This window comes from Paramisgurnus dabryanus, chromosome 16 (assembly GCF_030506205.2).
Source record: "Paramisgurnus dabryanus chromosome 16, PD_genome_1.1, whole genome shotgun sequence".
NCBI lineage: Eukaryota > Metazoa > Chordata > Actinopteri > Cypriniformes > Cobitidae > Paramisgurnus > Paramisgurnus dabryanus.
In genome coordinates this window covers 13,133,570-13,277,748 of record NC_133352.1, presented here as the reverse complement: position 1 = coordinate 13,277,748, position 144,179 = coordinate 13,133,570, and the positions used below count along the sequence as shown (strand labels likewise).

The 144,179-nt window shown below is 39.6% G+C and overlaps 3 protein-coding genes across 8 annotated transcripts; all 3 read left to right on the top strand.

Annotated features, from left to right (window-relative positions):
- Nucleotides 1-26,652: 26,652 nt before the first annotated feature.
- LOC135748319 (interferon-induced very large GTPase 1-like) lies at nucleotides 26,653-89,829 on the top strand. The gene is made up of 4 exons (XM_065266512.2): nucleotides 26,653-26,788; nucleotides 27,313-27,374; nucleotides 43,703-45,600; nucleotides 83,638-89,829. The coding sequence occupies exons 2-4, from the start codon at nucleotides 27,359-27,361 to the stop codon at nucleotides 88,291-88,293; spliced, it is 6,570 nt and encodes a 2,189-aa protein (XP_065122584.1). The 5' UTR covers nucleotides 26,653-26,788; nucleotides 27,313-27,358; the 3' UTR covers nucleotides 88,294-89,829.
- A 5,859-nt stretch (nucleotides 89,830-95,688) lies between these two features.
- On the top strand, nucleotides 95,689-119,424 carry kdm3b (lysine (K)-specific demethylase 3B). Of its 5 annotated transcripts, none has more exons than XM_073812219.1 (26): nucleotides 95,689-96,122; nucleotides 97,198-97,371; nucleotides 98,386-98,499; nucleotides 98,609-98,714; nucleotides 98,818-98,942; nucleotides 99,021-99,089; nucleotides 99,202-99,396; nucleotides 99,541-99,939; nucleotides 100,025-101,249; nucleotides 101,356-101,563; nucleotides 101,662-101,873; nucleotides 105,928-106,080; nucleotides 106,217-106,321; nucleotides 106,422-106,549; nucleotides 107,028-107,292; nucleotides 107,732-107,979; nucleotides 108,547-108,819; nucleotides 108,951-109,122; nucleotides 109,214-109,304; nucleotides 109,845-109,975; nucleotides 110,069-110,188; nucleotides 113,655-113,678; nucleotides 117,814-117,953; nucleotides 118,033-118,209; nucleotides 118,292-118,426; nucleotides 118,511-119,424. In XM_073812219.1, the coding sequence occupies exons 1-26, from the start codon at nucleotides 95,940-95,942 to the stop codon at nucleotides 118,589-118,591; spliced, it is 5,253 nt and encodes a 1,750-aa protein (XP_073668320.1). In that variant the 5' UTR covers nucleotides 95,689-95,939; the 3' UTR covers nucleotides 118,592-119,424. The 5 variants fall into 5 exon arrangements, with proteins under 5 accessions (XP_073668320.1, XP_073668319.1, XP_073668317.1 ...); XM_073812218.1 differs by having other exon boundaries at nucleotides 99,538-99,939; XM_073812216.1 differs by having other exon boundaries at nucleotides 99,223-99,939.
- Nucleotides 119,425-125,032: 5,608 nt separating this feature from the next.
- reep2 (receptor accessory protein 2) lies at nucleotides 125,033-137,694 on the top strand. Of its 2 annotated transcripts, none has more exons than XM_065266559.2 (8): nucleotides 125,033-125,221; nucleotides 127,270-127,342; nucleotides 129,725-129,801; nucleotides 129,990-130,110; nucleotides 130,194-130,307; nucleotides 130,424-130,571; nucleotides 133,184-133,350; nucleotides 135,417-137,694. In XM_065266559.2, the coding sequence occupies exons 1-8, from the start codon at nucleotides 125,190-125,192 to the stop codon at nucleotides 135,489-135,491; spliced, it is 807 nt and encodes a 268-aa protein (XP_065122631.1). In that variant the 5' UTR covers nucleotides 125,033-125,189; the 3' UTR covers nucleotides 135,492-137,694. The 2 variants fall into 2 exon arrangements, with proteins under 2 accessions (XP_065122631.1, XP_065122630.1); XM_065266558.2 differs by having other exon boundaries at nucleotides 125,034-125,221; nucleotides 135,414-137,694.
- Nucleotides 137,695-144,179: the final 6,485 nt, after the last annotated feature.

Here is a 144,179-nt window from a genome sequence, read left to right as displayed (position 1 = left end):
ACATCGTTTACAATTGTGGAACAAACCAAATTACAAAGTGTTTCTTAATCCATATTTATATTTCCATTAGTGAAAGATTTGCTTTTTGTTGTTGGTGTTGTTATTCCCCCAACTTTTTTTTTTACCAGAAGTACCTCAATTTTAACTAGTTGCACATGTCTTCTATTTGAATGTAGTTATTTTCGATTGAAGTGTATCCTACTGTATATGTATTTACAAATAGTTTGAATATTGTGATTTGCATTGACCAATTAGCACACATTTTAACACAAACTCCTATAAGCATATACAAAGATTGCAATAACATGTTTTATAGATCTATTTCTAAAACTTCCAGATTTTTAAAGTATTCACTAGAAAAGCCATATTAAATGCCATAAACTGATACATCACTGAGTGTCATAAGCTCTTCCAGTTAGTCTACTAAACAGTTTATGTTGTTCACCTACAGATGGATTTTTTCTCTAGCATTAAATAAAGTGATACTTCTCTCAGCACATTTCTCAGGTGACCATTCATTTAACTGGTTCTTTAAGCATAGTTCTTTTTGTTTCCAGTTGCGCAAGCATTAAGGTCACTTACACAGTTTACCACTGGCTATTTCACACTTTAACTCCAGTCCTTTTTATTCTTTTTAACACATTTTAACTATTTATATAAAATCACACTTATTGTCTATTAATTGTTATTTGTAAATTCTCACGTATCTTTGTTTTTTTATTGTGATTTTTTTTCTAATATTGTTTTCTCATTTCTATGTAAATACTTGGAATTAACACTTTGTTATACAAATAAACTTGCCTTGCATTGCCTTACCAACATTGGAGTTTTGGAGTTAAGATTTTGTAGCCCATTGCACATTGGATTGTGAGGTATTAATTGCTTAGTACAGTATTTGCATTCAATGTTCATTTAAAACATTGTGTTGTATGTGTTGCACATTATGAATTGTTTCGTGCATTTATTGCTTTAGGGCAGTTTTTAATCTGTTTGTTTCTTCAACTTCAAAATGTACAATTATTTTATTAAAACAATAACTTATAAAATCACACAAACTATTATAAATGGGTCTTTGTAATTGAAAATATATTTCTTTATATTAGATCGACTTTATATTTTAGAAATTTGGTCCCTCATCCCTCACAACTATTTTGTTATGTTGCTTGCAAGTACTTTGTTCTTGCGCATGTTGTGGGGTAAATAAGTTGTTGCACTGTACACTTTTAAAACAACTGTGTTAAAATAACACATCTTGTGTCTAGTTAAGGACTACACATTTAATGGGTTGTCCTTAACTTAACACATCTCTGTTATTTTTGGAACAACACACTTTGTGTTGTTTTAACACATCTTGTGGTGTCCCTTTTATTTATTTGAACATAAAATCAACATGAAGAGACATAATGTGTTAAATAGGATAACACACAAAAATGTGTTCAAATTAACACATCCTTTCTTAGAGTGTACATTTACTTTAAAACTAGATTATCCTCAATTATGAACAGGTGTCAAAATGAATAGAAAGTGAGGTGTTTTAAATTCACTAAAACATGTAAGTTACACAAGCACTAAAATAATAACGTGATGCTGAAAAATTATTCAGTTGTATATATATCTTTTACATTGTGAACAACACAATAAAAACCCAAGATCTGTATATTTTGATGAAGCAGTTTTATTCCAGCAGGTGGAGCTAAAGACCTTATTAAAACCAGCATGGGTTTCTTCTGTTGAACACAAAAGAAGATATTTTGATAAATGATAGATGTAGACTCACAGCTGGCGATACCCACTGACTTGTATTTGATTCCCTATAAGATAATGGGACTGTGCGCTGTCTGTTTATCATCATTTATCAAAATATCTTCTAAAATAGAAGAAAAAACTCATACAGGTTTATTACAATGTGAGGGTGAGTAATGCCCTGCTGAAAAAAACAGCATACCATACCAGCAAGACCAGCACTAGCCCCAACATCCCAAGCTGGTCACACCAGCATCCCATGCTGGTCAAACCAGCAAGACCAGCATATGTTGTGTTTTGGTGCTGGTATGGTGGTGACCACCAGCTAAACCAGCAAAGACCAGCATAATTCCCATGCTGATCCATGCTGGTTTGATGCTGTTTTTTTCAGCAGGGTGATGACAGAATCTTTCATTTTTTTGTTAAACTATGTTTGTGGAATATATTTAAATAACACAGAAATGATTGACAGGAACTGTAAAACTTGATGGCACACATAGCAAAAAACCTGGGGTGTACCCAATTGTGCACAGAGCTACTGTAGTGTCGGAGTCAAACCATAAGCCTTACTGAACAACAGATTGAAAAAGCATGTGAACTACAAACACTAAGGGGCCGGTGTTCCTACAGGTGTGCATCTTAAGACAAAACAATGTCAATGAAATGTGTCAAAATTAAACAGGACAAGGTGTTTTTAAATTAAAGCAGCTCAAAAATGCATAAACTGTTCGGGAAACTGCCCCTAAATGTTTTGTGATTTATTTTGCATTCATTTACAAATAAATGCATAATACTTTATTCTTTAAAAGAAGAAGAATACTTTATAGTTTATAAATAAAAAAAATGGTACTAACCAAACCTTGGCTATGTGTACTGTGTTGGACTTGATGAGACTATTTCTAGTAATGTATTGCTGTTCTTGTGTTGCTGTCTTCGCTTGTATTGTTTACCTCATTTGTAAGTCACTTTGGCCAAAAGCGTCTGCTAAATTTAAATGTTTTAAATGGTACAGTGCCAAACTGGTTTTATAGGTGCAAACAGGGGGCGTCATGCACCAATTTAAGGGGGCACGGTGTGCACAGCTCACAGAAATTTATGCATACACTGACATCAAACGAAATATATTATAGAGCTTTCAGTCTTTTCCATGGTATCTACATTTCTAACAATCTGCGCACCCCTCGTGCAAAAACCTCCAAAATAAAAGTCTTGACTAACTTTTATATCAAATACTATTCAATCGGACATATTGGCATCATGTTTACATCTAAAATGGCATGTTTTGTTTATTTACGTTTTGTTTAATGACTTGTTTAGTTGTGTCATTAATGCATTTTGCACAACAACTGCATAATCCTATGAAATTAATGTAATTTTAAATCCTTAAAGTATATAAACAACGAAAATGACATAAGCTATAGCCACGTGATTGATTTTAATATTCAATAATGATTTAAAAAAATATTTTTAGATAATATTATTAGAGGAACGGATTTTTTGCATTACATTTTACCTCATATGTGAGCATGTGTGATTCCGCGCCCCCATGAACTCTGGCGAACTTTGGCGTTGTACCAAGAAGATGAATCTAGAAATCTCTACTAATATAACGTTGAGACTGTCACATTTTAAACCATACATTTTCTACACAGAGAAGGTTAACTGCACATTACCATACTGGGCTTTGGAAATGTTTTGAGCGTTTCACCACAGAGGTAACAAACACAAACACCCACAACCGATCACCCAGGAGGCGTGACAGAAAAGTACTACTAGAATACCTATGAGGAGAGCGGAATAAATTTGGATAAATACATTTAATAAAACACACAAAAACTTGAGGATCTTGATACACAAGAGAGTTTAAAATAAGTTTGTGAAAATTGAATATAGCCACAAAACACTTACAGATAAAATGTAATGAAGTCACTGACATACTAGACTAAATGACTATTTCAGAGTATATGTTAAAATAATATAATACTTATTGGGGCGGTTTCCAAGACAGGGATTAGACTAGACTAATATAAATGTACGAGCTGTCCAAACTGAAAACAGCTGGACATATCTTAAAATACATCAGTGCCCTTTGTTTTGCCTCAAAATGCACGCCAGTAATGTTTTTAGTCAAACCAAGGCCTAGTCCTGTGGTTCAAGATAATCCCTGTCCAGGGGGCGTATTACAGAATAGTGATGTTAGGTTCTTGAACGAATCGAACTGAATCGAACTTTAGTTTTGGGCATAGGTTCCGGGTTGATGACGCAGGACGCACAGCCGAAATAGCACGTCGGACTCGTAAAGACCCGGACGAAGTTTGTCGATGATTGCCGAGGCGAGGATTGCCGACGAATCTGACGGATGAGTTGCTGACACTGCGTGTGAATCACCGAGGATTTGAACGAGCCTGATACGCGAAGTTTTTTGTTTTATTAGTTTCTTGATATGTTTCTTTTATTAGAAAGCTTTAGTTTTGATACGATTTATTTTGCATGCAAATCATTGTAGTTGTTTAAGGAAGACCAATGAGTTTAACACACAAGTTTATTTATTATTACACAAATCCGCAATTGTGCATCAGGCTTGTCAAAACTGGTCAATTATATCTGGCATTTACTATTTATTTATTATTTATGATCCGCGATTTAAACTGTGACCACAAACATTACTAACTTGTGAATGCAAGGCAATCAGCTATGCCTTCACAAAAACAACTTTTTATTTAAATGTTTTAGGGCCAGATTTACTAAGCGCTTGCGCCAGCGTAAACCATCATTTTGGCGGTAAATAGCGATGTCGGAATTTACTAAAGACGCGCAGTGGATCATTAGCGCTGAAAAGGTGTGGTCTAGTTCTTTTTGCGACTGACCTGATTGCATATGCATTTCTAGGAGTTTCCCTTTCAGACGCAAACATTTTGGGAGGAGACTATTTAAATGATTCACGCAACGCGATTTACTAATGTTTGCGCATGTGTTATGTATGGCATTTGCGCGTCTATTTAACGCCGAAAAAAAGCATGTCTTAAATCATTTTGCGCTCGAAATGGCTGCAATTGTTGTTGCTAGGAGGAGACATCGCAGAAATCAGAGACTGCATGGTAGAAGGGAGAGGATTTCCAGGATCATTTTACCAGATAAGTTCACGCGTCTCTCTGGCTTTATTTATCGGCCTGTATATCACATGCACCTGCAGGAGCATCATCTCTGCTTATTTGCAACCATGCGCTAATTTGCGCTGCTCTTAGTAGATTGGTTGGTCATTATGGAAATCAGCTGTTGCGCCTGTGTTATTTAAAAAGCGCTTTTTTAGTAAATAACCCGCAGATATCACCACTCCCATCAGCGCATTTTTGGAATTGCGCTCATGCGCTAATTTGCCCTGTTTAGTAAATCTGGCCCAAAATGTGTTGACACAAACGACTTTATTTGAATGTTTCATTGATACAATAAATGCGTAGTAATGTAATTTCTTGATGACGTCAGGAACCAGTTTTTGAACCGGTTCAATGAACCGAACTGTCCGAAAAGAGCCGGTTCGCGAAAATGAATCGGACTTTGCATCCCTATTACAGAAAAGTCCTAACTTTAAAATCTTATCTTAACTGTTTGGTAACCATGGTAATTTCAGTTAGGACCTCATTTAAGACAAAAGCTATTACAGAATGATGTTCCTAAATGCATTATCTTATCTTAACTGCAGATAGGAAAGTGGTATTACAGAAGCATCCTAACTTGACAAAACATCCTAAAAACGGTCTTAACTTTAGGGTAACCTCACAGGTGTCCTAACTTAAAACTTTAATGAGAGCCAGCTGAAACAATCACATTATGATAGAGCTGCGGGAGAATGACATTACATTTTTAACAAAGTGGAGGATGAAAAACATCAATGTTTGTTTTTGGATTACTCTTTGAATGTTTTTTACCTTCACACATTCACATAATCACAATGTTTCTCACTAGTGGAGCGATCTTTCAATTTCTGTCATCCCTCATTATTAAAAAACAGTTATCTTATCTGTGAACACTTGATGGGATTATAGTGAATACAGTACACACAGGATCTATTTCTTGTCATGTGTCTATCAAATGTTGAAATGTACAATAGTATCATAGCACTTAGGAAGAATAATTTTTTTAATTTTTGTAAGTCACATTAGCTAAATGTTTAAATTGAATGGTAACTGATAGATGATGTGCTAAAACACTAATACAAAAAACATATTCTGGCCCATTGAAATTAAAAGGACAATTCTTTTGTTTACTGTAGCAGCAGCTCACGCATTGCTGGTTGCTTGGTAACAGACCTGACAGTTGATAGCCGAACATGATTAAGCGATTTGGGATTTCCTAACTAGAGATGAGATAGGATTTGGTGAAATAAGATGAGAATCCTAAATCAATTTAAGATTTGCTTCTGTAATATGATTTTGTGAAAAATCTTAACTTAACACATCATATCTTAAGTTAAGACCTAAGATAGAAAGTTTCTATAATACGCCCACAGGAGACCACCCCATTTTGAAAAGAAAGTGGCTCATGTTAAAGTATCATATCTTTAAAACAGTAATAAAAAAGCAGAATGTTGTATACACTGAATACCAATTAAATAATATTGATTAAAAAGTGTTGTTTTGCATTTTATTGCAGGAATAAAATAATGGGAGGATACACTTAAAAATTGCTGGGTGATTTTAACCCAAAATTGGGTCAAATATAGACAAACCCAACAGTTGGGCTAATTTCAACACAAATGCTGGGTTCTTTCATTCCCATGCCAAATTATGGGTTGTTTCAGCAGGCGTTTAGCAGGTTTGCATCTTATAGCTTCTCAATTGCTCCCTTGACTTACCTCCAAATTACACAAAAATTATTTTCTTTTTTTACACTCACAACATACTGTCTGACTGTAAACGTACATTTATTGTAAGTGAGAAGTAATTAAAGCTTAGCTAGTTATCAACAGCATTTTTCAATTTATTTAAACATGTTCAGTTCTGAGTGCAATTGCTGGTTAGAAAGTCACTATTTAAAAATGCCCTGCTGTTTTGACATGCTATAGTGCGGTGATAGCAGACAAAAATAAGCTTGTGTAGAAAAAGGTTTTCACTTGATTAACATACAGTGCATTTTTCTGGTGGTTTATTTGCCAAACTTTATCAGTTAAGCAACCACAGTTATAATATATTATATGTTTACATTACTTTTACAGAAAAGTATAAGAAAAAATGATGAGGAGGTAGAAAATCTTGATGAAGTAGTTTATTGTGGTAGCAGTGACAAAGCATGTCATACTTTGGGTTCAGCGGAGTCAGATTGAACCCCTAGCAAAGTCAGTCTTAAAACTTTATACAGTTTCAAATCTGTTTTCCCACCCCTAATGCTAATGAGGTATAATTAAGACTAGTACTAGAAATGACCCCTGTCCCCAACTGTCCTGCCCAAACAGGTCATCGTATTTATATGATCAGACTATCTTGGTACCCAACTGTGTGCATCAAGTGATCGTATGATGTCTAGACAGATGTCTTTTATAATTCTAGACCCTCTTTGACCTGTGTTTGTTCTCGAAGTCTCACTTTTGCTCCCATACTACTATTAAGAAAATATCACTGCAGGTTATATTTTTGTATTGCTTGAATGGAGATTACCTTTATGATTATCAAGCCTTTTAGAGGGATGAGCTTCTTTCAACAGCTAAGTTGGAGTGGAATCTGTCTCAAGGCAGACTATAAATTCTTACAAAAGTCTAAATTAACATATTTCAAATCACATTTTGGGTAAGATTGCCGAACACTTAGACATCATAAATACTAGTCGGGTATTGTACACTCGGCCACATTGGTCCAGAAATAAGTATCACAAAGATACAAAGCACAATAACATTTATTTCACAACCAATTTCAATGGTTTAAGATCTATGTGGAGTATATGATGTTGTATTGATGAACTGTAAAACCCACACTTGAAAGCACAAAACCTGTCTCTGGTACAATACCCGTTCAAAAAGGTCCTAATTTGTATTTAATATTATGTGGTACCAATGTTTACCATTGAGGTACTAATATACACCCTTTAGATATAAATTTAAAATGTGAGTTTTTGAAATGGTACTGTAATGCCCCACTTACAACTTTTGTATCTTTTTCTGCATGTAGATGGCCCTATGATTATGTTATAGATCGTGCATTTGCTGCAGCATTGTAGTCAGTACCATCATATGAAGTATTTATTATGTCTATGTTTTATGTCTATGTTATTCCTTTGAGGATCCAATAAAACATTTTACAGTTACAGTGGTAAACATTTTTATGATATTATAATAGTACAAATATAGCTAAGTATAAATAGAATAAAATATAATGTGGTACTAACAGATGCATAATTTCAAATTTTTCTTAGTAATAATAGGCTATACCTTTATTTTATATACCACCTTTCTACAAACTCAATGTCGCTTTACAACAGAGGTCCAAAAAAACATGGTAGTAGGCATAGGACTGAAAAATATGAAGAGTTTCGTTGCAAAACGAGATGGATCCGTTTTTAACATTTTTGACAAAACATGTTTATTATTATGTTATCATGTTATTATTTTGTTTTATGGTGCTACTTAACTATATTTTTTAAGTTATGAAGGTTTAAATCAAAACAAACCAACTGCAGTTGAATTGATATTAATTGGAATGCACAACAAAAAACGAGATTTCTGAACAATTAAAAAAACGGTGGTTATCTCGTTTTGCAACGAAACTCTTCATATATCAAATATATAACAACAATACAAAACATACATTGCACCTAGGATTAAAACATGTTTACTTGTGATTTATTTCATTTCATTTAATCTTGAACACTGGTTATTAACCACTGGTTTAAGTATACACTCCTGGTAAAAGTAATCAACCATTTATCAAAATATCTTCTAAAACAGAAGAAAAAACTCAGACAGGTTTACAATGTGAGGGTGAGTAATGATGACAGAATCTTTTATTTTTTGGATAAACTATGTCTGTGGAATACATTTAAATATCTCAGAAATGATTGACAGGAACTGTAAAACTTGATGGCACAAATAGCAGATGTAAATAATGTTTTATTTTCAATATTAGTTTAAATAAACCTGCGTGTTACGGTCGGTGGCTTGGTCTGTGTCTTGTGTTTTTTTTGTCCCTCCCTTGTTTGTCTTGGCATCTCTCTCTCTCTTTCGCTATTAGGTGGACGCACCTGTTCGTGATTTGAGTGGCTGATTGGTTACAGATAAAACGCCAATGAGGAGGAGAAAAAGACAGCAGCAGATCTTGTGGGCCAGCCAGCAAACGAGTGTTTTTCTTGATTTGTGTCTCTTTAAAAATTTGTTAGTTGATGTCCGTTTTTGTTAAAGTTTTCCTTTGGTTGTTGTGTTCGTTATCTTCGTGTTATGAGTGAATAAATAACATTCGATCGAGTTACAGTTTGCTCATTCTTATGGTTATGTTTAGTGATGCAAAGTCCGATTCATTTTCGCGAACCGGCTCTTTTCGGACAGTTCGGCTCATTGAACCGGTTCAAAAAACGGTTCCTGACGTCATCAAGAAATTACATTACTACGCATTTATTGTATCAATGAAACATTCAAATAAAGTTGTTTGTGTCAACACATTAAAGCATTTAAATAAAAAGTTGTTTTTGTGAAGGCATAGCTGATTTATTGCCTTGCATTCACAAGTCAGTAATGTTTGTGGTCACAGTTTAAATCGCGGATCATAAATAATAAATAAATAGTAAATGCCAGATATAATTGACCAGTTTTGACAAGCCTACAACTTGAATAAGATTCCTAAAAGACACTGATGCACAATTGCGGATTTGTGTAATAATAAATAAACTTGTGTGTTAAACTCATTGGTCTTCCTTAAACAACTACAATGATTTGCATGCAAAATAAATCGTATCAAAACTAAAGCTTTCTAATAAAAGAAACATATCAAGAAACTAATAAAACAAAAAACTTCGCGTATCAGGCCCGTTCAAATCCTCGGTGATTCACACGCAGTGTCAGCAACTCATCCGTCAGAATCGTCGACAATCCTCGCCTCGGCAATCATTGACAAACTTCGTTCGGGTCTTTACGAGTCCGACGTGCTATTTCGGCTGTGCGTCCTGCGTCATCAACCCGGAACCTATGCCCAAAACTAAAGTTCGATTCAGTTCGATTTGCAAACCGGCTCGACCGGTTACTTCCTGAGAACCGGCTCAAAAGAACGATTCGTTCAAGAACCTAACATCACTAGTTATGTTACGTAGACTCTTTCTTTAAATATCTTTCCTAAGAGATGTCGTAACACTGCGCTACAGTCTTTAGCAAAGGAGTAATCAATGTTTCAACAACATATTTAATCATGTTTGCTCACCTAACAAGAGTGCTGTGGCGGCAAAACAAATAGGGTAAGTGGGTGTACCCAACTGTGCACAAAGCTACTGTAGTGTCTAAGTCCATAAGCCTTACTGAACGATAGATTGACAAAGCATGTTAACTACAAACACTAAGGGGCAGGTGTTCCTACAGGTGTGCATCTTAAGACAAAACAATGTCAATGAAATGTGTTAAAATTAAACAGGACAAGGTGTTTTTAAATAAAGCAGCTCAATGTTGTTCTGAGATTGGAATATTTATGTGTGGTTTCATTTTAAAGGTCACGGTGCGATAGGTAAAAAGGTCTCATTTCTATAAGTCTAAGGGCCGATTCACACCGGGTGCTTGGCGTATCTATTGCATGTCAGTTGCGTGGCGGCTGCGTCGCGTTTTCTGTGTCTGTACATACCAGAAGTGTGCCTGACGCAGCGCTAACGCGCTGCTGTTGCTATAGGTGACATATATTTTGCCTGGAAACGCTTCCAAGACGCTTGAGTGTGGCGTGAAAAATAGGCATCGGTCCAATTCCTAGCATGCACGCGTTTGCCGCGCCTGAGACATGCGTGTCATGCAGGCTGTGTGAACTGTCAAACCTGCTAACATGGGAGCCTAAATAAAAACGGACGCGCCACGCAGCTGAGACGCACACGCCGCGCAGCCGGTGTGAATCAGCCCTAAGATAAGATGGATCAAGGTTTTAGAACTTAAGATAGAAGATGCATTTCTTTTAAGCCCGGGATACATTGCAGGATTATTGGCTGTCCCAGACGAAAGATTGCCATCGTGAAACAATCGTCGCGATTTCTGTGATCGTGGCTCTTCATCGGTGGTCCTATGTCGTACAATGAGAGAGGTTCAAAGACGGCCGTTTTCCCGGTCTTGTGTCCAAAGATAGCCTACGATAGTTTTCTGACAGTGTCAGAAATTCAACATGATCACAGCACAGTGTGTTTGCTGCTACGACGTGCGCGCTGGTATTTGTTTACCACGAGCGCATGCTGGTGACGTTGCGCAACGTGTGACGCTGCCGCCGAAGCTTCCGTGTCATCATCGTACAGTCTACGCCTGTCGTACCGAGTTTAAATGATCCATATCGCACAGTGTGATAAGTTAATGATCTTATAAGAGGGCAAAAATCCTGCAGTGTATTAGAGGTGGGGTTTTGCCAGGATACTTCTTGCTAGTGTGACCAGGTGCCCTTTAAGGTCACTTGATACAGGTCAAACTGGATCTTTATGTCTTTGTCTTAAGCTGTGTATAAAAGGTGGCCTGGCAAAATATTCTGGGAGGCATTCTGTAACCAAAAGCTCCAACACTCTGTGTGTATTCAACATTATGGAAGAAATCTTTAACAAGAATCTTCCTAGACCACTTTGTGTGTCTTTAATTGCCAGGTATGATTTTACTTTATGACTGTTTATTTTCTATGCTGATCTTTTTGAATAACCAATTGTTTGATTTAAGTGTTACCTGCCTGGCAAAATACATTTTTCATCTTTATTCATTTTTAAACCTGTCATGTCTTTTATTATATTCTCAGAGTTTAAGATAAATATACTGAAGGCGGCATAGATTAGGAGAATTCCCTCTATTGAAAATATTACTGGAGTAATTGCCTCTCCGTTTTAGGTTGAATGGAGAATTGCCTTAACCTAAAACATAAATGGATCCTGTTATTTTCAATGAGCTCGTTTACATGTACACCAATAATGCGATTATTTCCAATAATCAGAGTAAGGACTTAATCGCAGTAAGATGTTTACATGACTGGAGCTAACTTCTTCACTCCTGTTTACATGCAGTTTTTATTTTCGGATTATTTACACATAGCCCAATGCAAAGCACAAATGATGAACTCACATATATGGTCCACTGTTTTAATTTACTTACGTTAAATGACAAACACGTTGTTATAGATGTATTTTATTATCCGGTGCCGTGATGAAGATGTCACAGGTCGGAGCGGACCACAGACTTTGTGTGTCACACCCCTTCCTAGGTTCCACCTCGAGGAGGTCCCAAAAGCACCTCAATGACCAAACACACGAGAAGATGAGTAAAATATAATGAAATCTTTATTTAAATTATTTAAAATCAAGTGGGAAGTTGGGGGAAGGGAAATCTAAAATTTGGCTTCTTTTCTTCAGGGGGAGATGGGGGGGTTCAGAGGATGGTGGAGAGGGAAAATCCAGTGTAGCGATTCAGCGGGAGGAGGGGAATAACGTTATTTGAAACACTATGAACCTCCGACCGAAATACTACGGGGATTCCCAAGGGAATCTTAGATTTTAGCTCAAAAGGTGTATAATTAACTGTAATTAACTATACAAGTTCATCAGGTTTTACCTGGCGTAGCAGAATTAATAATAACAATTAATTAATATGTTCGTCCACCGAAGACATATATCCATAATCGTATATTAACGTCTAAGAAATGTTAATTTCATGGCCTTTAAAATTTACCTTCTCACTGATATACAGTGCTACTCGCAGCTTGTAGCTGGATCAAAAGGCAGAAATAGTGACTTTAATTACATGAGCATTGAACATAGAAACAATTCAATTGTGAAAATGCAAAACCGGTTTATTAACTACAAACGAAGTACACACAACGACTAACTAAACATACACACATACAATACGATAAACATATATGAAAGAGAAAGAACGGAAAATTAAGAGAGAGAGAGAGAGAGAGTAAAAGAAGGGCAATATCACTATAGACTAAACTTCTGCACAAACCACCAGAACTCTAAGAATCACCTCAATTAAAAGGGGCAATAACTTTTTACAGCGAATGAACAAGCGATACTTGCGTTGGCTTTTGTGAGGCACGTGTGTACGTCCAGCTGTATGGGCGTGTATGTGAGGAAGAGAGTTCCTGAGTTTGTGGTCACATGACGGAGTCCTTGGAGGTGTCTGTAGGAGTTGAAGTTTAAGTCCAAGTGGCAGGGTACCCGAAACTAGAGGGATAGGGGTCCCACAGCCGTTCACGGCGTGTCGTTGAGAACTGTAGGCCAACTGTGAGCATCGATGAATTGGGGTGCAGGCTTCTTAACCTGAGCTTAGGGCTAACCCCTTGAAGTTCAGATGACCAATCCAAAAGGGTGTTAATCGAGCAGGGAAACTCTGTCTTTGTTTCACCAGACTCATTTGCATAGATGTGATATGCCAGGGATTTGTTACAATAATAATTTGGATTAATATTGAACAAGTATGATATAAGTTATGGTAAGATGATGCACATCATTGATCAGGAAAGGAAAAGGGGATTAGTTAGAGTGTAAACAAGGTATGGTTTGAACACACATCAAATAGTAATTTCATAGATGTGAATTATGAGACATGCTAAAAAAAGCAAAGCATCCCTATAGTATTACAAGGAAGTAGTACATTACAGATACAAACATGCAATACAAGGATATATAATATATACAATTTAAACCAATTTATTTTGGTCTTAGCTGTGATTTCAGACACAGACACATTTCTGTGTCATGCTGCTTTGTCTCTGGCCACAGTTTGAAGTTTGTTTTGAGATGTTAATTTGCTTAGATTGGCACAATTAAACAGCCAGAGAGAGTCGATAGGTCTGGAAATGTGTGTTATCAGGAGATTAGGATCTTCTGATGAAAGTGTCCGAGCAGACCTGGTGACAAAACTCAATCTAGGGTCACAGCATGAAACCGTTAACGACCCAGACTGAAGAGACCTCCAGTTGACGTCCAGCCAGATGTTACACCAGCCAACACTGGCAAGGGATGACAGGGAAAGGACCGGACGGAGCTCCTTCGTCCACGGTCCACCTCCTGCGTTGTTGTTATCCTCGTGGCGCCCTTCTTTCCTCCTGAAGGCAAACAAACACAGTGTAAGTACAAGGGAAGGCAGAGACCAACTACCTGAATCCGGTCCCGTGGTTCCTCTCGGGCCCGACTCCCGTGTTCCTCTGGCTCCAATGAGCGTGTATGGGGAGGCAAAGGTGAGTTAGTTGTGACTCGGTACAAGGTAAGTATTACACTTTAACGGGGTCTCTCTGGGCTTACGGATCTTCGTGGGGTGGATTTATCTTCAGCTTGGTACAGGTAGGTATCACACTTTTACGGGGTCTCTCTAGGCTTACGAGTCTTCGTAGAGCGGTTTCGGCTCTGACTTGGTACAAGGTAAGTATCTCACTTTTACAGGGTCTCTTTGGGCTTAAGAGTCTTCGTACGGTGGGTTTAGCTTTAGCTCGTCACAAGGTAAGTATCTCACTTTTACAGGGTCTCTTTGGGCTTACGAGTCTTTGTGGGGTGTGTTTAGCTTTAGCTCGGTACAAGGTAAGTATTACTCTCTTACAGGGTCTCTCTGGGCTTACGAGTCTTCTTAGAGTCGGTTTAGCTTTAGCTCGGTACAAGGTAAGTATTACTCTCTTACAGGGTCTCTCTGGGCTTACGAGTCTTAGTAGAGTGGGTTTAGCTTTAGCTCGGTACAAGGTGTCAACAATAATAGCAGTGGATACGGTAGGTACTTCTCAGGTAACTGACTCGTCATTTTGCTCCTTTAGAGGGCTCAGGGCTGTAACACAAATCACAACTTTCTCCTTTAACTGTGAACTTTCTCTCACTCACAGGTGATGAACAGGCAATGGGTATGGTGAGTAGTAGATCTGTAATCTTCTTTTCCCGAGGCTTTAGTCAGAAAAGATGGATGCCGTCACTGCCGAGCCGAACGCTGCCCTCTCCTTCCCATATGTGGGATTTGCTGGAACCAGAACAGTGGCGCACCTTTGAAGAGGCTCCGTGACAGGCAGTTAATAGCCAACTAAGCTTCAGAAATGCAATAACTTCACTCACAGGTAAACCCACACTCCGAATTATACTCACGTGTGATCGTTACTTCCTGTACCCTCTTTCCACCGCCACCACCGTAATACACGTTGCTCGGGCCGGAGACTTTGTGGTGTCTTACCAGCCTCCACACTCAGGGTTATTTGACAGCGGATGATAGGCTGACTCTTCGCTCGCCACACAGCGTCTTCTTCGTTCTAATATGGCCGACTCCAATCAATGATAGCTTCTGACAACAAGTACACAGCACTTCACTGCAATACAATCACGTGAACACACTCACTCTGCAAATCTAGACTCACCCATGACACACTTGGTGAACAAATAAGGTCAGGCCATGGATCTTTCGTGGGGTCGGTTGAAGAATCCGCGGGACACTGCAATGAAGAAACCAGAGGTTGAAAAGGTAGCTGATGCCAAATTCCAGTGGTGTTGCGTTCCCGGCTCTCCCACCGCTCCTTTCCGTGATGGGGCCGCTACGTCAGTTGCTACAACTCACACATGCATCAAACTGGTATGCTTAATGTACACGTAACACTTTTATACTTTCAGTACTCACAAGTGATGAATATTACTTCCTCTCTTCGTCTCTTTGGCTCCCCCACCGTTCGCTTTTCCTTTGTGTATCACGTAATTCAATAACTGTTATAAAAGGATTCCACATACGCTTCTATATGACAAGTGAGTCAGACATCTTACATACAACAGGGGTTTGAATCCTACTCAGCCCAGCCAAAGATTCATCCGTCTTGATGTCCCAGATACTCGCTTTCTACTCCAATGCAATGTTCCTACTGCACCACCACAATACACAGCCTACCAGACAGCCAAACTGCACCGCCACAATACACAGCCAAACTGTACCGCCACTATCCACAGCAAAACTGAACTCTCTCTGTGGGACTCCTGATATAAACGTCCTCCTCCTTCCTGTCGGCTCCTTCAGCCGTCTTCTCTCCGCTCGCTTAGCGATCCCCGGATCAACGGCGCCTTCTAAGGAGTGGACGTTTAATCCGCCCTTGGCGGAGCGGAGCGTTTTCCAAAGTCAACTCTTTCCCAGAAAATCCACTCTCCTTTGTGTATTTGGTGCCCTTTTTATATACCTCTCTCTCACTGCATCACCCAATCGGAAGTTGCTGCCTTCCTCAGCACACCTGTTGCGAATTCGGCCTCGTTTGGGTTGCCCAGGGAACCAGGAAGTGTCAGTGTTTTAAAATTTTGGTCCGGGCGGAACCTCTCCTCTTCCTTTTTGGTTCCGCCCTAAAAGTCACCCTGTGACACATACGTCCGTCTTCCCAGACCAACACGTCCTCTTCCCTTCCTCCTGTGGACAGGCGAAGATCTAGACGATAAGGTAAGATGCTCGACAAACACCACCACACACAGAGTATACACAGCCGTCAAGATTATTACAGCACTCCCAACATCTCCTCTGACGTTACGTTTTTAACTACAATGTTCTCACAGTACCTCACTTGATGGATCCGTTTGACTCCCTCTGGCTACGGTCATGTCGCGTAGTTATTGAGTTTGACGACCACCGTCTCGGCAGCTCTCGTTGGTTTCCACAGAGGCCTGATCTTTCCTGGGGTAAGTACAGACCCTGCAAAAGCTTCAGGTGTACTCACATCAAATAAGTCACTCACACGCTGCACAGCACACACTCCAGTGAATAATAGGGTCCGTACTCCTCGCCTGGCTAGATCGGCTATGGGGGGGGGGACTGAATCGCTACGCCGAACGATGTCCGATCCAGATCGTGGCAGCTTCACAACACAACAACAGTACAATTTCCAGTACTCCGGCTCGCCCAACCGTCACAACACATATGGTGAGCCGCTATTAACAGGTAACACTTTTACTCTGTTATATGAATTTGTCACAATACTGTCATTCAATGGTACTCACGAACTTTCATATCGTTGACCAATCCGTCCTTCTGCCCTTTTCCCTCTAGGAAATCCACAGCACATCCAACTCTACCGAAGTATTTTGCCCAGACCTTCTGTAAGCACATATAATCAGTATGTATCAACTCACTCCCATGTTGTCCTTTGTCACCCTCCTGTGGGTCTTGATTCTCTTCCTCCTCTTTGTCACAAGCAGATTCACAAAGACTCCAAACGGTACCTTTTCCCACACTCGTATTTCAACCCAGCGTCCAGTCGCGGCGTTCTTCCCAACACAACAGCACCCTTCCTGTGTTTTCCCTCCTCCTTTTATACCCCTCTTCCTGGTGTGACTCACCCAATCAGCACTCGCCACATCGTTTACACAGCTGCGGTCGATTTCGTGTAATTTGGGGGTTCCCGGGGATACCCGGAAGTGCCGGTGTTTGTGGAATTCGGTCCGGGCGGAACCTCTTCTCTCACTTTTGGTTCCGCCCTACCGAGTCACCCCGTGACAAAGACAGAAATATTATGACAGTGCCTGTAAAGGGCGTTCACATTAAAATGATAACTATAAAATATAGTTTTAAAAATCTTTTTATATTAAAGATAATAGCGGAGTTCACACAACAACTATAACGATAGTGATTTTGGCACATGATGAACCATTGACAGCCAATCAAATCGATTTTAACTTGAAGTTCACGCGCACTTAAAATGCAGTAGAAAAGCTCATTCATTGCTGAGGTCTATAACATAAAATTACCTCAGGTATCCAGTGCCAATGCAGTTGCTGTGAAATTTACTACTTAATGCTTTTTCTACCACACTGACTACGCCAAAAGGTAAGATATTATTACACAAACTACTACATTCATTGTTTAGTTACGCAAAACACAGCGAGTTGAGGACATCTGCTTTCCCACTGTGTAAATGCAACAAGAACAGCATATTTACATATTCAGTGACATGTAAACAATTCCAAAAAAGTTTTTATTACAAGAAATATCCAATATTAGATAATGCCGTGCTCGTTGAGCGAAATTAGCATGAAGTTATCATTATGATGTGGTCACTAGTATATTTATCGTTATAATTATTGTTATAATGTCCCTTAAAGGTTTTATACACCGCTGTTTTTGGATGAAGGCAGACTGGTGACAGCGAGTCGTGTTGGCAGAGTTCAGGTAAAACTTCCTAATGTCAAGTTTAAAACGAATTTGTGCTTAAGGTGCGTAAACACACGCGCAATTCAGTTAGTGCGGCATAAATGCGATTAAAGCATTTACATGGACGCATACTGCGATTAAAAACGGCGTACGCCACCTATTTTAATGCGATTATACTTACTGCGATTATGAGCTTAATCGCATTATTTTTTATCGAAGTATTGCGTTTACATGAGGTAAGGTATAATCGCAGTATTGCCAAAATCCCATTATAATCGCATTATTAGGGTGCATGTAAACGTGGTCATTATTGTGTTTTGGAGAAACCTCTAACTTTAAGTTAGAAGGAGAATGCCTCTATGCCCAGCTGTAGTGACCTGCCCAAGCACCTTCAGAATTACATCTTATTCTAAATAAATATAATGATAAACATGAATTGTGATCAGCATTAGAATATTATTGGTATTTTATAAATTGGAATCAGATTATTATGTATCCGCAGTGGTCAAAGAAATACAATTGAAATCTAATAAATGGAATTATTCTTCTAAGAAGCGCTAAAGGAAAACAAGAACATGAAATCCCTTCGCCGGGCCATTGGATAACTTTGTGGGGCCGATGGGTGGTACCTTACAGTAGGAACTAACAATTTTTAATGTTGCCACAATCATTGGATTATCCTTGGCCAAAATTCTTGCCTTATCAAAATTTTCAAAATGTGAGAGAACAATAATAACAAAAATGAACGATTTAGGTAATAGTTTTGTTCCTATAGTGTGTGAATTGCTGCTATGTGGTCAGGACAGCACACCATACTTGTGATGTCTCTTGTGGTCTAACGTGACTAAACAGTAAACAAATATGGCAGACCATGGACATAAAGAAATGGCATTAATATGATGGACTGTGCCTGCTGTGCCATGATTGCAGTTGTTCTGGTTTCACATTTCATCTGCTCTTTGTGATATCAGGTATCCTTTCGTTTCACATGACAATCTACAGGGTGTGTGCGTGTTTGTCCTCGGTGTTCCCACGCTACAGGATCAGTGAGGAAAATAAGTATTTGAACAGCCTGCTATTTTGTAAGTTCTCCCACTTAGAAATAATGGAGGGGTCTGAAATTGTCATCGTAGGTGCATGTCCACTGTGAGAGACATAATAAAAAAAAACAAAAAAAAATCCAGAAATCACAATATATATGTTTTTTTACTACCCACTGCGCAATGTGAAGTCAGAGTGACGTCTTTTTCTTGTAATTTTTGGACATCAAAATTTGGTCCATCAAAGGGGTTGTTTTGTAACGCCAGGTGACGTCTTTTTTTAAGTCTACTGCATGTCTAATATTCACGGCTGTGGGATCTCTGTGTAAAAGGGTATAAAGTGAAAGAAACATGATTGTCTCTGCATTTCACCCATCCATTTCAAGTCATGGACTCACACAGACACAAAGACTGGGGAACTATCACTGCAACACCAAAACACTTCAGTCACTTCCTGCCCGCTGTGGGAATCAAACAAGCAACCTCTGGGTTACAAACAAGTCTCTCTATCCACTAGGCCACCAATATCTTAAATGGATGACTATTACATCTTAAGTGTTAACGTCTAAGTGACCCTATACACTTTTTACAATAAATTTATAAATTTGTACGTCAACCAGAAGTGTTGGCATAACCTAGCGAGTCGAACATGGATAGCGTGCGTCGGCGGTCCAAAGTGCGACTTTTCTAATCAGACACGAAATCCTGGCAAAATGCAACATTTGCGGCAAGATTGTTTTGTGCATAGGAGGGTGCACGGCGAACATGATGCGCTGCGCTGACCGTCCTCCGCTGCCTTTTCCTCCGGCTCCGATCCCCATGGAGCTGGTGGTTTTTCTTTGATTCTCTTTTTTCAAATGGGAGCAACGGCATCCAATGTGTTAGAACAGACATTGTTCAGGTTTTCTATTACAATATCTAGATCGTCACAGTTATCTGCTACATGTTTCATTTGGGACAGGGGTGGAAGAGTGCTAATAAAGCTATCTTTAGTGGTGGAAATTATTGTTCTGGCTAGTCGGTAGCATGTTGTGGATTGAGTGATCCTATCTAGAAGTACAGTGTATGACACAAGGTAATGGTCAGAAACTGCATCACTCTGAGGTTATATTTCGATGTCATTAATATTGAGTCAGAGTGACAGAATTAAGTCTAATGTGTGCTTACGAGTATGCGTTGGCCCTGTCACGTTTTGTCTAATATTGAGAGAATTCAGAACATCCATAAATGCACGTCCTAATGCATCTTTTGGGTTATCCACATGGATATTAAAATCACCAACGATTAGAGCTCTATTTACAGTGACTACAAGCTCAGACAGGAAATCTGCTATTTCTTTAAAGAAATCTGCATAGTGGCCCGGAGGTCTATAGATTGTAGCTAAGGCAAAAGAAAGCTGTTTGTTGTTACAATCAGTTATTTCCATATTTAACAACATTAGTTCAAATTATTTAAATTTTAGTTCAGATTTTTGGTTTACTTTAATAATTTTGTTGTATATTGTAGCTAAACCACCCCCTCTCCCCTTTAATCGAGGTTCGTGTTTATAATAATAGTCTTGTGGGGTGGATTCGTTTAAACTAATGTAGTCGTCTGCTTTAAGCCAGGTTTCTGTTAAACAGAGTGCATCTAAGTTTTGGTCATTAATTATTTCATTGATAATAGGTTCTTTATTGGTAAGCGATCTAATGTTAAGAAGGCCGAATTTTAACATTTGAGGTTCATCTGTAAATGTATTGTTTTCTAATTTTATGTTAATCAGATTTGTACCAGATGTGGCAAGCGGTGCTCTGTATTTGTTTGTTCGGGGAACAGATACAGTTGAAATGTGTTGATATTCTGGTAAGATCGACTCAAAGTGCTGGGATATAAGTGATCTTGACATATCACGGCAGCTAACAGATGGACGGTTAAGCCGATCCGTCTGTTTCCTGACCTGGGCCCTGGATAGTCAGACTATATCAGAATTAAGACTATTAATCAGATTTCTAGTGAGTATAGCACTTCCTTTCGATGACGGATGAAGGCCATCTCGGGTTAGGAGGAATGGTCTCCCCCAGAAATGGTTCCAATGGTCTATAAACCCTGCATTATGCTGAGGGCACCACTTTGCCATCCAGCCATTGAGAGACACTAATCTACTATGTGTTTCATCTCCCCGGTAGGCGGGGAGGGGACCAGAGCATATTACATTGTCTGACATTGTTTTTGCAATTTCACACATCTCCTTAATAGTATCTTTGGTGATTTCCGACTGGCGGAGCCTGGTGTCATTCATGCCAGCGTGAATAACAATCTTAGAAAACTTACGCTTAGCATTAGCCAGCACTTTAAGTTTGGATCTAATGTCAGACGTTCTGTCTCCCGCTATACAGTCGACTATGGTGTTCCTGTTATCAATGTTAGTGTTCCTGAGTATAGAATCTCCAATGACCAGGTCAATTTTAACAGGCATTTTAGCTGGTGTACTGCTTAGGGCATCAAATCTGTTAGAAATCACCATATGGGTCTTAGAAGGACGCCGTATATGACTATGCCGTCTGACAGTCACCCAGTTAGTCCGCCGACTCGACTCTGATGTCGGGACAGAGCCATGTGTATTTTGATAAACACTATGCACGCTCGATACAGTATTTGTAATATTTACATTAGCATCTGATGTCAGAACCGAGCCATTAATCTTTTCGCTCGATACAGTATTTGCAACAATAACATTAGCGGTTTTGCTATCCTCAACTTGCGTTCAAATGCGCGATTCTAGTTCAGCAACCTTCTCAGTCAACCTTACTACTTCAATACACTTAGTGCATGTAAACCCCTCTATGCTAATGGCAGAAGCTAAACTATACATGTGGCAAGTAGTACATGTTACAATAACAAGCGGAGTCTTACCGCTTTCATGCTGGGCGATGGCGTCTTAATTTTTACCCGAACGCGGTCCGAGGAGCTGCATCGCGTGGGGTGCTCGCTTGTTGCACGCCTCGGTCGCCTGCGAACGTCTGGGGCCAGGGTGATGTGAGGCATGCTGGATCTGCGAGGGCCGGGCAGCGGCTCCTCCACAGCTTCCGGATCGCTTTCATGCTGGGTGATGGCATCTCCGTTCACCCATTCACGGTTCGTGAAGCTGCATCGCGTAGGGTGCTCGCTTGTTGCACACCTCGGTCGCTTGTGGACGTCCAGAGCCAGGGTGAAGTGGGCGCTGTACCTTGCGTTGGATTTGCTAAAACCGGGTATCAACTCCTCCACAGCTTCCCGCTCAGGTGAGGACAGGTCAGAAAAGCATATATCAGATGAATCCGCCATTAGATCGGAAGATAACTAACTTCTGCCGGCACCGTTTGTTGATGCTAGCGGCTATATGCTAACACTGGGTGTTTATTAGTGATAAATCATTTCACGTGGTAGTACTGCTCAATAATCGTCACGGTAAAGTATTCCTAGGATAAACTAATAAGTTATATTATATAAATAGGAAAAAGATAGTAAGAAAAAAGGATTAAGGGGATGAACTCGACAGAGCTCCGATGCACGATCTGTGTAGCAGCTGCTGAGACTTATGTCCACCGCACTAGCCAGTGGCGTAAGTCAGAGCAATTGTTTGTCTGTTTTGAGGCCTCTGTTGCGGCCACCAGGCAGTCCATATCACATTGGGTTAGGGATGCCATTGCTCTTGCCTATAAGGCGCGTGGTCAAGTCTCGCCAGCAGGTCTGAGAGCTCACTCCACCAGGGGAGTAGCCTCTTCTACTGCTTTAGTAAAAGGGGCCTCCTTACAGAGCATTTGTGATGCGGCGGGCTGGTCCTCTCCGCATACATTCATAAGATTTTATAGCTTGGATGCTCATGTCACTCCAGGATCTCATGTCCTCGAGTCAACATCTCAAGCTGCTGTCTAAACCATTTGTTCCAAGAGGGGGTATCCCCCGCTCCTACTATTAGTAAGGGGTGCCTCCTTACAGAGCGTTTGTGATGCAGCGGGCTGGTCCTCTCCGCATACATTCATAAGATTTTATAGCTTGGATGCTCATGTCACTCCAGGATCTCATGTCCTCGAGTCAACATCTCAAGCTGAAGTCTATACCATTTGTCCATAAAGGGGTATCCCCCACTGCTACTATTAGTAAGGGGAGCCTTCTTATAGGTGTTTGTGATGCGGCGGGAGCATCCTTTCTGCACACATCCACTATTTTTAGCTTGGTTGTTTATGTCTGAGATTTCCTTGCGGCCCTTGTGCGCACTTACACATCCGTAAGGGGTCCAGACATCTCCAAGCACGGCAGCGTGGGTATTGTCGTTCCCCATAGCGCTTAGCAGCGCAGCATCGAGTATAGCTTTTGATAGGGAATGGAGGGTTTACTTGAGTGTAACCTTGTTCCCTGAAAAAGCGGAACGAGATGCTGCGGTGTCTTGCCGTACAGTAGATGTCCCAGGACTGGTCTTCATCAAAGATACCTGATGACACAGCTGGTGTTCATCTATTTTATAGCCTCACATTGGGTGCGATTTGATGTTGTCATCAACCGAGGCTATATACCGCCGGGTCAATTTCATTGACGTGTTTATACACTATATTCAGCGGGTCAACAATAAAGACGTTTCCCCATAGCGCTTAGCAGTGCAGCATCTCGTTCTGCTTTTTCAGGGAACAAGGTTACACTCAAGTAACCCCTCCGTTTTTTCTCTTGCTTACAGGTCCGGTATAAAAAGCAACAGCAGCAGGACCAATACCCACTGCAGGGATATTTTACATTCCTGACACTAATAGTTTATGGCAGGTGCTGATGTTATTATTTCTTAGGGCTTAGAGACTGAATGTTTGGAGTTAAAAAAAAATTGTACTGTCTGTCTTGTTTGCACTTATTGCAGTAGGTAGGTTTGTGTTGTTGTTTTTTGCCTAGTGTAGCTCTGTATTATCTATACGACTCTCTGTTGTTCTGTGTAGCTCCATAGCCCTGGAGAAACATTGTTTTGTTTCACTGTGTATTGCATCAGCTATATGGTTGAAATGACAATAAAGCTCCTTGAACCATGAGTAATATTAGGAAATGTACACTTACCTAAAGGATTATTAGGAACACCCATTCAATTTCTCATTAATGCTTTTATCTAATCAACCAATCACATGGCAGTTGCTTCAATGGATTTAGAGGTGTGGTCCGAGTCAAGACAATTTCCTGAACTCCAAACTGAATGTCAGAATGGGAAAGAAACTAAAGAAGCCGATCATGTCAACGATAATGTTTGAACAGCAAATCTCTCGCGGCACTCACCTGCACTGATGCATCGTGAGAGTTTTCAGAAAAGGGTGGTGTTCCACATTTCATAGAAAGTGAGAAATGAGGAGGTTACAGCGCAACCTCAGTTCCTGAATCAACTGTTTGAGGTCCGTAAACCCTTTCACGCGTAGATTTATAAAAATCCTATCGGTCCCCATGGCAGGGGCGGACTGGCCATCTGGCAAACCGGGCAGTTTCCCGGTGGGCCGACGTACTTTTTGGGCCGTTACATCTCATAATTTGTCTGAGCAGCCCAGTTAACGTCTTTTTTTCTAGACAGACCGGCCCACTGACATTTAAGCAGCAGCCCATTGGTTGTTTGTTTTTTTAAACGACATTAAGCTGGCCCAATGACTGACCAGCACAGTCATCATCCTTTCTTTTCCTAGATAGACCGGCCCACTCACATTTAAGCAGCAGCCCATTGTTTTTTTTTTTGAATGACATTAAGCTGGCCCAATCACCGCTTTGGTCTCTGTGCAAGCGAGCGTGCATCGTCGGTCAGTTCACGTGTCAAAATAGAGAGAGAGAAAAAACGCAATGGAGGCGCACAAAAACTGCGCGACAAAAAGAAGCAGGCTCTTCAGGCAGACGCTGCAAAATGTGTTAAAAAACACAAATATTTTCTGCGGCAGCAGGACCTTCAACTCGCGTCGCTGGTGATGATGATGACGATGATGGTGGCGGTGGTGGCACTGGCAGCACCAGCACGCAAAGTCTCAGTGAGGAGAGGGAGAGAGACGAGGGAGAAGTGAGTGTAGTGACTGCGGTAAGCAGAACTGCTTTCAAAACACAAGTTTAGATGGATACCCCTTGATAAAACTGAATCAAAAACACAAAATATAGTGATAAATCTGCAATAAAATAATTGCACTCTTTGCTCTGTGACTACGAGAGTGTATCTGATTAGTAGATTTTTCGTTGATTGTCTGTTTCAAAACGTATAATTTCTCTTCAAGCAAAATCAAACAATCCAGGAGATCTGCTTACAGAAAAAGATATATATTTATTGTATAACAACACACTTGACAGATAATGTTAAAAATCTCTATAACTGTAATTATCACACAAGTTTTCTTCAGTGAATGTAGTGCATACTTTCCTGTAAGTACTGCAAGTAATAATCAGTTTTCAATATTAATGTATAACGTAAGCAGCACTTGTATTTTGTAATAAGTCAGCAATCCAATGGCAAATTTTGCCAATTGCATGAAGCTTGTTTTAGGATTCATAAGGGTGGATTATACAGTTTTATTGCATTAATAAATAACACGTTCTAGAAGTGTTTGTTGTGTCAACTCTCACTCTTTTCTTCCTGCTATTAAATGGGTTTAGTGCTTTTATGGAATTGGAGTTGCTATTGCTATACATATTTAAAGGCGTGCAAAGATGGGTGGTATTTACCCACTTATGGGTAATTATACACTGCAAAAAAATTATTTTCAAGAAAAAAAAATTCTTAGTATTCTTGTTTTCAGTAAAAATATCTAAACATTCTTAAAATAAGATGGTTTTTCTTGACTAGCAAAATGACCCAAGAAAATAAGTCTAGTTTTTAGACCAAACATTTTAATTTTAAGTGATTTTGTGCATAAAACAAGCAAAAACAAATCTGCCAATGGGGTACGCACATTTTTCTTGCATTTAGTGTTTAATGCACAAAATCAATTACATTTGATATTTTTGGTCTAAAAACTAGACTTATTTTCTTGGGTCGTTTTGTTCATCAAGAAAAAGCATCTTAATTTTAGAATTTTTAGATATTTTTACTGAAAACAAGACAAAAATACTAAGAAACATTTTTCTTGAAAATCAATTTTTGCAGTCTATGTAGTGTGGGCCAGTTTGGGCCAAAATGCCAGGGCCGAATTTTTGTCCCAGTCCAGCCCTGCCCCATGGTGAGTAATGGCTGTTTTGGTTTTCATGGTGACACATCAAGCTCTTCACCATGTGCAGGCTTTCCTACGTACTGCCCAAAACGCATGGTTTCTTTTATATAAAAAAATCTTATTTGCATAGATGGACAAAACCATAATATTATAAACAATAACTTACAAATGGTTTATGCTAGTTTGTACTGTAGTTCATCTTAGTAAACATTTTTATAATATCAGCATCAGTACATACAATAAACTCTCCAAAATCAAACATTTTTACTTATAATGTGCAGTAACTTATTAGCTATTATTTACTTTATTTATGGTTTATTTGCAAATGCTTTGAAAAGAGTTACTGGCTTAAAACACTGGTAAAACCACATCACCGTTTTTCATAAGTTTCGTAAGTGTGTGTTAGTACATGTTAATAATATGCAAAGTTACAAAACCCAAAGTATACAATGACAAAAGTTATCGTCTCCAACTGAAATCTCTTTTCTGGGACTACAATGAATGCAGCTGGTTGATGCAGAACTGTTGCACATTATCAAAATTCTGCTTTTGACTCACAGCCTGTAAGTTGTCTATGTTTTCATATTTAAGAATTTATTATTAACTATTCAAATCATGATTCCAAAAGGATTTTTCAGCAGTGAAGAGGACGCGCTTAATGTTTGACGTTTTTACAATTACAAATACAAAATGTAGTATCTTTACCATTCCAATCTGTTACATTCTACATAAATGTTGATAAGTATCGAATTAATAAGTAACCTTGTACTAAGTACTGTCAGATTTTCGTCCAGACTGTGGAGACATTGGCGAACATGTTTGTATAGTCGATAATGAAGGTTGTGGAAGGGTCTGTTTTGTATTGTATTACTTGAATGCTTTTGTATATTTATGTATTGTTATTCTGTATTTTTATTGTTATATGGATCCTCCTGGGTCTGAAATAAAGATCTCTCTCTAATTAAAACCACTCAAAAGGATATAGTGAAAAGGGGGTGGAGCTAAGGAATCCACACCTTTGTGTATTTTAAGGGTGTACTGACCTCATACTTCAGGACTGACCCATGTTTCTCCTTCTGTTTAACAGGTAGGCTACACATCAGCGAGATCAAGATCACTTTATTGAAGATGAAATGGATTCGAATTTGGGTAAATATAACAGAAACAAACTTTGGATATGTTTCATTTTTTTTATTGTATAGACATTACTTTATTTATTTTAAGTTATATTTCTTCATCCACTTTAAACACAATTAGCCTCTTGACTTTCACACAAGTGTATGTTTGCACAAAATATTAGTTGTTGCAGATAAAAATATACAGCTTTAAAATTAGTAATTTGATCATTTTTATACAACTTTTAAAGCATGAATTTTTAAAATGTAATATGGTTTAAACCACATAAAGCGCACTTTTTAGGGAGAACAGTACGACTAGTTTCGGTTTCAGGCACTTTATAGAGAGGACAGATATTTGTACATTATTGAAGTGTTTACAGTTAAGTGATGTTCTGTAAATTAATGCTAAACCATGTAGATAATTAGCAAAGTAAAGGAAAAATATAGTACAGAATAACAGATGTAAAATAATTAAGACAATGTTTGAACTAAATAGAGTGTTGTGGAGACACAGACTGGCAGCTACTCATCACAGTGGCAGGGAGACAAACTGTATACTGCACTAATGTCACTTGTAGGGTTGCCAACTTTCTGAAATGCAAATTAGGAACGCGCGTTGGCCCCCTATTCGGGGGGGAGGGGGTTGCCTGGGTCCGATGACATGGCCCCATGCACGAAAGAGAATTTTGAAAAAAAAAATAACCCCTGAAATAAAGACTTCTTGTGAAAATAGTGGAAACTAATTGATACATTTAGATAAATATATTTCATACAACTTCTTAGGCCTAAATATTTATAGAATAGCAAAGTATCCCAGGTGAAAAATAATTTTATTAAAAATATACTTTAAAAAAGTGTACTGAGTATATTTTCTACAATTTCTACTATTTAGTCAAATCCAAGTATAGTTAAGTGTATTCAATTATGTATTAACTTCAACCTAACATCTATTTGACTACACTTCAAGTGTAAATATATTAAAATGGAACAACTTTTTTAAAACTTCAAGTGGACTAAAACACACTACTGAAAATCAAGATTCTTGAGCAATTAAGCGCACACTTACAGTACAATTGCATTGCATTGCCATTCTAATGGAAATACACTTAAAACGGCATTGCAGCGCAAATTAGTTGTGTTTAAGTGGCTCACTTGTGCCCCTGTTTGTCTAAAATGTGGGGTTTCTTTTACCTACAGTCCCCAAATGGCTCAGTAACAACATTAAATAGCCCACTGATATTTACCCACTAGATGCCCTTGCCCACCGTGCATCGTTTTCTCGGAGGCACCGTGTAGCGGTAAAAAAACGTGCAAGGGCCCGCCATTGCTGCTTGCAGCTATATTTATTATTATTTTCCGAATTCAGCGGGACTTTAGAGGGCCTAAACATACTCAAAAACTCATGAAATTTTGCACAGATGTCAAGAGTGATGAAAATTTACATTTGGTGTAGGCTTTGGAATTAGGCGTTTTGTCATTTCCAGGCGTCATCCTTTAACTAACTCCGCCTACAGTTTTCGTCGGATCATCTTCATATTGGTGAGTGTCATCTTAAGGCCTTTGTGATGCTAAATTGCGAAGGATTTGACACTACGTAAAAATTTGTGTCGGTTCTGGCCCGACAAAGTTTGATGTTTTGTCATGAAACAGGAAGATGCTGGAACTCAGGCATACAATGTCCGATCTGTCGCAAATTTCACATGATTGCTAAGAGTCCTGACCTGAAGACATCTACATACCAATTTTAATTTATAGTCATAGCGCCACCAGCTGGCAACCTGAAGGGGCATGTTTCAGCGCCACTTTCAAATATTCAACGAAGCAGCCCTTGGACTGTGTTTAACGTACATGTACGAATTTCGTTGTGCTCATGTATTATTACAAGCCCTACAAAAAGTCTCTTGGAGCAATGCCCTAAACCAAACAGTAAGTCAGATAATCCGTATATGAGAAATAGCAGAGCGTGCTACACTGGTCTTCTTTGTAACAAACACTGGTGCTCTTTGGACGTTAAGAGGAACTTACTTACTTACTGCCCTTAACGCCGAAGGGCAGCAACAAAATCTTTCCACTTTTGTCGGTCTTGGGCCAGAGTGCCTATCGTTCCCCAGGTGTGGTGGTGGTCTTTCAGTTCTTGTTCCACCATTCGTCGCCAGGTGACTTTTGGCCTTCCTCTTTTTCTCCTTCCATCTGGTGTCCAATGTAGGGCTGTTTTAATTATGGAACCATCCTCTTTTCGAAGCACATGCCCAATCCATTGCCAGCGTCTTTTCATAATAATTGTGGGCATGTTCCCTTGATTACAGCGGGACAGTAGGTCTTCGTTAGAAATTTTGTTTGGCCAGAAAATCTTTAGTATTTTCCTGAGGCTCTTGGTGTGGAATGTGGACAGCTTTCTAAGGTCTTGTTGCGTCATTCGCCAGCATTCTGCTCCATATAGGAGTACTGGTATAATGCAGCTGTTGTAGAGTTTTAGTTTAGTTTTCACGCTGTACTGTGAGGACCTCCAAATGTTGCTCATGCTGATAAAGGCACTTCTTGCTTTATTCAATCTGTTCTGAATGTCCTTCTTACTACCACCATCTGGTGTGATGATGCTACCAAGATACACAAAGCTTTCAGTAAAAGTTATCTCGTCATTATTGATCTTGATGGGAGCTTGTGTAGTGGTGTTTATAGTCATCACCTCTGATTTCTTTTGGTTGATCTTTAAACCAACTTGGGAACTGTACTGGTTTAACTTATTGGTTTTGTCCTGCATATGTTGATGGGTGTGGGAGATTAGTGCCAAATCATCCGCAAAGTCCAAATCTTCAAGTGTGGAGAAGAGGGTCCATCTGATGCCGGTATGTCCTGTCTCTGTTGAGCGTCGCATCACCCAGTCAATGACAAGATTGAAGAGTAATGCAGATATCACGCAGCCTTGTCGGACACCGGCCGTTACCTCAAACCAAATGTCGCTTCCACCCACACAACAGCTGTAGTTTTTGTAGAAGCTTTTAATGAGCTTCACCAGGTGTTTTGGGATTCCGTAAGCCCTCAATATGTGCCACAAGCTATCCCTGTGTACACTATCAAATGCTTTCTCAAAATCTATAAAGTTCACATGGAGTTGTCTTTGCCATTCTGCACTCTGTTCGATGATGTTCCGCAAAGCAAATATCTGTTCTATACAACTCCTGCCTTTTCTAAATCCTGCCTGCTCCTTTCTCAATGTTGAGTCAACTGCAGAAGACAATCTGCTTATGATCACTTTGGCAAGGATCTTGACAAAAGGGTAATACCGCGCCAGTTATTACAGTCGCTTAGGTTGCCCTTCTTTGGAATCTTGATAATCACCCCTTTGGTCCATTCCTCGGGTACGCAGGCTTCTCTCCAAATTGTTCTAAAAAGTGGTTTCAATATTTCAGCTGCTGTCTCTGGATCTGTCTTGAATAATTCTGCATTTAAGTTATCAAGTCCTGGGCCTTTATTGTTCTTCAGCTTCTTAATAGCTGCTACAATTTCTTCTTTGGTAGGTAGTTCGATGCTGATATCTAGGTCTATCTCTCCTTCTGGAATAACAGCGTTTTCCTCTGGTGATTTTCTGTTCAGTACTTCTTTAAAACGTTCAGCCCATCTTGCATCTTGTTCTGCTTCAGTTGTAAGAAGCGTTCCTTCTTTGTCTCTGATTGGTGGGCTGACTGTAGAATGGTATTTGCCGCAGATCTGCTTGGAAATTCTGTGTAGCATGCTTTGTTCTCCTCTGGCTGCAACTATTTCAGCCCCTCTTGCGAGTTCTTCAACAAAAGCACGGCGGTCAGCACGTACCATTCTCTTCACTGTTTTGTTGGTCTCCTTGTATTTCTGCTTATATTTTTCCTGCAGTCTTTCTGATTGAGAGCTGAGTGTTTGGTTCTTCAGCTTGCGTCTTTCATCTATTACTTTCCAGGTGTTTGGCTTGATCCATTCTTTTGATCTCTTCTTCTCTCTGTATCCCAAATATTTCTCTGCACTCTGTTGGTAAGCAGTCTTGATGTTATTGAAGGCTTCATTGATGTTAGCTGGATTTATTTCCTTATTTAGATCCTGTAGCGCTTGGATCCTGTTCCTCACTTGTGTAACAAAACTGTGTTTTAAGCGAGGGTCATTCAGCTTCTGAGTGTCGAATTTCCGTTGTACGTGTGTCTTGTTCTGGGCTTTCCGAAGCTTTAGTCTAACCATTGCTGTTACTAGTTGATGATCACTTCCAACATCAGCCCCTCGCTTTACTCTCACATCCAGCAGTGATCTTCTCCACATTCCATTAATAAGCAGGTGATCAATCTGATTCTTGTCTCTGTTGTTGGGCGAGTACCAAGTCAGTTTGTGGATGTCACGGTGTGGAAACAAGGTGCTGCCAACAACCAAGTTATTGGTGACGCATAACTCTATTAGCCTTTCTCCGTTCTCATTCATCGTCCCACATCCATGTTTTCCTATTGCACGCTCGCAGTTAGAGTTGTCGTTCCCAACCTTTGCATTCAGGTCACCCATGATGATCATCATATCGTGCCTTGGTGTTGCCTTAATTTCTGCCTCTAACTGTTCATAAAAGAGGTCTTTTACTTCATCATCACTGTCATTAGTTGGACTGTAGCATTGGATGATAGTTAAATTCACGTGTTTTCCTTTTATTCTAACTCTCATAAGTCTGCTGTTAAGAGGTTTCCATTCTATCAGATTCTTTTCTACTCCTTTTCTCAAAATGATGGCAACACCTTCTTCGTGATTATTGTCTTCTCTTCCTGAGTATAGGACTGTCTCTGTCGTTGATGTCACCACTCTTCCTGATCCAGTCCACCTACTCTCGCTTATGCCTAAAATATGAAGATTGTAACGCCGCATTTCTGCTGTTACTTGCGCCATTTTACCTGTTTGATACATTGTACGAACATTCTAAAAACCTATCCTTGTCTTAGTTTTGGTGTTCAAGACCTCCATCTTCCTGTCAGTGGCTTCCTCAACAAGGCTTTCACCACTGTTATTCATACAAATCCCCTGAGGTGATTCTAGAGGCCCGTTACACCTGATTGTGGATGATGATTTTGTTGCTGTTTCCGTAACCAAGAAGTGTTTTCTAGGACAGAGTGGTTAGCCCTGTGCCAAACCCCCAACCTGGAGGACCAGGGACCAGGGACCACGCTTTGTCTGGTCACTACCCTTCTACCTCTCTGGCTTGGGAGACCCTACCAGGAGCACGAGGCTCCAGCCAGCATAGCTATCCAGGTCACTGAGACACGCAAGCCCCCCAACCACATCAAGGTGGTGGTCCGTTGGAAGGAACGTTAAGAGGAAATAATATACTAAATGTACAAAAATCCAAGGCACTCGAGTGAGAAAAATATTAAAAAGCCTTTTTAATATTTTTCTCACTCGAGTGGCTTGGATTTTTGTACATTTAGTAAGTCAGATATTTTTAATTATTTCTCTGATTTAGGCTCAGTTTTTCTCATTTCCAGCAGTCATACTTTAACTAACTCCTCCTTCAGTTTTCGTTGGATCATCATCATAGTTGGCGAGTCTCATCTTAAGGCATTCGTGATGCTAAATTGCAAAGGATTTGATTCTTTGTTAAAAAATTTGTGTCTGTTCCGGCCCACCAAAGTTTGATGTTTCGCTATGAAACAGGTTGCTGGAACTCAGGCATACAGTGTCCGATCTGTCCCAAACTTCACATGATTGCTAAGAGTCCTGGACTGAACACATCTACATTTCATTTGTCACTTGTGGTTATAGCTCCACCAGCTGGCAAAAGGAAGTGACATGTTTACAATGATTATGCAATGTCCAATCTGTCCCAAACTTCACATGATTAATAAGAGTCCTGGGGCCTCATTTATCAAGCGTGCCTACGAACAAAAGTGTGCATAAAGTGTGCGTAGGAACAGTTTTACGCAAAGTGTGGAATTGATCAAATTGCACTTATACGTAGAAATATGTGCAAATATATGCACAGCTCGTAGTATGCGTACGCAAAGAATCTAGTGGTAGAATAGTGATACTACACAAGAACCTCCCCAGTGTATAAAGAAGTGTGTATTTATTATCCACAAGCAGGTGTTAAAATAATTATTCGTTTCAATATAGTAACCGGAAACCAGTGTTGAAGTAAATATATTTTTGGGAATTTTTCGTCAAATTGGTGTCTACCCCTATAAATGAAAGCTCCGACAAAGGCTTGAAACAGTGCAATGGCTTATCTTGCGTTATTGGAAGACTTGGCAAAATATCCATTCCGCCAGGAGTGCGTTTTTAAAGATCGCGCCGATGATGCTGGCTATATGCGGCTGTCCAAGGTGGAAAGTTCTGTCGTTGTCTGTCCTCCTCTAGTTGCACTGATTTCACGTCGGTGTGCTGTGACACGTTGTTTTTGTTTTTTTTTGGTAATTTAATGTCAAACCAATTTTTTTTCTGGAAGTGTTCTCTCCTCATAGCCTACGCAAAGGAATTAACCGCACTGCACTGGTTACATGTTCCCATGCAGATTTTTTTTTCTTTTGTTAGTCACTCCTCCCACACTAAGTGAACCAAACAGTGTGTGTTATTTGGTTTTAACCTCATCCACCAGTTACTCAATTTCTGTGTCTGTAAAGTTCCTCTTTTTCGCTCTCTTTGCCATTATTGCAGTGAGGGAAAATGCACAACCACGTGACCAGTGTTGGCAACGTTACTTTAAAAAAGTAATTAGTTATAGTTACTAGTTACTTCTCAAAAATAGTAACTGAGTTAGTAACTGCGTTACATCATTATAAAAGTAACTAATTACCAGGCAAAGTAACTATTGCGTTACTTAAAAAAAGTTCAAATATTTCAAATAACTTGGATGCCCCCAATATAAAATTTGTTAAATGAATGAATTATACACTAGAGAAACCACTAATTTTGTCCCTTACGAAAATTTACCATGGTTTTACTACAGTTAAAACCAAAAAACATGGTTACTGCAGTAAAACCATGGTTACCACAAAATCACCATAATTCACCATGGTTACTGTAGTAAAACCATGGTTTTGCTGATAGTAATCCATACACAAAAAAACATGGTTACTACACTTTTATCACAATAAAACCATGTTTAACCCTAAGAGCCCTAAGGTCATTTTTACAATGTATTGTCCGTCTGGTTTTATTTTCTTAAAAAGCTTGTAAAACATCAACCCTGTTGTGCACAGACAATCTACAAACATCTTTTTTTTCAGGACAAGTTGGACTGTCAGAATGTTTGTGTTGTATTGATGTCACATGAATGTAAAATAAGTTATGGGACCATAAAGACAAATAAAAAAATTAAACGGAAATTGAATCACTTATATATTTATTGTAATCACACACAAAAGAAAAAAAGCTAAACATTTTTCCTTTGTAAAACAGTTGTCTCATGTCTTTGGAGTCCTGGAGCACAGAAATGAACATTATAAATTATACAGATCAAAAACTATTTACATTTTTACAAAAAAGTCCAGGCGTTTTCATGACATTTATTGATGCCAAGCCTCAAGCCACATGCGTGATGACGCACACATGCGTGATGACGCACACATGCGTGATGACGCACACATGCGTGATGAAGCACACATGCGTGATGACGCACACATGCGTGATGACGCACACATGCGTGATGACGCACACAAACAGGAAAGCATCAGTGGACATTGTAGCATTGAGCTAGCGGCAAACCCGACAGAAACATTGATAAATTATGGACATCAACTGGATAAATCTAGAATGTAAGAGTTTGGATGCATTGCTGAACAACTCCGAAAAGAGGGACAAGTTTCAGGCTGGATAGAAAACTTTCTGTAAAAGCTAGAAAGACACCAAATATATCCCCGTAATGGCTAACTCCTCAGCTATTAGCAGAAAAAACGGTAAGAAGCTACGTTTTACGGTTATTAAATTATTTAAATATGAATCAGAGGTGCCGTTTTCAATCGTCGACAATTGATTAGGTTTCTGAGGGTTAAGTTTTGTAAGTTCCAGTTAATCAGTGCTAAGTAGTACAGGTATTTAAATCAACAAAATGACAAAGGTGCCCAAATTTATGCACCTGTCTAATTTTGTTTTGATGCATATTGCAAATTTTCTGTAATCCAATAAACCTCATTTCACTATTGAAATATTAGACCAAGATGTAAATCAAGGACAGAAAATGATTTGCTTCCAGTTAAACAATCTAACGCATTGTCTATGCGAGGGGTTGTGTACTGGTCTGGAATTGTACGCCTATTAAGGGTCCTATAGTCAACGCACATTCTGATATGCCCAGTCTTCTTTCTGGCTATCACAATTGGTGATGCATACTGGCTACGTGACTCCTTAATTATACCAGCCTTTGTCAAACATTGTCAATATCTGCTGGAGCTAAACGTCTTAAGGGTTCTCTGAATGGCTTTGCATCTGTCATCCCGATATGGTGTTCCACATCCTTTGCCAGACCAATATCCCACTCATACAATAAGAATATGTTTGCTCGCTCACATAACTTTTGACAGAGTCGTGCTTTACATTGTGATGGTATGGGTGAATCACCAAACTGGATCAGTTGAGGGTCTAACTCTGTTGGTACAGTCACTGCCTCAGTTTCAACTTTCAGAGATGGAACGACTGGATCAATGTGACAGCTTGCCTAAGACAGTCCAAATGGAACGACAGTGTTGTGATCATCCACTGCAGTTCCATGCACGACCATAGGCTGCAACAGTACTCCAGATGGTAATGGAGCGGTGGGTGATGCCTCAACCATCAACATGTCTTTACCCAAAGGCATCTTTAACTCCACTTCACAGATGGCACAGCATTCACCACCAGAAGGTAAGGTAAGGTAAGATTAGCCTGGACCCATCCACTTCACACATGCAACTTTATCCTCTTCATTCTCAAAGGTTGGTTTGTCTGTGTGAACAATGGAGTTCTTTCTAGGCAATGTCCACTCCTGTGGTCTCCCGGCATAGCATGGACAGTCTCTGGAACAGGTTTGCATTTGTGCCTAGGAACACCGGGGTCTTTTCAGGACATTTTGAACTTGGGCAAATCAGAGCTATGACGGAAAGTGTCTCCGTTGCACCGGTGTCCTTCTCGGGAAATTCCATCTCCACTACGACATATCCCAGGTAAGGGTAACTGGTTTCGCGTAAACCCCATTTCGCCAACCCTGACACTGGCTGGATTGGGACATCAGGTAAGTGGTGCTTATACCAGGGCTCAGAATTGTGATTTGAGAGCGACTATCCAGAAGTGCATTGCAGCACTGACCATTTATCTTCACTGGGATGATTGAACAAGGCCCGACCAGTCCTGGAGGACTGCCTTTCTCAAGGGTGGTTACTTAACTTTTCTTAGCTGATCACACTGTGTGACATCCCTCTAATGCTTGAGAAGATGGATCACCCTGTTTAGCTTTCTATAGAGCATGTATCAGCTTTCGAATCACTTTGGCTTGATTCTCCGCATTCTGGCATTTGGCAGAGTAATGGTCATTTTCACCACAGCGATAACCAAATTTTCCTTCCGAGGAGTTAAGTGGTTACTTTTTATTATCACTAGGGGCTTGTCTTGATGGCTCTACTCTAAGAAATGAAGTGGGGGGGTTCAGAGACTTTTAGCTTATGACATGTCATTTGTTTTTGCAGGTTTTTCACTTGCTATCTCAAAACAGCTATTTACCATCACTATCTGTCTCTGGGGCAGTCATTTTTGTCATGGACACAGGTTCTTTATGCTACCCGCTACAACCTGGCTGGGCAAAGTACTCATGGCAGTGAACATTGACTTGAGTTTAGGGATGTCCCGATCCGATCACGTGATCGGAAATCGGCCCCGATCACCAGTTATCAGACTCGATCGGAATCGGACGTTACCTCCCGATCAGGACTCGGATACATATGCAGGGTTTAAATTGGGCCAGGACTGCACACATAGGTCTCGCTCTGCTCTGCGCCAGTGTACGCGCTGCGCTGGTGCGTGTGAAGTTACGCGAATAATGATGTGTTTTTGACAGCATTCACACACACGTGCTTCACACACTCGTGCATGCGTGACAAAACCGGGTTTTTACCGCTCATTTAAACGACGCGTCGATCGTTTTTGTCACTATGTGCTCAGTTAATTTACATCAGACAGTACCCAGCTCCGTGTCTCAGTGAGAACCTCAAGAACGTGCATTCGCGCAGGAGGATCACATTACACATTGTAGAGATGAGAGATCGAGAGAGAGGTAAGAATGGTGCACATGTCGAAAACACATAATAAGTCTAGAAACAGAGTATTAAAGTATGTATAGCCATGTCACTCATCTTATAACTGGATACAACTTATTGTATAGTTTAATAAAATAATGTATTTTGATTATACAAATCAATTACGACCTAACTATAGTGATTGTTTAACTAACTGATTTATAAGACATAGCCTATTGCTGAATAAATATGTTGTTTTTCTTGTTAATTGAGTCTTTTTGGCTCTTATCTAATCTTATGCCTAGAATTAGTCAATGAGGTTGAGTCTTATTACTTCCTTCAAAGTTTGATCAATTGTGCATAATGACATGTGCAACAAATGCATATAGGGTGTCAGACTCATAGATTTGCATAATTTAAAGTTCAGGTTTTAAAGTATGGGTCAACCTGTGGCACAGCTTTAAAGCTGAAACTTTATAAAATCCTATCAGAGGTCCAAAATGTCATTGAAACACACCAGTGGCTTTGCTGTCATCAGGATTAAACATGTTACCCTCAAACCCTCCCTCCTAGAGCATACCCACAAAACAAACCCCAATTTAACCCCTGAACATTTATACTATACTCTAATTATTTTTTTAACACGTCAATAGTTATGCGCTGGGACAGAGTTAGACCCTTTTGACTTCACATAGAAACAGCAATGCGTGCGGCATGACATAAGGAACTCTTTTTTTATTCTTTTTTTAATGTATTATAGAAGTATCGGATCGGGACTCAGTATCGGCAGATACTCAAAATCAAATGACTCGGACTCAAGGGCAAAAAAACCTGATCGGGACATCCCTACTTGAGTTCCTGAATTTCTGTTCTCAACGTTCAACCTCATCCTGTCTATTGTTTATAGCAGGGTTTGTGTGAATTATCTGGTCAGAGGTGTTAAGCTTCGTCCTTGATGACTTATACTCTTCTTCACTTCTGAGCTCACTCAGCAGTTCCAAGAATGATGGAGGGTTTTCCTTCCATTCCCTGAGTTTGAGCTTTATAAGCATCAGGACTAACCTCTGGATCAGCAGTCCACACAGCCTTTACAACAGCTAGCGCAGGACCTTTCAGACTTTCCATGATATGTCCATCAGGTGTGCATGTTTCAACCAATGCTCAAGAGACTCTTCTCCAACTGGAGTTGGCAAGGTACCTGAAAACACTCTCAAACAATGGTTTTCCCATCTTAGTCAACAAAACACCCACCGCTCGAATAATAGACTCTGCCGAGCCACTCTCTGGAAATTCTTCCAATGGGCTAGAAGGATCAGGAATTTCAGACGCAATAATAATCATCCATTTTTTCATCTTGCCCTCTGGCAACAGTTCAGGAGGGACTTTGGTGGGGTCCACCGGCTATTTACACTCGCATAGCACCCTGTGGGTATCCATCTTCAGACTAACTGTCCATCCTCTTACTCGCACTCGCCCTAAAGCTTTGATAGTTTTGAGGGCTTCTTCAATCTGGACATTCCAACGTCTTCTGGAATCAGTACCATGAGGGAATGGGCATCATCCAACTCTTCTCTTCTGCACCAGCCTTTCAGCTCTTTAACTAAATCTGCAGTGCTACACTTAGTCTCCATTTTTTTTTAGGTTTTAACTTAAACTATTTGACTTACTTTTCTTGAAGAAGCTAATAACAAATTACAAGCTAATTGTTAACAGACATTAACTTCAATTAGCATAGTTTTTTAGCTTCTCAGTACCCCAAGACCTAATTCCTTTAAGAAACTAGCAACTTTTTAACATCTATGTCCTGCAACATGCTTATAACCAGTGTTGGGAAAGTTCACTTTCTACATGAACTAGTTCAGTTCACAGTTCACAAATTTTAAAATGAACTAGTTCAGTTCATAGTTCATATTCCAAAATTTTGAACTAGTTCGCAGTTCCAAAAATGAACTAATCTATAGTTCTTTTTTCCCATATTATTTTTTAAAAATTATTGCCATTATAGCCCATATAGAACCACAAACAGCAAATATTTTATTAGTTTTAACACTGAAGCTAAATGCGTCAAATTTCATCTTCATATCCATCTTCATATGTAAATCCTTATCCAACCATGGTTTACATTAGCATTGACTGTCTTTTAATTTTTGTATTTGCTTGCACATACCTTGAAAGGTCGGGTGTTTCAATGGGGTTTTCTGGGCGAGAAGCGCTGCGAGGTGTTGCGTGTAGTACAACTCGCAGGTATTGCACACCGCACGTGCACGTTAAATAGCGTGAGCTTAGTCAAAGTCTATTTCAAGATCCAGAATATGCGTTAGCAGCCTATGTTAATCGTTAACGATTTAGGAAAAATATGATGTAATTTAATATTAAACTATGTGAGTGGCGTGGCAGGGATTTGGAATTCAGCAGCGTCCAGTCAGTGTTGTTTTGATGATGCATGCAGCAGTGAAACGCTGGTGTTGCCAGATTGGGTGTTTTTTCCGCTACACATTAAGGCCTGTTTACAGTGTGTTTTAGTCGGGTTTTCACCTGGAAGACTCTATAGAAATCTGCAGAGATGGGACCAAGTCACACATGTGCAAGTCTCAAGTAAGTCTCAAGTCTGAACCTTCAAGTCTCAAGTAAGTCCCAAGTATTTTTTTCTTGGGCAAGTCGAGTCACAGGCTATGTCAAGTCAAGTCCAAGTCAAGTCACCTTATTATTTTAATTTTACCTGCAGAATCTGATCTTAATAAAGTGACAAGATATACAGTAAGTAACTATCAGTAAATTACAATAATTTGGATTTGCATTGTAAATACTCATGTTCAGTAAAATACATCTTGGAATCAAACAAAATTGTAACTTCATAAATTATTTATTTTTTAACTTCTGCCAACCGTATTTGAAATTTTCCACATTGAGTCCATACTGTAAAACAAATAACAGCTTAACATCCAACAGACCCCTCTCTGAACACCTCCCTCTCTCTCAAACACTCTCTCTCTCTCTCTCTCTCTCTCTCTCTCTCTCTCTCTCTCTCTCTCTCTCTCTCAAACATGTGCCCAGAAAAAACGAGCGCGTCGCACCTCTTCCGTTCGTGAGCCTAAATTTGAAATAACAAACTTGAGCATGCAAAAGACGCGACATGTGAACCGCCCCTAACATTGTAGAATCAAGTAATTTTTTTCTGTGTGTGTGTTCAGGTGGCAAACTTGAAAAAGAAGTATTCAAAAAGCAAAATAAGTATTTTAAAAAATAAATCAAAATTATTTTGCCCACATTTGTCCCCAACACAGTATGATGAGGGCTACATTAGCTATTATTACATTAGCTAACTTCCAACTAAGATATTAACAAATTGACAAGCACTTACTGGGCATAATGGCTCTTTAAATGACGACCAAAATTGGAGGTTGCCGTCTGGCTGCCTGTGATTTTAATGTTGCATGTCTTGCAACACACTGTTCGTCTTTTGCCATCTTGTTGAAGCCAAAAGCAATGACCCTCCGTACCCATCCGGCTGACATGTTGATATCTGATCTAAGTGGGCGTGGTGTGCGTAAGGTACGAGAGGGCATGACGAATGATAGTGTCCTGATTTAGTCATGAGAACACCATTCTCAGCCTGCGCTCGCTGGGTCGACTTTATTTTTTTAAATAATTTATATATTTTATATTTAAACTGAAAACATGATGTGATTAACACTCAAGTCATTCAAGTCATTGGGCCCTATCTTGCACCCAGCGCAATTGACTTTGTCAGTGACGCATGTATCATTCGTATTTTGCGCCGGCGCACAGCGGGGTTTTTCCCTCCACAGATGCACGTCAGCAAACTAGGGAATGAACTTGCGCTCCCTGGGCGGTTCAGCGCAAAAAGGAGGCGTGTTGCGGCGCAAACCATCTCTTATGCTATTTTGCAGTTTCAAAAAACAATTGCGCTACTAACCAAAAAAAACTAGTCTAAAGTCAGTGGCGCGTTGCGCGTGGTTCATTATGCTATTTTAAGGGCGCATGCTTGACCATAATGTATAGCGTGCACAACGCGCATACACTTTGCTTATCTAATCTACACAGATGCAACAGTTATTTTTGCAAATCATAAATTGTTATACTTAAAAATATTAATACACGAGATAAGGGGAATCATAGTGGTGAGCATTGTGGTGATAGTTTTTATTTATTCTCATGCAAATAACGATTAAAATATTTTCATAACTTTGTTGTGTGGCTGTATTACGTTTATTTTATGTAAATAATAGTTAAAATGTTTTCATAAGAAACCTTAATGTATATGAACTTGATTTGTAAGAGTACTTTGGGGTTGGACCTTGCTTGCGTTTCTTGGGTCCGATTTCAAAGCCCCCAAACCCTTTCAGCGGTGAGGGTGGACGCAGCGATGTCCTCTGCTGGCGTCAAGTCCTGAGGGAGATCCACCTCCCGTTACACGGCGTGCCCGATTTATGCTGGCAAGCGTGGGATTCCCCCGTACAAGGACGTCGGTCTCCTCGGCTGTGAACCGCTCCTGGCGTGCGCCTGGTAAATCCGTCATAATAATAGCAACCCGCCATGGAACTTGCGCCCTTGCGTTTAAAGGGAATGTTGGCTAGCGTTCTGATTGGTTTATTTGACGTTACGCCCAAACCACACCTATGAATAATGAACCTACTTCAGACCAACCCCTTATTGATTTGCGCCCGGCGCAAGAGTTATTTCTCACGCCGGGAAAATAGCAACAGCGCCCAAGATCCGCCCACAAACTCACTTGCGCGTTGCGCTTCGCACTTGCGTTTTAGATCGTTAAAATAGAGCCCATTGTGTCTCAAGTCAAGTCAAGTCCCGAGTCTTTAACTTCCAAGTCCGAGTCAAGTCTCAAGTATTTTATTTTTTGTCAAGTCAAGTCACAAGTCACAAAAATAGCGACTCGAGTCGACTCGAGTCCAAGTCACCAAGTCACAAGTCCCCATGTCTGGAAATCTGGCACCCTATTGAACGACGTTAAACTGAGAAAGCGTGCCGTTTAAAAGCACCAGAATGAATGAGTTCACCTTGCGTTCATCAGGCAGTAATACAGTACGTTCAGTTCACGTTCGCCCAAAATATGAACGAGTTCATGAACTTTCGTTCAATGAACTCATTCAGGCACAACACTGCTTATAACATATATAGCGTGTATAGTCTCTACTAATAGTTGGTGCCAATAATGTGCTGGGATTGGGTAATTTTTTTTCTGACGAGGTTCATACACGTGTAGACGTGTGTAGTGTTATTTAAGAGAAAATAGACTCACCAATGTGACAAATGTAATAAACCAAAACCTCGACTGGCCCAAAAGTGAAGCGGCCCACCGGGAATTCTCCTGGTTCTCCCAATTACCCACCTCGGGATCACCCGCACCTCAGCTCTGCTTATTTGGACCCTGAACTAATTTGTGCTGCTCTTAGTAGATTGCGTTGGTAATTATGAAAATCAGCTGTTGCGTCTGTGTGATTTAATTTGTGCCTTTTTAGTAAATAATCCGCAGATTTTTCCACTCCCTTCGGCGCTTTTTTTGGAATTATGCTATTGCACCAATTTGTCTCATTTATTAAATCTGTATTTTTGTGAAATTTTCTAGAATATAATGTTTTACTGTAAATCTTTTCTTTGTGCTATGCAATTAAACATTTAAGCTGAATTCATTTAGCATTAGAACAGATTCAGTTTGTTGTCTTGTATAGACGGGTTGCAAGTTTACAAACATTACAGGGTGCGTGCGCATCCAGGAGGCAGAAAGCCCGCTTGGTGAGCTGATCTGCTACTGCAACAACCTTAATTATTGAAGCGTTCTTTATTGTTTGTATATAAATAAAACTTGATTTTAGTTGGATCTGTTTTTCTGTCTCTATTTTTGCAGTGTTACTGTGTTCCATGTATGAATTATAATGTTAGGCTAGTAACGTAATAGTCGCATCTACTGGTATGTTAACATCAGGCACCCAGCACTGACTCTGTTGGTACTATTTTCCACGCAACTACTCCTTGGCATTTTGACTTACAGACACCACTACTAGCATACAACACAATGCACTTCTCTTCTTTCTGCTTCTCGGTTGCGCGCACAACCAGTAAATGACGTCGCCGTGCAACCCGTCTATTGTTATATTGTATATCTAAGGCAGTTTTGTCTTTGCAGATGTTAGAGATGCTTCAGATGATGTGAGGATTGTCCTGCTGGGAAAAACTGGAGCTGGGAAAAGTGCAACAGGAAACACAATCTTAGGGAGAAAAGCGTTTATAGCAGATGTATCTCACAAGTCCATTACTAAAGAGTGTCAGAGAGAAACAGCTGAAGTTAACAGCAGACGCATCACTGTGATTGATACTCCAGGACTGTTTGATACTGAACATGAAGAGATTCAGAGAGAAATGACCAACTGTATCTCAATGATACTGCCAGGACCTCATGTGTTTATTATTGTACTGAGTTTAGCACAACGCTTCACAAATGAGGAGGAAGAATCAGTGAAGATCATTCAAGAGATGTTTGGTGAAAACTCTTTAATGTACACCATGATACTCTTCACCAGAGGAGAGGAGCTTAAAGATGAAACCATTGAAGAGTTTTTAGGAAAACCTGGATCTCCTTTAATGAATCTCATTGAACAGTGTGGTAACAGATATCATGTGTTTGAAAATACTGAGACTGAAGATCACACACAAGTTTCTGCTTTACTGGAGAAAATAGACAACATGGTGACAACAAACGGAGGGAGTTATTACTCATCTAAAATATTCAGAGAAATGGAGCGAGAAAAACATGAGAAAGAAATAAAGATACTGATGGAGAAAATAGAACAACTGAGCAGAGAGAAAGAAGAGGAGAGAGAGAGAATGAAGAAGATGATAGAGGAAGAAAGACAGAAACATGAGCAAGAGAGACAGAAAAGAGAAGAGGAATTTATAGAGAGAGAAGAAAGATATAAAAGAGAAATGAAGGAGCAAGAAAAACAGCTGCGAGATGAGATGAGAAGAGAACAAGAGACATTAAAAAATGAAATAAAGGAAAGAATCAATGAAAACAAAGATCTCCAGATCAAATTTACAACACAAATAGACAAACTGATGAATACAATAGAGACTGAACGACAGAATCGTGAAAAAGAGAGAAAGAGAAGAGAAGATGAGTTTAGAGAGACAGAAGAAAGATATAAAAGAGAAATGATGGAGCAAAAGAGACAGATGGAAGATGAGATGAGAAGAGAAATAGAGACATTAAACAATGAAATTGAGGAAATAAAGAAAGGATACAAAGATCTCCAGATAGCATTTATAAAAGAAAAGGACAGCGCAGATAGAGAAAGAGAAGATCTTTTGTTAAAACATGAAACAGAGATAGAGAGAATGAAAGAGATGATGGAGGAAGAAAGACAGAATCACGAGAAAGAGAGGAAGATAAGAGATGATGATTTTATAGAGAGAGAAGAAAGAAAGAAAAGTGAAATGAAGCAAAAGCGAGAGATGCAAAAAGAGATGAGAATGGAAAGAGACAGCTATGAGAGAGAGAAATCAGATGAAAAAATGAGAAAAGAAGAAGAGGATCAGAAAAGAAAAGAAAAAGAACAAATGATGTTGGACCGGTATGAGAAAATAAAAAAAGAGAAAGAGAGAACAGAAAGAGAAAGAGAAGACCTTCAATTAAAACACAACACAGAGATGGAGAGAATGAAGAAGATGATAGAGGAAGAAAGAGAGAAACGTGAGCGAGAGAAGATAAACAGAGAAGAAGAATACAAGGTAAAGATGAAAGAAATAGAGAGAAAAACACAGAAACAGATGCAAGATGATGAAAGGAGGAGAGAGGAAGAAAAACAAAACTGGAGAGAAAAACAGAAGATGCTTGAAGAAAAAATCCAGAATGAGAAACAGTTGAGAGAAGAAGAAAGAAAGATTTATGAAGATAAAATTCATCTGATTGAACAACAGTGTGAAGATAAACTCATGATAATTAAATCAGAGGAGTATGAAGAAGACAAAAGAAGAGAAATAGAGAAAATTAAAATCTCCTGCTCTCAAACAGACTCATGTCATCTGGTAAGTAGGGCTGTGCAAATTTTTATTCAAACAATCACAAAGACAAGATAATTGAGGAAGAACATTATAAAATATAAATTGTGTGCTGCTGGACTGATGTGTTTATAAGGCACTTCGAAGGCACCAAATGCTTTGATACCTGAAGTCTATTGCAACACTTACTTAATTAAAAGGTTAAATAAATGCATGTTTTCAAAGTAAAGGAGTAATCGTGTGTTAAATAATCATAATTATGATTTTGCCCATAATCAAGCAGCCCTACTGGTAAGTCATGAATAAAAATCATCATGAGTCAGATTTACTCTGTAGATCATATTCTGATATATTCAGTGTTTTGGGTTTCTCTGTTATAAACTGTAAATAATATGCTGTTTATACAACACACTGTCACTATTTATCTTTGTTTATTATTTATGCTTTTGGTAACACTTTATATAAAGAATTGAATTCATTAATTATGTTGGCTTGAGAAAGCCAACATACTGTTGTTGCACTTAAACTTATTATTATTATTATGTTGGCTTGAAAAAGCCAACATATTGTTATTGCTTTTAAACTTATTATGTTGGCTTGAAAAAGCCAACATATTGTTATTGCTTTTAAACTTATTATTATTATTCTTCTTAGCACCCCAAAATTTCTGACACTAACTCGTCCTAGAGCTTTCAAGCTACATGCACCAAATTTTCCACGGACCTTAAGACTGGTCTGACTTAGTGTGCTATATCTTTTCTAACTGATGGGACCTTCCAAATTCCTAAACGGGGCGCTCAAAGACCCCAAAACTCCCATTTACTTAACATGGAGACAAACTTTGACGGGTCATAGCTGCGAGTGAGAAACATGTAGAAACTTGTGGCTTACCACATTTAAGGAGGCGGACAGGCTCTGTAAGAACATACATCAAAATGGGGTGTAAGCTGTACCCCTGGGGTGTAAGAGGCCCCCAAAATTTCCCATTGACTTATAATGGGGCAGGAAACATGCCCATATAAAGGAATAAAAGCGTCCCAGATGGAATATCTTAACTTTAGAGTGTCGTAGAGACATGGGGGTTGGACCGTTTTACTTGTGGCTTGAAGGTTGATCATTATGGGATGCCATTTTTCTCCCTAGCAACCAAACTTAGTACCCTAGCAACGGAATAAACAAAGCCTTATTTCTCCGCTTCAGAACATCTTAGAGACACGGGGGTTGGACCGTTTTACTTGTGGCTTGAAGGTTGATCATTATGGGATGCCATTTTTCTCCCTAGCAACCAAACTTAGTACCCTAGCAACGGAATAAACAAAGCCTTATTTCTCCGCTTCAGAACATCTTAGAGACACGGGGGTTGGACCGTTTTACTTGTGGCTTGAAGGTTGATTATTATGGGATGCCAATTTCCTCCCTAGCAACCAAACTTAGTACCCTAGCAACGGAATAAACAAAGCCTTATATCTCCGCTTCAGAACATCATAGAGACACGGGGGTTGGACCGTTTTACTTGTGGCTTGAAGGTTGATCATTATGGGATACCATTTTTCTCCCTAGCAACCAAACTTAGTACCCTAGCAACGGAATAAACAAAGCCTTATATCTCCGCTTCAGAACATCTTAGAGACACGGGGGTTGGACCGTTTTACTTGTGGCTTGAAGGTTGATCATTATGGGATGCCATTTTTCTCCCTAGCAACCAAACTTAGTACCCTAGCAACGGAATAAACAAAGCCTTATTTCTCCGCTTCAGAACATCTTAGAGACACGGGGGTTGGACCGTTTTACTTGTGGCTTGAAGGTTGATTATTATGGGATGCCAATTTCCTCCCTAGCAACCAAACTTAGTACCCTAGCAACGGAATAAACAAAGCCTTATATCTCCGCTTCAGAACATCATAGAGACACGGGGGTTGGACCGTTTTACTTGTGGCTTGAAGGTTGATCATTATGGGATGCCATTTTTCTACCTAGCAACCAAACTTAGTACCCTAGCAACGGAATAAACAAAGCCTTATTTCTCCGCTTCAGAACATCTTAGAGACACGGGGGTTGGACCGTTTTACTTGTGGCTTGAAGGTTGATTATTATGGGATGCCAGTTTCCTCCCTAGCAACCAAACTTAGTACCCTAGCAACGGAATAAACAAAGCCTTATATCTCAGCATCAGAACATTGTAGAGACACGGGGGTTGGACCGTTTTACTTGTGGCTTGAAGGTTGATCATTATGGGATGCCAATTTTCTCCCTAGCAACCAAACTTAGTTCCCTAGCAACGGAATAAACAAAGCCTTATATCTCCGCTTCAGAACATCATAGAGACATGGAGGTTGGACCGTTTTACTTGTGGCTTGAAGGTTGATCATTATGGGATGCCAATTTTCTCCCTAGCAACCAAACTTAGTACCCTAGCAACGGAATAAACAAAGCCTTTTATCTCCGCTTCAGAACATCTTAGAGACACGGGGGTTTGACCGTTTTACTTGTGGCTTGAAAGTTGATCATTATGGGATGCCAATTTTCTCCCTAGCAACCAAACTTAGTACCCAAGCAACGGAATAAACAAAGCCTTATATCTCCGCTTCAGAACATCATAGAGACACGGGGGTTGGACCGTTTTACTTGTGGCTTGAAGGTTGATCATTATGGGATGCCAATTTTCTCCCTAGCAACCAAACTTAGTACCCTAGCAACGGAATAAACAAAGCCTTATATCTCCTCTTCAGAACATCATAGAGACATGGGGGTTGGACCGTTTTACTTGTGGCTTGAAGGTTGATCATTATGGGATGCCAATTTTTTCCCTAGCAACCAAACTTAGTACCCTAGCAACGGAATAAACAAAGCCTTATATCTCCGCTTCAGAACATCATAGAGACACGGGGGTTGGACCGTTTTACTTGTGGCTTGAAGGTTGATCATTATGGGATGCCAATTTTCTCCCTAGCAACCAAACTTAGTACCCTAGCAACGGAATAAATGTTAGCTTCATTCTAGCTTCATGCTAATCATGTTAGCTTCATGCTAGCTTCATGCTAATCATGCTAGCATCATGCTAGCTTCATGCTAATCATGTTAGCTTCATGTTAGCTTCATGCTAATCATGTTAGCTTCATGCTAGCTTCATACTGATCATGCTAACATCATGCTAGCTTCATGCTAATCATGCTAGCTTCATGCTAATCATGCTAACTTCATGCTAATCATGCTAACTTCATGCTAATCATGCTAACAGCCAGATAGCCTACTAAAACAAACTTCTGTCAAACCATTTTAAATGTTCAGGCTACGCTTTTTCAAGCCAACATAAAGTTTGTCCTCAAACTTTAATATCTAGTTATTATTATTCTTCTTAGCACCCCAAAATTTCTGACACTAACTCGTCCTAGAGCTTTCAAGCTACATGCACCAAATTTTCCACGGACCTTAAGACTGGTCTGACTTAGTGTGCTATATCTTTTCTAACTGATGGGACCTTCCAAATTCCTAAACGGGGCGCTCAAAGACCCCAAAACTCCCATTTACTTAACATGGAGACAAACTTTGACGGGTCATAGCTGCGAGTGAGAAACATGTAGAAACTTGTGGCTTACCACATTTAAGGAGGCGGACAGGCTCTGTAAGAACATACATCAAAATGGGGTGTAAGCTGTACCCCTGGGGTGTAAGAGGCCCCCAAAATTTCCCATTGACTTATAATGGGGCAGGAAACATGCCCATATAAAGGAATAAAAGCGTCCCAGATGGAATATCTTAACTTTAGAGTGTCGTAGAGACATGGGGGTTGGACCGTTTTACTTGTGGCTTGAAGGTTGATCATTATGGGATGCCATTTTTCTCCCTAGCAACCAAACTTAGTACCCTAGCAACGGAATAAACAAAGCCTTATTTCTCCGCTTCAGAACATCTTAGAGACACGGGGGTTGGACCGTTTTACTTGTGGCTTGAAGGTTGATCATTATGGGATGCCATTTTTCTCCCTAGCAACCAAACTTAGTACCCTAGCAACGGAATAAACAAAGCCTTATTTCTCCGCTTCAGAACATCTTAGAGACACGGGGGTTGGACCGTTTTACTTGTGGCTTGAAGGTTGATTATTATGGGATGCCAATTTCCTCCCTAGCAACCAAACTTAGTACCCTAGCAACGGAATAAACAAAGCCTTATATCTCCGCTTCAGAACATCATAGAGACACGGGGGTTGGACCGTTTTACTTGTGGCTTGAAGGTTGATCATTATGGGATACCATTTTTCTCCCTAGCAACCAAACTTAGTACCCTAGCAACGGAATAAACAAAGCCTTATATCTCCGCTTCAGAACATCTTAGAGACACGGGGGTTGGACCGTTTTACTTGTGGCTTGAAGGTTGATCATTATGGGATGCCATTTTTCTCCCTAGCAACCAAACTTAGTACCCTAGCAACGGAATAAACAAAGCCTTATTTCTCCGCTTCAGAACATCTTAGAGACACGGGGGTTGGACCGTTTTACTTGTGGCTTGAAGGTTGATTATTATGGGATGCCAATTTCCTCCCTAGCAACCAAACTTAGTACCCTAGCAACGGAATAAACAAAGCCTTATATCTCCGCTTCAGAACATCATAGAGACACGGGGGTTGGACCGTTTTACTTGTGGCTTGAAGGTTGATCATTATGGGATGCCATTTTTCTCCCTAGCAACCAAACTTAGTACCCTAGCAACAGAATAAACAAAGCCTTATATCTCCGCTTCAGAACATCTTAGAGACACGGGGGTTGGACCGTTTTACTTGTGGCTTGAAGGTTGATCATTATGGGATGCCATTTTTCTCCCTAGCAACCAAACTTAGTACCCTAGCAACGGAATAAACAAAGCCTTATTTCTCCGCTTCAGAACATCTTAGAGACACGGGGGTTGGACCGTTTTACTTGTGGCTTGAAGGTTGATTATTATGGGATGCCAATTTCCTCCCTAGCAACCAAACTTAGTACCCTAGCAACGGAATAAACAAAGCCTTATATCTCCGCTTCAGAACATCATAGAGACACGGGGGTTGGACCGTTTTACTTGTGGCTTGAAGGTTGATCATTATGGGATGCCATTTTTCTCCCTAGCAACCAAACTTAGTACCCTAGCAACGGAATAAACAAAGCCTTATTTCTCCGCTTCAGAACATCTTAGAGACACGGGGGTTGGACCGTTTTACTTGTGGCTTGAAGGTTGATCATTATGGGATGGCAATTTTCTCCCTAGCAACCAAACTTAGTACCCTAGCAACGGAATAAACAAAGCTTTTTATCTCCGCTTCAGAACATCATAGAGACATGGGGGTTGGACTGTTTTACTTGTGGCTTGAAGGTTGATCATTATGGGATGCCAATTTTCTCCCTAGCAACCAAACTTAGTACCCTAGCAACGGAATAAACAAAGCCTTATATCTCCGCTTCAGAACATCATAGAGACACGGGGGTTGGACCGTTTTACTTGTGGCTTGAAGGTTGATCATTATGGGATGCCATTTTTCTACCTAGCAACCAAACTTAGTACCCTAGCAACGGAATAAACAAAGCCTTATTTCTCCGCTTCAGAACATCTTAGAGACACGGGGGTTGGACCGTTTTACTTGTGGCTTGAAGGTTGATTATTATGGGATGCCAGTTTCCTCCCTAGCAACCAAACTTAGTACCCTAGCAACGGAATAAACAAAGCCTTATATCTCAGCATCAGAACATTGTAGAGACACGGGGGTTGGACCGTTTTACTTGTGGCTTGAAGGTTGATCATTATGGGATGCCAATTTTCTCCCTAGCAACCAAACTTAGTTCCCTAGCAACGGAATAAACAAAGCCTTATATCTCCGCTTCAGAACATCATAGAGACATGGAGGTTGGACCGTTTTACTTGTGGCTTGAAGGTTGATCATTATGGGATGCCAATTTTCTCCCTAGCAACCAAACTTAGTACCCTAGCAACGGAATAAACAAAGCCTTTTATCTCCGCTTCAGAACATCTTAGAGACACGGGGGTTTGACCGTTTTACTTGTGGCTTGAAAGTTGATCATTATGGGATGCCAATTTTCTCCCTAGCAACCAAACTTAGTACCCAAGCAACGGAATAAACAAAGCCTTATATCTCCGCTTCAGAACATCATAGAGACACGGGGGTTGGACCGTTTTACTTGTGGCTTGAAGGTTGATCATTATGGGATGCCAATTTTCTCCCTAGCAACCAAACTTAGTACCCTAGCAACGGAATAAACAAAGCCTTATATCTCCTCTTCAGAACATCATAGAGACATGGGGGTTGGACCGTTTTACTTGTGGCTTGAAGGTTGATCATTATGGGATGCCAATTTTTTCCCTAGCAACCAAACTTAGTACCCTAGCAACGGAATAAACAAAGCCTTATATCTCCGCTTCAGAACATCATAGAGACACGGGGGTTGGACCGTTTTACTTGTGGCTTGAAGGTTGATCATTATGGGATGCCAATTTTCTCCCTAGCAACCAAACTTAGTACCCTAGCAACGGAATAAATGTTAGCTTCATTCTAGCTTCATGCTAATCATGTTAGCTTCATGCTAGCTTCATGCTAATCATGCTAGCATCATGCTAGCTTCATGCTAATCATGTTAGCTTCATGTTAGCTTCATGCTAATCATGTTAGCTTCATGCTAGCTTCATACTGATCATGCTAACATCATGCTAGCTTCATGCTAATCATGCTAGCTTCATGCTAATCATGCTAACTTCATGCTAATCATGCTAACTTCATGCTAATCATGCTAACAGCCAGATAGCCTACTAAAACAAACTTCTGTCAAACCATTTTAAATGTTCAGGCTACGCTTTTTCAAGCCAACATAAAGTTTGTCCTCAAACTTTAATATCTAGTTATTATTATTCTTCTTAGCACCCCAAAATTTTGGACACTAACTCGTCCTAGAGCTTTCAAGCTACATGCACCAAATTTTCCACGGACCTTCAGACTGGTCTGACTTAGTGTGCTATATCTTTTCTAACTGATGGGACCTTCCGAATTCCTAAACGGGGCGCTCAAACACCCCAAATTTCCCATTTACTTAACATGGAGACAAACTTTGACGGGCCATAGCTGCGAGTGAGAAACTTGTAGAAACTTGTGGCTTACCACATTTAAGGAGGCTGACAGGCTCTGTAAGAACATACATCACATTAAGGTGTAAGCTGTACCCCTGGGGTGTAAGAGGCCCCCAAAATTTCCCATTGACTTATAATGGGGCAGGAAACATGCCCATATAAGGGAGTAAAAGCGTCCCAGATGGAATATCTTCACTTTAGAGTGTCGTATAGACATGGGGGTGGGCTCATTTTACTCAGTCATCCAATCAGTCTCTTAGGATCGCCCCAGAGCTATTAAGCCACGCCCCTAGCAACAATTTTGGGTACCCTAGCAACATCTCCCATAGACTACCATTATAAAAAGCCCAGATGGATATCTTTACACCAGAGTGTCATAGAGACATAGGGGTGGGCTCATTTTACTCAGGCATCCAATCAGTCTCTTAGGATTCCTACTGAGGTATTAAACCACGCCCCTAGCAACCAATTTGAGCACCCTAGCAACATAATAAACAAAGCCTTATATCTCTGGATCTGAACATCATAGAGACATGGGGGTTGGGTCTTTGGGTCATGTTAGCTTCATGCTAGCTCCATGCTAAGTCATACTAGCTTCATGCTAGTTTCATGCTAGCTTTATGCTAATTTCATAATAAATCTTGCTAACTTCATGCTAAATCATGCTAACTTCATGTTAAATCTTGTTAGCTGCACGCTAAATAGTGCTAGCTTAATGCTAATCATGTTAGCATCATGCTAATCATGCTAGCTTCACGTTAAATCATGCTAGCTTCATGCTAATCATGCTATTCTCATGCTAGCTTCATGCTAGCTTCATGCTAATCTTGCTAGTTTCATGCTAGCTTCATGCTAATCATGCTAGCATCATGCTAGCTTCATGCTAATCATGCTAGCATCATGCTAGCTTCATGCTAATCATGCTAGCATCATGCTAGCTTCATGCTAATCATGCTAGAATCATGCTAGTTTCATGCTAATCATGCTAGCTTTATGCTAGCTTCATGCTAATCGTGCTAGCATCATGCTAGCTTCATGCTAATCGTGCTAGCTTCATGCTAGCTACATGCTAATCATGCTAGCATCATGCTAGCTTCATGCTAATCATGCTAGCTTCATGCTAATCATGCTAGCATCATGCTAGCTTCATGCTAATCATGCTAGCATCATGCTAGCTTCATGCTAGATTCATGCTAGCTACATGCTAATCATGCTAGCATCATGCTAGCTTCATGCTAATCATGCTAGCTTCATGCTAATCATGCTAGCATCATACTAGCTTCATGCTAATCATGCTAGCATCATGCTAGCTTCATGCTAGCTTCATGCTAATCATGCTAACATCATGCTAGCTACATGCTAATCATGCTAGCATCATGCTAGCTTCATGCTAATCATGCTAGCTTCATGCTAATCATGCTAGCATCATGCTAGCTTCATGCTAATCATGCTAGCATCATGCTAGCTTCATGCTAGCTTCATGCTAATCATGCTAACATCATGCTAGCTTCATGCTAATCATGCTAACATCATGCTAGCTTCATGCTAATCATGCTAGCATCATGCTAGCTTCATGCTAGCTTCATGCTAATCATGCTAGCATCATGCTAACTTCATGCTAATCATGCTAGCATCATGCTAGCTTCATGCTAATCATGCTAGCATCATGCTAGCTTCATGCTAATCATGCTAACATCATGCTAGCTTCATGCTAATCATGCTAGCATCATGCTAGCTTCATGCTAATCATGCTAGCATCATGCTAGCTACATGCTAATCATGCTAACATCATGCTAGCTTCATGCTAATCATGCTAGCTTCATGCTAATCATGCTAGCATCATGCTAGCTTCATGCTAGCTTCATGCTAGCTACATGCTAATCATGCTAGCATCATGCTAGCTTCATGCTAATCATGCTAGCTTCATGCTAATCATGCTAGCATCATGCTAGCTTCATGCTAATCATGCTAACATCATGCTAGCATCATGCTAGCTTCATGCTAATCATGCTAGCATCATGCTAGCTTCATGCTAATCATGCTAGCATCATGCTAGCTTCATGCTAATCATGCTAGCATCATGCTAGCTTCATGCTAATCATGCTAGCATCATGCTAGCTTCATGCTAGCTACATGCTAATCATGCTAACATCATGCTAACATCATGCTAGCTTCATGCTAGCTACATGCTAATCATGCTAACATCATGCTAGCTACATGCTAATCATGCTAGCTTCATGTTAGCTTCATGCTAATCATGCTAGCATCATGCTAGCTTCATGCTAATCATGCTAGCATCATGCTAGCTTCATGCTAATCATGGTAACATCATGCTAGCTTCATGCTAATCATGCTAGCTTCATGCTAGCATCATGGTAGCTTCATGCTAATCATGCTAGCATCATGCTAGCTTCATGCTAATCATGCTAGCATCATGCTAGCTTCATGCTAATCATGGTAGCTTCATGCTAGCTTCATGCTAATCATGTTAGCTTTATACTTAAACATACTAACTGCCAGATAGCCTACTAAACTAAACTTCTGTCAATCCGTTTTAAACGTTCAGGCTACGCTTTTTCAAGCCAACATAAAGTTTGTCTTCAAACTTTAATATCTAGTTAGTGGTGCTTGCATTTATGCAAGGCATCACTATTACTATTCCTCAGGGATATTATTAGTGGTGCTTGCATTTATGCAAAGCATCACTATTACTATTCCTCAGGGATATTATTAGTGGTGCTTGCATTTATGCAAAGCATCACTATTACTATCTTGCATACTTATTATTATTATTATTATTATTCTTCTTTTTCTGGACACTTTTTCGGCGCGTAACTCGTCCCGCACGCTTTGTCGTAGACCCATAAATTAGGGCTCAAATCGACCGGCTTATTGAGGAGAGGTGTGCTATGACTTTTATAAGCGATCGGGTGCAGGATTTCCGAAAGGGGGGCGAAAAACCACCCAAAAAATCCCATTGACTTAACATTGCGCCCAACTTTGACGAGTCATAGCTCCGCTCGAGGATTTTGTAGAAACATGTGGGTTACAACATTTGAAGAGGGTGGTAGGCTCTGTAAGAACATGGATTACAATGGGGTGTAAGTTGTACCCCTGGGGTGTAAGAGGTGCCCAAAAGTGCCCCAATGAAAAGTCAATGGGGCAAAATCCCATAGACTTACCATTGCAAAAATTTTGACGGGTCATAGGTCCGAGCCAGGATTTCATAGAAACATGTGGGTTACTAAATTTGAAGAGGGTGCTAGACTCTGTCAGGACGTCCCCCACAATGGGGTGTAAGGTTACCATAGCAACCATTTTGGGCACCCTAGCAACCTATACCATAGACTGCCATTATAAAATGCCCGGATGGATATCTTTGCACCACAGTGTCATAGAGACATGGGGGTGGGCTCATTTTACTCAGGCATCCAATCAGTCTCTCAGGATCCTTACAGACTTACTAAGCCACGCCCCTAGCAACCACTTTTGAGCACCCTAGCAACATAAAATACAAACAGTTATATCTCGGCATCAGAACATCGTAGAGACACGGGGGTTGGACCGTTTTACTTGTGACTAGGGGTGTAACAATTGGGCACATCATTGGCCACTCCCAAGCCACGCCCCTAGCAACCAAATTTGAGCACCCTAGCAACCGAATAAACAAAGCCTTATATCTCCGCATCAGAACATCGTAGAGACACGGGGTTTGGACCGTTTTACTTGTGACTCGGAGTGTAATCACTGGGCACATCATTGGCCACTCCCAAGCCACGCCCCTAGCAACCAAATACAGTACCCTAGCAACAGAGTAAACAAAGCCTTATATCTCCGCATCAGAACATCGTAAAGACACGGGGGTTGGACCGTTTTACTTGTGACTCGGAGTGTAATCACTGGGCACATAATTGGCCACTCCCAAGCCACGCCCCTAGCAACCAAATACAGTACCCTAGCAACAGAGTAAACAAAGCCTTATATCTCCGCATCAGAACATCGTAGAGACACGGGGGTTGGACCGTTTTACTTGTGACTCGGAGTGTAATCACTGGGCACATCATTGGCCACTCCCAAGCCACGCCCCTAGCAACCAAATACAGTACCCTAGCAACAGAGTAAACAAAGCCTTATATCTCCACATCAGAACATCGTAGAGACATGGGGGTTGGACCGTTTGACTCGTGACTCGGAGGGTAATCACTAGTGGATGCCATTTTTCCCCTAGCAACCAAATACAGTACCCTAGCAACAGAGTAAACAAAGCCTTATATCTCTGCTTCAGAACATCGTAGAGACACAGGGGTTGGACCATTTTACTTTTGGCTTGGAGTATAATCATAAATTGTCGCCTGAAATTTGCCACGGCAAGCACCACTCACATTTTCTTCAGGAAATGTACCTATCTAGTTATATTTTATTCTTACATCTGCACGTTTTTTCGGCACCTAACTCGTCCCGCACGGTTTGTCGTAGACCCATGAAAGAGGGCTCAAATCGACCGGCTTATTGAGGAGAGGTGTGCTATGACTTTTATAAGCGATCGGGTGCAGGATTTCCGAAAGGGGGGCGAAAAACCACCCGAAAAATCCCATTGACTTAACATTGCGCCCAACTTTGACGAGTCATAGCTCCGCTCGAGGATTTTGTAGAAACATGTGGGTTACAACATTTGAAGAGGGTGGTAGGCTCTGTAAGAACATGGATCACAATGGGGTGTAAGTTGTACCCCTGGGGTGTAAGAGGTGCCCAAAAGTGCCCCAATGAAAAGTCAATGGGGCAAAATCCCATAGACTTACCATTGCAAAAATTTTGACGGGTCATAGGTCCGAGCCAGGATTTCATAGAAACATGTGGGTTACTAAATTTGAAGAGGGTGCTAGACTCTGTCAGGACGTCCCCCACAATGGGGTGTAAGGTTACCATAGCAACCATTTTGGGCACCCTAGCAACCTATACCATAGGCTGCCATTATAAAATGCCCGGATGGATATCTTTGCACCACAGTGTCATAGAGACATGGGGGTGGGCTCATTTTACTCAGGCATCCAATCAGTCTCTCAGGATCCTTACAGACTTACTAAGCCACGCCCCTAGCAACCACTTTTGAGCACCCTAGCAACATAAAATACAAACAGTTATATCTCGGCATCAGAACATCGTAGAGACACTGGGGTTGGACCGTTTTACTTGTGACTAGGGGTGTAACAATTGGGCACATCATTGGCCACTCCCAAGCCACGCCCCTAGCAACCAAATTTGAGCACCCTAGCAACCGAATAAACAAAGCCTTATATCTCCGCATCAGAACATCGTAGAGACACGGGGTTTGGACCGTTTTACTTGTGACTCGGAGTGTAATCACTGGGCACATAATTGGCCACTCCCAAGCCACGCCCCTAGCAACCAAATACAGTACCCTAGCAACAGAGTAAACAAAGCCTTATATCTCCGCATCAGAACATCGTAGAGACACGGGGTTGGACCGTTTTACTTGTGACTCGGAGTGTAATCACTGGGCACATCATTGGCCACTCCCAAGCCACGCCCCTAGCAACCAAATACAGTACCCTAGCAACAGAGTAAACAAAGCCTTATATCTCCACATCAGAACATCGTAGAGACATGGGGGTTGGACCGTTTGACTCATGACTCGGAGGGTAATCACTAGTGGATGCCATTTTTTCCCTAGCAACCAAATACAGTACCCTAGCAACAGAGTAAACAAAGCCTTATATCTCCGCATCAGAACATCGTAGAGACATGGGGTTTGGACCGTTTGACTCGTGACTCGGAGTGTAATCACTAGTGGATGCCATTTTTTTCCCTAGCAACCAAATACAGTACCCTAGCAACAGAGTAAACAAAGCCTTATATCTCCGCATCAGAACATCGTAGAGACACGGGGGTTGGACCGTTTGCCTCATGACTTGGAGGGTAATCACTAGTGGATGCCATATTTTTTCCCTAGCAACCAAATACAGTACCCTAGCAACAGAGTAAACAAAGCCTTATATCTTCGCATCAGAACATCGTAGAGACACGGGGGTTGGATCGTTTGACTCGTGACTCGGAGGGTAATCACTAGTGGATGCCATTTTTTTCCTTAGCAACCAAATACAGTACCCTAGCAACAGAGTAAACAAAGCCTTATATCTCCGCATCAGAACATCGTAGAGACACGGGGGTTCGACCGTTTGACTCGTGACTCGGAGTGTAATCACTAGTGGATGCCAATTTTCTCCCTAGCAACCAAATACAGTACCCTAGCAACCGAATAAACAAAGCCTTATATCTTCGCATCAGAATATCGTAGAGACATGTGGGTTGAATTGTTTTACTTTTGGCTTGGAGTATAATCATATATTGTCCCCCGAAATTTGCCACAGCAAGCACCACTTCACATTTTCTTCAGGAAATGTACCTATCTAGTTAGTGGTGCTTGCATTTATGCAAGGCATCACTATTACTATTGCTCATACTTATTCTTATTATTCTTATTCTGGACACTTTTTTCGGCGCGTAACTCGTCCCGCACGGTTTGTCATAGACCCATGAAAGATAGCTCAAAATGACCGGTTTATTGAGGAGAGGTGTGCTATGACTTTTATAAAGGATCGGGTGCAGGATTTTCGAAAGGGGGGCGAAAAACCACCCGAAAAATCCCATTGACTTAACATTGCGCCCAACTTTGACGTGTCATAGCTCAGCTCGAGGATTTGGTAGAAACTTGTGGGTTACAACATTTGAAGAGGGTGGTAGACTCTGTAAGAACATACATCACAATGGGGTGAAAGTTGTACCCCTGGGGTGTAGGAGGCGCCCAAAAGTGCCCCATTGACTTATAATGGGTCACGGAACATGCCCATATAAGGGAATAAGAATTTTCCTGATGGGATATCTTCGAAATACAGTGTCGTAGAATCAAGGGGGTGGGCTTATTTTACTCAGGCATCCAATCAGTCTCTCAGAAGAGTCCCAGAGCTATTAAGCCACGCCCCTAGCAACCATTTTGGGCACCCTAGCAACATCTCCCATAGACTGCCATTATAAAATGCCCAGATGGATATCTTGGTAGCACAGTGTCATAGAGACATGGGGGTGGGCTCATTTTACTCAGGCATCCAATCAGTCTCTCGGGATCCTTAAAGACTTACCAAGCCACGCCCCTAGCAACCACTTTTGAGCACCCTAGCAACATAAAATTCAAACAGTTATATCTCGGCATCAGAACATCGTAGAGACACGGGGGTTGGACCGTTTTACTTGTGACTAGGGGTGTAACAATTGGGCACATAATTGGCCACTCCCAAGGCACGCCCCTAGCAACCAAATTTGAGCACCCTAGCAACAGAGTAAACAAAGCCTTATATCTCCGCATCAGAACATCGTAGAGACACGGGGGTTGGACCGTTTGACTCATGACTCAGAGGGTAATCACTAGTGGATGCCATTTTTTTCCCTAGCAACCAAATACAGTACCCTAGCAACAGAGTAAACAAAGCTGTATATCTCCGCATCAGAACATCGTAGAGACACGGGGTTTGGACCGTTTGACTCGTGACTCGGAGTGTAATCACTAGTGGATGCCAATTTTCTCCCTAGCAACCAAATACATTACCCTAGCAACAGAGTAAACAAAGCCTTATATCTCGGCATCAGAACATCGTAAAGACAAGGGGGTTAGACCGTTAGACTCGTGACTCGGAGTGTAATCACTAGTGGATGCCAATTTTCTCCCTAGCAACCAAATACATTACCCTAGCAACAGAGTAAACAAAGCCTTATATCTCGGCATCAGAAAATCGTAGAGACACGGGGGTTGGACCGGTAGACTCGTGACTCGGAGTGTAATCACTATTGGATACCAATTTTCTCCCTAGCAACCAAATACATTACCCTAGCAACAGAGTAAACAAAGCCTTATATCTCGGCATCAGAAAATCGTAGAGACACGGGGGTTGGACCGTTTTACTTGTGACTCGGAGTGTAATCACTGGGCACATCATTGGCCACTCCCAAGCCACGCCCCTAGCAACCAAATACAGTACCCTAGCAACAGAGTAAACAAAGCCTTATATCTCCACATAAGAACATCGTAGAGACATGGGGGTTGGACGGTTTGACTCATGACTCGGAGGGTAATCACTAGTGGATGCCATTTTTTTCCCTAGCAACCAAATACAGTACCCTAGCAACAGAGTAAACAAAGCCTTATATCTCCGCATCAGAACATCGTAGAGACAAGGGGGTTGGACCGTTTGACTCATGACTCAGAGGGTAATCACTAGTGGATGCCATTTTTTTCCCTAGCAACCAAATACAGTACCCTAGCAACAGAGTAAACAAAGCTGTATATCTCCGCATCAGAACATCGTAGAGACACGGGGTTTGGACCGTTTGACTCGTGACTCGGAGTGTAATCACTAGTGGATGCCAATTTTCTCCCTAGCAACCAAATACATTACCCTAGCAACAGAGTAAACAAAGCCTTATATCTCGGCATCAGAACATCGTAAAGACAAGGGGGTTAGACCGTTAGACTCGTGACTCGGTGTGTAATCACTAGTGGATGCCAATTTTCTCCCTAGCAACCAAATACATTACCCTAGCAACAGAGTAAACAAAGCCTTATATCTCGGCATCAGAAAATCGTAGAGACACGGGGGTTGGACCGGTAGACTCGTGACTCGGAGTGTAATCACTATTGGATACCAATTTTCTCCCTAGCAACCAAATACATTACCCTAGCAACAGAGTAAACAAAGCCTTATATCTCGGCATCAGAAAATCGTAGAGACACGGGGGTTGGACCGTTTTACTTGTGACTCGGAGTGTAATCACTGGGCACATCATTGGCCACTCCCAAGCCACGCCCCTAGCAACCAAATACAGTACCCTAGCAACAGAGTAAACAAAGCCTTATATCTCCACATCAGAACATCGTAGAGACATGGGGGTTGGACGGTTTGACTCATGACTCGGAGGGTAATCACTAGTGGATGCCATTTTTTTCCCTAGCAACCAAATACAGTACCCTAGCAACAGAGTAAACAAAGCCTTATATCTCCGCATCAGAACATCGTAGAGACATGGGGTTTGGACCGTTTGACTCGTGACTCGGAGGGTAATCACTAGTGGATGCCATTTTTTCCCTAGCAACCAAATACAGTACCCTAGCAACATAGTAAACAAAGCCTTATATCTCCGCATCAGAACATCGTAGAGACACGGGGGTTGGACCGTTTGACTCATGACTCGGAGGGTAATCACTAGTGGATGCCATTTTTTTTCCTAGCAACCAAATACAGTACCCTAGCAACAGAGTAAACAAAGCCTTATATCTCCGCATCAGAACATCGTAGAGACACAGGGTTTGGACCGTTTGACTCGTGACTCGGAGGGTAATCACTAGTGGATGCCATTTTTTCCCTAGCAACCAAATACAGTACCCTAGCAACAGAGTAAACAAACCCTTATATCTCCGCATCAGAACATCGTAGAGACACGGGGTTTGGACCGTTTGACTAGTGACTCGGAGTGTAATCACTAGTGGATGCCAATTTTCTCCCTAGCAACCAAATACATTACCCTAGCAACAGAGTAAACAAAGCCTTTTATCTCCACATCAGAACATCGCAGAGACACGGGGGTTGGACCGTTTGACTCGTATCTCGGAGTGTAATCACTAGTGGATGCCAATTTTTTCCCTAGCAACCAAATACAGTACCCTAGCAACAGAGTAAACAAAGCCTTATATCTCCGCATCAGAACATCGTAGAGACACGGGGGTTTGACCGTTTGACTCGTGACTCGGAGTGTAATCACTAGTGGATGCCAATTTTCTCCCTAGCAACCAAATACAGTACCCTAGCAACCGAATAAACAAAGCCTTATATCTTCGCATCAGAATATCGTAGAGACATGTGGGTTGAATTGTTTAACTTTTGGCTTGGAGTATAATCATATATTGTCCCCCGAAATTTGCCACGGCAAGCACCACTTCACATTTTCTTCAGGAAATGTACCTATCTAGTTATATTTTATTCTTACATCTGCACGTTTTTTCGGCACCTAACTCGTCCCGCACGGTTTGTCGTAGACCCATGAAAGAGGGCTCAAATCGACCGGCTTATTGAGGAGAGGTGTGCTATGACTTTTAGAAGCGATCGGGTGCAGGATTTCCGAAAGGGGGGCGAAAAACCACCCGAAAAATCCCATTGACTTAACATTGCGCCCAACTTTGATGAGTCATAGCTCCGCTCGAGGATTTTGTAGAAACATGTGGGTTACAACATTTGAAGAGGGTGGTAGACTCTGTAAGAACATACATCACATTGGGGTGTAAGTTGTACCCCTGGGGTGTAAGAGGCGCCCAAAAGTGCCCCAATGAAAAGTCAATGGGGGAAAATCCCATAGACTTAACATTGCAAAAACTTTGACGGGTCATAGGTACGAGCGAGGATTTTGTAAAAACATGTGGGTTACATTATTTGAAGACGGTGGTAGACTCTGTAAGAACATGGATCACAATGGGGTGTAAGTTGTACCCCTGGGGTGTAGAAGGCACCCGAATTTTCCCATTGACTTATAATGGGGCAGGAAACATGCCCATATAAGGGAATAAAAAAGTTCCAGATGGGATATCTTTGCTTTACAATGTCGTAAAGACAAGGGGGTGGGCTCATTTTACTCAGACATCCAATCAGTCTATCAGGATATTCCCAAAGCTTTTAAGCCACGCCCCTAGCAACCACTTTTGAGCACCCTAGCAACATAAAATTCAAACAGTTATATCTCCGCATCAGAACATCGTAGAGACACGGGGGTTGGACCGTTTGACTCCTGACTTAGAGTGTAATCATTATGGGATGCCAATTTTTTCCCTAGCAACCAAATACAGTACCCTAGCAACAGAGTAAACAAAGCCTTATATCTCCGCATCAGAACATCGTAGAGACACGGGGGTTGGACCGTTTGACTCCTGACTTAGAGTGTAATCATTATGGGATGCCAATTTTTTCCCTAGCAACCAAATACAGTACCCTAGCAACAGAGTAAACAAAGCCTTATATCTCCGCACCAGAACATCGTAGAGACACTGGGCTTGGACCGTTTGACTAGTGACTCAGAGTGTAATCATTATGGGATGCCAATTTTTTCCTTAGCAACCAAATACAGTACCCTAGCAACAGAGTAAACAAAGCCTTATATCTCCGCATCAGAACATCGTAGAGACACGGGGGTTGGACCGTTTGACTCGTGACTCAGAGTGTAATCATTATGGGATGCCAATTTTTTCCCTAGCAACCAAATACAGTACCCTAGCAACAGAGTAAACAAAGCCTTATATCTCCGCATCAGAACATCGTAGAGACACGGGGCTTGGACCGTTTGACTCGTGACTCAGAGTGTAATCATTATGGGATGCCAATTTTTTCCCTAGCAACCAAATACAGTACCCTAGCAACAGAGTAAACAAAACCTTATATCTCCGCATCAGAAAATCGTAGAGACACGGGGGTTGGACCGTTTGACTCGTGACTCGGAGTGTAATCATTATGGGATGCCAATTTTTTCCCTAGCAACCAAATACAGTACCCTAGCAACAGAGTAAACAAAGCCTTATATCTCCGCATCAAAACAACGTAGAGACACGGGGGTTGGACCATTTGACTCGTGACTCGGAGTGTAATCACTATGGGATGTCAATTTTTTCCCTAGCAACCAAATACAGTACCCTAGCAACCGAATAAACAAAGCCTTATATCTCCGCATCAGAACAACGTAGAGACACGGGGGTTGGACAGTTTGACTCTTGACTCGGAGGGTAATCACTAGTGGATGTCGTTTTTTCCCCTAGCAACCAATTACAGTACCCTAGCAACAGAGTAAACAAAGCCTTATATCTCTGCATCAGAACATCGTAGAGACACGGGGGTTGGACGGTTTGACTCGTGACTCGGAGGGTAATCACTAGTGGATGCCGTTTTTTTCCCTAGCAACCAAATACAGTACCCTAGCAACAGAGTAAACAAAGCCTTATATCTCAGCATCAGAACATCGTAGAGATACGGGGTTTGGAACGTTTGACTCGTGACTCGGAGGGTAATCACTAGTGGATGCCAATTTTTTCCCCTAGCAACCAAATACAGTACCCTAGCAACAGAGTAAACAAAGCCTTATATCTCCGCATCAGAACATCGTAGAGACACGGGGGTTGGACCGTTTGACTTGTGACTTCCGACACTAACTCGTCCTAGGGTAATCACTAGTGGATGCCAAATTTTTCCCTAGCAACCAAATTCAGTACCCTAGCAACAGAGTAAACAAAGCCTTATATCTCTGCATCAGAACATTGTACAGACACGGGGGTTGGACCGTTTGACTCGTGACTCGGAGGGTAATCACTAGTGGATGGAAATTTTTTCCCTAGCAACCAAATACAGTACCCTAGCAACCGGATAAACACAGCCATATATCTCCGCATCAGAACATCGTAGAGACACGGGAGTTGGATCGTTTTACTTTTGACTTGGAGTATAATCATATATGGTCCCCAGAATTTTGCCACGGCAAGCACCACTCACATTTTCTTCAGGAAATGTACCTATCTAGTTATTAGTGGTGCTTGCATTTATGCAAAGCATCACTATTACTATCTTGCATACTTATTATTATTATTAGTGGTGCTTGCATTTATGCAAGGCATCACTATTACTATTGCAAAAATTATTATTATATTTTATTCTTACATCTGCACGTTTTTTCGGCACCTAACTCGTCCCGCACGGTTTGTCGTAGACCCATGAAAGAGGGCTCAAATCGACCGGCTTATTGAGGAGAGGTGTGCTATGACTTTTATAAGCGATCGGGTGCAGGATTTCCGAAAGGGGGGCGAAAAACCACCCGAAAAATCCCATTGACTTAACATTGCGCCCAACTTTGACGAGTCATAGCTCCGCTCGAGGATTTTGTAGAAACATGTGGGTTACAACATTTGAAGAGGGTGGTAGACTCTGTAAGAACATACATCACATTGGGGTGTAAGTTGTACCCCTGGGGTGTAAGAGGCGCCCAAAAGTGCCCCAATGAAAAGTCAATGGGGGAAAATCCCATAGACTTAACATTGCAAAAACTTTGACGGGTCATAGGTACGAGCGAGGATTTTGTAGAAACATGTGGGTTACATTATTTGAAGACGGTGGTAGACTCTGTAAGAACATGGATCACAATGGGGTGTAAGTTGTACCCCTGGGGTGTAGAAGGCACCCGAATTTTCCCATTGACTTGTAATGGGGCAGGAAACATGCCCATATAAGGGAATAAAAAAGTTCCAGATGGGATATCTTTGCTTTACAATGTCGTAAAGACAAGGGGGTGGGCTCATTTTACTCAGACATCCAATCAGTCTATCAGGATATTCCCAAAGCTTTTAAGCCACGCCCCTAGCAACCAAATACAGTACCCTAGCAACAGAGTAAACAAAGCCTTATATCTCCGCATCAGAACATCGTAGAGACACGGGGGTTGGACCGTTTTACTTGTGACTAGGGGTGTAACAATTGGGCACATCATTGGCCACTCCCAAGCCACGCCCCTAGCAACCAAATTTGAGCACCCTAGCAACCGAATAAACAAAGCCTTATATCTCCGCGTCAGAACATCGTAGAGACACGGGGTTTGGACCGTTTTACTTGTGACTCGGAGTGTAATCACTGGGCACATCATTGGCCACTCCCAAGCCACGCCCCTAGCAACCAAATACAGTACCCTAGCAACAGAGTAAACAAAGCCTTATATCTCCGCATCAGAACATCGTAGAGACACGGGGGTTGGACCGTTTTACTTGTGACTCGGAGTGTAATCACTGGGCACATAATTGGCCACTCTCAAGCCACGCCCCTAGCAACCAAATACAGTACCCTAGCAACAGAGTAAACAAAGCCTTATATCTCCGCATCAGAACATCGTAGAGACACGGGGGTTGGACCGTTTTACTTGTGACTAGGGGTGTAACAATTGGGCACATCATTGGCCACTCCCAAGCCACGCCCCTAGCAACCAAATTTGAGCACCCTAGCAACCGAATAAACAAAGCCTTATATCTCCACGTCACAACATCGTAGAGACACGGGGTTTGGACCGTTTTACTTGTGACTCGGAGTGTAATCACTGGGCACATCATTGGCCACTCCCAAGCCACGCCCCTAGCAACCAAATACAGTACCCTAGCAACAGAGTAAACAAAGCCTTATATCTCCGCATCAGAACATCGTAGAGACACGGGGGTTGGACCGTTTTACTTGTGACTCGGAGTGTAATCACTGGGCACATCATTGGCCACTCCCAAGCCACGCCCCTAGCAACCAAATACAGTACCCTAGCAACAGAGTAAACAAAGCCTTATATCTCCGCATCAGAACATCGTAGAGACACGGGGTTTGGACCGTTTGACTCGTGACTCGGAGGGTAATCACTAGTGGATGCCATTTTTTTCCTTAGCAACCAAATACAGTACCCTAGCAACAGAGTAAACAAAGCCTTATATCTCCGCATCAGAACATCGTAGAGACACGGGGGTTGGACCGTTTGACTCATGACTCGGAGGGTAATCACTAGTGGATGCCATTTTTTCCCCTAGCAACCAAATACAGTACCCTAACAACAGAGTAAACAAAGCCTTATATCTCCGCATCAGAACATCGTAGAGACACGGGGGTTGGACCGTTTGACTCGTGACTCGGAGGGTAATCACTAGTGGATGCCATTTTTTCCCCTAGCAACCATATACAGTACCCTAGCAACAGAGTAAACAAAGCCTTATATCTCCGCATCAGAACATCGTAGAGACACGGGGGTTGGACCGTTTGACTTTTGGCTTGGAGTATAATCATAAATTGTCCCCCCGAAACTTGCCACGGCAAGCACCACTCACATTTTCTTCAGGAAATGTACCTATCTAGTTATGTTGGCTTGAAAAAGCCAACATACTGTTCTTCGATCTAAGCTTATTATTATTATTATTATTATTATTCTGGTACAAACTTTTTCTCACAGTAACTCCTCCTAGAGCTTTCAAGCTACACCCACAAAACTTTACAAAACTTTTAAGACTGGTACGTAGATTGTTGCTATGACTTTTCTAACTGATGGGACCTACCGAATTCCTAAACGGGGCGCTCAAACACCCCAAATTTTCCATTGACTTAACATTGCGACAAACTTTGACGGGTCATAGCTGCAAGCGAGAAATTTGTAGAAACTTGTGGGTTACCACATTTGAAGAGGCTGGCAGGCTCTGTAAGAACATACATCACATAGGGGTGTAAGTTTCACCCCTGGGGTGTAAGGGGCACCCAAATTTCCCCATTGACTTATAATGGGGCAGGGAACATGCCCATATAAGGGAATAAAAGCGTCCCAGATGGAATATCTTCACTTTAGAGTGTCGTAGAGACATGGGGGTGGGCTCAATTTAGTCAGTCATCCAATCAGTCTCTCAGGATCGCCCCATAGCTATTAAGCCACGCCCCTAGCAACCATTTTTGGGCACCCTAGCAACATATCCCATAGACTGCCATTATAAAATGCCCAGATGGATAACTTTGCAGCACAGTGTCACAGAGACATGGGGGTGGGCTCATTTTACTCAGGCATCCAATCAGTCTCGGAGGATTCTTATTGAGGTATTAAGCCACGCCCCTAGCAACCAAATATGAGCACCCTAGCAACATAATAAACAAAGCCTTATATCTCTGGATCCGAACATCATAGAGACATGGGGGTTGGGTCTTTTGGTCATGTTAGCCTTATGCTAGCTCCATGCTAAGTCATACTAGCTTCATGCTAGTTTCGTGCTAGCTTTATGCTAATTTCATAATAAATCTTGCTAACTTCATGCTAATCATGTTAGCATCATGCTAGCTTCATACTAATTCATGTTAGCATCGTGCTAACTTCATGCTAATTCATGTTAGCTTCGTGCTAGCTTCATGCTAATTCATGTTAGCATCGTGCTAGCTTCATGCTAATTCATGTTAGCATCGTGCTAGCTTCATGCTAATTCATGTTAGCATCGTGCTAGCTTCATGCTAATTCATGTTAGCTTTGTGCTAGCTTCATGCTAATTCATGTTAGCTTTGTGCTAGCTTCATGCTAATTCATGTTAGCTTCGTGCTAGCTTCATGCTAATTCATGTTAGCTTCGTGCTAGCTTCATGCTAATTCATGTTAGCATCGTGCTAGCTTCATGCTAATTCATGTTAGCATCGTGCTAGCTTCATGCTAATTCATGTTAGCATCGTGCTAGCTTCATGCTAATTCATGTTAGCATCGTGCTAGCTTCATGCTAATTCATGTTAGCATTGTGCTAGCTTCATGCTAATTCATGTTAGCATTGTGCTAGCTTCATGCTAATTCATGTTACCGTCGTGCTAGCTTCATGCTAATTCATGTAACGTCGTGCTAGCTTCATGCTAATTCATGTTAGCGTCGTGCTAGCTTCATGCTAATTCATGTTAACGTCGTGCTAATCATGCTAGCATCATGCTAGCTTCATGCTAATTCATGTTAGCATCATGCTAGCTTCATGCTAATTCATGTTAGCATCATGCTAGCTTCATGCTAATTCATGTTAGCATCATGCTAGCTTCATGCTAATTCATGTTAGCATCATGCTAGCTTCATGCTAATTCATGTTAGCATCATGCTAGCTTCATGCTTATTCATGTTAGCATCATGCTAGCTTCATGCTTATTCATGTTAGCATCATGCTAGCTTCATGCTAATTCATGTTAGCATCATGCTAGCTTCATGCTAATTCATGTTAGCATCATGCTAGCTTCATGCTAATTCATGTTAACATCATGCTAGCTTCATGCTAATTCATGTTAGCATCATGCTAGCTTCATGCTAATTCATGTTAGCATCATGCTAGCTTCATGCTAATTCATGTTAGCATCATGCTAGCTTCATGCTAATTCATGTTAGCATCATGCTAGCTTCATGCTAATTCATGTTAGCATCATGCTAGCTTCATGCTAATTCATGTTAGCATCATGTTACCTTCATGCTAATTCATGTTAGCTTCATGCTAATTCATGTTAGCATCATGCTAGTTTCATGCTAATTCATGTTAACATCATGCTAGCTTCATGCTAATTCATGTTAGCATCATGTTAGCTTCATGTTAATTCATGTTAGCTTCATGCTAATTCATGTTAGCATCATGCTAGTTTCATGCTAATTCATGTTAGCATCATGCTAGCTTCATGCTAATTCATGTTAGCATCATGCTAACTTAGTGCTAAACATGCTAACATGGTAACTTTTGGTATCATGTTTACGGAAAGTTATAATACTAAACTAAACTTGTTTTAAATTTCTCTCAATCTGTTTTAAACGTTCAGGCTAGGCTTTGTCAAGCCAACATAAAGTTTGTCTTCAAACTTTTCTATCTTTATTATTATTATTATTATTCTTCTGGTACAAACTTTTTCTCACAGTAACTCCTCCTAGAGCTTTCAAGCTACACCCACAAAACTTTACAAAACTTTTAAGACTGATACGTAGATTGTTGCTATGACTTTTCTAACTGATGGGACCTACCGAATTCCTAAACGGGGCGCTCAAACACCCCAAATTTTCCATTGACTTAACATTGCGACAAACTTTGACGGGTCATAGCTGCAAGCGAGAAATTTGTAGAAACTTGTGGGTTACCACATTTGAAGAGGCTGGCAGGCTCTGTAAGAACATACATCACATTGGGGTGTAAGCTGTACCCCTGGGGTGTAAGAGGCCCCCAAAATTTCCCATTGACTTATAATGGGGCAGGAAACATGCCCATATAAAGGAATAAAAGCGTCCCAGATGAAATATCTTCACTTTAGAGTGTCGTAGAGACATGGGGGTTGGACCGTTTTACTTGTGGCTTGAAGGTTGATCATTATGGGATGCCAATTTTCTCCCTAGCAACCAAACTTAGTACCCTAGCAACAGAATAAACAAAGCCTTATATCTCCGCTTCAGAACATCATAGAGACACGGGGGTTGGACCGTTTTACTTGTGGCTTGAAGGTTGATCATTATGGGATGCCAATTTTCTCCCTAGCAACCAAACTTAGTACCCTAGCAACGGAATAAACAAAGCCTTATATCTCCGCTTCAGAACATCATAGAGACATGGGGGTTGGACCGTTTTACTTGTGGCTTGAAGGTTGATCATTATGGGATGCCATTTTTCTCCCTAGCAACCAAACTTAGTACCCTAGCAACGGAATAAACAAAGCCTTATATCTCCGCTTCAGAACATCATAGAGACATGGGGGTTGGACCGTTTGACTTGTGGCTTGAAGTGTAATCATTATGGGATGCCAATTTTCTCCCTAGCAACCAAACTTAGTACCCTAGCAACTGAATAAACAAAGCCTTATATCAACGCTTCAGAACATCTTAGAGACACGGGGGTTGGACCGTTTTACTTGTGGCTTGAAGGTTGATCATTATGGGATGCCAATTTTCTCCCTAACAACCAAACTTAGTACCCTAGCAACGGAATAAACAAAGCCTTATATCTCCGCTTCAGAACATCATAGAGACACGGGGGTTGGACCGTTTTACTTGTGGCTTGAAGGTTGATCATTATGGGATGCCAATTTTCTCCCTAGCAACCAAACTTAGTACCCTAGCAACGGAATAAACAAAGCCTTATATCTCCGCATCAGAACATCATAGAGACACGGGGGTTGGACCGTTTTACTTGTGGCTTGAAGTGTAATCATTATGGGATGCCGATTTTCTCCCTAGCAACCAAACTTAGTACCCTAGCAACGGAACAAACAAAGCCTTATATCTCCGCATCAGAACATCATAGAGACATGGGGGTTGGGTCTTTAAACATATTAGCTTTATGCTGACTTTATGCTAAATCATGTTAGCTTCATGCTAAATCAGGCTAGCTTTATGCTAAATTATGTTAGCTTTATTTTAAAAAGCTTCATACTTAAGCATACTAACAACAAGATAGCCTACTAAACCAAACTTCTGTCAAACTTCTGTCAAACTGTCTTAAACGTTCAGACCAGGCTTTGTCAAGCCAACATAAAGTTTGTCCTCAAACTTTAATATCTAGTTATTATTATTATTCTTCTTTTTCTGGACACTTTTTCGGCGCGTAACTCGTCCCGCACGCTTTGTCGTAGACCCATAAATTAGGGCTCAAATCGACCGGCTTATTGAGGAGAGGTGTGCTATGACTTTTATAAGCGATCGGGTGCAGGATTTCCGAAAGGGGGGCGAAAAACCACCCAAAAAATCCCATTGACTTAACATTGCGCCCAACTTTGACGAGTCATAGCTCCGCTCGAGGATTTTGTAGAAACATGTGGGTTACAACATTTGAAGAGGGTGGTAGGCTCTGTAAGAACATGGATCACTATGGGGTGTAAGTTGTACCCCTGGGGTGTAAGAGGTGCCCAAAAGTGCCCCAATGAAAAGTCAATGGGGCAAAATCCCATAGACTTACCATTGCAAAAATTTTGACGGGTCATAGGTACGAGCCAGGATTTCATAGAAACATGTGGGTTACTAAATTTGAAGAGGGTGCTAGACTCTGTCAGGACGTCCCCCACAATGGGGTGTAAGGTTACCATAGCAACCATTTTGGGCACCCTAGCAACCTATACCATAGACTGCCATTATAAAATGCCCGGATGGATATCTTTGCACCACAGTGTCATAGAGACATGGGGGTGGGCTCATTTTACTCAGGCATCCAATCAGTCTCTCAGGATCCTTACAGACTTACTAAGCCACGCCCCTAGCAACCACTTTTGAGCACCCTAGCAACATAAAATACAAACAGTTATATCTCGGCATCAGAACATCGTAGAGACACGGGGGTTGGACCGTTTTACTTGTGACTAGGGGTGTAACAATTGGGCACATCATTGGCCACTCCCAAGCCACGCCCCTAGCAACCAAATTTGAGCACCCTAGCAACCGAATAAACAAAGCCTTATATCTCCGCATCAGAACATCGTAGAGACACGGGGTTTGGACCGTTTTACTTGTGACTCGGAGTGTAATCACTGGGCACATCATTGGCCACTCCCAAGCCACGCCCCTAGCAACCAAATACAGTACCCTAGCAACAGAGTAAACAAAGCCTTATATCTCCGCATCAGAACATCGTAGAGACACGGGGGTTAGACCGTTTTACTTGTGACTCGGAGTGTAATCACTGGGCACATAATTGGCCACTCCCAAGCCACGCCCCTAGCAACCAAATACAGTACCCTAGCAACAGAGTAAACAAAGCCTCATATCTCCGCTTCAGAACATCGTAGAGACACGGGGGTTGGACCGTTTTACTTGTGACTAGGAGTGTAATCACTGGGCACATCATTGGCCACTCCCAAGCCACGCCCCTAGCAACCAAATACAGTACCCTAGCAACAGAGTAAACAAAGCCTTATATCTCCACATCAGAACATCGTAGAGACATGGGGGTTGGACCGTTTGACTCATGACTCGGAGGGTAATCACTAGTGGATGCCATTTTTTCCCCTAGCAACCAAATACAGTACCCTAGCAACAGAGTAAACAAAGCCTTATATCTCCGCATCAGAACATCGTAGAGACATGGGGGTTGGACCATTTTACTTTTGGCTTGGAGTATAATCATAAATTGTCCCCCGAAACTTGCCACGGCAAGCACCACTCACATTTTCTTCAGGAAATGTACCTATCTAGTTATTCTTCTTTTTCTGGACACTTTTTCGGCGCGTAACTCGTCCCGCACGGTTTAACGTAGTCCCACGAAAGAGGGCTCAAATCGACCGGATTATTGAGGAGAGGTGTGCTATGACTTTTATAAGGGATCGGGTGCAGGATTTCTGAAAGGGGGGCGAAAAACCACCCGAAAAATCCCATTGACTTAACATTGCGCCCAACTTTGACAGGTCATAGCTCCGCTCGAGTATTTTATAGAAACATGTGGGTTACAACATTTGAAGAGGGTGGTAGGCTCTGTAAGAACATGGATCACAATGGGGTGTAAGTTGTACCCCTGGGGTGTAAGAGGCGCCCGAAAATTCCCATTGACTTATAATGGGGCAGGAAACATGCCCATATAAGGGAATAAAACAGTTCCAGATGGGATATCTTTGCTTTACAGTGTCGTAGAGATAAGTGGGTGGGCTCATTTCACTCGGGCATCCAATCAGTCTCTCAGGATCATCCCAGAGCTATTAAGCCACGCCCCCAGCAACAATTTTGGGCACCCTAGCAACATCTCCCTTAGACTGCCATTATAAAATGCCCAGATGGATATCTTTGCATCACACTGTCATAGAGACATGGGGGTGGGCTCATTTTACTCAGGCATCCAATCAGTCTCTCAGGATCCTTACATAGGTATTAAGCCACGCCCCTAGCAACCACTTTTGAGCACCCTAGCAACTTAAAATTCAAACAGTTATATCTCTGCATCAGAACATCGTAGAGACACGGGGGTTGGACCGTTTGACTCGTGACTCAGAGTGTAATCGTTATGGGATGCCAATTTTTTCCCTAGCAACCAAATACAGTACCCTAGCAACAGAGTAAACAAAGCCTTATATCTCCGTATCAGAACATCGTAGAGACACGGGGGTTGGACTGTTTGACTTGTGACTCGGAGTGTAATCATTATGGGATGCCAATTTTTTCCCTAGCAACCAAATACAGTACCCTAGCAACAGAGTAAACAAAGCCTTATATCTCCGCATCAGAACATCGTAGAGACACGGGGGTTGGACCGTTTGACTTGTGACTCGGAGTGTAATCATTATGGGATGCCAATTTTTTTCCCTAGCAACCAAATACAGTACCCTAGCAACAGAGTAAACAAAGCCTTATATCTCCGCATCAGAACATCGTAGAGACACGGGGGTTGGACCGTTTGACTTGTGACTCGGAGTGTAATCATTATGGGATGCCAATATTTTCCCTAGCAACCAAATACAGTACCCTAGCAACAGAGTAAACAAAGTCTTATATCTCCGCATCAGAACAACGTAGAGACACGGGGGTTGGCCCGTTTTACTTGTGGCTTGGAGTATGATCATTATGGGATGCCAATTTTCTCCCTAGCAACCAAATACACTACCCTAGCAACCGAATACACAAAGCCTTATATCTCCGCATCAGAACATCATAGAGACACGGGGTTTGGACCGTTTGACTCGTGACTCGGAGCGTAATCACTAGTGGATGCCATTTTTTTCCCTAGCAACCAAATGCAGGACCCTAGCAACAGTGTAAACAAAGCCTTATATCTCCGCATCAGAACATCGTAGAGACACGGGGGTTGGACCGTTTGACTTGTGACTCGGAGTGTAATCATTATGGGATGCCAATTTTTTTCCCTAGCAACCAAATACAGTACCCTAGCAACAGAGTAAACAAAGCCTTATATCTCCGCATCAGAACATCGTAGAGACACGGGGGTTGGACCGTTTGACTTGTGACTCGGAGTGTAATCATTATGGGATGCCAATATTTTCCCTAGCAACCAAATACAGTACCCTAGCAACAGAGTAAACAAAGTCTTATATCTCCGCATCAGAACAACGTAGAGACACGGGGGTTGGCCCGTTTTTCTTGTGGCTTGGAGTATGATCATTATGGGATGCCAATTTTCTCCCTAGCAACCAAATACACTACCCTAGCAACCGAATACACAAAGCCTTATATCTCCGCATCAGAACATCATAGAGACACGGGGTTTGGACCGTTTGACTCGTGACTCGGAGCGTAATCACTAGTGGATGCCATTTTTTTCCCTAGCAACCAAATGCAGGACCCTAGCAACAGTGTAAACAAAGCCTTATATCTCCGCATCAGAACATCGTAGAGACACGGGGGTTGGACCGTTTTACTCGTGACTCGGCATGTAATCACTAGTGGATGCCAATTATTTCCCTAGCAACCAAATACAGTACCCTAGCAACAGTGTAAACAAAGCCTTATATCTCCGCATCAGAACATCGTAGAGACACGGGGGTTGGACCGTTTGACTTGTGACTTAGAGTGTAATCACCGGTGGATGCCAATTTTTTCCCTAGCAACCAAATACAGTACCCTAGCAACAGTGTAAACAAAGCCTTATATCTCCGCATCAGAACATCGTAGAGACACGGGGGTTGGACCGTTTAACTCGTGACTCTGAGTGTAATCACTGGTGGATGCCAAATTTTTCCATAGCAACCAAATACAGTACCCTAGCAACCGCATAAACAAAGCCTTTTATCTCTGCATCAAAACCTCATAGAGACACGGGGGTTGGAACGTTTTACTTTTGGGATGGAGTATAATCATATATTGTCCCGAGAATTTTGCCACGGCAAGCACCACTTCACATTTTCTTCAGGAAATGTACCTATCTAGTTATTATTATTATTCTTTTTCTTCTGAGACTAAAATTTCTAACTCTAACTCGTCCTAGAGCTTTCAAGCTACAGCCATCAAACTTTGGACATACCTTCGGTCTGATCTGACTCGAGTTGCTATATCTTTTCTAACTGATGGGACCTTCCGAATTCCTAAACGGGGCGCTGAAACACCCCAAAATTTCCATTGACTTAACATTGAGACAAACTTTGACGGGTCATAGCTGCGAGTGAGAAACTTGTAGAAACTTGTGGCTTACCACATTTAAGGAGGCTGACAGGCTCTGTAAGAACATACCTCACAATGGGGTGTAAGCTGTACCCCTGGGGTGTAAGGGGCCCCCAAAATTTCCCATTGACTTATAATGGGGCAGGAAACATGCCCATAAAAGGGAATAAAAGCGTCCCAGATGGAATATCTTCACTTTAGAGTGTCTTAGAGACATGGGGGTGGGCTAATTTTACTCAAGCATCCAATCAGTCTCTTAGGATCACCCCAGAGCTATTAAGCCACGCCCCTAGCAACAATTTTGGGTACCCTAGCAACATCTCCCATAGACTACCATTATAAAAAGCCCAGATGGATATCTTTGCACCAGAGTGTCATAGAGACATAGGGGTGGGCTCATTTTACTCAGGCATCCAATCAGTCTCTTGGGATTCTTATTGAGGTATTAAGCCACGCCCCTAGCAACAAAATATGAAGACCCTAGCAACATAATAAACAAAGCCTTATATCTCTGGATCTGAACATCGTAGAGACACAGGGGTTGGACCGTTTTACTTGTGGCTTGAAGTGTAATCATTATGGGATACCAATTTTCTCCCTAGCAACCAAACTTAGTACCCTAGCAACGGAATAAACAAAGCCTTATATCTCCGCATCAGAACATTGTAGAGACACGGGGGTTGGACCGTTTTACTTGTGGCTTGAAGTGTGATCATTATGGGATGCCAATTTTCTCCCTAGCAACCAAACTTAGTACCCTAGCAACGGAATAAACAAAGCCTTATATCTCCGCATCAGAACATTGTAGAGACACGGGGGTTGGACCGTTTTACTTGTGGCTTGAAGGGTGATCATTATGGGATGGCAATTTTCTCCCTAGCAACCAAACTTAGTACCCTAGCAACGCAATAAATGTTAGCTTCATGCTAGCTTCCTGCTAATCATGCTAGCTTCATGCTAATTATGCTAACATCATGCTAGCTTCATGCTAATCATACTAGCTTCATGCTAATCATGCTAACATCATGCTAGCTTCATGCTAATCATGCTAGCATCATGCTAACTTCATGCTAATCATGCTAACATCATGCTAGCTTCATGCTAATCATGCTAACATCATGCTAGCTTCATGCTAGCTTCATGCTAATTATGCTAACATCATGCTAGCTTCATGCTAATCATACTAGCTTCATGCTAATCATGCTAACATCATGCTAGCTTCATGCTAACATCATGCTAGCTTCATGCTAACATCATGCTAGCTTCATGCTAATCATGCTATCTTCATGCTAGCTTCATGCTAATCATGCTAGCATCATGCTAATCATGCTAACATCATGCTAGCTTCAGGCTAATCATGCTAGCATCATGCTAGCTTCATGCTAGCTTCATGCTAATCATGCTAACTTCATGCTAGCTTCATGCTAATCATGCTAGCATCATGCTAGCTTCATGCTAATCATGCTAACTTCATGCTAGCTTCATGCTAATCATGCTAGCATCATGCTAGCTTCATGCTAATCATACTAGCTTCATGCTAATCATGTTAACATCATGCTAGCTTCATGCTAATCATGCTAGCTTCATGCTAATCATGCTAGCTTCATGCTAATCATGTTAGCATCATGCTAATCATGCTAGCATCATGCTAGCTTCATGCTAATCATGCTAGCATCATGCTAATCATGCTAGCATCATACTAGCTTCATGCTAATCATGCTAGCATCATGCTAGCTTTATGCTAATCATGCTATCATCATGCTAGCCTCATGTTAAATTATGCTAGCTTCATGCTAGCTTCATGCTAAATCATGCTAGCTTCATGCTAAATCATGTTCGCTTCATGTTAAATCATGCTAGCTTTATCTTAAATCATGATAGCTTCATGCTAAGTTGTCAAACTCTACTCTCAGACTAGGCTTTCTCAAGCCAACATAAAGTTTGTTCCGACGAACTTTTCTATCTAGTTATATTTTGCTGTTAAAATTTAAGTTTCATCATTGGAGAGAAACTGAGGAAGAAGCAGAATGATGAATGAAAGCATGGTAACACTTTATAATAAGGTTCATTAGTTAACATTAGTTAACAACATTAGTTAACATGTTAGTTAACTAATAATGAACTGCACTTATACAGCATTTATTAATCTTTGTTAATGTTAATTTCAACAATTACTTATACTTTATTAACATTTTGTTAACGTACAATTACTAATACTTTATTAACATTTTGTTAACGTCAGTTAATGCACTGTCTGTGAACTAACATGAACCAACAATTAAAGCTTTATTTCTATTAGCTAACATTAACAAAGATTAATAAATACTGTAACTAATTATATTGCCCATGGTTTGTTCATGTTAGTTAGTACATTTTCTAATGTTAACGGCAGTGTTGTAATACTCGAGACTCGGTCTTGGACTCGGTCTCGAGACCTTATTTTAATGGTCTTGGTCTTGTCATACTCGTGAGCATTTTGACTCGGTCTCGACTCGTACTCGAATACATTTGGAATCTAACTTATTCTCGAGTCTGCACGAGTCCCTTTTAAAATATATATTACTGTTTCTTTAAACTGATGTAAGATTGACACGAACAGTGATTGGTGATTTTTTGCGCGCATCAGACTGGCAAGAGGTCAGTCGGTCAGACCTGAGGAGGTTTTTGCACTGCCACCCGTCCAGGGGCGATTCCAGGATTTTATAAATGGGGGGCACAGGGGGGACCAAGAACCAGTCAGGGGGGGCCAATCAGAAACTTCAAATGAAAATAAATACTGGTTTAGAAAATATTAAGCAAGGTTCCCAAAATCTTGTGCAATGCCACGTGCTCTAATATAGATGGTATTAATTTTTTGTATTTTGCATGAATTCGACAACACAGTTCTGTTCCAGAATAGTTCACTTTAAATAAATTGTCATAATTTACTCGTCCTAAAGTTATTTCAAACATGTATGAGTTTTTCTTCTGCTGAACACAAAATAAAATATTTTGAAGAATCTTAGTAGCCAGAAAGTTGATGAAGCCCATTAACTGCCATGTTATTTTGTTCCTACATATGAAGTCAATGGGATCCATCAACTGATTTTGGTTACCGACATTCTTAACTCTTTTCTTTTTTGTGTTCAGCAGAAGAAAGAAACTCATACAGGTTTGAAACAAGTTAAGGTATGATCATTTAAATTATGTGAACTATTCCTTTAAGTAGGTTATCTAAATTACACAGAGTTGCGTGTAGCTGGTATTAGTTAACGTTCTGACATATCAGGATTTTGGGAAAATATTAGCCCTACTTAAAAATTTGTTTTTCTACTCTGTCTGATCTGACTTTCATTGTTTATTGTATTTTAACACAACTGAATGCTATTTTTACATATTATCTGTTCTGTTGTCAGACATAAAGAAAGAGTTTAAAATAGCGACTAAACATGACCCAATAACACCTCGTGTTTAATCCAACCAGCTGTTACTTTATACTGCTAAAATCCTGATTTAAATGCGACATTGTCTGATACATTTTACATTGAAGAGCTGATACGAGGTGATTTCGTATTACCTGTGCGTCTCATGCAGGGTTGGTCTTCTCATCTGATTGTCTTTATGAGCGCTTTTAATTTTAAATTAAAATGGATTTTAGTTTAATTGTAGATCGCGTATAGCGCAGACAATTCAGCGCAAATTCAAAAATATCAGAGAATACTGTTACGCGTGCCCGCGCAAACCGCACCATAGGCAGGGAGAGAGCTCGTGCACAGAGAACTGGTGTGTGTCTGTGTGGGAAAACACTACTAACCTTTAAGTCATGCTATTCGATCAACAGTCTTCTCTGTCAGTAACATCTGTTGACTGTTAACCTTTACATGAAAAGAGAAGTACACGGAGGAACCCAGGTGGAAAACACGCCAACTTTTAACTCCTTCACTCAGTGTCATGTAAGAGAGGCACTGTCGAGGTTCCGCACGCAGAAGTGAGAAAGCGTGCATGCGAGAGAGAGAGAGAGGCGCTGCTGAGCGCTTGCAAAAGCGAACGAAGCTGTTTTAAATAGTAAAATAAAATGTAAATGGTAATCATGAAAAATCTATTTGATTTGTGTTGATTTGTGCCTGTGTTGAGTCTGTGGCAGGGCACCCGCTCCTTCTTCGCGTTCGCACGAGTCTCAAATCAAACAGTGATTGACAACTGGTCCAAAGGTGCGGTGGGGGTCTTGGTGTCTCTTTCCTCATGTTTTAAAAACGCGCAACTACTGTGCTCGCTTCGTCTTTGCATTCGCGGGAGTCTCAAATCAAAAAGTGATTGACAGCTCTCTGGTCCAATGGTGCGGTTAGCATTTTCAGGTTGACAGTAAATCTAGCTGGCCCAATGAGATTGGAGGGGGGGCACCAGGGGGGGCCAATCATATTCCAGGGGGGGCGGTGCCACCCCTCTAGACACGCCCCTGCACCCGTCCAGTGAGATTTAAAGGGCGTGTTGCAGGTTAACCACCACTGTCGATTAATGGGTACATAAATCACTCAAGATATGTGTATAATTTTTAAAATGTCTCAAAAATGGTCTTAAAGAACACTTTTTTTACGTTTTTGGTATTAACAGGTTTTTTTACGCAATTGTGCGATGACGTCACGCTGGGGAGAAGTGGAGAAAGCCTCAGCCAGAGCCATAGAGATAGATGAGACATTTATTGCTGTTTAATACTTGCGTATACAATTTGGAAATCATATATACATCGTAGGAAATATATAATGTGTTATACTGCAAAGATACCATGCTAAATATTATTTATGATATCTTTGGAGATAAATAAAACTTCGCAAATCTGCTGATTTGATCCATGTCCTGACCACCAGGCTAGAGATTTTTAAACATCCTTAATCCACACTTACTAGTCTATCAAATAATATCTCAAATATATTGTTTTGTGAAATAAAAGGATGCTTTGTTATATTGTTTATGTGATTATAACGAATCACACGATCATTCTATACGCAGCAGTCAGCAGCTGCAGCACACTCGGATCCGACCGCATACATACTGTAATAAACAGGCGTTCGGCGGCTTTTTACATCACGACAGACTATGCCATTTGAGGAGGAACCGCTCATTGATCACCGTATTTTTATAAATCCTGTACATGTTTGGACCTGCCGAACAGGTTGAGCACTTTCATATACTTTGTTGAGCAGAGAGGCTGCACTTTGACCAGCGGGCTGCGGGAACCGGCGCCCATCACGCCGCCAGACGGTGTTGTTAACTCGAAACGTATAACTATTATCAGATCGACCCACCGGGAAAGTCCCGACTCTCTCGATTGCCATTCCGCTACTGGCTGTAAGAAAGCGAGTGCGTTTGGGTCGCTGGTCCCCGCGAACAGATGTGACGTGCCTCACTCACCTTCCTGGATTAGAGACATGCTGCCAAAACCGTTTGTGCTGAAGATCGCATAAAGTTACACCCATTTCAGGCAGGATTATGGACCCCCTCAAGCCAGCATGCATAAGTATGTTAATTGTTTGTTTACTTTCTACACGAAGATATGCTAACGTTATGCTATCTGGCTGTCTGCCTATCTCTCTATACTAGCCTATCCATCTGTCTGTCTGTCTGTCTGTCTGTCTGTCTGTCTGTCTGTCTGTCTGTCTGTCTGTCTGTCTGTCTGTCTGTCTGTCTGTCTGTCTGTCTGTCTGTCTGTCTGTCTGTCTATAATCTGCGCTATCAGAACTGTACTTTACTCGTCTATATAGTCATTCTCAATGCTCTCAATGCGGCTTTGGTAAATTCTCTCCCCAGCGTGACGTCATACAGTGCGTTGTGGGGGAAAGGAGAATCATTGCAAACCGCTGTACTTTTTCATACTTTTTCGGGTTTTGTGATACCCAACAACATAAAATACAATGGATAACACTTTAAATGGTTATTACACACAAGCAAGTTGCACAAATTCGTAAAAAAAAGAACCTGCAACACACACTTTAAGCATTAGATAAGGCGCTGTTACCCAAAATTATTAGATGGTGGCGCTAAAGTTTTTAAGGTAAACTCCCCTTTCACTTGAGCAATAGCAGTACACTGCAGGATCTCTTAAACTTAAATAAAATTAAATTTTAAAGAAATTAGTCTTTTTACTTCATTCTGCTCAAAAACACTCAAGATGTGTTTAGTGCCAAGAGAGGTCACACTAAACACCGACGATGCCTAAAGAAGACATTTAGTCCTGAAAATGTTTAATTTTTTTTACATATTTCCTGTATTTTCTGTTTGTATCTTAATAAAATAGATTATGAAATAAATATGGATGGACATTAAAACATTAAAACTTCTAAAACAACAAGTCTGATGGTGGTGGCCTAAGACTTTTGCACAGTACTGTAGCTTATTAGCAATTCTTTAGTTAACTAAAATATTATTTTGTTTCATAAATAATAAATTTATTTTGTAAATGGGTATGCTGTGGTTTGTGTTACAGTGGACCTGTGTATATTGTAGGACCTAATTTTATACAGTGGATTTCAAAATCATTAAACTGAGGGTGACTTTGACATTTTTAACAAAACATGAATTGAGTGAGATCAGAAATGCCATAGCACAGACTACGACCTTAAGTCTTTTCTAAGACTCGGTCTTGACTCGGACTCGACCTTCTCTGGTCTCGGTCTCGACTCGGACTAAACCCTCTCTGGACTCGGTCTCAACTCGGACTCAAATGAGCTGGTCTCGAATACAACACTCGTTAACGGTAACACTTTAGTATGGGGAACGCTTATTGATTATAAATTATGACTTTTGCCTGAGTAAACTCCCAATTTACTAGTAATTAATAGCTAATAAGGTAGTTGATGTAGCTTTGGGTTAAGGGATGTACAATATGGTCATGCAGAACAAGGCCTTATTAATATGTCCTTTATAAACACTAATAAACAGCCAATATGTAAGCTAATAAGACACTAGTTAAGAGTGAGAATTGGTCCCTATACTAAAAGTGTTACCATGTTAACTAATGAACCTTATTATAAAGTGTTACCATGCTTTCATTCATCTTTCTGCTTCCTCAGTTTCTCTCCAATGATGAAACTTCAATTTTAACAGCAAAATATAATTAATGAAATCAATTCTTTATAATTAACTTTTAACTCAAAATTCACTTATTCTGCATAATCTTTAATAGAAATGTTACTTTCCAATTTTATTGTGTATTTGAATATTTAAGGCCAACACAAAACAAATATATTAATAATATAATATATGTTTAATATATTGTTTAATATATATATATATATATTTATATTTATGTATGAATTTACAGATTGAACCAAAGATCAGCAAACAGCTTGAAAAACTCTTCAGTAGATTAAATTTAACAAACAGACATCAAGATAAACTGAGAACAGAAGATTTTCTTAAAATCACAAAATCTTCACTTCAGTCTCAGGAGCCACAGAAAGAAACTGAACTTATAAACTCATTCCTACATAACCTGTTGAACATGAACTACAGAACAAGAGAAACTCACATAAAACACAGAGAAGATCAACAAACACCTGCAAACTACAACCCTGAAGTTGACTTTGATATTCATGTGATGGATGTTCAGATGGCTGTGTTTCATTGTGCTGATAGTTTCCTAAAGCAGCTGATGGTCACTAAACTCTCACAGTGTCAGTTTGCTCTTCCTCTGCTTGTTCCTCATCCATTCACACAACAGATTGAGTTTCCTCTCTGGGCATTCAGACAAATCAACAAGAGCTGGAAGATGAGAAATAATGATAATGAGATCATCAGTAAAGTCCAGCCTGTGTTCAAAGCAGAAACTCCAATGGTGTCGTTCTTCAGGTTTGGCTCCTTGTCTTCATCAAAGTCTCAGCTGATAAACAGTTTGATCAATGAGAAGCACAACACATTCTTCCACAGAAACTGCTCAGGAAGCAGCAGAACCAGACTACTGATGGATGGAGTGGTGGAGATCGCCTGGTATTGTCCATCTGGAAAAAACACAGATAAATTTACTGACTGTGTTGCCTTCTGTAATCTTCACGGTGATGCAGGAGACAATGAGAAACAATATGAGATTTTAACCAGTATGTCTTCAGTCAATGTCCTCTTCTTATCTGATTTTGGACAGAAGAACCAGTATAAGGGTTTGGTGAGGTCCCTCTTCAGATCTACTCAACCTCTTATCTGTCTGCTCACAGAAAATGACTGTAATAAAAGTAAACGGACAGATGGAAAATTCATCTTTGGTCTTTTGAACAAAAATCAATCTTATCTATCTAATGAAATAACAGAGACAATCAGATTGAGTCTGAAACAGCACAAGAAGACTTTTAAACTGGAAGATGTGACCAAACACACAGGAATTCAAGTAGATGAGAATAATGAAGAGTGTCAGAGAGGAAAAGAGGCGGTGCTTCAGATGATGAGATCACTGGATGTTAAAGATCCATCAAAAGTTAAAGAAACAAATCTGCCCTGTCAGGGGAAACTGTGGCATGACTGGTGTAAAAAAAACAAAGAGCTTCGTCATCTAGGAGGAGAAAATCTAGAAGAAGATAAAAGCACAAAACTGAAACTGATGAGAGAAATAAGAGAACAGCAAATGTCACAAGGATCAAGTGAATTTATGAGGATGTTTTTTGAAGCACTGCGATCACTGAAAAATTGTGAAAAAAAGTATTTTCTGACATGGATGATAAACCTGTTGGATGGCTTCAATTCTAAAATGCTTTGTGACACTCATAAGGAGTATGATCGGACATGGAAGGAATTCTTAGCTATGCAACAAAAGCCAGACAAACAAGACCAACTGAGGAATAAACAAACAGAGCTTGAGGAAATATCAGAACAAATCAATAAAACCTTTGGTTTGGAGCACATTGTTAGAGAGCTCGGTCAGATCTATGAATCATGGTCATCTGTAAAGAAAAACAATTTCTCTGATCTCCCGAGTCTTGCAGCAGAGATGATGATCTCTGGATTTCCACTGGAGTTGATGGATGGAGATGCTGCTCATGTTCCTCTCATCTGGATTAAGGCTGTTTTAGATCAACTCATCCAGAAACTGGGAGATCCGAGAGTTTTTGTGCTGTCAGTTTTAGGGATTCAGAGCTCTGGTAAATCCACTTTACTCAATGCCATGTTTGGTCTTCAGTTTTCTGTCAGTGCTGGTCGATGCACCAGAGGAGCTTTCATGCAGCTTATCAGAGTATCAGAGGAGTTGAAACAACAGCTGAAGTTTGATTTTATTCTGGTTATTGATACTGAGGGTCTTCGTGCACCAGAACTGGAAGGTGGAAGGTCATCAAGAAATCATGATAATGAATTGGCCACATTTGTTGTTGGTATTGGAAATCTGACATTGATCAACATCTTTGGAGAAAACCCATCTGAGATGCAGGAAATTCTCCAGATTGTTGTCCAGGCCTTCATGAGGATGAAGAATGTGAGACTGAATCCCAGCTGTATGTTTGTACATCAGAACGTTTCAGACGTCACAGCTGGAGATAAAAACATGGAGGGAAGAAGACGACTGCAGGAGACACTGGATGAGATGACAAAACTTGCTGCTAAAGAAGAAGTCAGTGATGCAGGATACTTCAGTGATGTCATTGCATTTGATGTTCAGAAAGATGTGAAATATTTTACTCAGCTGTGGGAGGGAAGCCCACCAATGGCGCCACCAAACCCAAACTACTGTGAGAATGTTCTGGATCTGAAAGAATCTATTTTAACAAATGCTTCAGAATCAAATGGCATAATGCTGTCACACCTAAGGGGACGTATTGAGGATCTCTGGGAGGCTTTGCTGAATGAACAGTTTGTGTTCAGCTTCAAAAATTCAATGGAAATCGCAACTTACAGGAGAATAGAGACAAAATACAGCAAGTGGAGCTGGAGCCTTCGAAGTGCAATGATGGAAATTGAAAACAAACTACACAACAGAATAGAAAATGAAGCAGTTTGTGAAGTTGAGGAAACCGATCTACAAAGAGAACTTCATGAAAAAAGTGAAAAAGTGAAAAAGTCAATGTCTGAATTCTTTGAGAAAGACAGAGATGCAGGAATACTGAATCAGTGGAAAGCTTCATTTGAAATAAAAATCAAAGAGCTTCAGGAAAACATTGTGAGGGAGACAAAGAAGAAATTAAATCAGGTTCTTCAGCAGCGAGAGATGATGAAAAAGATTGATGCTCAGAGGACACAACATGAAAACAGTCTGTTTCAAAAGAGCAAAAAACTTGGCTTGAAACTTAAAAACAAAGCAAATGATGAAAATATCATGAAAAAAGAGTTTCATTCCTTTTGGACAGAGCAGATGGAAAAAATCATCACAAACACTCCTCCAGTTCAAAACATTGACATATTAAAGGATGTGACAGATCTCCTCAGAAACACCTATGAAAGTCTCCCTGTAGACTATAAGAAAATAAGCAGTGAGTACATTAATATGCTCTCTCTGCAAAGCTATTCAGATTATGTACAGGTAAAGAGATCCAGTGGAGCTATGGGACCTTTAAAACAATTCTACAAAGGAGCTAAAAAGAAACGTAGCTTTGTTTTATCTCCAGACGATGAAGTTCATGTAAGAACTTTAATCAATGAAATGGCTGATCACACAGATAAAATGATTCAGTCATATAACATTGCAAAGATAGGCTACAACATCAGCTGCATTCAACAACTCATAGATTACATAAAGACAAAAATATCAAATTATGAAGAAGAGTCAAATGTGAAATATGTGTTCAAGAGAGAATTCTTCAGGGATTTGGTTGTTTGTATTTGTCAGAGAACAAACAAGACATTCACTGATCAACACAAAATATTCAGAGGAGGAAATGATCCTGTTCGGTATTTTAACCTGAAAAGATTAGAGTACTACAGGATTTTTCAGAAATACTGTCAAGGAGCAACATCAGCTGCCATTACTGCTGAATTTATCTGTAATAAACTTAAAGAGACCATTGAGCAGAATGTCTACAAGAAAACTGCCAGAGATTTAGCAGATGAAATAAAGACAAACTGTGAATCACTGAATAAAAACAGATCAAATCTGGAGAAACACATCCTGAAGAGGCTTGCAAATAAAGAGGATTTTAAAGCATACATGAAGTACATCCAGAATCCAAAAGATCACTTTAAAAGTTTCATCAGAGATGAAGTCAGTCAGTACATCACTGAAAGATTTCATGATAGTGTTCAACCTAAGATGGAGAAGAACATTACACAGCTGCAGAAGAAGATCAGAAATGCAGCTCAAAAATCCACCAAACACATTAAAGAGATCAATGGAGATCTTCATTCATGGTTGACTCATTTCACTCATCTGCTGTCTGATGTTCTGGTTTTCTCTGTAAGTGACCTCACTGGAGTGAATTTTACTGATGTTGATATCACTGTCCTAGAAGATGTAGTAAAAGAGATTCCTTCTGTAATATTTGACACTCGCATTAAATTCACCACAGAAACATTTCCAGTGAAGCTGAACACCACAGACAGACCAGATGAGATTCTGATTGATCATTTCTATCAGTGCTGTTGGGTTCGGTGTCCTTTCTGTGCTGCCATCTGCACCAACACCATAGAAGACCATGATGAAGATCACAGTGTCCCATTTCATCGTAGTAATGGACTGTATGGGTATCATTACAGAGGAACAAGAAACCTAGCTATCAACATCTGCACATCAGCAGTAGCCAGTGATCGATCATTTTATCCAGACCCAGACTCAGATGTTTTGTGCCTTTGGAAGGAATACAGAAAAGGAGGTCCTAAATATGCTAAGTGGAGCATCACCCCTGATCTCTCTGAGCTGCCCTACTGGAAATGGTTTGTGTGCAAATTTCAGAAGAATCTGGAGGAGTACTACAAGAAAACCTATGAGAGGAATGGAAAGATTCCAGATGAATGGAGAAAATACTCAAAAGAGGAAGCCATTGAGAGTTTGGATAAATACATTTCATGAAACACACAAAGACTTTAGGATATTGGTACACAATACAGTTTGAAATTAGTTTAATGTGAAATTGTCAGGGCTGAAGAAAGCAGGCAAATGGATCGCAGTGCGGATAACAGATAATTTATTGAAATAATAATGAATGTAAATAGACAATAGCACGTCTGGGCGCAAAGGCCACTCCGAGACAGACGGCTGGGGCGAGGAGCACACACAGACACTGGGGCGACGAACCACACACGTTCGGGCTCCAGCCAGACAAACGAACGGTGGGAGAGATTATGTTACAACAATAAATATATAACCACAACGACACAACAGGGAAATCCGTAGACAGTCCGGCAAACCGGCACCCGTGGCAGACGAGGAGGAAAGATCCTGCGACGGGCAGAGAGAGAGAGACAGAGTGTTAGTGGTGCTGACGGGAGAGGCTGGACAGCTCCAGTGGTGAAGGACCCTCCTGCTGGACAGCGGCAATGCCGCAGAGAGCGTCCGCTGCTGCAGATAATAATAGCAGTCCTAAATAGCAGGCAGATAGAGCAGCAGTCCGAACAAATCGACAGATGACAAAAGTCCAGGAAGCCGTCAGAAAACACAGAGTCTCAGAGTAAATCCTGGGCAGCAAAAGCACAGATTAGCGTGGCCAAATAAACAAAACGATAAACTGGGCAAAACTGACAAACGAATGACAAGACAAGACTTCAAACTAGCAGAGCTAGTAACTAGTGAGTACATGGACAAGTACAGACGAGTACATCGACAAACGGACTTGCCAAGACACACTAGACACACAGGGATTAAATACACAGATCAGCCGAGAGGATAACAAGCAACAGGTGAGGAAGACGAGAGGAGGCAATCACACTGAACAGGAACACCTGTGAGGGAAGCACACGTGAACCTGTAAAACACATACAAACACAAGACAACCACAGTACCAACAAGACAAAACCATAAATATATTTATATATATAAACATATATAAATATATATAAATATATATATGCATGAAAACAGAACACTAGACTAAACCAGACATAAAAACAAAGACTGGAAAATGCAAGGGAGCGGGGAAAAATAACACACAATGACAAGAGAATACAAGGGAGCGGGGAAAAGTCACAAGACACGGGAAAAACGTGGTCTGGTATGACAATACCAAAACCATGTTCTCCCACACAAAACATTGTACTGTCAGGACCCTGCCATACACAACTAGATATAATTACCAAACCAGATTATGGCAGAGTCCTCACAGAAATGTTCCAAATTAAATATAGCCACAAAACACTTATTGGAATCAGGTAAATGTAATGTCACTGATCTATACTTTTAGACAAGAGATGTTAGATGAGTATTTCAGAGTATATGTTAATATAATACTTACTATGTAAAGAAATGCAAGTCATGTTAAAGTACCATATCTTCAACACAGTAATGAATAAATCTAAAGGTAAAAAATATATGCAGAATGTTATATATAATATATTCAAATTAAAGAGCAGTGATTAAATATTTTAAAGTGTTGTGTTGTATTTTGTTGCAGGAATAAAATAAGGAAAGGATAAACTCAAATATTTTGGGTTGTTTTAACCCATAATTGGGTCAAATACAGTATGGTTGTTTTACCCTATCCAAAATTCTGGGTTGTTTCAACCTATACTTGGCTAACAACAACCCAGCATAGTGTTATTTATAACCCAACAGTTGGGTTTGTCCGTATTTGAACCACTTGTGAGTTTAAAGAAGTGGCGGCCTGGGCCAGTTGTTTTTTCGAGGGCACTCGATGCGAAGTTTGTCACAACATAGCTGTCATGTGTGTGGTTGGTAATTTCAAAATATGTGTTCTGCTCGTCAAAAGATCCTATATGCATCACGTGTCTTGTGAAAATAAGTGCCTGCTGCAGATGCGTCTAAAGGGTTTGTGATAAAATCTGAGTTTACTTTTAAGGGAGTGTCTTGCGTGTATTTTGTGAACATGAGCTTCTCTTTTATCATAAACGGTTTTGACGCGTGTGCATCAGGCACTATTTTGACAAAACACATGATGCACATAGGATCACTCGACATACAGAACACATATTTTGAAAACACAAGTTCAAGTTCCTTTATTATATACCCTTAGGTAAATTAGGTTTCAGTGGCAAGTTCACAGTTCCTCACACATATAATAGACCAGTCGCGTAGCTACAGGGGGGCATGGGCCCACCCACCTGCCAGCAAGGCCTATCCAGTAAGGCCTATTAGTTGCCTTACAAGGTACTAACCCTAACCTTATGAGTAAATTATGTTGCAATTATCACTATACTTGACCTATAAAAATAAATTGTATCTTTTTTTTTTTTTTACTCTTGTTTCAGAGTCCTGCAACGGGCGGATACCCACATAATAGTGTCTAAAACGGGTGGATTGTGACATTCCTAAAATTCACGGGCGGGATGCGGGCGGATAATTAACTTCGTGCGGGCGGGTAGTAGCGCGAAAGAAAATATGTGCAAAATTTGTATGTCAAGGGTTGTGCACAACAAAACATTTACACGCAGCTGAGCGCTTTTTAGCTGTGATACTTGAGCTGTGAGCCGGTTGGTTGTTGTGATACTTGTCCCGGCCCTTCTCCACTGTGATTGGATGGCAGTGTGAGAACTGACATTGATGAGCAGAGCTTTTCACCCAAAGTTTAATCTCTTTCAACTTTCAAGTGCACTTTAGCCTGTTTCATTAGCCCATTTATGACGCTGTTGTGATGTTGAGAGAGGTACGAGATAAAAAATAAAGCACTTTAATTGGGATTTTAGCATGTGTGATTTATGCGTGTGCGGGTACGGGTCAGTTAACGGGCCAAATATTAAGGGGTGTGGGCGGGTGCGGATTTAATTTTGATATTATCACGGGTGACGGGTCAGATCTGGTGCTGAACTTTGCGGATACAGGCAGGAGTGGGTCTCCAAAAATTGACCCGTGCAGGACTCTGTCTTGTTTGCTATTATGATAAGGAATAAGTTAATTTTGTAAATAGTAGTGCAATAAATAGTGCATTTTGAGCAGCCTATTGCCGCCTCGCCCCTAAATTTTGCTATTTTGGGGCAACTAAAAAAGACTACGCCACTGACCAACTAAAACCTGGTCTAAAGTCTTACAGTCAATAGCGCAATATTTTTTTGCGCGTTAGCAATAACTAAGTTATTGCTTAGTTTAAATTGTTCTGCAAGCCTACTGAGTAAAACATTTGGTTGAATTGTATTGAAGGCAGAAGAGAAATCATCAAATAACACTCTTGCATGAGTCCCGTTCCCCTCCAAATGTTTCATAAGAAAATGTATCGCATTTGAATGACAGCAGAGAGACTCGCCCACCGTCTCACAGACCACCCCCTCACAGTATTCAGGACAGAAGGGGTCGAAAGTGGACAAAAGAGAAGGATTTAAATACCAGGTGTAAACGTAATGTGTCTCTCTCGTCCACTTGTGATCCGATCAATGAAAACACATCTTAATACCAAGTGTAAACAGCCCCATAGATACATTTAAGAAATCATGTTTTATTATTTATTCAATATTTTAGCTAAATGTTATAAACATGATGATGAAATTATCTGAAAGGCAATAATAAAAAATACAATCTTGCTATTAAAACATATCCTCATATTAAGCAGAGACAGACACTACTTAAGTGTTTTTACTTTCTACATAAAAGTACATTTTTAAGTAATCTTATTTTATAAGTGTTTTTCTTTGGAAAACATACATCCCATATTATCATAATTTTTTACTCCACTACATTTAATAATTTCAAGATTTTGGTTTATATTTAATAAATAAACACATTAAACATCTAGTTTTTTTTACTTTTACTTAAGTAAAAAGTACTTTCACACTGTAAAAAAAATCCGTAGAAATTGCAGCTGGGTTGCCGGTAATTTACCGTAGATTTAAATTTATGTTATTTACTGGCAACATTTTGTTCAAAGTTAAATGAACATTTAACATTAACAAGTCTTTGTCTTTACAGAGTAAAACAAAAAAAAACAGCATCAACCAAATCATTCTGGGAAACAAAATCTGAAGCAAAACCCAGAAAAGAGTTGATGATGATTTCTGGTTCCCAGAATGCTTTGCATGAGGCTGTTATTGTATAGTTTTATTCTGTAAAGATAAAGACTTGTTAATATTTAAAATTTATTTAACTTTGAACAACTCTTGCCAGTAAATAACATAAATTTAAATTTACGGTAAATTACCGGCAACCCAGCTGCAATTACATTGTAATTTCTACGGATTTTTTTTTACAGTGCAATTTTTATGTAATTAGGTATTAAATCAATTTTAATATGCAATATAAAATAAATACACAGTATGATTCTATGCTTTAGAATGTATACATTTTTTTAGTAAAGTAATTTTTTCCCCAAGACAAACAAAATCATTTATAAGAGTATTAATCCAATAAATGACTGGTCCCACTGTATAGGTGTCTTTAACTACTGTGTACCTCTGTGCATATAAAATGATTTAATAGACGCTTATTGTCGACAGAACTTAACTTCCGGTCTATGTTTGTTTATTCTGGCAAGTGGCTACAAAACTTCTGTAGAAAACTAAATTCAACTTATTATTTTTCAACTGTGAGCATATCGTCTATAATCAAAATATTTTCTTTGTGTTCAACAAAACATAGAAACTCATACATGCAATGAACAGGTAATTTTTTTCCTGAAGTGACAATTGATGACATGCAGCTGACAAATGCAACCTTTGGAGGACGAATATGCAGTTTTGCTCTGTTTACTGTCCCTGTGTAGGCTACTAATGTCTTGATGAGCACAACCCAGAATGCAACACGCAATTATATGGTTTCCTAGATTCTATCACTGCGTTTAGATTGTCTGAATTCAGGCAACACATTATCATCTCACGCCACTTGACCATGCGTCAATATGTTATGCGGAGGGTATACCTTTCGCGTCATTTTTTGACGAACTGGGGACTTCAATACTATTACGTCCGTTGCATTCTCTTTCCTATTTTCTTACCATTTTCGCGTCGGTTTAGGGTTAGATTACGCAAAATTAAACAGTGTACGCGAAATTAAACAGTTGTCACCTGGCGTTGGGGTTAGAGTTAGGTACGACAGTTGTCACCTGGCGTTGGGGTTAGAGTTAGGTTTGGGTAGGGATGTCATTATGTAAATCTAACCCTAAACCGACGCGAAAATGGTAAGAAAATAGGAAAGAGAATTCAACGGACGTAATAGTATTGAAGTCCCCAGTTCGTCAAAAAATGACGCGAAAGGTATACCCTCCGCGTAACATATTGACGCATGGTCAAGTGGCGTCAAATATTGACGCCATGGGGTGAGAATGGGAAAAAACTATGAAAGACAATTTAAATTATGCACGAAACTGAATATTTTAAAATGCATGTAAACTCTTACCACAGTGTTAAACTTTGAATAGCATAAATGTAAAAAAGTCAAATTTCTCTTCTGAATGACAACAAACATGATTTCAAGTGCCAAACCAACACAATACCAGAATTACTTTTGCATACAAAAATAAAAAATGACCAAAACAGTACAAATTTGGGTCATTCCTACTATTCTGTGCCATTTGTGTCCCCAAGACATATTACTGTATATTTTATTTAAAAATGCAATCATACAATTTTTTTAAAGCTTGTCTCCCCACACCATAGATCAGATTAGCATTTTCCATAGAATTAAATGAAATTTAAAATAATTAACTATTATTCAGGGCAAGTAGGTTGAAATGCCATGTCCCCAGTCATGCTTAATTTTAGTTACAAACACTAATTAAATAAAATAAATCATAAAAATGGTCATTGCTGTTGAAAAGCCATATTTATAATATTCCTCACCAAATGTTGAATGCATTTAATTATTAAAACATTTAAATAAAGTTGTGTTTCTAAGATAAATGTTCCCCCTTACTCTTATGGAAATCCCCCTGAACAAACCTCCTGGTTGCTCCTCTAGTCACATGACTCTCAGGAAAAAGCTTACAATTTTAAAGGGAAATCATCTACAAGAAGCAAGGTATGCATCACTCTTTTATAAACTTTTTATTTAATAATTTAGAATAGTTCACAGGTAAAGCACAATGCCCCCCTCCCATTATGTGTCATTATAGAGGAAACAATATTTTTTGTAATTTTGAGAAAATATTGTTAAAAAATATTCCTCTATGGTCAATATTTGTAAACTGTTGTTTACCACGTGAGTAGTAATGGCCAAGTTTAGCATAAAGTGTCACTCCTGTTACCTGGACATTATGGAAATTAATTGCATTTAAGTACCATTTTAAACTAAATGAAATGCATCAAAAAATGTATTTGCTGTAAAACATAATGACTTTCTTTTAGATAATTCCTGTTAACGAATACTTTAAAAAAATACATTTGCAGGGTAAACTGAGGAACATTTTATCCCTTAGAAAATGTAAATATTAAAGTAACTCTTGTTTAACAATTTTTATTGATTTTCTATTAAACCATGTAACATTTTTTACAATACATATTGGACCAAATAAAGTAACTATTTATTCTAAGCATGAGAATGTCCTGTAACAGAGGGGACATTTGGCCTATGTCACATGAAAAATCTGGTTACAATTTTTAAATCATATAATATCCTGAGCTGGACCAATATATTTTTCAGTTTAATAAACCCTCTTTCAGCTGAAATTATAAAATCATGCAAATAAAAAATATATAAATATATGGAAAGTTACTACCCTGAAATAGCACAGAATAGTAGAAATGACCCATTTCTGAAAATTAGCATGAATTGCAATTCTAAAGAAAAGCTAAATAAATTACTTAATATATACTTGTACGGTTACCTCAGTGTTTCTGACGTATGAATTAATAGAACTTTATCTGAAAGTGACATTGATCCCTAGGAAAATCTTTGTGTATTCTTGGATGTACAATGTATCATACATTGAGGTAAAATTCTGCCATCTGGTGACCAAAAAATAAAACAACATGCCAGTAGATGGATTCAGTGGCTTTTGCAGATCCCTGTTCTAGTTTTGCCAACCAAAATATAAATATTGTATTAAATTGAAAAACAATAATTATTTCTAAATCAAATTATCAGTATGGATTGTCAGAATATCCATGCATATGTTACTTGCATGACGCTTTTTGACCACCATCAGTCTAAGAGCGAAAAAAATAAACATTTTAATGTTAATTTTATTTTCTATTTATTTTCACTGGGTTTTAAAACAAGACTGACTCGAGAAAACCATAAAATAATCTATCCCCCCACTGTCGTCTTCCAGCAGCAGACGGACCTCCAGATCACTGCATTCACTGCGGTAGAATAATACAGTGTCCAGCGGGGGGCGCTGCTCTGTTTCTCGGGCAGTAGTGAAGCGCAGTCCCGCAGTAGTACGAGGGGTGCGTTTGATTATTGCACAGCTAAATGGCGGATGAAGAAAACGAGCTTCATATCGAACAATAACACCTCACATCTCCGATCAAACTTCTGATTTAGTTTGTTTGCCGATGCAAATCCCACATGCGGAGGGCGCAGTCGGTCATATGTGACTAAAGCAAACCGTTAATTCAGCGCGGACGGTACTGATCGCGGATTTTAGCCCAGCAAGTCGCTCTCTTCATGGTGGTTGTAATATGGGCGATTCGCTTGGTTTGATCGGGAAGCGCCTGCTGCTGCTGTTCAATGAAGACGGCTCCGCGGCTGCTGCAGCAGCAGCAACGGTGGCAGCGTCGGGCAGTGAGGTGGAGCGGGCGGCCTGGATCCGCGGCACCGTGCGGGCGGTCAGTGTGATCGGACTGGCGAGCCCTGGGGTGGAGGTGAGACCGATACCACAACAACAACAACAGCAGACCGCCAAACGAACCAAACAAAACACGTTAAACACAGATGCATTTAGCTGTTTAATAAAGTTGAACGACAACTTATGGGTTTATGTCGTGGCTGCATTCAATAAAGGGCGTTTTAATATATATAGAAAATGTGTTGTTGGATGCTAACTTGGTTAGCTAAATAGCTAGCTACAGAAAGAGGACTCGTACCTATGAAGCTTCATGCATACACTGACTTTAGTGCAGTTCATCGCACGTGTCATATTAAGATGTGGTAAATTTTTGGCATTTGGTCAAAATGTTATTTAGTTAGGCAGTTCGTTATGTTTAAGCACGATTATAGATGCAATACACGGCCCAAACACAATGAAAGCGTAAAACATTTGAGGAGGTAACTGTTAGTGATGTAACTTATGCTCATAGAAATACATCAAATAAATAGGTGATTAAAATATACCTTTGTGCCAGATTGTTTATGGGAATAGTATAATTAAACAATAATATATACATTTATATTTATTTTTATCAAAAAGCTGCTAAATCGGTAATGTACTTACTTATGAGTAATGTTATACATAAAGCATTAAGATATGTTATTACTTAGTGATGAAATGTTAGCTTTTCTAATGCTATTATTCTTCACTAAATTTATAAAATAACACAGAAATTTGATATGCATTACTTTACATTAGATACATTTAAACTACACCATATTGTGTGACAGATGTTGATTGTCATTAATTATACCACAGCCTGTTGAATGCTTTATTTTGATTGGCTGAGAAGTGTGTTGATTATTTTTCTGTTAATCGCACATCTAACCTGTCAAATATCTTAAAAATAGCCACCAGATCAATGTTTCTGGCAACCGTGGTATAAGAGGAATAATTGACTTCGGACCTTTGCGTTATACGAAAATAATGCACACCCACTGTGTAACGCATTACCACCTTGGGTGTGCATTATTTTCTTAAAATTCAACGGCCTGCCGTCAATTATTCCTTACATAAAAGGTCCTCTTGATTTACATAAAAACTTTAAAATTGTTTTTTCTTTATTGCAGGTGTTTGTGGAGTTTGAGGACTGCCCATGGAGGAGGCGCTCTTGGGTGCAGTTGTATGGGGATGAGGTACGAGCTGTTCTGATGGAGAGTTCCATTGTCTGGGCAAACCGCAGCGACTCTTCACTCGCTGCTGCTGCTGGAGGAGCAGCAGCTCAAACACAATGGCCGGCTTTGGTGAGTTCAGATGCAATAATCTGATGTGCATATCTATCTGTCTACCTACACTCACCTAAAGGATTATTAGGAACACCTGTCTCATTAATGTAATGGTGTGGGGAATGTTTTCTTGTCACACTTTAGGCCCCTTTGTGCCAATTGGGCCTCATTTAAATGCCACGGCCCACCTCTATAACTTATAGTTGAATGCTCACGTGCTCAGTAAGCAGCAGTCTCGCTTGCACAGTAATATTGCATGCATTTAGCTATTGTTTGTGTTTCAGTGGCTTACAATCACTTGTTCCAAAACTGTGGTGCTTAAATACGTGTACTTAAGTTAATGTTAAGTTACATGACCACGCACACAGCAACGTGACATGGGCGTGTAACTTCAATCCAAAATCTTTACTGGTTGACATTTCTACCAGTTTATCATACCTACCGGTTTATGGCCCACCCCTAGGCCACTAAACGACTAAAGGTGGTTGTTGATGGCTTTAACTGTTAAACATTGAGAGCACCACACATACGGTACTTTTCCACATGTATTTATTTGTAATGAAGCACAGGAATTCACACACAGGAATTCACCCTTTTTTTTAGATTGCAATTTATATGCAATTGTAAATAAGTTTTTTGATGTGCTGTTGTTTGTGGAGAATATTTGTCTGGTTTGTAAAATGTATTTATTTGTCATGGCACCATATATATTTGGAAAGAGGCCTGTAATAAACATCTGTGTGAAACTGGAAGATTCATATGGGAATACTAATAAGCATTTCCCAATGCATTTTGGATATGGCATGTGATATAATCGTTATAGCACATGTATAAAAACAAGTAATATAAGTTAAGATTCTGCTTATATTTGTATATGAAAAGTAGATAATTTACTTATTTCCACGTTCTTAAACTTTCCCCCTTTACATGACATGGCCATGAAAAATAGGAAGTCATATTTGTATGTTTATTGATGCTTTTGTGACTCTCACCGTTCATGGTTTCCTGTATTTTGTTTGGCTCAATATTCAGATGTTCAAACCCCTGGTTGATCGTCTGGGTTTGGGATCCCTGGTTCCTCTCGAGTTCTTTGGAACAAGAACTTTGGTGTTTCTCCCCAATGAGAATTCACTGCACACTTTTGAGGTCAGTGCCTATCATAGGATTATCAAAGATGCTTTGTCAAAATCCTTTCTCTGTTAAATTAGTATCCGCAGATGTCTAAATTAGGGATATGTTATCTTTCATTTTCCAGGCTGATAAAGATTTGAGGCATGCTCTGCTACAGGAGCAGCCAGCACTTCAAGCTGCCATCAGCAGCTGGCACAGTGACTCTGAGTTGCAGGAAATCCTTCGCAAAGGTCAGTTATATCCCTCTATAAATAGTCAATGACTTGAGTAAACCTACTAACCTTAAAGAAATGCACTGTCCTAATATATGAGCTTCTTTTATTTCTTGGAAAGGATCGTACACCATACAGGGGCGGAGGGTGCAGGTTTATCAGCCAGAGTTTGAGGAGCCCTGGTCCCTTGGATTTGTATCTCAGCATGATCCAGTTTCACATATTATGGAGATAACCATGGACCAGGTCTGTGTAAAACCCAAGCACTATACTACATTCGCGATATGATATGATGTGTCAATCATGATATTTTGTTTTTATCAGGGTGAGGAGACACAGGTGGTTGATCCTAGGGTTATTCATGTGATGATTGCTGTGGAGCAGTTAGATGAGGTATGCCAAGCTTTCATCGGGTACTTTTTGAACGTTCTGTCAAAAGTCATGTCATAGATTAAAATCAAACTTACCTCATAGTTGAAGTGCGACTTTAGCCTCGATTTCACAGACAGGGTCGTATTTCTTACAGACCCAAGATCACCGCAGAAAGGAGGGTGATGGTGGGAAAGGTGAAGCTAGTCGTAGGCGTCGAACAGCATCCCAAGGAGATGAAGATGTGACTCTCAAACGTTTCAAGGGAGCTGGGGAAGGCGCCTCTGACAGCCAGAATGGGAATGGCTCCAACAAGGATGCCGAGGCTATGGTAACATGCGTAGAGACGCCGGGAGCGGGAGTAGTGGAGGGAAAAGATGGAGGGGGTGGAGTAGGTGGGAGGGTGACGAGCTCCTGTAGTCCAGTAGCGTTGCCAAGCCAAGGTTCTTCTAACAACATCAATTCCTCTCAGCAGGACCACATAAGGACTGCAGGCTTTGTCAAGGAGAACGGCAGTGTCCCAAGCCAAGAAAGGACCGTATCTTCAGTATCGACTGTGCTTCCTGCATCCACTCCGACACCACCTCCTTTGAAACCTGCCCCTTCACCTTTTTCAAACACTTTTCCTTCTTTGGGCCAAATGCCCAGCTTGGTGCCCGGGGCTCCTGCCCCAAAAACGTCCCCAACGCTCCCAGCACCTGAGAGGGAGGACAGTGTTCTTTCGGGGTATCCCAAAACTGCTGCCCTGGTGTCTCCAGGTCCTGTGACCATCTCGTCACCTTCCCAGGACAATTCTTCGAGCGTGACTCTTTCTGGTCCTGTAGATGCAACCCAGAAATCTATTATGTGGGGAACAACTCCAGAGGCGAGCCAGGTATGATGAACTCGATATTAAATGTCCCATTGGTTCGGTTAAGTGAATGTGACACATTGATTTGTTTTGATTATTTGTGTTTTAGACACCCAAGACCACCTCAACTGCAGGATTTGGTAAACATTCAAGTGCGGGAGTGTTTGGAGATATCCCTGCACAGACAAATGGCTCTTCCCAGGAGGACAAGCCTTTCGGATTTTCTTTTGCACCTGCGAAAGAACCCCCGAGACACGATTCTGATCCCTCACAGAACCTGTTCTTCCAGTGCATGTCTCAGAACCAGAACGTCAGTCAAGGTCAGTCAAAAGCCTTTACATCGCTGTCTGAGTGCCTAGCCAAGGAACCGCCCACTCTGTTCAAGCAAAACGCTCCCTCTGAGGGTTTCAAAAAGGCAGTTGTGGCTTCTGCGTCTGTTGGACTATTTGGTTCTGCACCTGCTACTGGCCTTGCACCACTGAAAGAGGCGTCTAAAGCGCCTGATATCAAGCCAGCAGGCAATGGACTTCTAGCGAACAAGTCCTTTGGAGTGGTGAGTGAGGCACATGGCAAACTTCCAGCCACGTTTCCAACAGCCATAAGTGGTGGCCTGGTTTCCAATTCTGCAGAGGTCCTGAAATCCTCTTTGGGAACCAGTGGAATTGGCACTGGGAATAGTGGGATGAAAAATGTTAATAGTTCTAGCCCAGTTAGAGGTTTTGGTGCGCTTGCTGGCAACAAGGGTTCAGAGTCTCATGAGAACCTGTTCTTACAGTCCTCAAAGGAGACAAACCCATTTCTTGCTTATGGCGCAGCTGTTTCGCACAGCCCTTTTAGCGCATTGTCATCATCTGCGCCGTCGACGTCTGCTGTTCCACCACCAGGCAGCACCGTTCAAAACCCTCCTGGTAATGACGCCAAATCAAATTTATTTACCATGGCAGAACCCCCTAAGGGAATCTTAACTCCCCAGTTTGCCACTCCCTCTCCTATGACCACTCCTGCATCTATGACATTGGTGGCCCAGGACGGCCAGCAGACATCCAAACCAAACAAAGAGGGTTCAGATGTAAGCACGGGAACCCATGACAGTGCTGTAGATCAAGGTGTACCCACGACCCTTGACCAAACGTCACAGAAGTTTTCCCATGGAGAACGCGGGCAGTCCTCCAAAAAAGACTCAGAGTCTAGTAGCAACAGTGACCTCTCTGACTTGAGTGAAGCGGAGGAAAATCCAGCGCAAGGCCAAAAGGCTGGGGTTCATTCAGCACCTGAGGAGAAGAAAAAGACCCAGACTGCACCTAAGAGTCGTCCACGGAGCAAACCTTTTAAAGGTAACAAAATAAGTGGGAAGTTTACTGTTTATAATGATGGATCATTTGGGATTGAGTCTGGTAATTGAATCTGATCTTGCCTTCTTAATATGTTTGTTATATCTAGAGGGACAGTCAGTGTTGAAAGATCAGAGTAAGGTACGGCGCTTGAAGCAGACTGGCGAGTCCTTTTTGCAGGATGGTTCTTGCATTAATGTGGCACCCCACCTGCACAAATGCCGCGAGTGCCGCCTTGAGCGCTACAGGAAGTCTCGTGAACAGGACTCGGATGATGACGATCCCAATGTGGCCTGCCGATTCTTCCACTTTCGCAGGTTAGCAACGAGCATGACGTGTTTAACCATACTTATTTTTCCAATGTGTCCAGGAATCTCACATTGACGCACTTCTTCCCTCTCTTCCATCCTTACAGACTTGCTTTCACTAAAAAGGGAGTCCTTCGTGTAGAAGGCTTTCTAAGTCCACAGCAGAGTGATAGCATGGCAATGGGGATTTGGCTTCCCTCTACAACAGCGATTGGACTTGACCTGGACACCTCCAAATATATTTTGGCCAACGTAGGTGACCAGTTTTGCCAGCTGGTCATGTCAGAAAAAGAGGCCATGATGATGGTAGAGCCTCATCGTAAGTATTGCCATGTTTATTATGTTGGCTTGACAAAGCCAACATACTGTTCTTCGATCTAAGCTTATTATTATTATTATTATTCTTCTGGTCCACACTTTTTCTAACAGTAACTCCTCCTAGCGCTTTCAAGCTACACCCACAAAACTTTACAAAACTTTTAAGACTGGTACGTAGATTTATGCTATATCTTTTTTAACTGATGCGACTTACCGAATTCCTAAACGGGGCGCTCAAACACCCCAAATTTTCCATTGACTTAACATTACGACCAACTTTGACGGGTCATAGCTGCGAACGAGAAATTTGTAGAAACTTGTGAGTTACCACATTTGAAGAGGGTGGCAGGCACTGTAAGAACATAAATCACATTGGGGTGTAAGTTTCACCTCTGGGGTGTAAGAGGCCCCCAAATTTCCCCATTGACTTATAATGGGGCAGGAAACATGCCCATATAAGGGAATAAAAGCGTCCCAAATGGAACATCTTCACTTTAGAGTGTCGTAGAGATATGGGGGTGGGCTCATTTTACTCAGGCATCCAATCAGTCTCTCAGGATCGTCCCATAGCTATTAAGCCACGCCCCTAGCAACCATTTTTGGGCACCCTAGCAACATATCCCATAGTCTGCCATTATAAAATGCCCAGATGGATATCTTTGCAGCACAGTGTCACAGAGACATGGGTGTGGGCTCATTTTACTCAGGTATCCAATCAGTCTCTGAGAATTCTTATCAAGGTATTAAGCCACGCCCCTAGCAACCAAATATGAGCACCCTAGCAACATCATAAACAAAGCCTTATATCTCTGGATCCGAACATCATAGAGACATGGGGGTTGGGTCTTTTGTTCATGTTAGCCTTATGCTAGCTTCATGCTAAGTCATACTAGCTTCATGCTAGTTTCATGCTAGCTTCATGCTAATTTCATAATAAATCTTGCTAACTTAATGCTAAATCATGTTAGCATCATGCTAGCTTCATGCTAATTCATGTTAACATCATGCTAACTTCGTGCTAATTGATGTTAGCATCATGCTAGCTTCGTGCTAATTCATGTTAACATCATGCTAGCTTCATGCTAATTCATGTTAGCATCATCTTATCTTCATGCTAATTCATGTTAACATCATGCTAGCTTCATGCTAATCATGCTAGCATCATGTTAGCTTCATGCTAATCATTTTAGCATCACCTTAGCTTCATGCTAATTCATGTTAGCATCATCTTAGCTTCATGCTAATTCATGTTAGCATCATGCCAGCTTCATGCTAATTCATGTTAGCATCATGCCAGCTTCATGCTAATTCATGTAAGCATCATGCTAGCTTCATGCTAATTCATGTTAGCATCATGTTACCTTCATGCTAATTCATGTTAGCATCACCTTAGCTTCATGCTAATTCATGTTAGCATCACCTTAGCTTCATGCTAATTCATGTTAGCATCATGCCAGCTTCATGCTAATTCATGTTAGCATCATGCTAGCTTCATGCTAATTCATGTTAACATCATGTTACCTTCATGCTAATTCATGTTAGCATCATCTTAGCTTCATGCTAATTCATGTTAGCATCATGCTAGCATCATGCTAATTCATGTTAGCATCATGCTAGCTTCATGCTAATTCATGTTAGCTTCATGCTAGCTTCATGCTAATTCATGTTAGCATCATGTTAGTTTCATGCTAATTCATGTTAGCATCATCTTAGCTTCATGCTAATTCATGTTAGCATCATGCTAGCATCATGCTAATTCATGTTAGCATTATACTAGCTTCATGTTAATTCATGTTAGCATCATGCTAATTCATGTTAGCTTCATGCTAGCTTTATGCTAATTCATGTTAGCATCATGCTAGCTTCATGCTAATTCATATTAGCTACATGTTAGCTTCATGCTAATTCATGTTAGCTTCATGCTAATTCATGTTAGCTTCATGCTAATTCATGTTAGCTTCATGCTAATTCATGTTAGCTTCATGCTAATTCATGTTAGCTTCATGCTAATTCATGCTAGCTTCATGCTAATTCATGTTAGCATCATGCTAGCTTCATGTTAATTCATTTTAGCATCATCTTAACTTCATGCTAATTCATGTTAGCATCCTGCTAGCTTCATGCTAATTCATGTTAACATCATGCTAACTTAGTGCTTAATCATGTTAACTTGCTAACTCTTTGTTAAATCATGTTTACGAAAAGTTAGACTACTAAACTAAACTTGTTTTAAGTTTCTCTCAAACTGTTTTAAACGTTTAGGCCAGGCTTTGTCAAGCCAACATAAAGTTTGTCTTCAAACTTTTCTATCTAGTTAACTTTAATAGCAGAATCGAAACCATTTAAATTTATTATTACATTATTCGTAACACAATAAATTCGCAAAATGTATGTATTTTGTTTTTGATGTTTGTCTTAATTTTTACTGGTAAATGAGTGAAGGGGTATAAACAGGGCCTAAAACAAATTTTTTGCCCCACCTGCCAATGGTTGGTGACTTGAAATGTCAACTAACTAAACATACTACATCTGCACTAACTAAACATATTTAAGTAACATCATGCAGTAAGGTACTATGTATTAACATTAGTTAGCTACATTAGTTAACCCGAGCTGACAATAAATCATACTTAAAGATTCTGATCATTGTTTTAAAATTTATTTTCCTGACTTGATTTTGCTGAATTGCCAAATGAGGCATCTATGTACATATTTATCTATCTGGTGCGACTGAGTGGTAACTGGGACTAATTTGCATTTTCATGGGTACATGTACATTTAAAGTCGCTTTTCCATTGGGTGGTATGGCCATGCGGCTCTACTCGGCTAACGGAAATGCGTGGGATTATAGACTTACCATTATAGCTGTGACGCCTCTACTCCAGTCTCATCGAAAGTGCAATACAAGCAAACCCACAACACTTTGTTATTTTTTGGCATGTGGATGTTTTTCCTCGCCAAAAGGGAGTTTGGAAACTCGTACAACAATGCATAGGTGACCAAAGATCTTTGTTTTGTTTGATTGCGCACAAGTCTAAAGCTAATCTTGCATTTAGCAATGATGCTTGTTGTGACGATTCTCTGACCAGTCAGTTATCTGAAGTGTTAACACATCTCGTTTTAGTATCGGTACGGCTTGCTTGAAACATCAGCCAAGGTGGTACTAGAAAAAGCCGTACCAGGTCCTACTATCCAATGGAAAAGCGCCATACATGAGGGATGTATTCTTTAGGCATAAATCAAATATAATCACTGGGAAAAAAAACTTCTCACTATTCATGCTGTTTTGGTGCAAAAATTTAATAAAATTTTTTAATATTCCATCTAAAACAAACGTTTATAGTATTTGTTCTGTGAAATATTATTATGCTTAGTATTTTTAATGAGTGACAATGAGTGCGATTACATGCACAGAATAAGCGGATAACTATCAAAAATCGGCTTATTATAGAAAACTGTTTTCATGCGTTTACATGCAAATCAATAAACCGGCTATGCAGACAACTGCGTTTACATGGGACTTGGAGAATTATCAGTTTTCTCGCAGGCAGTGACGTCACCGCCTATAGTACATAATAGTCGATCAAAAAGCCGACAGCATATCTGTCTTAAGCTGTACTGTTGTATCTCTTCTCGTGTCTACAGAACCAGTAAATGTAACATAAGCTTCTATTTTCACAGTTTCTCTGCCAACTGCTTTAGTCGAGCGGAGACTTTTATGCGTTACTTTGCGCTTACTTCCGCGTGTGACGTTTATCTTTCATACTCGGAGACATGCGCACATGGACAAAACCGTGAGAAAGTTTATGGGCTTTCCTCGATAAAGGAAAACCGTTTTACAAGTTTACATGACCCCACACGTTATCAGTTTATTAAGCATAATCGGCGTAAGACTGTGCATGTAAACACACTCATTGATATCACAAGAACTGCAGTGGTTTAATGAGCAATATTCCACAGATACTCCTGATGTTTTAAGGGGGGCGCTTCCGTTGCCGCCCATAAATGCAAAGATTTAAAGTGTTTGAGTCTAATAACACCGTTTGATTTTGCAGAAAAAGTGGCATGGAAGCGAGCTGTCAGGGGTGTAAGAGAAATGTGTGACGTTTGTGAAACAACACTCTTTAACATCCACTGGGTCTGTCGCAAGTGCGGTTTTGGTGTTTGCCTCGACTGCTATCGGCTGCGCAAGAACAGGCCAATTGAAGGTAGGACGTACATTGGAAATAAAGGTTTTATCATAAGCGTATTAATGTAATTGTACAGTTAACTTATCATTTTGATTCAGTTTAGTATCTGCGGTCCTTGCATTACATGTCGTGATTCATAGTTCTGCTCTTTCAGAAGGTGATGGGCCTGACGAAGACGTGTTTTCATGGCTAAAGTGTGCGAAAGGCCAACCTCATGAACCACAGAACCTCATGCCAACTCAAATTATACCTGGCACAGGTTAGGACACTTATTTCTATTACAAATGACATGTATGGAGAAAAAGTAACTGGAACAACAAGGTCCATAAACATTGTGCATTTGTTTTTCTCTCCTTAAGCCTTATACAGCATAGGTGACATGGTACACGCAGCCAGAGGAAAGTGGGGAATCAAAGCTAACTGTCCCTGCACGAGTCGACACAGCAAGCCTTTCGTACGGCCGAGTGCTCCAAATGGCCTTTCACAGGCAAGTTGCCAGCTTTATGTAACATTAGATTTAAACCAGAATTATACCAAATATAGCCATTCTCTATAAGTTTACTTACAGATGTATGTGACTTTCTTCAGTTAGACACAAATAAATCATTTTATATAAAAAATCTTTGATGTTATCTTCTTTTATAAAGCTCCAAACCACTAAATAGCACCTAAATTCATCATTAAAATCATCCAAATGACTCCAGTGGGTTACATTTGTGTGAGAGCATCATCAGTTTTTTGAGCTTATTTAGTGAACTACAAATCGGTATGGTGGCACGTTGGCAATTAAAAAATGTATTGGTTCTTTCATGTCTCATAACTAGTTATAGTCATATGGTACTTTGTCAAAAACTTGACACCACTGAGATTTAAATTTAACATTTTGTTCAGTTTGCTTTAAGATTTTCGTATGTCTTACTATTTTTTTCTTAACTTTCCCTTTACTTTATAATTTACTTTTTCAGTCAGGTGCAGCTCACAGTACGGGAAACGGTGCCACATCCACTTCAGCCACACCGCGTCCCAATGGGGAGTCTGTGACGGGTGTAGTAGTTAAAACCGAACCTGTCGAAGAGGGCTGCAGCACTGACACAACATCAAGCACTAGTGTTGCAAACAACAGCACAACTATTGCCACTACCGCCCAGACGCCAGGCACAAAAGATGGCCGAGGCAATTCCTCAGCCCTTCACTGGTTGGCTGACCTGGCCACACAAAAGGAGCCCAAAGGTGAGACCAAGTTCAGAGCCTTTATGCTGTAAACGGATGGGACATGCTCTTACATAGGAAGTGGAACAAGCTTAAATTTCCCTCACAAACAACAACACGCTTTTCTGGTGACGTTGATTTCGTGTCATCTATTGGTTGGTGTGTGCGTGCGCTATTCCAGGTGTAGTGCCCATATAAGGACTTCCACTGTATTTCCTGTACTGAAATTGCTCATTAAAATAAATTAAGCAAGATTGTTACATTTGAATATCTCATCTCATGTTCAAAAAAACTTTCGGAAATTTGTACGAATCCTGACGAAGTGCATTCGGCACAGAATTACTCCATTACTGCTGTCCAACTGCATTTTTGATACTTTGAATATGTTTTGCATGAGGAATCCAACTCTTAAACAATGTTAATAATGGCCTTTAATGAAGTAACACTTGTCTTATCTCAGAGTCTCTGCGCTCCATGATGGGTCGTGACTCCCGTGCTCCATTTGGTCTGGACTCCTTCAGCACCCTCTCCAAACCCTCGGGGTCAAGCCCCAAGCTCTTCAATAGTTTGTTGCTGGGCTCCGTCCCTTCCCAACCGAAAGCAGAGGGTACTAGCCTCCGAGATCTGCTGAACTCTAGTCCTGGAAAACTTCCACAGGTTCCCACGGAGGGTGGAGTCCCTTTCCCTCCAGTATTCTCCACAGCAAGTGTATGGGATACTTTCATGCATACATCTTTTTTACATTGGCACTGCTTTATAATTTGGTTTTAACTGTTGTAGGCTTTGATTTTTAAAATGTATTCGTAAATATTATATGTGGAATGGAAAATAAATCCCGACAGGGTGTTGAGGACCCTGATTGGATTTATGTGACAACAGGTGGCTGGGTGTATATTATCTTGCTTATTACACAGCTACTAGCCACGCAAGTAAATGTATAGACACACAATATTGAGTTGATATACATTTTTTAGCTGATTTGTAAGAAATGCAAAAAACGCTAAAAAGGAAAAACGCTTTCCCAACAGCTTCAAGTTTAAAATCCAACCAGGACAAACATGCATTTGGTTTAATCATTTTGTAAATCAATCCCATATTTGTCAATTGTACATATTGAATGAGCCTTTGTTTGTATTTTCAGGCAATTGGCCAATCAGAATCAAGCATTCTAGAACCCCCAAACTAATGTTAACAGTATAGAGTTAAATTAAATATTTTTTCATTTTGAATCCCTGTCCATTAACAAGAATTGATCATTCTGTCGCTGCCTTGCAGGCTGATAAAATGAAGGGAGGGCTTCCAAACTTCCTGGATCACATCATTGCATCAGTGGTGGAGACAAAGAAGGCAGAGGGTCGGCGTGCAACAGGGTCGACAGAAGGCGGAGAGTCGGGGAGCGTTCTTCGCAGCCAGGGGATGATGGGTCTGAGTGTTTTAGACCCACACAATTCCCACACCTGGCTATGTGACGGACGCCTGCTATGCCTGCAAGACCCCAGCAACAGTAATAACTGGAAGATCTTCAGAGAGTGCTGGAAACAAGGACAGGTGAGCGGTGCTGACAAAATTGAAGGACTTTGGTATTTCTAAAGGTTTAATTTCCTGTAGCATGTTCACTTTAGGCCTGACTGTGGACATGTGGCTATTGTATGATTATAACACGGTCATCTTTTGTTTAGCCTGTGCTGGTCTCAGGCATACACAGGAAGCTAAAGAGTGAGTTGTGGAATCCTGAAGGCTTTAGTGAAGAGTTTGGAGACCAGGATGTGGACCTTGTCAACTGTAGAAACTGCGCCATCATCTCTGATGTCAAGGTTCGAGACTTCTGGGATGGCTTCAAGGTTATTTCCAGTGAGTACTGCCCCCTTAAGAAAGCTGGCATGCTATACTGTTGTTTTTTGTTAATCTGTCCTTTTAAATGTTGGAATTTTTTTTTTTTTAGAACGATTGCAAGGTGGAGATGGCCAGCCTATGGTACTGAAACTTAAAGATTGGCCTCCTGGAGAAGATTTCAGAGACATGATGCCTACTCGGTAAATTTAATAGTGTCTTTTTTAATGCTCGTAATTTGTGTTCTTGGAGCTTGACATTTGTTAAAGGTGACATAGAATGATTGAACGGGGTATTTATTTTTGTTCTGTGATGTGACATGTAGACAAAAAAAATTTGTTTGGGTCTGTAATGCCTTAGAAGCTTCCTAAAAACCTCTCTCAGATCGCTCTATTAGGGTGGGGGATTTTAAACAAGTGGTTTTGTACCTATTTGGCTCCCCCTACTGACTTAACTTGCAATCTCATTACTGATTGGCTGACTTTGCTGCCACTCAAAAAATGTAGCCAAGAGGAGGGGCAGTGAGATGCCTGTGATGTCATAAGCATCAGTTTTTCAGATTGGGCCGTTTTCTGGCTGACATTTCTAAAAGAGGAATTTCTATGAGACTGAGATGTTTAGCATGTCTAGCACTTTTTGTATGTTTGTGAATGCGGGTAGACTACCAATATTTAACAAAGACAAGGTAAAAATGGTTTTTCATTCTCTGTCCCCTTTAAACTTTGGCTTACTGTCATCTGCAGATTTGATGATCTTATGGATAACCTTCCTCTACCGGAATACACAAAAAGAGATGGCCGCCTTAACTTGGCATCTCGTCTTCCAAACTTCTTCGTTCGTCCCGATCTCGGACCGAAAATGTATAATGCATATGGTAAGGGCTTTCGATTCAATGTCCTGTCAGTAGTAATTTTTTTTTGATATATCCTGACAGTTGATCTGTTACCTACTGTTTTTTTGCATTCAGGACTGATTTCCACAGAAGACAGGAAGGTTGGCACTACTAACCTGCATCTTGATGTGTCCGATGCAGTCAACGTCATGGTGTATGTTGGCATCCCAGAAGGTGATGATGACCAAGACAGTGGTAAGTATTAGCCTTCAGTGTTCGTTACGGCCAAGTGTTACCTTGCACAGGTCATCTTAAAGATTTGCAGGTTCAGGTGTGTTTAATTATTGGATCCTGAAACTGTCGGTAAAACCATGTTCACTTCAACGACCAATGTCAAAATATGTGTTTGTTGCGTCATGTAAAACATGTGCATCATGCGTCTAGTCAAAATACATGCCTGCTGCACACGCATCGAAAGGGTTTATGACAAAAGAGATGCTTACGTTCACAAAATACTCTCAAGACACTAACTTAACACTAAACTCTGATTACACATGAGATTAAAGGGATAGTTCGGCCAAAAATAATATTAAACCCATGATTTACTCACCCCCAAGCTGTCCGAGTTGCATATGTCCATCGTTTTTCAGACAAACACATTTTCGGATATTTTGGAAAATGTTTTAGATCTTTCAGTTGATTAAATGTAATGTTACGGGGTCCACGACCTTCAAGTCCAAAAAAAGTGCGTCCATCCTTCACAAAATAAATCCAAACGGCTCCAGGATGATAAACAAAGGTCTTATGAGGGTAATCCGCCATCTTAGTCGCGTCCGCATTCAGGATGAGAGCTTACGCAGCGTACAGTGGTTTCTCTGCTGCTGCTCTGTGCCCCGCCCTCCGAATTTGTCATACGTCACTAAGAAAAGTGCGTACACTACGCTAATACTCTCTCCTGAATACAGAGGAGTCTAAGATGGTGGCGCTACCGGAAGGTAGTTATTTTCGTTAATAAAGTTTTAAATATGGATATTTCTACAACAACACCGCTCAGATTACCCTCAGAAGACCTTTGTTTATCATCCTGGAGCCTTTGGATTTATTTTGTGAAGGATGGACGCACTTTTTTGGACTTGAAGGTCGTGGACTATGGGTGGACCCTGTAACATTACATTTAATCAACTGAAAGATCTAAAACATTTTATAAAATATCCGAAAATGTGTTTGTCTGAAAAACGATGGACATATGCAACTCGGACAGCTTGGGGGTGAGTAAATCATGGGTTTAATATCATTTTTGGCCGAACTATCCCTTTAAGCGAATATCTGGCAAAGTGAGCGCATTTTTTATCATAAACCCTTTCGAAGCGTCTGCAGACTTGTATTTTGAAATGACACATGATGCACATAAGATTACTTAAAGCGCCGAACACATATTTTGACATGACGAGCCACACACATGACAGGCTACATACATGTTGTGATGAGTTTTGTCACCGTCCGCCATTGTATATGACAAATGAAGTGCTGCACACATTTTTGAGCATCCCTCTGTAATCTGAGTGCTAAGCACTGATGGAAATTGTGGAACGCCATTGATTTTTCGGTGTATATTTTCATCTTCCATTCTTTCGGCTGAAAACTTTAAATGCCATTTTCAGAAATTTCAGTGCATCCAGAGCTTCTTTACATTAGCCAAACATACTTTTAAAATGTACTTGTCTATTCTAAATATACACAGTGATTTTAAATAATTTTTTTAAACTGCTAAGAAGCTACATTTTCTTTGCATAGGTAGATGTTTTTGCTCTCTGAGACTTTTTGTTTGGTCCTGTGCCCTCATCATTTCATTATAGCTATGATAAACTCAGAATCCACACTGTTCTCCCAATGTCTGATTGTTAATAAGCATGCCTCAAACGCTTTTTATAGACCTACAACTAGTTAATCTAATCTATATGGATACTTTGGGTCCACTGCTGGTTGCATATAACAGAGTGCCTAGCAAAAGTATTTAGACCCCTTAACTCTTACAATTATAAGGGTTCAAAATAGTCTATAAAAGCCTCATGCATTAAGAGCTAATTGACAAGAGCCACAATGACACTCATAGACCTTCAAGCAGACATCATATTTAATTTAAAGGAGCAGTATGTAGGTTTATGACTCTACCAAAAAAGATTTTATATGTTGGTAGATATTTAGCAAAACATGCCATGTTTACATCTGTTTCTCTGAAAAACAGCGCAAGTTATTATGCGTTGAAATGTGCGTTCTGTCAAAATGTCTGTTTTTGTTTTGGTCTCTGTGATCCCGCCTACTGCCTGTTTCCCATTAGTGTATTTTAACAGCTCGGCTACCAGTTGCAGACAATCACGACATATTGCAACCATGAAAGCAATCAAACGATCTGCAATCCACCCTTCCCCAAAAAACTCCAAGCATTCTCGTAAAATTGAGCAGATAAACTTGGTGTAAAGTTCAATGCTTTCCATTGTCAGTTGCGCTAATGTAGGTGTCTGACAACCAATTTGAGTGTTGAGTCTTACCCTACAGTCACATTAGCTACAAAAGTGAGCGACACCGAGCGACACGCACCCGCTTGATGGGCATTCATTGGCTAGTATCTAAGGGGCTGTTTACACTTGGTATTACGATGTGTTTTCATCGATCACAAGTGGACGAGAGAGACACATTACGTTTACACCTGGTATTTAAATCCGTCTCTTTTGTCCACTTTCGACCGCTTCTGTCCTGAATACTGTGAGGGGTGGTCTGTCGAGACGGTGGGCGAGTCTCTCTGCTGTCATTCAAACCCGAACGGGAGTAATTATGAGTTTATATGGACGCAAACTAATGTTATGTCCACTGCTTGTTTAGCAAGTAAACATGCTGCACAGAGTTTTGTACGTGTGTATGTAAGAGCTTTCTCTAAATTTTCAGCGCAATTGATGAAATAGGATCGCGCAACTTTCACACGCTTTCAAAACGAAACTACGGAGATCAGACGCTTTAGTTTTATCAATGAACGGCTAAAAATAGCGCTGTTCACCTTATGTTCACGCCAGAAGTCAAAAAAATTTGTAAAATTTGTGTTTAATACCTCAGATTAGATAAATGGGCGGAGAGAAGGCGGTCGCGTGTGGCTGTTCGAACACATTCAACCACATATGCGTTCCGCAACTCCAAAGCGATCCGATCGAAAGTGGTTTCGACTACCTCTGGATGTGGTTGAAAGTGGTTGAAAGTGGACGAGCTCAAAACGTTTTGAACACCGTTTACACCTGGCATTAACGTCGTCCACTTGTGATCCGATCGACGAACACGCATGTTAATGCCAAGTTTAAACAGCCTCTCTGTCTCTTGTAGCTAATGTGACTGGGGGGTAAGGAGGAGGGGATCAGTCTGCAATATTTTGACTGATTTAAGACTGCTGTACCAAGTTCAACCTCTAGATGTCAATATCACATACTGCTCCTTTAAAGCAAAGCTGTGAGGGACAGAAGTACAGCCCATTCAATAGTAACATGGTAAATTTGCCGTAGATAATGTATCTGCCCATATATATAGTTTACTGGGCTTTAAAGTGCAAATTGTAGCAAGCGTCTAAGCATCGCAGTAGCTTGCAAACCGTTGGGCTGGATGCAGTCAAGGCCTGTTGAATAACCTCTACACTTGGGGTCTTACTACTTTTGATTGTGGCATAATTTCTCATTCACAGAAGCAGACCACGCTGGATTCAAAGGTCTGTGCATTTTTTAATTTATCTCACCTGTCAGGCATGCACCTCCAACTTTTCTTCTTTCTTGGTCTTTACTCCCATTGCTTTAACCCATTTCTTACTACCTTACATTTAGGGCTACACGATTAATCGAATAAATGGGTTTGTGAACTGTAGCGGTTAGCACACTTAGGCCTGCACAATTTACGTTCAATGCACTTTATTTTTTACCAGTTAAGGATTGTAACCTCTCACAGTCCGTTGAGAGTTTAAATGCATTGGCATGTCAGTGTTTTAAAGGGGTCCTATTATTTGTTTCCACTTTTTCAGCTTCAGTTACTGTGCATTGTTGCTGTTTGTGGCCAAAAATTAAAATTACCCAATGATTTACTCAACCTCAAGCAATCGGAGATACATATGTCCATCCTTTTCAGAGCGGGGAGCAACACAACTCTCCGTAGTCATCATACGTCACTACGAAAAGTGCGTACACCACACTGATACTCTCTCCTGAATGCAGAGGAGTCCAAGATGGTGGCATTATCAGAACCTAGTTATTTTCGTTTGTAAAATTTTAAATATGAATATTTTTCTTGCAATATCACATTGATTACCGGCAGAAGGCCTTTATTTATCCCCCTGGAGCCGTGTGGATTACTTTTGTGAAGGACAGATGCACAATCTTTGGACTTGAAGGAGCAGACCCCTTATTCATTTATTATAAAGATTGGAAGAGCAAAGACATTTTCAGAAATATCTGAATATATGTTCGTATGAAAAGGATGGACATACGTAACTCTGATTGCTTGAGGTTGTATGGGGTAATTTTTATTTTTGGCTGAACTATCACTTTAAAAATTAAAGATCTGCAAAGTTACAAAGTTCACTAAAGAGTGAGATAATCACATATTTATAACTACAAAAAAGAGCCTGTTTGGACTACAATAAAGTTCTTCCTGGGTTTGTGACATCACAAACCCTAACATTTGCATAAACTCCTCCCCCATGAATACAAAATGTGTGCAAGGCCTTGTTGAGCTAAGAGAAGACAACAAGTAGCTGATTTATGGGGAATGTTACTGTGCTTGCTTCAGGGAACTTGTTCCATTTGAACTGACAATTTGAATGATTATAATCGCATGGGAGCAGTCTAGTATTGTTGTGTTGTCTATATTTACTAATGTAAAAAAAAATGCAATTAATTCAGTAATGGTTCTCATTGTGTAGCCAACATAAATAATTTGACATGCAGAGGAAGTATATAAATGTAAATTCTGTTAGGGGAAAGTAGTGAGAATTAATTTGGTCATAATCGTGCAGCCCTATTTACATTTGTTTTAAATAAAGTGTGGCATTTGTGTATATTTTAAAATAATCATTACCAAACACCAAATAAATCTCTTCCTGTGACCTTAAAGGATAATTCTGGTATTTAACACTTTGAGTCTCATTTCTGGTTTGTTTTGGATGAACTACAGTGATGGACACAGAAATTTTAACAATCGGTCGTGTCTTGACTTTTTGACTCGTTTAGAAGCGTCTCTTGACTGCTTCAGAATGGAAGTCAAGGGCCATGCACAAACATGTCATTAAAACAACACTTAACGTTCATTTTCAAAACTCTGCCACTCACCGAGTGGTTTGTGGTGTTTGTTGATTATTAAAAACAAGTTTTGTAACAAAATACAGTTTCTGTCGTGTTTTATTTGGCATTTTGTAAAATTCCATTGACTTCTCTTGGAAGACTCATTGCTCGCTGATATATCACTCCGCCGCCGGGAAACAAAAAAGGGTCTGTTTACATGTGGTTCTAGTTTTTTCGCTCGGTTTCTCTCAGAATAAATTTTTCCTATATTTGATGGCTCAGTGACCAGCTTTAGGTTTGAAGTTGAGCTCGATTGTGACTGTCTATACGCTAGACACTGAGCGTACTTGTATGACAAAGTGGTTGTCGCCATCAAGTGGTCGGGAGTGTGCTAACGCTTCAGACTCAAATATAGAGCGGAAGGATATACGCGGTTGTGAGGTATCTGGAAAAATAGTTCCACTATAGCAAATAACACGGATTGAAATCATACATTGCGCCAATATATTTGTTTTTAATCATCAACAAACACCACAAACCACTCGGTGAGTAGTACAGTTTTGAAAATGAACGTTAAGTGTTGTTTTAATGACATGTTTGTGCATGGTCATTGACTTCCATTCTGAAGCAGTCAAGAGACGCTTCTAAACGAGTCAAAAAGTCAAGACACGACCCATTGTCAAAATTTCTATGTCCATCACTGTAGTTCATCCAAAACAAACCAGAAATGAGACTCAAAGTGTTAAATACTGGAATTATCCTTTAAAAGGGAAGACGATGTATTGGGAAAAATAGGTTGTAATAAATCAAAACATACATAAATTGTTATTTACATTAAAAAAATGTAAGTTAGCAGGACATTAGGGATGTGCAAAAAAATGCCTGCGATTCTCATGCAGGTTTCATCAGTAAAGCCGGTTCGTTGATTAGTATTAAATCGCCATCAGCTGCTTTCAGATGGAGGGTCATTTACTACACCAGTGGTCACCAATCCTGGTCCTGGAGGGCCGGTGTCTCTGCAGAGTTTGATTAGGGTTGGAGCTAAACTCTGCAGAGACACCGGCCCTCCAGGACCAGGATTGGTGACCACTGTACTACACGGAGCCGTAGTTCACAGTGAAGCTAGGCAAAATTGCTTTCATAATTGAGGAAAATCGACTCCAATAATCTATGCGATTTTGCTGAGCTTCTTGGTGAACTACGGCTCTGTGTAATGCCGCTCCATCTGAAAGCAGGTGATGGTGATTTACTTCTAATCACAGAACTGGCTTTACTGATGAAACACGCATGAGTATCGCAGGCACATTTTATTCTATGCACAGTTCACCCAAAATTAACTTGCACTTATTTTTTCTAGTGCCATTTTTCTTTCTTATTAGGAACACAACTTAAACTATATAGCAGATTGTCCAAATAGCTTTTTAACATTGAATGTGGATGGGCACTAGGAACCACTGTGGGCATTTTATATTCATTACATTGTCATCCTGCTTAAATATTAAAGGTGCTGTAGAATGTAAAACTGTATTTATCTAGGCATAGATGAATAATGAGAGTTCTGTACATGGTATTGACATATTTTTTGTCTCAAACACTATTGTTTCCTCATTCTTATGTAAACCTTGTGCATGCAAAAGACTTCTGGAAAACAGAACAATCTCATCATAACACCGACTGTGACGTCACAGTCGAGATGTACTCCCCAACATTAAATTACACATTACATTAATTACAATGTTCTATCAATGCTAAAACAAAATTGTGACTGCTGAGTTAGCGCTATATGCTAGTTAATGTTTTATGTTAGCGTTTAGGCTGAAGTTCTACTATTGACGTTACAGTCATTTTTTGATGATCCATACTGAAACAACACAAACTTACCACTCACATACGTCCATTAACAATCTCCAAACTATTAATCATTCCTCAAATTCAGTATCTTCATCTGATACAGGCTCAAACATACGGTCTGTTTACACACACAGAGAGCTACTGAAATGAGCCGCTCTGTGAAACAGCCAATCAGAGCAGGGCTCAACATTATTATTCATGACCCATTCAAATAAGGTAATAGACCATTTTATTCTAAAGGCAAATCCTAGGGTTGTAAATGGACATGTAAAACTGTCTCTGAATCATTTTCACACTTAATAAAGCCACAAACCTTCTATGTAGATATCAGAAAACAATTTAACAGATTATTTCAGTGCATGCTTTGGCACCTTTAAGAATTTCAGATTTTTGTGTGTCTCATTAAAATCTCTTTATGAACAATCATCTTCATCTTTGAAAGATGAAGTATTGTATAACACGTCTCAGTCCTAATTGTTTTTTAGGAAGAAATATTTCCATGTTCTTTTCATTTTTCTCAGTCTAGGTGATGGACCTTCATGTTGTCATTTCTTTTTTATAATATTTTATAAACACATGATATTGGCATTTGTCACCTTTCTGTTCCAGTGCCGTGCGTTTTGTCAATTTTACAGAGAGTTATGTGGAGAAGTTTTGATATAGTTCTGTCAACTACAACTTCTAGTTGCTGTGTGTGTACTGACCTAGTTGTTATTACTGCAGAGGTGATGCAGACCATAGAAGAAGGTGATGTTGATGATATGACTAAGAGAAGAGTCTATGAGATAAAAGAGAAACCTGGAGCTCTCTGGCACATCTATGCCGCTAAAGATGCGGAGAAAATTCGTGAGCTCCTTCGAAAGGTGGGAAAACAGTTCCTTCTCTATTGATAAACTCGGTGGTAATTATTTATTTAATGTTTATTTTGCTAACCAATCGCAGGTTGGAGAGGAACAAGGTCAGGAGAACCCACCAGACCACGACCCTATTCACGATCAGAGCTGGTACTTGGACCAAGCACTGCGTCACAGGCTGTATGAAGACTATGGGGTCCAAGGATGGTCCATTGTTCAGTTTTTGGGAGATGCTGTTTTTATCCCGGCTGGAGCACCACATCAGGTTAGGATTGAGGTTATGCAAAATTAGTTAGATACAAAATCATACACAAAAATCTTCACAAATTTCCTCAACTTTTTTTCAGGTGCACAACCTGTACAGCTGTATTAAGGTTGCAGAGGACTTTGTTTCTCCCGAGCACGTGAAGCACTGTTTTAGACTGACGCAAGAGTTTCGCCATCTGTCCACCACTCACACAAACCATGAGGACAAGTTACAGGTATTACTTTAGTTTATCTGCCTAACGTCTTACAAATTTTCTCTTTCTACTATTTAATTTGATATAAATGGTCATTGTTTACAGGTGAAAAACATCATCTACCATGCCGTGAAGGATTCGGTGGGAACGCTTAAATCCCACGAGCCCAAGTTAGGCCGCTCTTGAACTGACGATGGAGAAATCACAGAGAAGTGATGTCTTGGTTGGGACGTCTGGGTTTGGATAAGGCCAGTGAGATCACAAAACAAGCTGTTTATTATGGGAACGTCTGTTGGTGCTTCAGTAGGATGAAGATGCAGCTTCATCAGTGTTACGAAACCGTTGTTTAGTTTTTTCAGTCTTTTTCTCTGTATTTAAAAAGTCTGTTCTTTTCTCGGCGTTGAAAGTTTGTTGGACTGTGCAGAAAGCTGATGATATAAACTGACATGCGTCTTTTAAAATGGCCTTCTGTGTAACTTCTGTGAAAAAGTGAGCACTGGGTTTCTTAGAGTACATACTTTTATTGTGCTCTTCAATGAAGGAGAGCTTTTGGGTTGAGAAGAGGGTAAACAGACAAAAAATTAACGAAAAGATTCCCGCCACCTTTTCCAAGAGAGGTGGACAGGAGCGTGGAAGGGAACTAGACCAAAGTTTTGTATGATTTTTTTTTTTTAGTTAATTTTTCTTTTTTTTTGAGAAGAGAACGTCCTTCTTGTTTGCATTTTATATGTCATTAGCTAATATTTCTCTGACCACAAGCGTTAGACTGGCTTTGAGGAGTAATCATTGAAAAATCAACAATTTCAGTTCTGCAGAGCTCCTGCTCACTGATATGTACCAATATATATATATTGATCTTAGCAGTGTGTATTACTTTCTCCACAAAATAAAGGTTTACAAAAAAATGATTCGGCCCTATTATATGTTTTTTAGTAATCTGTTTAATGCTTACTATTTTATTTTATAAGATGTTTTGTGATTCATGATGACACTGCAATAAAAGAAAGTTTTGAAATATACACCGTTTACATTGAATTGTTCAGTCAAATTACCATCATGTTAAAGGGACACTCCAGCTTCCCTGGAGTTACGCAGTTTGTGAAAATAGTCCCCCGCTATTGAAAGTTTTATTGGGCACTATGTAATATAATTTTGCCTTCTGCAGCCATGTTACAACAGCAAAGTCCTTGATTATTACGCCAGAATGAGAGTATAGTTCCTAGCCATATCTGCCTAGAAAATCACAACTTTTAATTTTCCGTCGGTCTTAGTATACGATGTAACTACAGAAGAGTCAAGTTTTAAACAGGAAAAATATCAAAACTCTTTGGTTTTTTGTAGCGCGATGCTAATGGTCTAATCAGATTCAATGGATTATGCTAAGCTATGCTAAAAGTTGTACTGCCAGACCCGGAGATCAGCCGAATAGATTCCAAAATGGTAAAAAACAAGTATTTAAATCTAGGGGAGCTGGAAAATGAGCCTATTTTCAAAAAAAGTGGAGTGTCCCTTTAAAGTTTTGTCTTGCAGTTTACAGGCCTTGAGAAATGATGTAAGGATCTTTGAGAAACATCTTGTGTTATATCTGAGGTGACTGTTTTTCTCTTTTTACACCTTTAATAAATCGGATAAAAAAAATATGTGTACCAGTGAGGACAGTAGTATGTCCATAAGCAGTATACATAAGTGCATTCCTGTTTAAAAAAATTGTAGATTTTGTTTCTAGTTTCTTTCAACTGCTCCAAACCCTTGAAGAAAATTTTTAATTAAACATAAGAATTATGTTATGATTATCAAGACTATAAAGCACAGATGTAACTGTAGGAATTTATATCCCAACTGTTTTAACGCTAATGTTATATTTGATCATCTTCAGTGTGGTCTCTCTTTTCCTAGACTGTAAAAATGTACTCTTGTCATTTTATCAAGAAGCTTTTGGCGATTTTCTTCATTGTTCAGTCCAAGTCACCCATTTCAAAATATTTCTACATAAATTAATTTTAGATTTTCTAATTAAATAAATTATTTTATTTTTTTCGAGGCATTTAAAGCAACACTATGTAGTTTCCATGTAAAAATGACTTACAGCTCCCCCATGTGGTTGAAAAGTGCAACAGTGCCTGGTATCAGACACTCTTCTGCAGGCAGGGGGAGGGGCGGGGCTGTGTTTCCTACCCTCCACCGCCACTTTCAGAGTGTGCTTGTAGCAGCTAGGAGGTTGCTCAGGTTGCAGCAACAGTACAATTTGTCCAGTTAAAAGTTGTTCTATCACTGAAATACTTTTAGAGACATTATTTAAAGGTAAAAAAAACTACATAGTGTTGCTTTAATCATGAACCTTCATATTACAAGATTTTCTTAATCATGAGAAACATTTCAGTTGAGTGTTAACATTTAAACAGCAACGTAGTCCATCTACTGACAGACATAGCCTATATTAGAATTACAAATGTTATCTGAAAACTAAGTCACATCATCCATCATCTCATCACTAAATCAGAAGAATCACTTAGACATTATTTTGTCATTTATATTTTAACATAAACCCCTGGGTTTCACAAACAAGGCTTAAGGCTTAAGTTCTAGACTAGGGCACGTATTTGAGCTGTCTCAACTAAAAATAACTTGCACTGACAGATCAGAAGATGAACAGATTAACTCTCCAGAAAATCCCTGTGTAAAGTCCTGTAGCTGCTGCTGAACCTCCAGTAAATAAAACAATTATGAATATCCATCTGATTCTTCCTTCCACCTCCTCCTGACACTACAGCCAGACACATGATCAAACAGATATATTTTAAAGATAATAAACATTTTAAGGTAAACAGAGTAAATGTATTAGTATTAAGATTAGTGCTCAACATTTGAGTTTGACCATAAACAGTATTTTTGCAAACAAAGATTACTTTGTTGACTGGACTTGGACACTTAAGTGATTTTCCACACAGTTTTACATTAAGCAATGCTTAAGTAACATTGTGTTAATCATTTGTGATAAAAAAGGCCAGCTGAAGTTATCTGCTATATGATATTTGACCGACTGCAATAAAAACAAGAAGGAAAAATCAATAATACTGAAGGAGAGATGTGAATAACTGGTGTAAAGGTCGTGCATAAATACTGTAATAAGAACCGAATTGAACACAATGCACTTTTTGTTTTTCAAAGGGCATCAGGCATGCAGGCACGTTTCTTGTCATTTAAATAAATGCGTTGTGCTTCATACTATGTCCACTAGGTGGCGACATAGTGTTTCTCACCTACAGATTGCTTTTAAATACTTGAATCCTCTTTAATGCATTTGTTTTACATATTCTTGTAGATTATTACATTACGGGCCGGTTTCCAATAGCTGTACAAACTGAAAACCACTTGCACTGACATATCTTAAAATACATCAGTGCCCTTTGTTTTGCCTCAAAATGCACACCAGTAATGTTTTTAGTAAGGCATGTTTGTTAAAACTAATTATATTTCCTATTTAAACTAAGGCCTAGTCCTGCTTTAAGCTAATCCCTGTCTGGGAAACCTACATGTTTAAGATAGGGGCTAATAAAGTGATAACTGCACATTATATGTGATTGTAAGTAAGCGCCATAATAAATGATTAATAAATGGTACAGATATTTAATATAGACAAAAACTATTTACATGTAACTGCATATGTTTAAAGCAACAGATTATTATTTTATGTGCTTGTAAGCAATTTATGCTCTGCAGACATAAAAAAAACGTATTCACAGTAAATCAGGAATGTGAAAATATAACATTAAGCATTTTGGTCAAATCAACTTATATTTTTATGTTACTCTAAAAAAAAAAAAAAAAGATTTCAACTTAATTTTTCACAAGCAAAAACTTAAAATAGGTTGAATTGACTTGTAAAACCAAGTGCAAAAAATGCTGCATGCTGCACTGTTGATTTTTTTATTTGAAGTTTGTAGTAATTTGTTTATTAACACATTTGTTGTGGCAAATGATGATGGTTGTTTATTAGTAGCGACATGTTGTGAATTGGCCTGATATTTTGTGTTGTGCTATTAAAACTTTAGATCCTCTAATAGTCAACAACGACATTCAACAATAATGTGACAATCACTGTCAATTCAATGTATGGATTATCTCGGCAAAGGAGAAGTGCTCACTAAAACAGATTTACACAGATTTGTGAACAATATTTGAGATAAATAGGCCTATTATGTACATAAACAAGTCTTACATTTTTGAGTTCAGCTCATGAAAAATGGGGGTAAAATCAAAATTGTTGCATTTAGAATTTTTTTCAGTGTATATAGGTGACATTGCAGTTCACACACAGATCCATTGATGCATACCATTCTTACAAGCATAATTTTGATGAAACACAATGTGTTAAATAGCAGAACACAAAATATGTGTAAAAAATGAACACATCCTTTCTTAGAGTGATAGAGGTACCAATATGAACCTTTTAGGGAGTGGTGGCCGGTGACTTCTTTCTTCGAGGGTGCTTGATGCGAAGTTCGTTACAACATGTATGTAGCCCATCATGTGTGGTTCGTAATTTCAAAATATGTGGTCTGCGTGTCGAGTGATCCTATGTGCATCACGTGTATTGTCAAAATAAGTACCTGCTGCAAAAAGGGTTTATGATAAAAGAGACGCTCACGTTTGCCAGATCCTCGCATAATCTCATGCATAATCAGAATTTACTGTTAAGGGAGTGTCTTGCGTAAATTTTGGGTTAGGGAGACACTAACCCTAACCCTAACCCCAACACATATTTTGAATTTGTGCCCCTCGGAAGAGCAGTCACGAACCGCCACTGAAATAAAATATAACTTTAACATCTAAACCTAATAAGTGAATAGCGATTTCCACAACATTTTACAGAACATGCCAAAAAAACTTAAAATGAAACTTCAGTGAAAAATGAAATTTATGATTTACTCACATATCACCATCTTCTTTTAGACGGACACAAACAAGGTTATATTAAAAATGTCCTCATCCAAGCTTTATAAGGGAAACAGGGATCAGGGAACAACTTCTGCCGTTGAAGACCCATGGGGTTAATAAAGGTCTTTTTCTATATAAGACAAGCCTGTTCTCATCGGATCTTACGCATCGTCCAATATGCTACTATCTGGTGAATGCGTATCTTACCAGAAGCTAGTTATTATAGTTTATAAGGTTTTAAATATGGATATTTTTCTTACAAAATCGCATTGATTACCTCAAAAGTCCTTTTTGGGCTTCAAAGTCAGAGGTTGTTCCCTGGTTGGTTCCTTTTTACTTCAGTAATAAAGCTTGGAAGACCAAGGACATTTTTTTAATAAAACTTTGATTGTGTTCCTCTGGAAGAAGATGGACATACGTATTTTGGATTGGCCTGAGGGTGGGTTAATTTCATTATAAGTCAGTGGCCGGTGCCTCCTCGGAACAGAATATGTGTTTGGGGTGTCGTGTGTGGCTCCTGATGTCAAAATATGTGTTCAGAGCGTTCTGTGTGCGTCACGTGTCATGTCAAAATATGTGCTTGCTGCATATGCGTCAAAAGGGTTCATGATAAAAAAAACGCTTACGTCTCACAAGACACTTAACACTAAACAGACATGAGATTAAGCAAGAATCTAGCAAACTCTTTTATCATAAACCTCTACAAAGCGTTTGTAACAGGCACATATTTTGACATGACGCGCAATGCACATAGGTTCACGTGACACACGGAACACATATTTTGACATGACGATCCACACACATGATGATGTTTTGACAAGTTTCGCATTCGTGCTGCCCATGACCCCAAGAACACCATCCCAAACCTCTAACATGGAGGTGGAAACGCTATGGTTTCAAGGTGTTTTTCTGCTAAGGGGACAGGACAGCTGCACCACATCTAAGAGACGATGGACCATGTACCGAACTCTTAGGTAAGAACCTCCTTCCTTCAGCCAGGGCATTGAAATGGGTCGTGGATGGGTCTTTCAGCATGACAGTGACCCAAAACACACGGCCAAGGCAACAAAGGTGGCTCAAGAAGCAGCACATTCAGGTCCTGGAGTGGCCTAGCAAGCCTTAATTCCTTAAAAAATCTGTGGAGGGAGCTGAAGGTTTAATTTGCCAAACATTCGCCTCAAAACCAAAGGATCTGCAAAGAGGAGTGGGACAAAATCCCACCTGAGATGTGTGCAAACTTGGTGGCAGACTACAAGAATCGTTTGACCTCTGTGATGGTTTTCCCACCATGTACTAAGTCATGTTCTGTGAAGGGGTCAAATACTTATGAAATTAATTTCCATTTTAATAAATGAAATAACTTTTGTTTTTTTGGATAGTTTTTTGTCAGTGGGTAAATGTTCATCATGTTTAGCAAGAGTAATTTTTTGGGGGGATTTCCTCCCTTCAGCAAACAAAAGACAACATTAACACAAATATTCACTGGTGCAAAGACAAAGTACTAACGTGACGACATATCATAATCCATAACGCAAATAGTATGCAGTTTTACTGTTTGATCAATGGGATAAGTATTAAAAATATATTATATATATTATATTAAATTTTATTTTTTTAACAGCGCTTCTTCACATTACGGTGAGCAGGCGGCGTAAAGATGTCACTGTCCCTTTAAGACACGCGCGGTGACTACGCGCATATGCGGCGGCTCTACATCATCATCATCATAGAGACACAGACGCTCGGGATCGGCTTGGATTCCTTTTAATGCAGCATCAGTCGTGTGGTCGGAATGGAGCTGGTGAATAATTGGCTAAAATAAGAAAAAACCGCCACAGAGATCAAGATGGTGTCGTGGATTATCTCGCGGATGGTGGTGTGAGTGTACAGTACATGAACCGCGTGTGCGCGCGCGTTTGTTTTGTGTTGCTGCGGATACATGACGCTTTCCACTGAAAATACACGATGTTCTTGATTTTCCTTAATTAAATTCTGTTGTACTTGCATTTAGAGGGACATTAACATATTTGGCTACTCAAATCATTTAAAAGCGTGAATTGATACAACAAAAGCGATGACCTCATGCAGATTGGGATTCACTGTTTGTATCGCGTGTTTTTTTTACCTGGCGCAAAACGATGCATGTATGTTTAATGTTATTTAACGTAATTTGCCACTCATATACGTTTAAACAGTAATAATTTGGGATTAAAAAGCATCAGAATGTTTAGACATGCAGACAATATTCATATGTTAAGACATCCAACACACGGTCTCTCTCGTATGCTGAGGCCAACATAATATTTCCAGATGCTACATTTTAACATCACAAACTGATCGTCTTTAAAAACCGGTTGCTGATGTTTTTTCTGTAATAAGGCCCACCTGTCCAGCTGATGTTTCTCTGTTGGTTATATTATGTAATGGAAAGAAAGGCAGTCTATAACATTTGACTCCCACATTTATTCATGTGCTTGGGGTCTCGTGGGCCCTTAAGTGGGGTTTACACAATTAGGTGACATTGAATCTTACAGAATTACTTTAAGCCTGTAAGCTCAGGTTACCAACTTCCTCATGAACTGAATACTGCAGGCACTTACGCCATGATGATCTACAAAAATATGCTGGGCAGTTGATCACAAAGATCATGTTTGAAGTGTGCATGGGTGTGTACTGTATGGCATTAAACCATATGTTTACATTATACTGCTCATTAATGTGGGTTTCTGTATCTTATGGAATGCTCTTGTGAGGCTTTAACTGTGGTGGGCAGATGCATTATGGGAATCAGGCTGTATTAAAGGGATAGAGGGCATGTGGTCTGCCACGCGCCATACTGCCCCGTTCTCTTCTCCTTACGGTTCATTGTGCATTACAGTCTGCACGTGCATGCACATTTACCTGAGGCAAAATATATGCACGTGGACCATAGGTTTAAGCATGTTTTTAGCCAGTGAATGTGAAACGGCACAGATTTAGATTCATACATCCAGCTGCTGACTGCAGTGCATGTAGGTGTGGTCCGTCCTGTATCCTGACACCCTTTGTTGGATCTGCTATTGCAGAATGTTTGGGATCTTGTCACATCAGCACAAATTTGTGTGTGTGTGTGTACATGAGCACGTGTCTGGGTGTGTGGTGCACATGCATAGTGTATGTTTCTAATCTTGGCCCTTCGTTAGATTCGTCTCGTCTCCGTTTCATAAATGATTCACTTATAATGGCTCTCAGATGTGTTTGCCTTCAGTGTAGCATCACAAAATATGTTTGTTTAGGCTATGGGGCTACAATGGTAATACATTTATCATTATTTCTTTTAGTCAGACTTTTCAGGTTAAATCTTGCCCACCTATTAATGCATGATAATACAATTATTGCAGTTATGTTTCTTTAAAAATTGTATTAACAATATTCATAATTGTCTACTTTGAGTTAAGGTAGTGTTAGGAATATCTAAGGTAGTGGTGCAGGTGACATATTGAATTATATTTAATATTAGTTAGTTTGTAATGGTAAGAAGTAGGGCTGTGCAAAAAATCGACTGTGATTATCATGCGCATGTCATCAGTAAAGCCGGTTCGGTGATTAGTATTAAATCGCCATCAGCTGCTTTCAGATGGAGCTGCATTTATTAAACAGACCCGTAGTTCACCGAGAAGCTAGGCAAAATCGGGTTTATAATCGAGGAAAATCGATTCCGATTTTCTATGCGATTTTGCCTTGCTTCTTGGTGAACTACGGGTCTGTGTAATAAATGCTGCTCCGTCTGAAAGCAGCTGATGGCGATTTACTTCTAATCACCGATGCGGCTTTAATGATGACACGCGCATGATAATCGCAGTCGATTTTTTTGCACAGCCCTAGTAAGAAGCTTTATTGTCTTACAGTCTAGTTTAGTATTTACTGATGGTCTTTCTTCTCTGCAGCCTCGCCTTTGGGACCCTCTATCCAGCCTATTCCTCATATAAAGCTGTGAAGACGAAAAACGTCAAGGAGTATGTAAGTAGTGTAGTATGGCTTCCATCAACCTGTTATTTTAATCTTTCATAATGTTATTTATTTGTATTTATTATATATAAATTATTCATTTACAAGGTTTTATTTCTGGTCGTTCAGGTTTCTAGTTACATAGATTATTTGAAATAAAAAAACGCATTGATTAAGGGCATTTCACAACTTAAGGATACAAAGTTGTCAGGTCACAGTTTTATTTTTCAGTGAAGTATCAGAGAGGTGCTTAATCTTCATAAAATGTTATGTTTATCTCTGTCGGTCAAATTAAAAGTGCAGTCAGGTTGTTTTAGCGGCATCTAGCGGTGAGACTTTGAATTGCAACTAAAGGCTCAGTCCAAAGGTCACCTTCCTTTTCGAAACGCATAGTAAAGCTATTGTAGCCGCCACAGGACAACACATCATCTTCTGAGACCACGTAGTGCCGAAACATGCTCAGTTTTTCTGTTTAGGGCTACTGTTGAAACATCACTAGTTTTTAATGTTTAATTTTCATTGTTATCTTCAGAAGTTAAAGGAATATTCCATTTTCTTAAAAGAAATATCTAGATAATTTATTCACCTCCATGTCATCCAAAATGTTGATGTCTTTCTTTGTTCAGTCCAGAAGAAATTATGTTTTTTTAGGAAAACATTGCAGGATTTTTCTCATTTTAATGGACTTTAAAAGAGCCCAACATTTAATACTTAACTCAACACTTAACAGTTTTTTTCAACGGAGTTTCAAAGGTCTATAAACGATCCCAAACGAGGCATAAGGGTCTTATCTAGCAATACGATTGTCATTTTTGACAAGAAAAATAAAAAATGTGTACTTTTAAACCACAACTTTTCGTGTAGGTCCGATCCAGCACGATCTAACGTAAATGCGTAGTGACGTAGGGAGGTCACGTGTTACACATATAAAACGCACATTTGCGGACCATTTTAAACAATAAACTGACACAAAGACATTAATTAGTATCAGTTGACATACAACAACGTAGGAACGGTCCTCTTTCAAGACGCTTGTAAACACTGGGGCGGAGTTTCGCGTTCGTCCTCTGTGACCTCTTGACGTCATGACGTATTGCGTGGGGTCAGCTGGCGCATCACGACCGGATCTACATGACGAGAAGTTGTGCTTTAAAAGTGTATATTTGTTATTTTTATTGTCAAAAATGACAATCGTTTTGCTAGATAAGACCCTTATGCCTCGTTTGGGATTGTTTATAGTCATTTGAAACTCCGTTGAAAAAAAACTGTTAAGTGTTGAGTATTAAATGTTGGGCTCTATTAAAGTCCATTAAAATGAGAAAAATCCTGCAATGTTTTCCTCAAAAAACATAATTTCTTCTCGACTGAACAAAGAAAGACATCAACATTTTGGATGACATGGTGATGAGTAAATTATCTGGATTTTTCTTTTAAGAAAATGGACTAATCCTTTAATATAATCAACAAACTGTCTGTATTGGCATAGGCAACATCACTCTGAATAATCGGCTATCGGTATCAATGGGAAAATTTTAATATCGGTGAATCTCTTATTTGAATTCCGTCAACATTTTCCATTCAGAAAATAAGGTGAAGTTTTTAATTGGCTAGTGCATGCTAGGGTTGTGCCGATAGTATCGTCTATTGACGATTGTCAGACATATCGCTAATAGCGAGCTTTCATGACGATAGTTGGCAATGGTTATTATTAATATCATAGTTTCACATTAACATGCGCATTGCATGCTTTTCCTCGCACAAGAGGGTTTGTGGGCTTAACTTTGCACTAGAGAGGTTGTTAGGGACGCAGAGGGTTAAAACCAGCGAGTTTGTTGTTCCCACTCCCTGGCAGGCAGGACATTTTAGAGCGCCTGGACTTAATGATGCTGATGGTTAATGGCATCAGTTTTAGGAAGGTTGCGGTTATGACACTGTTGCCCCCCTTGCATCTTTTTTGTCCACCAATCAATTGACTTGTCTTAAATGAGTAAAAAATTTACAAATAAATAAATGAGTAAACTACTGCCCCGACCCCCAATACTACCGTGTATCGACCCTAACGTTTACTTCGTGCCTTATTCATTCTTTTATAAGTCTGATGTAGTGTCAGTTCAGATACAATAGGATGTCATTCACTCATTTGGAAACTTTTAGAAAACGCAATGTTTTATGAACCTGCATTAATGTGTTTTTGGATTTGTAAACAAACATTTATATGTTGCTTTAGCTGGCCATAGTATTTTTATAAATGACAAGATAAGCTGTCTGTACAGATGGAGACAGTAGCATATATTAAGATTACATCACTGTTTTCTTTAATGAAGCAGTCGTGCATAATGCACAAGTCCATTTTCAGTCATGCTGATGTCATGATCTGTGGGTTTCTGTCCTCAGGTGAAATGGATGATGTACTGGATAGTGTTTGCACTTTTTACGACGGCAGAGACGATCACAGATATGCTTCTCTCCTGGTCAGTAAATGCTTATTTATAAGTCGAGGTCTTGCATTTATTTATGCATTGCAGGATCTGGAATATGTTAACTGCTTAGGGATTCATGAACAGCTAGAAACATAAAAAAACAGTCAAATATAACAGCAAACACAATATTATTATTGTTTACAATATTATGGTGTCTGATTTTCTTTCCTTTTTCCCAGGTTCCCATTTTATTTTGAGCTGAAAATTGCCTTTGTCATTTGGCTGTTGTCCCCTTACACAAAGGGCTCCAGCGTGCTGTACCGCAAGTTTGTGCACCCGACGCTCTCCAATAAAGAGAAGGTACAAATCAACCTTCTTGATCGTTTGTAATAAACCACTGGCAGAGTAATAGACTTATTGCTTAATGTGTGTGTGTATTACAGGAAATAGATGAGTATATAACCCAAGCTAAAGACCGCAGCTATGATACCATGATGCGGTTCGGGAAAAGAGGCCTCAACATCGCAGCCACTGCTGCAGTCACAGCTGCCACTAAGGTGAGATGAGTTTGTGTGTTTGTTTATGGGGTTAGGTGTAAAAGCAGACGTTTATAAATTCACGTATGTTTTCACAGTCATAAGTAACATGGTTATGACCTTTTGGGATTTTGCAGGGTCAGGGTGTGTTATCAGAGAAACTGCGCAGTTTCAGTATGCAGGATCTGACCCTCATTCAAAATGAAGACGAGCTTCAGCTGGACGGCGCAGACGACATGCACCCCGCCGCCACGCTGCCACGTGCTAAAACAGCCACACGTACAGGTAAAGACATGCAGTGATGTCCATACACATCCACACAAACAAACTACACATACAGTTTCATATTCAGAATTTATCTTGACATATCTTTAGCCGTTCTGCAGGCATCCATTGTTTTGGAGATGATGTGACGTGCATGTGATTCAGTCGCCCACTGAATTGAGGTTGGGATTATTTATGCCTTTAGCATTTAACCTCTTCACATGCAGTGATGTAGTAAGTCCCTGAAGGTTGACGCCTACAGAAAAAAGTTATGAAGATGATTGGCTGAAGAGAAAAGGCGAACACCGGTAGGAAACTTAGAGCTTGAGGTCTGAAATGACAGAATTAAATTTATGGTGAAATCATTTAAATTCCACAAATTATAATAATGAGACGTGTTAGCCCACAGAGTGAGTTCATTGAATTTCAGAGGAGCACATCTACATTGTGAATGGACAAGCAAATGGCCGGACTAAGGATGTCTTTGTGTTCTGGACTTTGAATGTGGGCTTGAATGGATCTGGCAGGCTTTAAATGCCAGAAAGAGGAGGAAACCTCCACGAAATCCTCTCTTACTTCAGTCCTTAAACTTTAAGGTTCAAATCACATTACGTGGTTATATAAGCAGAAATCAGACAAATTTTCGCCTTAGAATTATAAGGCGACATTTTTGTCAAAATAAAGTTATTCACATATTCGTATTCTATTTACATTATGTGATGATTTTATTTTATTTAGAAAACAAGAAGATTTTATATACAAAGTTGAACTTGAACTTTTTTTATAAGGTTATATCTGTGTGAACCACTTTAAATGCACAAAAAAGACCAATCAGGATCAGCTTTCTTTATGATGTCACCGGAATGCTCTGCCCAGTGACGGCAGGACAGAGATTAGAAACATGGACTAAACAATGTTACGCAATGCAATGTTTATGAAATCTCACAATTGACAATTATACTGATGATCTTGACAAAGACAGCAGCCCAAACAACAGCCAATTTTAGTCTTTTTATTCATTCGTTTTATTTTAGTTCACAGTAGCCAGCAGCACTAGCTTTTAGTCACCAGCGCTAACTTTCGTCTGCCTTCTTACACTAACGTAAGGCAGTGGTATACTTTTTTCCACGTACGCGAGCCAGCTTTCAAAGTACACTCATTGTGACTACACGTAGATAGCCGCTATACAAATGATTCTTTATCCAAAGTATTACTCTTACAGGTTGTCAGGGCAGCACTGATTTGGTGACATTTACAGTACATTAAAACATTTAGGATAGGTGAAAAAAGTAGCCGATTCACCTTTGCGCACAAGTTTAAAACAAAAAACAAGAAAACAAAGAACAGGAATCAAACATTATGGTGACGCAAATGCTCTACAGTTTCTGTTGTTGGAAAAAGTAAATATGTAAAAATAAAAAACTATGCAGTGTGTGTGGAAATACTGTCTATTTCCTTTGTATATTTGTTTTTAGTGGAGTTTCCTGTCTTAATTTTTTTCACATAGATACGCGAACTGTACGCGCACTGTCCGCGCGGTCTCAAATTTTATAGGCAGCATGCGGATGGCCGCTGACCCTCCTGATGACGAAAGTGACGTCATGCGGATGGCGTGCATATGCGGACGTACCTAGTATACCCAGGGATTTACATTAATGGGGAATGGGCACCAAAGCATTTAAGGTGGCTGGAAACGGCAGGCGAAAGCCGACTGTGGATGCTTGACAGCGTTTTATCAGCTAAGGCTAAGCGCTTTGGTTGCTATGATTGCAAATTGAAAATATCCACCAGCATGAACACGTGTACACGCCCCCTAAGAGGCGAGCAGTAAAGAGTTTTGTGATTTTTAGTCCATTTGCTTTTTTCCAGTAAAGTCATTGTTGTTCTACGGAGGTTATATTTTAACCTTGATCCATCCTGTATACTTGTACACTGTTAAGAGTAAAAAGTTTGAAAATAAAAAATTACTTCACTTGGTGACACCAAAATTTTAAAATTTTTTCAACTTTAATTTTCATTTCAAGTATTTTTCAATTATACATATAAGTTGAAATAACTGTTTTTTTAAATAACCAATTGAAGTAATTTTTAAAGTTTGATCCAACTTTTCACTTTTTACAGTGTATTTATTAAACTTTATGAAACTGCTTTGCCGAAATGCTTTTCACAGTTTTTAGTCTCAAAATGTCTTAAATTGTACAATATTAAGCCCTAAAGATCAAATACTAATACAAATTTTATGTTTTAAAACCAAATTTTAAGTAAACTGATTTAAATGATTGATTTCATGAATGTTTTGTACGATATAACCGTATAATTCCAAGCAGAAAGTGATATTTTTTTAGAGTTAATGTTCTATCTAAAATCGACCTCTTCAAAATAATAATAAAAAAAAATTACAAATCTAAGAGGATTTTAATATTGTACATTTAGGATACATTTGGGGTCACTGTCATTTTCATGTCTAAAAGAGATTTGTTCCCCATATCAGTTTTGCTATATGGATGCAAAAACTTTGAAGCTCAATATTTCCAAACTGTTCATGTATTATAATTCTGAGGTGGTGAAATGCTGGCAACATGGCTGAAGAAAATATGACCCGTCAGCTGTATGATTCATTGTTTTTTTTTTAGTTCGAGTCACGCCCGTACCGGCTGAGAGCGAATCACAACACAGCTCTCGCTCTGATGACCTGTCAGATAACAGGACTGAGCATTCAGATGAGGATGTGGCAGATAAAGCCCCCAAACGCACGCCAAGCGTCAGAGCTGCCAAGAAACCAGCAGCTGCAAAGACAGAGGTACATTTAAGAGTACACTACTTCATTTGCTCTTATTTGTCTAACAGCCACTTTTTGCCTTTTTAATACATGATCGGGTATCAAACACTTATTCAGGTGTTTAAGTGTCCAGTGTGTTATAAAACTAGGATGGATGTATCCTTACTTATTACACAGCTCATTGGAATCCTTGATGCTGATTGGCCAGTCATGACATTTGTAGGTTTGTTATTCCCAGATAACAACTGCTTAAAACTGATAACATACGGTAACCCCAAAGCTGCAAATAATTTTGACTGGTACTTTTTAATATTAACACAAAATTAAATAAAAATGTATTTTAATAACATGTATGGCATTATATTTACAAATGATAAAACCTAATAGCGTGTTTGTGACATTTGAACGTCTTGTCTTTTCTTAAAACCGAAATTAAACCGGTTTTCCTTGCAGAAGGTCTGGATTCATAAAATACAATGTGTTCATAGTGTTCAAAATGTTTCTGTAAGATGCGGTATTAACAAAAACAAAAAAAAATGTTTTTAATAACCAAAACATCAACCATTATTCCCCATCTTCTAATTTCTTTTTTCTCTTATATATTATCCTCTTTTTTTTTTAAGAATAGTGTATCAAGAAATGACAGTTGCTGTTTATTTACTGCTGTACCTGTACTTATAAATATGTTACTGATAAAATTTTTATTTTAAATCACGGTACTTTTGACAGTAAATGTTCATGCCTACATGCTGTATTTCTGAAACTGATTTATTACGCTCACAATGGGTCTCATTCATTAAGCATGCGTACGCCCAAATTTGTGCTTGAGATGTGTGTATGGATGTTTTCAAGAAAAATTTGTGATTCAACAAAAACTTTCATATCAAAATGTCTTCTAAATATACGCAAAAATCATGTACACTATAATCAAATACTAGGTTATAATTATAATGTTTATAATAATGTTGATATATAACATTTACATGATTATATTTTATATTATAATATTCTGTTTTACATATTATTTTACATGATCTTTTATTATTATATACATTATACATTAATATAGCCAACTTATTTTTTTTCTACACATATAGAAGATGCACGTAATGACAAATCTTCACGCTTTCCTCCTCACTTTTTAAATCTCTATATGAAAGTGCTTGCTTAATGCCTAATGTAAACGTCATGTAAATGAGAAGTCCAAACGTCAATCACTTGATCTCCTGTCTGTTTTATTTTAAACAGATGTGCGTCTCTGTCATATAATTAAATGTCATATTTGTTAACGCATCCAATACTTATTTAATGTAACTCAGGTCGGTGGACAGCAAAAATACAAAGCAAAATGGAACTTTACCCGTAATAAATCTGATCATTGATATCTTTTGGAGCTCTTTTGCTTTTATGACAAACTGCTTTAAATTTTTCTGTGGACCAGCGCTGTGGAAAGCCCTTACATGGAGCTGGTTTGGGCGTGTTTTATGCAAATGACCAACCCCGTGCAAGCGGCTGCTCATGTAGAACAGTCCAAATTCACTAAACGTAAGCACAAGTATAATGACAATTAAGAGGAAAGTTTTCGTGAAAAGTATTTATTTACTTACCAGGCTATAGGTGAAGCAGCTCTTTACGCCTTCTAATGTCTCATAATATGTCTCAAGAGACTCAATAATAATCTTTTACATTCAATCCTTTAATCTTTCATATTTAATAATGGTTTTGTGTTGCTGCGCATTCATGTATGTGATAAGCAAACCTTGTGTTTGACAAACACGTCTCATTCTAAGTTAATAAAAACAATACAGTTCATTATGTAAGTTCTTTAAACATTACTGATAACATAGTCATGTATATTATATTGCATTTCTGTCAAGAGATTCTTCTAAAAGTTTTTAAATAGCTTGTATTGCCTATTTAAGTCCTCAAATCTATTTGTGTAAGCACGTCTGTATGCACAAATTGTTCAATGCTTCAGTGGTTTAAGTGGTTTGAGAAGGTTCATACTGTAATTGTTGAAGCTATAATGCTCTCTCTTTCTTTTCTCCTATTTTTCTTAACCTCCACATCCTCTTCATGTCCAGCAGACCACCAAGACAGTGAAGAAACAGCCAAAGAAGAAAATTACAACCACGGCCAACAACAATGCTGAATCACAATAGCGATCCTCCTTACCAATATAACACCTACACATGCTTTTCCATACTAACCACCTGCTTCTTGCTTTTGTAGACACGAGGTACATCACTTAAAGCTGTTTTCTATCTAGGTTTAATGTTCATTTAGACCCCAGGATTCATGCGTTCTCGGTTTCACTGTTTCAAAAGCCCTAATTCGTTTATCTACTGTAAGCATGCACACTTATACGTGTGTAAAAGAGAAAGATTGGGTCTTGTTCTGATCTGTTCTGTTGGCCTTAATATACGTGGCCATCTCTATAAAGCATGAAACCAAAAGCAGTGCCTGCGCATAATGCATAAACACTCTCCCTCGGTTCTCAGTTATAGAGGCCAGTTTCCTTTTTATCATGTAGGGCATACAAAATGAGAAACGGGAACAGAGAATTAGGCTATTAAATAACAAGAAATAGGCAGGTAAGCTACAAAAGGAGGATACAAGGATTACTCAGAGCTGCGAGCACAGCTTTGTCTTTAGTCTCGATTGTGATACATCAGTAGCCTGTGACTTGTTTTGAATATTTATGTCTGGAAAAGTCAGATCGCAAGACTCTTGAAAGGCTTTTGATGTTAATCGTGCTTTTGTCAGCTAGAGCCGGTGGTACTCGACTTGATGTCTGTGTTGCTTAATATGAAAAAAATGTGTTTGAGGCTTGTAACGTGATGTTATGCTGTCAGAAATATATGGTCAATAAATGGTACCCCTTTGGAAATTTGCACTTAAACATGTATACATATCTATACATAAATGGTATATATTAGGACCTTTTTAAAGGGTACTGCCCTGGTGACCATTTTTGAACATTGTTTCTGGCAGTGTACCTCTGCACATTTTGGATGTTACAAAAGCTGTCACGTAAGTTGAAGATCAGATATCATCGGAGCTAAAGATGAAACGGGAGTCACATGTGGGATTGTAAAGATCTTGCTTTTTGAGTTAACATCTCGTGAGCAGACCACTATATATTTCATATCAGTTTGTTTTAATGTACTGAAGCGCTAAGTTGCAGTTTAAGAAATTGAGAGTTAGATATGAAAGGTGGTGACGTTTTTATGACGTAATGATTTAAACTTATCTTCAAGGTACAATCCCTGAAATTTTGAGCTGTGGTCCATTTTTTTAAAGTTACCCTTAAGTGTTATTTTTCTGTTTATAATGCAGTTTGGGATATATTTTTATTTCTTAATTTTAATATCAGTATTGACCCCTTTACATTTTGCCCTTAAACCAGATGTGGGCAGATGTTTCCCAACACTGCTTGTTTATGACAGAAAGATTTGGGTTTTGGTACCGATTGCGTATCAAAGTATTTTGAATGCAATACAGCTTAGTGCTGGTAGGGGTCGCTGTTGTACAAGAAAGGAGAACCGTGCTATAAGTGTACAAAATGTCTGCCTTATATAGACTAAGTTATACATATTTATTTCTTAATGTTTACATTTAATTTGTCTCTTATGTAGGAGAGGATGTATATAGCAAGATACAATTTTGTTGTAAAAAGTGCTTTGTTTTGTGCATATTGGTGGAGTTTTAATTTATGATAGTTTGTCTGTTCTCTCGCCTTTTGTGTTTTGGAGAGGTATGAAGATTTGGTCTTAAAGGAAAGAAAGAGATCAAAACGCACACATGTAGATTTTACCTGGCAGATAGTTTGTGTGTAAGCTCACTTTAGAAATGACATCCAGTAAGGCAGATCTGTAGTGACATTCATCATTATCAGTGCTGATTGTCAAGTACTTGACATCTTCTGTGTCTTATTCTCTTGAGTCATTTCTTTTCATTTAAAGGAAAAACTCTGTTTGTAGATTTGTCTTTTAATTAAATTTGATTGTGATTGACATTCACCAACCCACACAAAATGACAAGTTTCACTCTTTCCTCTTGCCTTTGTTTGATTCTGTAACAACCCCTTGTTTCTTACTTTCATACAATAATCAAACATGACAATAATTTGTGTGTTAAATTCAAGACCCTGCACTGAGGGGTAGTACACAGGATGAATTAACATATACTTTTTTTTCTAGTTTGTTGGAAATTGGTTTTATTTCATATGCAGTTTTAAACCGAGAGAATAGTCAACATCAATATTGTTTGTGCCAATACTCTTAATATATTAAAAGAATGAAAAAAGAGATCGCTGCTAAGTGTGTACTAAATTATTATTCAATAAAATGCAATTACAACTTCCTTAATGGATAAAATGTTGTCATTTGATGTTTATTTTATTATTTCAGAGTTTATTGTATTGCTGATCAAAACTCTTTTGACTTATTATTATTATAGAGCAAACAAAATGTTGAAATGTGCTGCCATGTGGTTAATGTAAGATTTTTTTTATTTAAAGGGACAGTTCACCCAAAAATACAAATTCTGTTATCATTTACTCACCCTCATCGCTGTAAGTTGATTCAACTTAAAAACAAAAAAATGTCAATTATGCCTTGTTGAACAAACAGATAACTTTAAATGTACTTAAGATTAAAATTTCAAACATTTGTTCACTGAATGTAAAATTTCTTGTTTCAGCAATATATTGTTAGATTAACAAAACCTTTTTTTTCTACAAATGGGCACTTTACAATAACAAGACTTTTCACAAGTCTTATTTTAAAAGTTTTATGAAACCTGTAATGTTAAGAGAACTCTGCTTTGCAAGGTGTTTTTAATCTGGTTTTTAAAGGCAAATATTGCAAAGGTAACATCAAGTAAAGGAAAGGCTTCAATTTCACAAAGAGACCTCCACACTCAAGTCTTAATAATGGTGACGGTAATCAAATCTCATAAAGTTAAATGATCTTTAACGCTTTCCCTGCAATTGACAAAATATCTCGTCAATTAAAAGAAAACATTTGCATAAAAAAGTGTTCCTGATGAGGTTTCACGTTAATCTGTAATACTGCGATCACTTGAAAAACTGAACCAAAAAAATTATTTACTCATTTTAACTCTTTGTAAAAAAAAACTCTTTGTATGTTTTGATAATCGTTCTGAATCTGATCTCTAACAAAATTCCTTTACAAAAATGCAATTATTTCAGCCTTGTGCTAAAAATGTGTATTTTTTAAGAAAAATACAAATTTTTAAGTGATTAAAAGCAGAGGAAAAATATATGGGTAGGATGAAAAAAAGTTTTTTTGCCGTTTTGTTTGTTTGTTTATTGTTTGTTTGAAAGCAGAGGGTCTGTTCTTTCATTTGTTATAGTTGTATGTTTATATATATTTTTAGAAGGAAATTTTCCTGAAAAGCATTTTGTGAAACTTGTGAAAATCACAAAAAATGCTGGTGGGCAACTTTTTCCAAAAATGGCTGGCGGGGAATGAGTTAACTTGCTCTTAACTTCACCACAAATATAATAAGCAACAATGATAACAAAAATAACTGCAGTAGTAGAAATACAGCTAATTTATACATGCTGCAATGCATGATGGGTAAAATTTAAAAATAAAGAGATTTAAATAAGCTAAAATAAATTGATAATTTCTAATACAACTCGTGCATTAAAGTAAAACACTTAAGTAATGGAGAAAATATTCCTGGGTTTAGGATAAGTGTACTTATTTATTTGGGTTAAAACAAAATCAGGGTTGTTTATACCTGTGCAAGTTTCCTTATTCTGTTTAACACAAAGGGGCGTTTATCCTAGTAGTCCCAGACTAAAATGCATGTTTGAGCTGCTTTAATTTAAAAACACCTTGTCCTGTTTAATTTTAACCTACATCAGTGACTTGTTTTGTTTTAAGATGCACATCTGTAGTGTTTTTTGTAAGGTATGTTTGTAAAAACATCTTAAATTACCTAATATAAATAAGGCCTAGTCCTGGATTTACCTGAACTCTGTCTGGTAAAAACACGCCCCAAAAATAATTTTTAATAAACGATGATAAACAAACAGTTGCTGGCACCCATTGACTTCCATAGTATTTTTCTTTTACTGTTGAAGTCAGTGGGTACTGTCTGTCAACTGCGCTTACCATCATTTATTATCTTTTTTTGTGTTCAACAAAATCATTTTTGAGTGAATTATCCATTTAAAAGCAAGAATAAGGATCACAGACCAATCCCCAACAATGCCACTAGATGGAGGAAGTAATCCAATAATATCAGTTTGTAAACTGAATTAGTTAATAAGCTTATAATAGAAAGATAATGAGATAATTGATCCAACTGTAATGAATATTGATTGATGTGATGTATCTCACATCTCTGCAATGAGACCTCTCATTATCTTTACCAAATCAAACCAGTTTAACTGTGCAAATGAACAATGACGCAGAATGAAAGAGAAATAATGAATAACGCTTCGTGTCAGTCACATTTCAAGTAATGAATCTCATAGGCGCACATAAAAAGTCATTTAACTTTACTTGCCATGTTGGATGCAACAGTACATTCAACATGCTTTGGGGTGCAAGACAGCAACCGATTTTTCAAAATACTATGTGGGTCTAAAAATGTAATGTCATGTTGTGTTGTATTAATGCATTCCTTGCCTTCAACCTCAAATGTTAAACAATTGTGACCCTGTCTATGAATTCCAGGTTAAGTCTCATAATCTGATTATGAGATCAGGAGCATAAACAGATTTCACTCATTGATTTGACATTAATTTCAATCTTTGAGATGATCTTACTCAGTCAGTATTAAATATTTTCACAGAATGTTCTTTACATTATGATGGATGATTTTATGTACGACTTTAACTGACGGGGTCACATTTAAGTGCTTTTACTGTGAGTGTCTACTTTCTGCTGAAGTGCATTCTTGTTGTGTTTGTGTGACCCATGATCTAGTAAATATCACCACCCAATCGGCGTAGGCATGTCCACAGCTGGTTACGTAATGCTCAGCAGTAAACGAATCTCCTGACTGCTGCAGTCCCATGGTGCATTGGGTGATCCCGGTGCGTGGGTTGGTGTGAACCACAGATGGGGGAAATCCCTAACTTTGCCCAGCGCTTGCATCATGTCTTTTCTTGTGGTCTTCCTCTTCTCTTATGTGTTTGTCTTCGTATCTCCTCTGCCCACCTCTCCGTGGTTGCAGTATGAAGGGTTGCTAGGTGGCCAGCTCCCCGTCTCTATTTTTCGCTCTCTTCCCTAGAGACTGTGGAGTTTACGCAAACTGTCCTGACGTCAGCCAGAGAAACCCTGTTATACGGCATCAGCTGGGTTTTGTTGCAATGAAAGCAGTTATTTTAAGAAGAAGCATTTGCTGTGGAGGGAGGACACATTATATACTCCCACTGCAGTAAAATGTCACCAAAAAGTTTGGTTTTTGGAGTTTTGGACATTTATTTTTTTTTATTTGTTGTTATGTGCCTTACATTGAACTTAGTTATTTGTGGGGAGGTGTGCACATACGTTAAGAGTAATCTTTTGGAGATAAGTCAGATACTTTTCTGTAGTTTAGATTTGATAAAAGTCTGAACTTTTTTAAAGGGATAGTTTACCCAAAAATGAAAATTCTGTCATTATTTAGTTACAAACCCGCATAAATTTCTTTGTACTGATGAACACAAAGGAAAATATTTTGAGAAATATTTATAAACAAACCATTTGTGGACCCCATTTACTTCCATAGTATTATTTTTTCCTACTATGGAAGTGAATGGGGTCCACAAACATTTCTCAAAATATCTTCCTTTGTGTTCATCAGAACAAAGAAAATTCATATAACGTGAGAGTAAGTAAATGATGACAGAATTTTTGGGTGAACTATCCCTTTAAATTGGTTTCATCTGGGCACAAAAAGTTATGCAACTGTATCACATAATAAAATATCAATTCAAGTGGTATTTATTAAAAATATAAATGGCACAAACACACTTAGTAAGAAAAACATGAAATGTGACAATGAAGTTTGTGTTTCAAACATGCATTATTTATCAATGCACTGATGTAATGCATTGACAGACAGTCATGCACAAAATGTGTCCAAATACTTTATGGGGACACTTAAAGTGCAATAAGTATAATTCTAGCCAATTTATGATACCCATTACTAATGACCACCAGAGGGCATCGTTTGATCAAGAAAGAGCCAGAACATTCATGATTCATTTGTGAAAATATCTCATTATTTCATTCCTCGGTAACAGAAATGCTGAGGCCAGGAATGAGAACTGCCACATGTGGCATTTCACAATGGAATTAAAATATTCATTACAATGATCAAAACCACAAATAACAATCTGACAAGTGTTGGGTCTGGTACAGTCAATGAAAGAGACCATCATTTATTATATTCAGAGCTGAATGTTTAAAACTTTTATGATGTCTGTGTTTTGTATTGAAAGTACCTTTATATGGAAATGTCTAAAGCACCATAACATTATGTTTATTGACTACAGTATTTTTCTGTAAAATGATATTTATAAAGGGATCAACTCATCGACCACTCCTGAAGATCTATTTTTTCAACCGTCCGCCTGCACAGGATTGTGGGATCCCCTACGCTACCATGTTAGTATGACTGAAATATTGCAGTTAGTCTTTTGAAAGTTAAGTTGCACATGTGCACAACTGAGAAACAAGAAGCAAGGTAATAGTGACATGATGTCGGTATGCATCTTATAATTCACAAATTTAGGGGTGGTTTCCCGGACAGGGCTTAACAGTCTAGTCTTAGACTAAAATGTTTTTTTGAGTTGTCCTATAACTAAAATATCATTGCAATTGTTTTATTTCAAGCTGCACACCAGTAATGATTTTATGTAAGGTATGTACTTAAATATGACTAGTCCTGGATTAATCTGGGAAACTGCCCCATATAAATATAACACTATTGCTTTTCTGCCATGTAAGCACTGATAGCTTCTTGTGAAACTGTATATTACTAGATTCGTGATTGTATACAAATTGCATTATTTTGCAACTTTTTTTTGAAGCACTTTTTAATATTTCTCACTATATATATTCCCCCCTTAGTATTTCATTACTGTGGACTTGAGTTAAACCAAAAAATCTTCTTCCATGTCCCTGCTGCATGCTGGTTTTGTTTGGATTATGTCTAATGTTGGCACTTTCTCTCTCTTCCTCTCCTGTCGCTTTCTTTCCTCCGCCCATCCATTCTTGTTCTCCGGTAGCCATGGTAACGTGTGCTGCGATGGTGCAGGGCCTCTGGCAGGTGACACAATGCGGCTAATTACTGGCACTTAGCTCAGCGCTAATTAAAGCGAGCTCAGCTAATCGGGGGGTCAAGTGGACCCGCTGATCCATCCATCGCTTCATCCATCCATCTATTACCTTTAGCCTAAACTTCTTCGGATTCTTCTTTACCAGCCCCTTATAACTCATTTACTTTCTATCTCTCTCTTTATCTGTCTGTCTGTCTCTCTCTCTCTATCAGACAGCTGGCATCAACACAGGGGTTGAGGGTTTGACCTTCCTGCTCTCCAGGCACTCTCAGCATTCGAGTAAACAGACAAATGAATCTCTACAAAGGTGAGAGTCAATTTATCTAATTTGGTTGAGGTTGATAAGCCACGATTACCTTGTGTTTTCGCCAGTACAGTTATTTCTCTTTTAATTTCTCTATTCATGATGTTTCTCATGACTCTCATGTTTGTGTTCTTACATTAACCTTTTTTGTCCATGCAGCACCTCTGTTTACCCAAAAATTTTTACTTGTCACCTCACATACATTATTTCATCTTTTACCTTCTTTCATTCTTTTATTTGTTAATCTTTCTGATTCTCGTACTGGCGTGAATCAGAAGACGGCACACAGATCTTCCCTCTCTCCTGCATTAAGGACTTATCTTTGACAAATGATGGCAGATGAATATTAGAGTTGCAGTGGGAGATGGATGAGAAGCAAACGTGCACACAGGAAGATAGAGAGATGGATGGATGGAGTGGTGAGGAGTGGATAAGGTCAAAGCAGGTTCGCTGTTTACCAATGTTTAGAGTAAAGTCCTGGCCGAGGGGACACCTGGTGGGCTGTCATCATCTGACACTCACGCATCACAGAAAAACACGCGTGCAAACACGCTGAGATATTCACAAACATTTAGCATACACACTCAAGTGTACAGCACATGCAAACAAACAAAATCTGCAGACAAAAGCAGGTGATAAAAGCGAGTCCACTTCTGCTAATCCGCTGTCTATCTCATCTCATTGTGGATACTGGAGCTCTCCATGGTGCTGAAAACTCTCAGTAGCCATTCGACGAGCACTTTTAAAGAGAAGCAGAAGTGAAGTGCTATATTTAAAACAGGCTTCATTCTTTATTAATGAGTGCTTGTTTAGATCCAGAGTGCTATTCGATGTATGACAGTGTGTCAGTCGGGCATTTCTGAATTTTCCTATATATAACATCAAATGCACTTTAAATATGAATATGTAAAGCTTAGACTGCCTACAATGTCAGAAAAAAACAATCAAAAATCGTCCCAAGCTGTCACTGGGGCAGCACCCTTTATAAAGGTCCTAATATGTACCGTGTAGGTACAGATGTTTGGTACATTTGGTACCAGCATGTACTTTTGTGTTACTTTTTGGGTACAAATGTGTACGTTTTGAAAGGGTACCGCTCCAGTGACAGCTAGAGACACTTTTTTTCTGACAGTGTATGCTTTATAAAAAATAACAGGCACCTGTGGATGCTTTTACAGTTTAAAAAAATGTGGATTCAGCTTTAAAAAGTAAGTTATCGGCAGAATCCACAATCTC

Excerpts from the sequence above, each read along its gene's own strand:
- LOC135748319 (XM_065266512.2), top strand. Across the intron at positions 45,601-83,637 it reads AAACAGACTCATGTCATCTG|ATTGAACCAAAGATCAGCAA; the intron begins GTAAGTAGGGCT and ends ATGAATTTACAG.
- reep2 (XM_065266558.2), top strand. The coding sequence starts at position 125,190 with ATGGTGTCGTGGATTATCTCGCGGATGGTGGT. Across the intron at positions 127,343-129,724 it reads CGAAAAACGTCAAGGAGTAT|GTGAAATGGATGATGTACTG; the intron begins GTAAGTAGTGTA and ends TTCTGTCCTCAG. Across the intron at positions 130,572-133,183 it reads TAAAACAGCCACACGTACAG|TTCGAGTCACGCCCGTACCG; the intron begins GTAAAGACATGC and ends TTTTTTTTTTAG.
- kdm3b (XM_073812215.1), top strand. The coding sequence starts at position 95,940 with ATGGGCGATTCGCTTGGTTTGATCGGGAAGCGCCTGCTGCTGCTGTTC. Across the intron at positions 98,715-98,817 it reads GCAGGAAATCCTTCGCAAAG|GATCGTACACCATACAGGGG; the intron begins GTCAGTTATATC and ends TTTCTTGGAAAG. Across the intron at positions 110,189-113,654 it reads TGATGATGACCAAGACAGTG|AAGCAGACCACGCTGGATTC; the intron begins GTAAGTATTAGC and ends TCTCATTCACAG.